This window comes from Trematomus bernacchii, unplaced genomic scaffold (genome assembly GCF_902827165.1).
Source record: "Trematomus bernacchii unplaced genomic scaffold, fTreBer1.1, whole genome shotgun sequence".
Lineage (NCBI taxonomy): Eukaryota > Metazoa > Chordata > Actinopteri > Perciformes > Nototheniidae > Trematomus > Trematomus bernacchii.
Genome location: NW_022987581.1, coordinates 1,406,605 through 1,547,983, shown reverse-complemented (window position 1 = coordinate 1,547,983; position 141,379 = coordinate 1,406,605). Strand labels below are relative to the sequence as shown.

The window sequence follows — 141,379 nt, the reverse complement described above, 5'->3', positions numbered from 1 at the left end:
ACAACGAGTTGAGAAATAATTACATTACAACCTGTCTTATGTGCAATTTGTATGATACTGAAATAGTAAAAGAAAACCATGCTGAGTTCATTCAATTCAATAGTCTTCTTAGTGGTATTACATATGAGCAAGCAAGACACTGAATGAAATGAATCAATATTAAAGTGAGTAACTAATAGAATACATGCTCGTCAGATATATATATATCTTTATATTGTTGATATTTATACATTCACTGTTTATGTTTTATGTTTTTTTAACTCATGGGAAATTCGTTTTGGATCATCTGATCTAGTCCTAGAACTATATTAGCTAATATAATAAAACAATATAGCCTATGTTTAGGTAATATGTCATAATATATAATCAGAATGGGTTTTATTATAAGTAGGCTTACACATACGAGGTTTATGTGGTGCATACAGAGACACAGAAAGAAGAATACGTAGCAAACATGTAAAATAAAAATAGGACTGTTATGAAAGCTATTTAAAAAGACTATCTTAAGACTATTATAACAAATTAACAATATTTAGGTATGACTAATACTATATACTGTGTTTAAAGCAGAGAGCTGTGCTGATTTAAAAGAGGTATAGGTAGTTCAGCTTATATTTTTGGTGCAATTCATAGTACTAATTTTAGTGTGAGACTGAGCAGACGACAGGCAGGTGGGTCGGTCAATTTTGTGTTGATTCAAACGTTTGCTTTGGGTCAAAGTCAAGGACACGAGAGGCGATGGATCCGACAAATAAGGCTAAAAAAGAAGGAGTGGAGTGTGTGTCACACGGTCAGAAAACAGGTTATTGGAGTTGAATTCTGGGAAAAGATGTGGGTTTTCGAAACATATAGAATCATTTGGTAACTCCCAAGACAGATAGCTGATTTAGTTTAGTGACTGTTCATCATTATGTCAAATATATGCACTTATCAGGGTTCATACACTTTTTCACTAATGATTTTCCATGACTTCTCCATGACCTTTACCTAATTTTCCATGACCAAAAACATTACTCTTTCTCAGCGTACCACTGAAAATGGTTTATTTTAACATGGAACAGGAAAATAAGGTCTACATATGAAACATGTTGTGCCTATCTAAAACAAATCAAATAGGCTTACTAGCTTCTACACGCTAAAGCAACTCAAATCTCTCACCAGCAAAATACCTCGTCAGTTAAATGCCATTTTACGTTTCATTACTATACAGTATTTATTATCATTATATTATTACTATTTCGGCGATTAGATAAAATATAAATTATATACTTTAGTTACATTTCCATGACTTTTCCAAAACTTTGGGGAAAATATTGTTTTCCATAACTTTCCCAGGGCCTGGAATTAGCCATTTGAATTTCCATGACTTTTCCAGGTTTTTAATGACCGTAAGAACCCTGATTTATAATACACTCATGTACAACTATACAGAGCAGAAGAGGGAGATGTTCTGCAGATAGTTTGCCCTTAATAACCTAATGTCTTACTTTACTTTCTGTTATCATGTCACCGCCCCGCCTCTGTCTCTCAGCCGGTCTGTGATCAGTGTTCGGTCTTCACTCTAATCTATATGACTTTCTAATCTCTCACGGGTGAATTTTACACCACAGCTGAACGTGTTACACAGACCAGTCACACATTGTTATATCATAAATGAGAAAAATCATACTTGAGTTTTTCTGAAATGTTTAACCCTCCTGTTGTCTTCGGGTCAAATCTGACCGATTTACTACTTTCATCAATCATAACTTTTTTGTTTTACATTCGATTGCATTAAGGCTTTATGATATCCTTCACAGTAGACATTTGAACATATCAAATTGCTGATCACCACTTTCATTGCATTTTGGATGATTTAGTCAACTTTGTAACACCCATGGTGTTCCCGGTCAAAAATTACCGCCATAAAGAAAAGGAATTAGTAACCATCCGGATCAGATAAAACACACACACACACACACACACACACACACACACACACACACACACACACACACACACACACACACACACACACACACACACACACACACACACACACTGTAGATGTGTGTCCCCCCCCCCTATGTGCCCATCCCCCCATGTGAATCACACCTGGCACACAAACACACACATAAACACACACACACAGAACAATTTGACACATTTCCCGCTCTTATGTGCCCATCCCCCCACATGGATCACACCTGGCACACGCAATCCATGTTCAGTGTCTGTTCTTTGTATATTTACTGCAGTTGTTCATGTATACCAGTAGTCTGATACAATATTTACAGTTTGAAAGGGTGTTAAATGACATTTGGTGATGATGAATGGTTTTTGTGATAATGTAATAGCAGTTCAAACAGGACCGGTCAAATTTGACCGCGAACACCAAAGTAAGGGGGAAACGAAGACAATAGGAGGTGATTATGCACTTTGGCATTGGTTCTTTTAATTCAGTAACCAACATATTATAATAACCTACAAAATAAAGAACAGTTACATTATACAGTATTTTACTGTAAATTATTTTAGCTTCTGTTGTAACTATATTACATGTATATATTTGTCTAGCTTGCACCCACAGGCTGTATATATAAAGCTTGCACCATTATGTCTATTTACTCTTTACATTGTTCTGTATTTAACTTTAATTTCTGTTTTCATTTTGTCTCTATTTGACAAGTATATAGTTGACTTATTGCTGCATTGTACCTGGACCATTGACTTGCAATCTACTTTATTGAATTCTTCATGCAGTAGTTTTATTTCTTTTTGAGTATATTCTATATTGTATTGTTACAGGAGACTGGGACTTACACTGCCAACAACTACGCTATAACTTATGTGTATATATGACAAATAAAGCCTTTAAATCTTGAAGTATGTATGTGTAGCTAATCCCTGGTATTGCACACAGTAATACACAGACTAAACGCCGATTTAAAATAAGCTGGAGTTTAGTCTGCCGTGTCGCAGTGACCCGGTGTTCAGTGTCATGAGTCTCAGCTCCATATCTGCAGAAACTCAGGGGTCAGCTTGTTACACTGATAACAAGGAACATCAGGATGCATGCTCCTAATGAATGTTCTGTGCTTTACTTCCATAAAGAGAGCACATGTGAAGGATGCATGAAAGTAAACGTCAGACAATAATCAGGGTGTTTGAAAGCAGTTTAAGTCAGAATATAAATAACACTGTTGTTAGAAAAGCGTGACATAACAGCAGGGGTTAAAGTGCATTATGCGACTTAATCATGATCACTGCAGTCTGATAGAGATCAGAACTGGGAAGAAGCACGAGCATTTTGAACTGAATTGAAAGTAGCAACACTACATGTTAAAACAGTTACAAGGGAAAGTTATACATAGTCATACATGACTGAACAGTGGGAATAAAAAGTGATTCAAAAAAAGACATACTAATTAAATTAAATCAAAAATAAAGAGACCACATTTGCATCTTGTATTGCAGGGAAATAAAATACACTTTTCTTTTTTTAAAGGAACAAAAGAAATAATAATTGTACACCGACTTCTTGTTGTGGTGAAATATTAAAAATAAAAACAATGACTTCAAATAAAACAATATTTAGAAGACCTGTACAACATGTTCATCTCTTGTTGCAGTGACATTTTAAGTCTTAAAATACATTAAATAAAAAATACATGTACACGGTCTTCATCTGTTGTTGGGTTAAAACAAATAATGCCCCTTTCACACCGGCGCTTTTCCAGCTCCTGCTGGGAGCTAGAGCTGGAAAAGCGCCGGTTTTTCCTGTTCACACCGCAGCGGCGGCGCGTCATAGCTCCGGAATGCGGTTCACTTCCAGCTCCAAAAAATTGTCGGTCCAGAGGCAAGAGTTTCGGAGCTATGACGCGGCGTCTCTTACGTCGAGGCGTGCAGGAAACCTTACTTTGACCATCCGTTCGCTGTTATTGATCATTGTGGAGAGCAGGCAGACGTTTTGTTTGTTATTATAGCAGCTATCGGATGGAATTAATACATGGGCTGCACAGGTTGTCATGTCCGACTATCACAAGTAGAATCATAATGAAAAATACGCCGGTAAAATGTGCCTGTAGAAAACGGCTTAGCAAGTAGTCAGCTTAGCTTCGGTTGCTATGCTAACATCACCCATGTTATACCAGAGAAACTTTCATAACAGCGTTGTGATGCCAAACAGCGTCAATTCAGACTGACACACATTCACTTAAGGGGAACTGGGGATATGTATCAGCTGCTTGTGTGACAGTCAGACAGTGAATACTTTAGAGCCGTGTGAGCTAACGGGAGAATAAACTCCCGTGGAAGAGCAGCAGCACTGCAGCGGTCGGTAAATGCCGCTGAAACACATTAATAAACAATGAACCACGGCACTCTGGAGAAAAGTATAAGGTTGGAGAAGTCGTTATTTAATTTAATCTGGCTTCGTATGATTAAAAGCAACACGATCATCGACCCGACGCAGTCCCCGGCCCGTTGTTGTTGTGGGAGAAAATCAGCGACGTAAACGGTGACGTCATGACGCAGCAGCGGCAGCTCTGGGCGGTGTGAACAGAGCGGGACCTGAAAAGGGAAACCGGAGCTGAACCAGAAAAGCTCTCGCTAGGAGCTAGAAAGGGAAAAGCGCTGGTGTGAAAGTCGCATAAGAGACATTAAAGAAGTCGTAGAAGCAAAACACTTTCAGGCGCTGGAGGAAATGTCATACCTGGAACTGGAAAAAATATCTTAAGCATGTTTTCGGACACTCGTCTCATCTTGTACTATATTTCCGTCTTGGTAAAAACAACAACCAAAATCCTGCACTCCGATTGGCTGATTCACTCGAAGTGCATTTTGGAACGAAATCCATTTCACAGTCTTCTTAAAAAAAAAGTTTTACAGTGACTTCTGACTGTCTGTACTCAGTGATTTGACTTCAGGCACTTATTTCTTCTTATTTTCAGGATTTCAGTCCAAATCTGGCCATCATCTGCTCGTACACGGTCCAGGCCATGGCGGCCATCATGGTCCTCCTCAGGGCTCGAGGTACGGCTCCTCTGAAGAAACCCTGCAGTTTTTGCTCCTGAGAGAGAAGAGAGCCATGATGGTAAATAACATGGTAATGGGTAACATGGTTGTTTAAAAAGGACATATTCTGCTCATTTTCAGGTGTATATCAGTATGTAGTGTCTCTACTTTAAAGAGTCCTCTCCTGCTGATGTTCAGGTGTATATCAGTATGTAGTGTCTCTACTTTAAAGAGTCCTCTCCTGCTGATGTTCAGGTGTATATCAGTATGTAGTGTCTCTACTTTAAAGAGTGCTCTCCTGCTGATGTTCAGGTGTATATCAGTATGTAGTGTCTCTACTTTAAAGAGTCCTCTCCTGCTGATGTTCAGGTGTATATCAGTATGTAGTGTCTCTACTTTAAAGAGTCCTCTCCTGCTGATGTTCAGGTGTATATCAGTATGTAGTGTCTCTACTTTAAAGAGTCCTCTCCTGCTGATGTTCAGGTGTATATCAGTATGTAGTGTCTCTACTTTAAAGAGTCCTCTCCTGCTGATGTTCAGGTGTATATCAGTATGTAGTGTCTCTACTTTAAAGAGTCCTCTCCTGCTGATGTTCAGGTGTATATCAGTATGTAGTGTCTCTACTTTAAAGAGTCCTCTCCTGCTGATGTTCAGGTGTATATCAGTATGTAGTGTCTCTACTTTAAAGAGTCCTCTCCTGCTGATGTTCAGGTGTATATCAGTATGTAGTGTCTCTACTTTAAAGAGTCCTCTCCTGCTGATGTTCAGGTGTATATCAGTATGTAGTGTCTCTACTTTAAAGAGTCCTCTCCTGCTGATGTTCAGGTGTATATCAGTATGTAGTGTCTCTACTTTAAAGAGTCCTCTCCTGCTGATGTTCAGGTGTATATCAGTATGTAGTGTCTCTACTTTAAAGAGTCCTCTCCTGCTGATGTTCAGGTGTATATCAGTATGTAGTGTCTCTACTTTAAAGAGTCCTCTCCTGCTGATGTTCAGGTGTATATCAGTATGTAGTGTCTCTACTGGGACATGTCTTCATGCTTTAATGTTCAAAAAGCTCTTTATTTTTCTCATACTGCCTGTGCTGCAGCACCTCTTTTCACCCTCTGTCTGAAACCAGAGCCCAGTCTGCTCTGATTGGTTAGCTGGCCGGCTCTGTTGTGTTTGGTCAACTGCTTAGCGATGTCCCGCCCCTTAGCCTATCACGTACAATGTGTTGCAGCGCTAGCCAATAGGAGCGTGATTGTTACATAGTGATGTCATTATGTTCAGGAAGTAAACAAAGGAGTCCAATGGAGGCGTTTCAGATTTAGGTTTTGTGTTCATTTAAATAATAAAATAAAGCAGATGAAATGACAGTTACCTTGTAGATGTGTCTGATGGCCTCGACGGTCCTCAGGTGTGTGTTCACCTGAACCTGAGTCTTCACCACGTCAGCCGGCTGCGTGATCAGAGAGGCTAACACCCCCGAGAGCAGCCCACAGGAGAAGTTATAGAGGGGGGCGGAGGGGGAGGAGCTGATCTCTGAGGGGAGGAGAGAGAGGGGTTTAATACAAAGGAATTAATAATTACAGTAAAAAATAAAGCCTAAACAGAAATACATTTAATTATAAGTTAATACATTTTATTTAACCCAAAGGGAAATACAATTTTGTAACAGTGTCTTCATTTTAGAATAAAACGCTTTTTAAATATTTAAATAAACAAAAAAAAGTCAATGTATAATAATATAAAATATAATAATGTATTTATTAACATAAAAAATAAGTAAAGTAAAAATGTGCAAAAAATATCAAATAAATAGATTTATCCCAATGTGGGAAATTATTTAGTTACAGAAGCAGTGTGTTCAACATTAAAATACAAATACTTAAATAGAGGAAAAGAGAATTACGAATTAAATGAAAATGAAAAATATCGTATTTTTATAGTAAAAAATCTATAAAAATAAATAAATACTTTATACAAACATAATAAATCAAATAATAAAAATGTAAAAAACAATATATATTACGATATATTTGGAGAGTTTGCTGACCTGTGGGCAGCGCCGCCTTGGCCTGGCTGTAGAACATGACGTAGATCCCGGAGAAGGGAACGTCTCGGAGCAGCGTCGCCATGAAGCCGGAGAACAGAGCGGCCGGACCCTCAGTCACACACACACTGCGCAGAGCCCCACACACACTGCTGTACCTGAACTTGCCACACTGACACACACACACACACACACACGGTTAATGGGTAAATAGTGGTAGCTGTGATAAACAGGAATAAATAAAACGCTACCTTGATTAAAGGTCTCCTATCATGCAAAATGCACTTGTTGATGTCTTTTATACATAAATATGTGTCCCCGGTGTGTCGGGGAACTGACGCAGCGTCAGAAAATAAAACCCTCTCTCTTTTCCTCCGTACCCAAATCTCTAAAAACGGGGGAACAACGGAGCTGATCCAGATTTGCGTCCGATATGACGTAATATCTGAAATGTGGACCCACGGCCCTATCAGAAACGTTGCTATCAGAAAGTTGCTATCAGAAACAATGCCCGACTGTTTTGGACGTAATATGGTCGGTGTTTACATTAGCATCGCTAACACTCAGAGCTAACCTGTACTGGAGAGCATGTGTGTGAAGAAGCAGGAAATAAAAAGGAACTCACCTTGTGGTATAACCGGCAAGAGAGAAAGCCTTTGAGCTCCATACTGTTTCAGAAATAATCCTTGATGTGGTTTGGAACAGGATGGCGTTTAATCACATTTAATTTTTAAAGCTTTATACCCAGAATCAGCACTTTTGAAACAGGAAGTGAAATAGAGGGATATGAGGGATGTCTAAAATGCATGATCTGTTTGGTATTTTGAGCAAAACACTTCATAGACATGTTTTTTTATATATTTGTATATATCTGAGACCTGTAATATATGCCTAAAAAAAGCATGATAGGAGACCTTTAAAATCCCAGTTTCCTCTATGTTTACCCAACACTCACCTCAAAGCGTGTCTTGATAACGGTGACGGGCAGCATGATGACCCCGGCCACAGCTCGGGCCCCCCCCCCCCAGCAGCACCGCCTGCAGGGGCCCCGGCGCTCCGTCCTGGAAGAAGTGCTGCTTCAGAGAGTAGAAGGTGCTGAAGTAGATCCCAACTCCTGGGATGGTGCGGGCGAAAGACTGGAGAGAGAGAGAGAGAGAGAGAATCAGGTTTATTACCAGGTAGGTTGACACAGACGAGAAATGGTGTCTGTTGTGAAAATACTGAATGTTCTCTTCCAATATCAGAGTACACATGATAACAAAGGTATCCCAACTGTAGCTGTGTACATGACAGGATGTATGATTACCTAGAAGAGCATCAGGACTGTTTTAGGCATATGATAGCTATGTGATTAACATGATGATTCAGCCTCTATGGAGATAGACATATGACAAGCATGATCATTTCTGACCTGGAGCTAATCTGAAGTAAACATTGAATACTGCTTTCTATTCCTCCATCTTGTGACTGTGTAACTCCCTCTCTTGGATATCAGCATGTGAAGGACACTGTTCAGGAACTAGTTGATGCTCTGTATGTGATGACTACTTCCATTCTGGATGTATGAAAAAGTGAGAATTCTGAGATTTTGAGAACAAGTGAAAATTTAGAAATCTTGAGAAAAAGTGAGAGTTTTTAGAAAAAGTGAGAATTTTGAGATTTTTTGAAAAGGTGAATTTTGAGAAAAAGTGAGAATTTTGAGAAAAAGTGAGAATTTTGAGAAAAAGACAACATTTTGAGAAAAGGTGAGAATATTGAGATTTTTAGATTTTTTCTGACAGTGTCGTGATGCGTACATAAAAGTAAAACAAAAATTAAAAACACAGATGGAAAACTATTTTAAGAAGATTATAATAACATTAAAAAAATAATGAAATATATAGTAAAATATTTTTTTTTTGTGCATTAATGTAATGCATAGGGTCAATGATGTGGCTGAGGTACTGTGTCAGTAGGGGTCCCGGGTCAGAACAGGGAAAATCTGAATATGTGGACATTTATTCTAAGACTTTTAATAATACAGAGGGGGGGGGGTGGAAAAATAAAGATTAGAGATTTACTAACCGGTGAAACTCCTTTCCAAAGTCCCAGCAGCCTCTCTGTTCGCACCACGCTCAGAAACACCGTCATCATCCCCACCCGGCCAGATCTGAGAGAGGAGAGGCAGACGGGATAAATAATGGGACATAACGAATACCCTCCACATGCTGCATTTGTGATAATAGTCACTATATTTCTCAATTCTGAAAGGAGGTAGAGATCGAAATACCGTTTCCCACAATTCCTATATATATATTTGTTTTTATATTCGGGATTGTGGGAAACGGTATTTTGATCTCTCTGTCTGTATAGAAACTGAAAGATTGACAATAAAGTTGACTTTGACACCGCACACAGGCCCAAAATATTAGGCCTGACCCTAGATGATTCTGTAAAAGCCCAAACCACGAATACATGTGACTGCGGTTGGAAATCATTAATTGATTAGGAGTTGGGACTGTGAGCCATGACCCACTATTTCCAACATTTTGTCTGTTTGAATCTTCTTATGAATCTCAACACTTTCACTTGCAAGTCAGCCCTCACATTTCCCATAATGGAGGATTTTGAAAACCCTCTTTTGAAAAAGTCCCTATATTTTAGGTTTTACTTTCAATCTAGCAGTGTGGGGGTCCGGTGCCTTGCTTTAGGGCACATTGTTAATGCCCAGGAGGCAAACTAATAGCTTTAAAAAAGTCACACTTCCTTTTTGTCCGATTGGGGACTTGAACCAGCGACCCTCTGGTTCCCAGGCCCACTGCTGCGTGAGTGTGTCTCTGTGTGTGTGAGTGCATGTGTGTGTGAGTGTGTATGTGTGTGAGTGTGCGTGTGTGTGTGTGTGTGTGTGTGTGTGTCTGTGTGAGTGAGTGAGAGTGCCTGTGTGCATGTGTGTGTCTGTGTGAGTGAGTGTGTGTGAGAGTGAGTATGTATGTGTGTCTGTGCCTCTCTGCAGGGTCTGTCTGTCTGTGTGTCTCTCTGTCTGTCTGACTGTCTATCTGTCTGTCTGTCTGTCTGTGTCTGTCTGTCTGTGTCTGTCTGTGTCTGTCTGTGTCTGTCCGTCTGTCTGTGTGTCTGTGTGTCTGTGTGTCTGTCTGTCTGTATGTCTGTATGTCTGTCTGTGTGTCTGTGTGTCTGTGTGTCTGTCTGTGTGTCTGTCTGTGTGTCTGTGTGTCTGTCTGACTGTCTGACTGTCTGACTGACTCACCCTGGCAGCCCCCCCCTCTGAAGCGTCTGCAGTCTGGTCTTCACCAGGTCTAGCGGCTGGAAGAGGATCGTGGAGCAGGTCCCGCTGACGGAGCCACACATGAAGGCTTTGAGGGCCGGGTGAACCTGAGGGGGGAGGAGACAAGGGAGGAGGAGACAAGGGGGGAGGAGACAAGGGAGGAGGAGACAAGGGAGGAGGAGACAAGGGGGGAGGAGACAACAGAGACCATTGAGCAACATGTTAGGATAGATCTGCTGCAGGTGACTGATTTGTATTTCACGTGCATCTGAACACATGATGAACTAATGAAAAAGTCAAAGTCAACTTTAGTGACAATTCCTCTATTCGATTCTGTTTCTCTCCATCCCAGAGGATCAAAAATATATGAAAAATAAATATATACATGTGTTAATATATATACATACATACAGAGGTGGGAGAAGTACTCGTATATTGTACTTGAGTAAAAGTAGAAGTACCAGAGTGTAAGAATACTCTGTTACAGTAAAAGTCCTGCATTCAACATTTTACTCAAGTAAAAGTAGAAAAGTATTATCATCAAAATATAGGAGGAGACAAGTGGGGAGGAAGTGAAAGAAAGGGGAGAGAGGAAAGGATATAAGATAAGAAAAGATAGGACTTCATTTATCCCGAAGGAAATTGTTGTGCCAGAGTTACAAAAATCCAATAAACACAGCAGCATAATAAAACTGTCCACTAACAGTGCAGTAAAAAGAGCAATTCAATAACTACAGGAAACACAGACGGTCACATCATTAATGTAAATATTAACAGTATTTAGTAGAGCAAAAAACCGTAGTGGCAGATACGTAATTGCCCGTTATCATAGCACATTATTAATAGAATAGAATAGAAGATAAGATAAGATGGACCTTTATTAACACTGTGGGGAAAGTCAGTAGTTCAAACAGCAACAGGGTGAGAATGAAAAACAGCACAGATTCACACGGATTAGAGATTAATACAATTAAAAGATACAAATACAATTATATAGTTAAAGGTGGGGTAGGTAATTTTGGAGAAACCAGCTCGAGTGCGCTAGAATTTGAAAGTACGCAACCGGAAAAAATCTGCCTCTTCCTTACAGAGCCCCTCCTCCAACACACACGAACGCGCACATGACCAATGAGGGCACGAGATAAGTTTGTGCACGAGATGGAAGGCTGACAGGCAGGTAGGCCATCCAGTTATTTTAGCCGGGCCGGCTCAGATGATTGGTCGTGCTTTTTACAGCGCCACGGCTTCCACAGATGAAATTTTTTAATGGATTTATTGTCAAAGCACTTAATATATTCATTGCTATCGGGATGTTAAGAGCATTCCATGGAATATAGCAAAAAGTGTTTCTGAAGTGAATTACCTACCCCACCTTTAAGTAACTTAAAATAAGAAATGAATTAAAATGAACATATATACATAGTTGGAGACATTGAAGCCTATTGACATTTCATTACACAAAGTTTTTCGAGTATTGTTTATGATTATTTTCAAAGTAGTTGTGCTAGAGAACACTGAGAAATTAAATCATGTTGTCTACTTCTGTAACCACACAGTTTTTCTCCCTAAACTAAATTACCCAGCAGCCTTTCACACTTTATTGTATTGCCGCTCTTTAAAACCACCTCTACACTTTCTGTTTGCTCCTGAAAAAGGGTAAAAAAAAGTCATCAGATTGACGGTAACCCTTCAGAGAGGATGAGGTACAAATGGGCATCTCAACAAAAAAAGATCCTTCTGCTTTTATTTCTAAATACTGCGGCTGGTTTCTAAAGCATTGAATGGTCTCGTGCTAAACTACGGACCCCCCAGGACTCTTAGGTCTTAGAGTCAGAACTGAACATGGAGACGTTCAGTTCTGATGCTCCAAATATCTGGAACAAACTCCCAGAAACCTGCAGGTCCTTTTAAATCCAGGCTGAAGACTTTTCCTTTTGCCGCTGTTTTTAAATTGAATATCTCACACAGCACTGTAACTTTCTCTCATGTGTTTCATACCTGTGTTATTCAAGCTTGTTTCATGGATATGTTATTGTCTTTTGCTTTTTAATGACTGTTTTAATGTCTTTCATTTTTGTAAAGCACTTTGAATTGCCTTCTGTTGAAAGGTGCTATATATAAATAAACATGCCTTGCCTTTAAACTACAAAAGTGTAAACAAATACCTCCTTCATTACAACTAATATCAGATAGACAAAAGGTGTAAATAACTCACCAGAGAAAGTTCCATAGCTCTTCAGGACGATAATAAAAAAACTAAATCTTCTGGTTTTTCTTCTTCTGTCCAGTTGCTGCTCAAACGTTCCCACACCTTAATAACAAAGGTAAAATAAAAAGAGGTGTTTCAGTGAGAAGGTCACACAGTGAGCAGCTGATCTGTGAGAGAGTCTCTGTTACAGGGGATGAAGGAGCATGAGCTTCTTATTACACAGACAGACGCACTGACACGCACACGGGCACACAGTTGAGCAACATGTTATAGGGTAGATCTGCTGCAGGTGACTCTGATTTGTATTTCACGTGCATCTGAACACATGATGAACTAATGAAATACTGCCACACACACACACACACACACACACACACACACACACACACACACACACACACACACACACTTGTATTTCACGTGCATCTGAACACATGATGAGCTAATGAATGACTGCTAATCTACTCAGTAAACAACGTATTTGCAAAATTGGCTCCCCATTGACAATTTATAATATTTAAATAACTCATATTTGTTTGAGATAAGATCAGAATACAAAAATATTCTATGATGATATGAGACTTTTAAAAAGAGTAATTCTACACAATGAGTACTTTTCCTGAGTACTCTAAGTACGTTTTGCTGATTATACTTCTTTGTTTTACAGATGTGTAAAATCAAACGACCTGCAAATAAACAAACAATTTCCAAACCAAAAACTAGAGATGAAAATTGATATACAAGTAAATGAAAGTATTTATGAAGATAGCATAGAATTACCATCCCCAAATTAAAACTTGATTTCCAAATGCGTGTATGAAAGTTGCTATTGTTAGAAAGTTATTAACAATAATGTTCATTTATTTACTAAAAAATGTTTTGATGTAAATTGTTGTTATATTAAAAATGTAAACACGGATGTTGTCGATGTGTTGACATAAACAATATTTTGAAAAACGAATCTATTCTACTTTAAATTAAGTAACATTTTGAACTTTGGACTTTTTTTTTACTTCGATTTTCACTCGAGTAAAAGGACATGTTTTCCATCTCAGGTTTTTCTGCATCTTACCTGTTCAAATACTCTGCAGATTCAGGAGTCTGTTGCAGAGACTGGTGTCACAAGTATGACGCACATTTGGTTAATTAACAGCATAATCCTTCAAAATGTACTAAAAAAGTACAAAATAACACGCTGAATAAAACACAAAAAGCTTGTTTTGAATGCCTCTTGTGTGATAAAAAGATCTCAAAGGGTAAAACTAGAGCACAGACAAAATTGAGCTCCACTTTGTCACATGAAAATGAAAAGTGAACTCTGTTTTTGGAAACTTAAAAACCAGCCGGTTCCGGATTGTTGACGCTGTGTGACGTAAGCACCACCCACCCAGGAGCTGCTGGTTTCTGATTGGCTAAACAGCTTGGCGTAATGTCAGTATTAAAAGCGCAGCACTTTATAAGGTAGCTTAAATATTAGATATAAAGGGCTGGTCCGTGTCTCTTCATTTAAACTGTCTTTCTTTCTTAAACCAGTCAAACGGGAAAGCGACTGCCTTGTTTTTTTACGTTGAGTTTTCTACGTTAAATACTAAAATAGCGAGAGGATGTTTGGCGCGAGGGACGGGACGGTATTCCCTGAAGTAGTTTCAAAAATAAAAGCCCTCTTCTTGTAAACAGATGGATGTAGAGAACAAACCACACTTGATGTTGGAATAACAAGAGAGAGGTCTTAGAGACATGCTTTAATGCCCTCTCAGAGTCTATACTGATAAGACTAGCGTTACAGAGGGCTCTCATAGTTGGGTTTATTCAGAAAGATATTGAAGGATCCATGTTTTGTTAACCAGGCCCATTATTGTAGAGTTAAAACGGGGAGAATTCCAGCAAAGTAGAAGTGAAACCAATGTGAGTTTGGAAAATTGCACAGTATAAATCTATTTTAGTATACCTCAACAATGGAATTATGATCAATAGAAATGGCCATGACATGGGACCTTTAAGTACAGTGCTTCAGTATATGTACATAGGTACCTCCTGCCACCACTGACTACATGAGAGAATACTTAATTCTGTCTTCTTTGACACATGTAATAGTTATAGGAACAGAAACACTACATTTTGTAAGTCATTGTGTTTCATAATGTCATGAAGAAAGGTGTTTAACAGAAGGCTGTCCTTAAAAGATAAAAGTGCAGGTTTAATATGATTAAATAAAACAGTTCTCACCTACATGTCTTCATCCTTGTTTCTATGTTTTACTCACTTTGAGGAGAAACCAGTTCTGACTTGATTGTGTTTTTTATTAAACTCTGACTGCCCTCTGCTGGAGAAAATACATCATGTCATAAACAACCACTTCAGCCTCAAAGGAGACACGTTTTAGACTTAAAACATCATTTTATTTAACAATGAATCACTGGGAATTCAAGTATTGACATAAAAACCAGTGGTGGAAACTAGTGCCGGGCGGTAAACAGTTTCATACCGAATACCGTGAACTTTGCACCGTATGGTATTACATTTTCATATACCTCAACACCTTTAAAGATGGAGACTAAAGAAAATTAGATTTATTTGTTTAAATACTTGAATATTGTCTGTATAGTGTACCTTGGCTTGTAGCAAGGTGTATTAAGTTGCACTAGTTTGAAGGTCAATCATAAAAGTATTTAAATCTGCACTCTCTGTTTCAGGGACAGTGGGATTTGTTTACATTTTCAAACGGTGCTTTTGCTGTGATGTGGTATTCAAAGTTTGCACAATAATATGGTTTACATGTTGCTTTCTGATCCCTTCCCCACATTAGACTCATGAGGGCCACCAAAACTATCCAGGTGTATTTACTACAGTGAAGAGTATAAGTACGCTACAACATTGAGGTACTTGTACTTTGAGTATTTCCATTTTATGCTACTTCCTACTTCGACTCCACTACCTTTGACAGCTTTTTACAGATTCAGATTATTAACTAATACAAAATATAAATAACCGGTACATATAATTATAGGTCAAGATATCCAGCAGCATGTCAAATAATTAACATTAGCTCCACCTTTACCAGCTGTGATGAACACATTAATAATTATAATCCAGTCATTTCATACATGGTTATGAAATGAGTCAGTTCTCTTACTGTACCAATAATAATGTTATTTGGTAGCCTACTTTGAATAAGCCTTGATGCCAAAATGTTTGTACTTTTACTTAGCTATGATTATAAATACAGGACTTTTCTTACATCAGTATGAAATAATAACAAAGACACAGCAGAGGCCTGTACTACGAAGCTGGTTCAACCTAACCTGGATATGTTTGGGTTAGCCGGTTGGCCCAATCCAAAACATACGCGCTCTCGCTAAACTGTACGGCCCAATCCCAAACCACTCCCTCGACCCTACCCCTCCGTGACGGAGTGAACTCCGTCTGTAGCCACACTCGCAGCTCAATGAGGCTCCCTCCTGTCAGATGGAGGGAGTAAATACAGCGGCAAGCTTTGGGACAAACTCCCCTCTCTCCGGCAGAAACAGGAAATGCCGTAACTGTATGTAACAACGGTTTCAAATCAGCATCTCTTAGACAAAAAATGTAAATTAATAACTCAAATAAAACTCCAAACATCTTTCATTGTGTTACTTTTTTTGTAAAGCTCTTTTAGTTTGAAACCTGATGTTTATAAGCTTCTTAGTTTTTGCAACAGTCTGTAAATATACACAACTTTATAATAAAATGCACACATTTACCTTTTTCTAGACTAAACACAGGTATGATCCTAAGTTAAAAAAATATGAGGTTATCATGAGGTTGTTAACATCGCAATTTATCAGTAGATGTTTGCTGGAACTGTTTGTAAACAGCGTGTTTCCTGACGGACACACACAGCGTTGAGACCGGTCAGGTAGGGCAGCAGGGTTGCGGTCGAATACTAAAAAAAAACAGCTCCTAAGTTCTAACCCTATCGTCTATTCCTTGACCTCAGAGTGAAACGTCATGGGGTTAAGGGATAGTGGACAGTTTTCTATACAGCGGACTACAACAGGGATGTTTAATAAGAACGAGGGACTACTGTAAACTCTGCACCGTGCTCTGATGCTGTTGTTTTATGCTTTATGAACGGGGACAACAGAGAAACATATTCTTCATGACCAAAGTTGGAATTGAAATAAAAAAGGAAAGTGAAACTTATGCTCGTCACCCTCTCCCTCCGGTCCACATTAATACAAATGATCCCAATACGTATGATTGTATGAACTATGAAAATATCTTAAAAGCAATACAAATGTATTTATTATAAACGTTAGTCCTTAACATCTATCACTGTGTATATCACTATTCAAACATCTTTTTAAAAGTTGAACAAACCCCACACAGCTCAGTAAAGACTGTGAAATGTTGACTTTATTTGATCATTTCAGTAAAAACTAACGTTCATATTTCTCTTTTTGATTATAATACTGATGAACGTTCAAAACAAAGCACTTTGGCAACTTACCACATACGTTTTAAAATGCTTAATAAGCACCGTAACTTTCATGATATAATTTCTCGTTCATAATCGATTGTTTCCGTGAACGGCCGACTGTTGTGTGACGGCAAATGCCGCGGCCGCAAGGCATTGTGGGGCAGCATTTTCTCCTCTCCTTTCGGTTAGGGAGGTCAAGTGGTTCCTAAGCTAAAGGAGGTTATAAAGGAAGTTTGAAACCTCCTTTCCTTTTAATTTAGAGAATTCGAACGGCACTTATCATGGCTGCCACTGAGGGACTTCCGGGTCATTTCACTCCGTTAGGAAGGTTCCTAAGCTAAATGGACTATTTGACCGCAACCCAGGTGAAGTCAGCACCGATGCAGACTCGCTGTTTGAGGGCTTGATAGCCCACTCCCCCTCCACCCCGCTCCACACTCGTTGGTTTGGAACAGCACTAATGTGGCGGACCCTCCGCGCGAACGCGCAAACGGAGGGGTAGTGTGTAGGGGTAGGGTGTAGGGGGCGGTTTGGGATTGGGCCTACTACGACGCCGGTTATCAAGTGGATCGCTAAAGCCAGCCGTGTCCTATCTAGTTAGGTGCGCGTTCACATGAAAGGGGTGGTATTTGGAGCATTCGACCAATCACAAACATGGACAAGCGTACTGACAGCGCAGCGTCATACTTCCTGAATGAAAAGTGAACTTTAATATTAGTTAAATATGAAGAAGTTAAACTTTAAACATGACTTCAACACTTTATCCAGGATAAAAGCCACATAGCTGCACCTGCAAGGTGAATACAGCTGGTAAAAGAAAAAGTGTTTGAATGCGTACATTAACAGGTTTATGATATCACTGCCCCGTCCAAGACACGAGTGGATCTGACTTTAATTACATTTGACTCGAGTGTTTCGTCAACTTAATGTGTTGCTTAAAATAATACTTCTGCATACAGTATGTGACACTGCGAGTGTTGCACGGCCAGATACGGCTCAAGAAGCTGACTCAAATAAGGAAATATATGATACATTATGATGTGATATGATATGAATGATAATGGGACACATCGAAGTCTGCACTCACAGTGCCGCGGACTGTACTTAATGTTACTCTGATCCGGTTACTTATGTTGTGGCAGATATTTAAAGTGGACCTATCATGCTATATTTAAATGATATATTGTAGGGCCATACCTATATAAGGTATATTTATACGTTTCTGTTTTCAAAATACCAAACAGATCATGCATTTTAGCCATGCCTCATTTCGCTCTATGTGCTGTTTGCTGTCTACGGTCTGATTCTGCTGACCACGCCCCCCTGCAGGAGAGGGGAGACGTGCTCTGATCAGCTGCTGGGCTGTCAGAAGAGGGGGAGAAAAAAAGATCTCCGTCCTCCGTGTTTTATTATATAGAGTCGTTATTCATTTGTTTTAAAGCTCAATAAATAACAAAGAAGACCTTTGACCGGCACTTTTCTAATTTTGTCCGGAAGATTTCAACTTTAACGGACATCTTGACCGGCGAAACAAACTGAAACTGAAACTCTGCCGCACGGTCCCCTCGTTCCTTGGAAGAGGCGGAGAGGTGGGTGTTTGTCATCTGCTGGTGGACTAACCGGAGAGAATTACAGTGCTTGCCTCGACGGGGAGGGATTGCATTGAATTAAAGCAGCGGGAGCAAACGCTTGCCTCGGGGAGGGAGAAAAAAAGCCACAGCGGAGAATAAACAGAAGTGTAACCATGGTAACTATGGGCGGGAAGTCTTCTTCGCTGCTTTTGTGGCAGACTACAGCGCCACTTACAGGCCTGGCATATGTACTACATCGTCTCCAGCGCTTTCGAGCGGCAATGGCCGGCCGTGGCCCAACCCCACATTCCCCTGATAGGTGGAGAGTTGGCCCAATAGCCGTAGCGCCACCGTCCTGACGTCAGTAACGTGTTCAAATCTGGATCAGTTTTTATCAGATCCGTTGCAGCCCCTTTTTTAGAGATTTGGGTATGGAGGAAAATAGAGAGGGTTGTGTTTTCTGACACTTGGTGAGTTCCCTGGAACACCGGGGACACATATTCATGTATAAAAGACGTACAAAAGTGCATTTTGCATGATAGGTCCCCTTTAAGTAAGCTTTCTTAACGCTAATGTTATAATAGTCAGATTGCTCTGAAGATGGGAGGGGATATTCTATTAATTTTCACGTTCACACAGTCAGTTGATTTTTGCCGGCCGTCTTTCCTGCAACGGCAGTTTTTCTGTATTTCCTCTATCCTGTAATATGACTTGATAGCTTTAAACTCCGCACACGGAGCTCTGATTGGTCAGCAGGCGGTGCTTTCACTGAGTTGATCTCTTAGCCTGCAACCTAACCTCCTCCCGAGGAGGTTAGCCGCTCAGCATAAGTTACCATGGAGATCTAGCCCGCTAAAAAGAGAACCAGCGTCGTAGGACCGGAAAGTCCGAGTTTTCCCTGAAGTTAGCCGGCTAAGCGAAAATCCGGCTTCGTAGTACAGGCCTCTGGTAGCAGTTTAGAAAGCCTCTTTAATTGCAATAATACCAACATTTCACAACAATGGTTCCAGAGGTGCAGAAAGACAGACATTACAAAATAATTGAGCATTTTCTTTTTGGATTTCCTTTGCTGTTGTTTTAAAAAAAAAAGTATTATAAGTGCGATCATTATTTGTATTCTTCTTAATCCGTGATTCCCAACAACAACAACAACAACACATTCCTGTCACTTCCCAGCAGTGTGAGCCGAAAGCACAGCCTGAGGGGGGGGGTAAACGTCCCCTAACTTCCGAAATCTACCCGGCAACCGAGCTCGATGATACAGTGCGAGTAATAAGACAGTGGGTTTTTTGAGACTCCCCTGACGGTCACCCGATTCGTACTTGTAATTTTTTCTATCTATAGCCAATCAGATGTCTCCTCCATTCTAAGCCAATCACATGAGCGCGCCCCCACGAGGGTATGATTTGCTCCATGGACCTGTCAGCTCCGGACAGCGCAAAAATGCGTACATGAAGCACTACATCATGAACGCATTTTTGCGCTGTCTGGAGCTGACAGCGCAAAAATGAGCTTGAATCTGAGCTTGTGTGCATACATTTACACTTGTATAAAATATCCACGTGTCTGTGAACCAAATTTGAAGCCACACAGGGGCGGATCTACCGGGGTGGCATGGGGTGGCAGCTGCCACCCTAAAAAATAGCCTTGCCACCCCAGTTGGCATCTTTGTTTTGAAAGAAAAGTTGTGGCTCATCGGACATTTATGAGAGAAAATCTCTAATGTCCGAGTGCAAGTGAATGCAGCACAAGACGTGAGTCTTGTAACCCCTCCCCCGGTGCGAGCTTGGAAATAATATGATTGGCGGCGATTTCATTTGAACGGGACGGCGCATAACGAGAAGCATTTCGGACCCAAGTAGACGGAAGGAATGAGGTATTTGCGGTCTACAATGACAGAGAAGAGACTGGGTGTTTCTCAATCGCGAGTACGCTTGCTTGGTAGCACATGTCTGCCGAGTCACTTGCTTCAGAAGCGAGTCAAGAATACTTCCTGACATTCGGAAAACAAAGAGAGGAACACGCTAGCAAGTGTGCAGGTGTGCGTCATATGAGAGGCCCCGCCTTACATCTTCCGCCACAGATTTGGGGAAATTGGTCCGTGCGCAAAGCATTGTGGGGATTTTAAGACCGCGGAGTCTACTCATGTGCACACTCGATATTTCTCCAAACGGAGTACGCCGGGCTCGGTAGATTTCCAAGTATGCTGGAGATTGGAACAGTACTTCGGCGGCACTCGATGACGTAGTATGCTTGAAATAGTGGCTCAGAAGCAGCTTTACTCGCGATTGAGAAACACCCTCTCTACTCAGCATTGAATCAAAACGCACTAAAGCTTTAGATCTTAATAAGTTTGTGAGGTGTTTTGCTGAACAAAATGGTAATCGCCTCACAGATGACTCGATGAGCATAAACAACTGTTAAGATGATGACCTTGTATGTGTGTATATATTTTTTTTCTTTGTGGGGGTCTGCCCCCAAAAACAGTTTTAAGTCCTGAGAAAGTCAAATAAGACGGTGTGTAAAACTTCACTGCCCAGCCAAAAAAAGTAACCACTTTGATTTAACTTGGCCAGTAGGTAAGTACTTTCCACTGGATAATAACTGCAGCGATGTATATGTTTTTGCTGATTACACGTTTTTTAACCCTAACTGATGCAGTTACTTCTTTCTGATGTAAAGTCCAGGTTGTAATTTGAAGGAGGGTGAGCAAGCATCTTGAGGAACATTCATCATTAACTCCTCCAAAAAATATAGTTTATTCAATAATAAATGAATATGTGAATCGTAACAGTGATTGACAGCTGATAGGAATAATATGATTATTAATAGTATCATATTCATACAGACAAACATCGATGAGACAGTTAATTAATGTACTTATTGCAGCAGTCTTCATAGATGTGGTTCCCCTGCTGGTCTAAGAGTGAAACAAACTCATTCAGTTATTGTTCAGTTAAAATTCATTAAATGATGTCTGCCACCTTATATATTTATATTTAAGGCTTGATGTGCCACAATAATGTCACCTAATGTTATTGAGTTAAAATATTAACATTGTGGCTTTCCAAGTTAACATTGATTGATATGACTGCGATTAAATCAGCATATACTTCTGCCAGGGGATTCCACCCCTCAAAATCTCCTGCCACCCTCTTGCCACTCCATGAATATTTGTCTAGACTCTAGAAGCTCTGAAACGGGTGATTCTCTGAATCGGGTGCCCTTTGAGTCCCCCAAGCTTACTTCAAAGATTTTAAATGAAAGGAAACTACAAAAATATATTTTAAAGCACTGAGTTAAAGGAACAGGGTGTTTTGCATTACAATGTAAAACTAAATATATATATATATATATTTTTTTATAATAATTAGTTGTCTTTGTAGTAGACAACACACATTTTTGCATGTCCTCACTGAGCATCATCACATATTCATTGCATATTAAACAAATAGCAATTGCCAATTATACCAACATTTTGATGCTAATATAATCATATGCGTGTGTACTTTAACTGAGAAAAAAAAGAATCTGAAAAATTACATGAATTATCTATGAAATTGCACTATTGACACACGTCCCCGAGTTTGGTTCAACCCCGTCACGCTATACATTTTACCCCCCTATTAAAATAATGGATCAGTCCATGTGACATTCCATCTGCATTGAGGGAGTGACATCACAGAAGTCTATTGAGGAAAAGGCGGCAAAGAAAGGCATGTGTCAGTGTCTTTTCTTACCTATATTTCATTTTTTAATGTCAGATTGAGATTGTCAAGCTCAACATTTCAACTCTGTTGTATGAATTAATTATAGTAAACAGTTCTTTAGGAAAAATTAAACAATAGTTGTGCAAAATACTGCCATTTTATGATGTCCTTAAATTCCATGTGGTGCTATGTCTTAGCTAAACAAAGTGTCATGGCTACTTTTTGTCAAGAACGTCAACCCCGTCACATTCAACCCTGTCACATTTCTTATTATAACAGGGTTGAACTGTTGTGACAGGGTTGAATGTTTAACATTTCTTAGATTACTAAATGGTAATGTCTGTATCATTCTTAATTTTTTTTAATGTTTAATATTTTCAGACATCACAATGGGAAAAACAGCAGCAGAGCGGCAAAGAGAGTACAGGGCAAGAAGGAATGCAGACCCAGATAGGAGGGAGAATTATCTCAGGAGTGAGCGCAAGAGGTGGAAAAGGAATACTGAGGAGGGGAGAAAGAAAACTATCAGTGATCTGAGTGACAGAGCTAAACGACAGAAGCGTAAGATGTGGAGGAAAGCTAAAAGAAGACAGAAAGAAAGGGAAGCTTTCAGCAATATTAACACTCCTCCACAAAGTCCTAATATTCAGCATGCAGTGCAGCCCAGATCTGAGTCCACAAGGTCAGGGAAATATGTTGTTAGGGGGGTGTGTTTGTGTGTGTGTGTGTGTGTGTGTGTGTGTGTGTGTGTGTGTGTGTGTGTGTGTGTGTGTGTGTGTGTGTGTGCGCGCACACACACACACACACACTCATTGCATGTTTCTGCATAGGCTCTGGCTTAGTCCTCCTTAGGCTCTGGCTTAGTCCTCCTTAGGCTCTGGCTTAGTCCTCCTTAGGCTCTGGCTTAGTCCTCCTTAGGCTCTGGCTTAGTCCTCCTTAATAACATTTTTTATTTTTACAAATTCCTTTTCCAGAGCTATGTTCCAAGGACAGGAGTGTGGCACAGCACAACTCAAACTGTAAGAAACTTATTTATTACACATAACTAAGAGAAAGGGAGCTTCAAGGCACACAAAGGTAAATAATATGTAGCCCTACAAAGGCCTTGATGCCTGCTCTATGATGGAACGCCTTAAAATGATGCAGGTAAGGACAACTCATTGCTTACAGTGCCCCTCTATATGGTTTGAGGAAGGCACAGGTGTTTCCATGCAGGGTTAGCCACCATCACCAGAATAAAGTAACCTGCAGAGAGTAGAACTATCATCAATCATAATGAATGGATATTGTATATAAAACCTTTACTTTAGCTGGACCTGAGGGATGATAGAGAGCCTCTTTGTAGAAACTGTATCCCTAAAATGTGTTGATGAAGATGTCCTAGTCCAGCGGTTTTCAAAGTGTGAGGCGCGCCTCCCCTGGGGGGCGCCAGAGAGCTTCAGGGGAGGCGCAGCTTGAGAAAAAGAACAACGAGAAAAAGACGAGTAAAGTGACACTTGCACACTTTTGGCTGTCTGTGGAGACTGTGGGTTCCCCCACCTCGCCAAAAAGGCTGTAAAAGTGCTCATTCCCTTCACCTCCACCTACCTGTGTGAGTGCAGGTTTTCCGCATTGACTTTGATCAAAAGCAAGTGCCGGTGAAGGCTGCAGCCAGAGGATGATCTGCGTTTATTCCTGTGTGCATCAAAGACGCAGACTCATTGTTCCCACTAAAGTAGGAGTGAGTGTAATAAGGAGGCAAAGTTGACGTTCAGTGTGTTGCCGGGAGCATATAAGGATTTATCCACGATGTTGAAAATTTAAATTTAAAAAAATATATATGTGTTGAGAACACCGTGCGAAAATATACGGGTCGTGCTGCAGCTAGATTTGCCTGTCCTCTGTAAGAAGGTGTCGGCGACTGACATGCAAGGAAGAACGGCTGTCCACAGGCTGTTCCAACTTTAACAACTTTATTAACTTCCATGGTAGTGAATTGAACATGCTATTGTAATTGGGTGTGTGGTATATTTTCATGCACGCACACGCATGTTCCACAACACACTGAACAACACTCAATTGTCCGATCGCTACCAGTGTCCTTGCGATCTTGTTATAAGTTGAGACCATTCGGGCTTATTCTAGAGGGGTGCAAGGAATAGTCCAAGTAGTGGGGGAGTTTTATACAACATGTTTAAAACATAAAGATAAAAATGTTTTAAAAAGTTATTGTTTAATGTTTTAAGGAGGTGACGCTACTCAGCCAATCATATCGGTGCACTCAGTGAGTCAGCACGATAGATTCAAACACACACACAGAGACGAGACAAGAGGAGAGAAACAGTCTTCATTTTCTCTTACTGGACCTCTTTGAAATGCAATTGAATACCCCTGCATTATAGCAACAACAACAATAATAATAATAATAGCAATAATAATTGGGAGGGGGGGCGCCGCTGTTCTTATGTTCTCTGAGGGGAGGCTCACCTTCCCACACTTTGAAAACCCCTGTCCTAGTCAATACAATAATTTCAAATTGTATTGGGAGTTAAGTCGTTAGTTTGTTTAGTATGTGGCCGTGTAATAAGAGGGCTGATCAAGATCCCTCCGCCTCGAGTCAGGTTCCGTGATCATCCTGTCGGGGGGGTCGGGGGTTTCAATAAGGACCACCCCACTGCACATTATCCCTTACTTGATCCGCAGTGTATATCAAACTATGGTTATCGAACAAACAAAGACCAGTTTGTTTATGGTTACTTTAGTTTTAAATGTGCCAAAACAGAGTCTACAGGCGGTGGGTCATTGTTTCTGTGTGAATACAAAAGTAATGACAGATGCTGGCACACCCTGTGTCTACATATTCGGGAATGCTGCATGTGAGGCTTTAAATAAAGGAAGTCTCTGTCAAGTCTCATTTGTCTAATAGCACATTTGTTGTTTCCTCTCATGGCATGGTTTCAGTGATGATGTCACTTTTCGCATCTGGAATTTTACTTCTTTTACTGCAGAGAACTGAAACAGAGCGGCCGGCCATACACAGGAAACATATGGTGCAGGACACATGAAGAAAACTGCAGATTATTATAAATACTGTAAACACTCACACACTCAACTTTGTGAAATTAATTAATTTCTTATGGGAAGGCAAGGCCATTGCACAACTGCAGCTGTTTTGCTTACTGTATGTCCCAGCAGAGTGTGTGTGTGTGTGTGTGTGTGTGTGTGTGTGTGTGTGTGTGTATAATTTTGCTTAAAATATTATAGTTTGTCCATGTTAGATGTTTATATGGGCTGGAGTTTTGCTAATTATGTATTGCCTGGTTTTGTTTTAGGCAACGTTTGGAGGGCAAAAAGCAATCCCGTAGATCAAGAAATAAACTGCGCGAAGAAATAGAACAACTCAAACATTCACTGAGAAAGGAGAAACTACTTAAAGAAAAGTACAAAAAGAGGTTCCAGCGATCAGCAACACATAATGAATCTCCAAGATCCAAAGTCCGTGAACTGGTCAAGAATTGTACTGTGAACAGCAGGGTCAGAAAAACGTTACTTCTCCATGAAGCCCTTGTTGCTGACATCAAAAGAAAATACCAAAGGGCCAGAAATGAAAGAGATAAGCAAATCATAGCTAAGGTTACTGTGGGAAAGATTGTCAAAAAGTATAGGCTGCAGAGATGGTCAGAACATGCACTGGGGGTTTCAAAAAAAACGCAGAAACCTTTTGAACACTAAAAGCCTAAGCAAATTTACCAGAAAGCCTGTCAACAGGTATGCAGATGCATCTATGGAGAATAATGTAAAGACCTTCTTGACAAGAGATGACGTCAGCAGGATAACTACAGGAAGAAAACAAACCATTACAAGAAACAAGGTAAAGATGCAAAAAAGGTTCCTTGTAGACACAATAAGAAACCTCCACAGAAGATTTCTGGCAGAGAACAATGTGAGGATCTCATACCCTGCATTTTGCCGCCAACGTCCCTTTTGGGTTGTGCACCCGTCCCTGTCTGACCGTGACACGTGCATGTGCAAACTGCACGAGAATCTTAGCTTTCTGGCAGAAAAGCTTAGTCAGTTGAAGTTGATTGAGACCTCAAATCTTGAGGCGCTCACTAAAATTGTGTGCTGTGATACTGCTAGAAAGGACTGTATGTATGGGGAGTGTGAACACTGCAGAGACAAAACAGTTCCACTCTCAAGTACATATGACAGTGCAGAAAGGGTGTCCTATACTCAGTGGGGGACAGAAGATAAGGCAACAATGAATGACCAGGAGGTGCCAACAGTGAAGATAACTGTTAAACAGATTGTTGAGGGCACCCAGGAGCAACTTGCTGAGCAGTTCCAAACACTCCTGAGCAAGTTCAAGAAGCATTCTTTTAATATTAGGCAGCAGTATGCCTACTACCGTGAGCTAAGGAAGAGCATGGCCACTGATGAATGCCTAATTCACGTAGATTTTTCGGAGAACTTTACCTGCAAGTACAGTTCGGAAATCCAAGCAGTGCACTTCGGATCATCCCACCAGCAGGCAACACTGCATACAGGGGTTCTTTATGTAGGTGGCATCCAAGAACCAACCTGTTTCACCACAATATCCCCATCAAAACACAAAAGCCCAGCAGCTATATGGGAGCATCTAAACCCTGTACTGGATCATGTGCAGGCAACATACTCAGATGTTTCTGTGGTACACTTTTTTAGTGATGGTCCTTGTACCCAGTACAAGCAGAAGGGCAATTTTTTTCTTTTTAGCACTGAGCTGAGGAAAAGAGGCCTTGATGCAGGGACTTGGAATTTCTTTGAGGCCAGCCATGGTAAGGGAGCACCAGATGGTGTTGGCACAGCCTTGAAGAGGACTGCTGACATGCTAATAAGCCATGGTCAGGACATCAAAGATGCACGTGAGCTCTTCAATGCCCTTTTGGAGACCAATACATCGATTAAGTTGTTCTTTGTCAACAGTGAAACAGTTGAGCAGGCACTTGAGAGGATGCCATCAAACCTAACAGCAGTCCCAGGAACCATGCGAATCCATCAGCTGGTAACTCTCGTATGGGCATAGATATGTCTCATAATTATTTGTGTGAACATAAAAATTATTTGTGTGTAAATATGTGATTTGGAAATGTAAAACACAATCCACAAATGCATTTAAAAGATTTGCAAACTCATAAATAAATTTGCAAATGTAAAACGGACCTGCAAATACGCTAAATATGTTCACAAATAAAAAAAGATCTGTGAATATCTCTTTAACATTTACAACTTTCGATCAGGCATTTGTGAATCCATTTTGTATTTGTCGACCAAAAATGCGCTTGTGGATCTCAACTCTCTGCTCGTGGATCTCAAATTTCTGCTTGTGGATCGTCTTTTTACACACACGGAATTTTGAGACAAACTTTCCTCTGGTCTCAGCTAAAATCTACTCGTGTAACTCGGTTATTTTCGGAAACCACGTGATGGCCTGCTGATGACGACATTTCCGCATGATTTCAAAGTAAGAGCATGATGGCTTGTTTAATGCTCTGTTTTTTTATTATAATGAACAGCGAAACGTTAGATGCATTCTTTATCACCATCATCATCATCATGTTATGGTGATACAGTTAGTTTGTGTTAGTTTATTGGTTCAATACAGCATATATCGAGCACTTTCGTAGGCATTGATGTTGAAGTACAGACTACGCCACTTCGGGTCCCGGGGGAGCAGCTGGCAGCGAAGCAGCCCAGAGGAAACTCTTTCTTCATTGTTTTTTGTGTATTCAGTCAAAGTTACAAAGCACTTCACATTTTATTAATCGGCCTAATTTTACCTTACCAGTGCAGTAATAAAGTAATCTGTAGAAAAGCACCGTATTTAGGTCAGCCTTCATAGTAAGGCTACATTAAATGTTATAATATTCATCGTGTCCTTTCTACTGTATATGCATATATTCCTGTCTATTGCTTTCATTTGTGTTTCATGTTATTATGTTTATACTTGTTTCCACACATTTCACAATTTGGGATGAATGAAGTATCTATCTATATATGATATCTATCTATCTATCTATCTATCTGTCTGTCTGTCTGTCTGTCTGTCTGTCTGTCTGTCTATATCTATCTATCTATCTATCCATCTATCTATCTATCCATCTATCTGTCTATCCATCTATGATATCCATCTATCTGTCTATCCATCTATGATATCCATCTATGATATCCATCTGTCTGTCTGTCTGTCTTGTCTGTCTGTATCTATCTATATATATATATATATATATATATATATATATATATATATATATATATATATATATATATATATATCTATCTATCTGCACCTGCAGAGTACAGGACTTTATACATTGTACATATTATATCAATCCTATAATATTTGTTTCTAACATATAATTTGAAAGTGCTTAAAACAAATGTGGGATATTCATTTGATAAAAGTAATTGACAAAGAAATTCACGATTGTCATATTTTATTATGTAGGATACAGAACTGGACTGTAGTCAAGTAAACTTAGTTACACATTCTAAATACGTGTTCTTTGCGTCAGTGTTTCGATGTTATATTTTATAACCATATAAATTATTCAAACAATTAAAATACATGCCCTACCGTTGATTGTGCACACTTTTGCCTGAAATGAATCTGCCACTGCCAGGCCCACGCACAGTCAATATAAATATAAGTAATTATATTCTTTCATCTGATTTAACCAAATGCTGATAGGTTATAGCTACTGAGTGTTCTAGTTTTACTCATGCAATAATGCATAACACAAAAACACTGCAGCCAGTAGATGGCGGTAGTACCCTCGGGGCTTAGAACAGCCCTGTTTCCAGCATTGTGACTATGTATTTGCAAAGGATGATACAAGCAAAACAATCTAATCATAAAATTAAATAAAGTTGTTGCATAAATGAAGTGAGAATAATTCCCTCTTAATCCATAAAATGGAAATACTAATAAGTAAAGTAAGTTTACTTGACTACAGTCCAGCCCTGTATCCTACATAATAAAATATGACAATCATGAATGTCTTTCTTTTTATGAAATCAGTATCCCACATTTGTTTTAAACACTTGCAAATGATATATGCTAGAAACCAATATTATAGGATTGATATAATATTTACAATGTAAAGTCCTGTACTCTGCAGGTGCTGGTAAAGAGCAATACAATGACAACCTTTCCAAACAAAACAGACAGATAAATAGATGGATATCATAGATGGATATCATAGATAGATAGACAGATAGATAGATGGATATCATAGATGGATAGATAGATAGATAGATAGATAGATAGATAGATAGATAGATAGATAGATAGATAGGCAGATAGATAGATATAGACAGACAGACAGACAGACAGACAGGAAGATAAATAGATGGATATCATAGATGGATATCACAGATAGATAGATAGATAGATAAACAGACAGACAGACAGACAGACAGACAGACAGACAGACAGACAGATAGATAGATAGATAGATAGATATCATATATAGATAGATACTTCATTCATCCCAAATTGTGAAATGTGTGGAAACAAGTATAAACATAATAACATGAAATACAAATGAAAGCAATAGACAGGAATATATGCATATACAGTAGAAAGGACACGATGAATATTATAACATTTAATGTAGCCTTACTATGAAGGCTGACCTAAATACGGTGCTTTTCTACAGATTACTTTATTACTGCACTGGTAAGGTAAAATTAGGCCGATTAATAAAATGTGAAGTGCTTTGTAACTTTGACTGAATACACAAAAAACAATGAAGAAAGAGTTTCCTCTGGGCTGCTTCGCTGCCAGCTGCTCCCCCGGGACCCGAAGTGGCGTAGTCTGTACTTCAACATCAATGCCTACGAAAGTGCTCGATATATGCTGTATTGAACCAATAAACTAACACAAACTAACTGTATCACCATAACATGATGATGATGATGGTGATAAAGAATGCATCTAACGTTTCGCTGTTCATTATAATAAAAAAACAGAGCATTAAACAAGCCATCATGCTCTTACTTTGAAATCATGCGGAAATGTCGTCATCAGCAGGCCATCACGTGGTTTCCGAAAATAACCGAGTTACACGAGTAGATTTTAGCTGAGACCAGAGGAAAGTTTGTCTCAAAATTCCGTGTGTGTAAAAAGACGATCCACAAGCAGAAATTTGAGATCCACGAGCAGAGAGTTGAGATCCACAAGCGCATTTTTGGTCGACAAATACAAAATGGATTCACAAATGCCTGATCGAAAGTTGTAAATGTTAAAGAGATATTCACAGATCTTTTTTTTATTTGTGAACATATTTAGCGTATTTGCAGGTCCGTTTTACATTTGCAAATTTATTTGTGAGTTTGCAAATCTTTTAAATGCATTTGTGGATTGTGTTTTACATTTCCAAATCACATATTTACACACAAATAATTTTTATGTTCACACAAATAATTATGAGACATATCTATGCCCATACTCTCGCTCCAGGAGAGATAGTATCTCGTGATGTCAGCTGTATGTGCTCTACCCAAAAGCAGTTACACTGTGAATGTTGGAATACACAGCATTTCAGCTTTCTCAAGAAGGTGCCAGTGGCAGTGTCACAGAGGCCAACGCAAATCCAATGGGAAGACACAGAGGTACTGGGGCAATGGTGTGTGCTCACATACGATAAGGATTTGTATCCAGGAATAATCCTAGCCGTGGATGAAACACAAGTTCAAGTCAAATGCATGCATCGTGTCGGACCAAACAGGTTCTTTTGGCCTGTTCGTGAGGATGTGCTGTGGTATATGTTTGATGGTGCTTGAGCTCATCCCGCCCCCTGTGACATCAAGACACATGGAAATTGCGAAAGAAGTGTGGGCCAGGCTTTCTGAATAAAGGATGAAGCAACACTTCACAAACAAATATTCAGAGTTCAACGTTATGTACTGAATATTAGTAGCCAAATTAGTAATCAAAATGAGTTACATTTTACATTATACATTTTATTAGGAATTGTTGTTACTGCTGACCATATGGAGTGATTCATTCCATTCATGTTTTTGATGAATTTGTGCTTGACGTTTTTTAAATATGATTTTAAATACTTCATGTTGTATCAAATGTTTTGATAGTTCAGCTGTAATTCAATTGAATTTCCATTTAATTGAATGCATAATCATTAATTACTCAGCTAAATAAATCCATACCATATAGAAAAATGTGTTGTCCTTTCAACCCTGTTATCATATTCAACCCCGTCATGCTGAGTTCAACCCTGTTATTTAATAGGTTTGTATTAATATTTTAGTGATATGAACTTAATATGAACTTTGAAGTGTTGTATTGTGTTTACAATGTACAAGATAATCAGACAAAAATATGAAACCTAAACAAAATTCTAAGTTGAATGCATATTTTTGATAACATTTGAAGGCCGATGTTGGATAAAGTTCTAATGATCTCCTTTTGCAGTCAAATGGTGAGTATTTAAAAAGAAAAAATCTACTTAACATAGGTAAACAAGGGACTTCTGAAAAAAAAGGCAAAGGCACCCGATTCAGAGAACCACTTCTTCTTTTCCACACGGTTCAAGATATGGTGATGATATCTCTCTACTCTGTGGTTTTTCTCAAAGCTGCCAACAGTGAACGTTTGAACATGGTCCTGCTCAAACTGCTCATATTCACTTTAACTTTTTATGAACTCGTTTTTTATTTGGATGCCAAGAAGATTTGCCCTAAAGGTAAAGTGTGACTTTCTTACTAAACTGTGCATAATGCCATAGAATATACTAATGTTTTTTTCTTACTACTTACTCCTCGTGTGCTTTTGAAATATGGCATCTATCAGCCGAAAGATAATCCTTCCCAATACTGCAAAGCTTGTATACAGGGTGATCACAGTAAGTGTAGAGGATTGGGTGTGATGTATTTTACAAAAAACTAAACAATAATGTGAAACTTCATATTATTTTACATACTTTGGCTTCATCATTTCAAATTAGGTTGGAATAGCAACTTTGCAATAAATTGATGAATTGATAATTCCAGTTGCAAATGTAACAAGGGATTTGGACTAAAGGTAAAGTGTGACTGTTTTACTAAACTGTGACTGCATAATGCCATAGAATATACTAATGGTTTTTTGCTTACAACTTTCTCATATTCCTCGTGTGCTTTTGAAATACTCAAAGGTCAGGAAGTAACTGTTGGCAGACCTCCTGCCCGTGAGCAGTGGTGTGAAAGCTGCCCGGATGGCATCTATCAGCCGACAGAGAATCCTTCCCAATACTGCAAAGCTTGTATACAGGGTGATCACAGTAAGTGTAGAGGATTGGGTGTCATGTATTTTACAAAAAACTAAACAATAATGTGAAAATTAGGTTGGAATAGCAACTTTGCAATAAATTGATGAATTGATAATTCCAGTTGCAAATGTAACAAGGGATTTGGACTAAAACCTGGAGGTACATTTCATCCAACACTGCATTCCAAATCTAAAGAAACCCAATATATTTGATATGTTTTTATGTATTATTTCTCCAGAGCAACCAGAATGTGAAGAGGGATTTTTCAGCTCAAGTATCAACTCACAGTGTCACAAATGGAAAGAGTACGTGTATTAAAATGTTTCAAATCTGTACACGCATTTTATTTAAAAATAAGTAATGTTAACTACATTGATGTTGACAGCTGCATAATTTATCCTTCATTCTAGATGTAAATCAGGAGTGAAGTTTGCTGGAGACAAGACCTCAGATGTCATATGTAATTTGGACAGTACACCCACCACATCACACAAAACAGTTGTTCTACTCACAAGATTAACATCCCACCATTCAAATGGGGGGGACAAAGCTTCAAAGTCGCATCCTGCCACTACCACCAAGACCACCACTTCCCGAATCAGCACCACCTGCACCACAGCTGCTCCAGGACACACAAGGGACAAAGGGCCCCCTCTCCATCCCTCAGATTCAGGCACCTACACTGGTGCAGGTAAACTATTTGTTGCTATCTTTTTATCGAACACAACCTCAGAAAAGCTAAAAATGAAGTAACCTTTCACTTGCTTTTTTAGGTGTGGTCCTCATCATGATTGGATTGCTCGTACTACTGACCGCTGTGATCTGCAAGCTGCACGTTAATCCTCAACCTGCAGTAACAAGTAGGTCACTGGATTCAAAGTAATGCGATACTGAACTTAAAGAATAGTTTGGGGAGAGTCATATGAGAACATTGACTGTGGTCATTGTACATGCTCACGTAAAAGTGAAGTAAAAGTAGTTGAAACTGTTGTGTCTCGTAAAATCTGTTAAATTCATGTATTTTAGTTCAGTCTTGTATCCCGTTTTATTTTGTAGTAACCTTTCCTTCTTGTTGCAGATCACCTCACTTGTGACGTGTTTTCCCTCCACTGTGATTGTCGACCCCACCCTGATTGTCTGCACCTGTGTCCCCTCAGCCTGCCTATATATAGATCCTAGGCTCGTTTGAGATGAGCGAGACCGACGCAGCAGACCTGCGCAATTGCGACATCCGCCTACTCAGAGTGATTCTCTGTTGTGCATTTCGCGCCATTTTTTCAGTAAAGATTTTCTTTTGTACTGTTTGTCGAGTCGTGCTTTTGGGTTCATACTGGTTTGCCTAGAACTTTGTACCGTATGGTATTACATTTTCATATACCGCAACACCTTTAAAGATGGAGACTGAAGAAATTTTGATTTATTTGTTTAAATACTTGAATATTGTCTGTATACTGTACCTTGGCTTGTAGCAAGGTGTATTAAGTTGCACTAGTTTCAAGGTCAATCATAAAAGTATTTCAATCTGCACTCTCTGTTTCAGGGACAGTGGGATTTGTTTACATTTTCAAACGGTGCTTTTGTTGTGATGTGGAATTAAAAGTTTGCACAATAATATGGTTTACATGTTGCTTTCTGATCCCTTCACCACATTAGACTCACGAGGGCCACCAAAACTATCCAGGTGTATTTACTACAGTGAAGAGTATAAGTACGCTAATTTGAGGTACTTGTACTTTGAGTATTTCCATTTTATGCTACTTCCTACTTCGACTCCACTACCTTTGACAGCTTTTTACAGATTCAGATTATTAACTAATACAAAATATAAATAACGGGTACATATAATTATAGGTCAAGATATCCAGCAGCATGTCAAATAATTAACATTAGCTCCACCTTTACCAGCTGTGATGAACACATTAATAATTATAATCCAGTCATTTCATACATATGGTTATGAAATGAGCCATTGCTCTTACTAATAATAATAATGTTATTTTGTACTTTAAATATACTTTTATGGTAATAATGTTGTACTTTTACTTAAGTATGATTATAAATACAGCACCGGTCGTACATCAGTATGAAATAATAACAAAGACACAGCAGGTAGCAGTTTAGAAAGCCTCTTTAATTGCAATAATACCAACATTTCACAACAATGATTCCAGAGGTGCAGAAAGACAGACATTACAAAATAATTGAGAATTTTTTTTTGGATTTCCTTTGCTGTTGTTTTTTTTATTTATTTTTTATTATAAGTGCGATCATTATTTGTATTCTTCTTAATCCGTGATTCCCAACAACAACAACAACACATTCCTCTCACTTCCCAGCAGTGTGAGCCGAAAGCACAGCCTGCGGAGGGGCGGGGGTAAACGTCCCCTAACTTCAGTAATAAGACTTCCCCACCACCCCCCCTTTACCTTCAACACAAACAACACTGATAGAGAGAAATGTAAAAATCAATGCATGTCCAGAAAAATGAGAAATCCCTACCCAGAATTCAGCTGCTGCATTTAAGGCCTTAGTGTGCGTGTGTGCACTCACTACCATGAGTCTTTTTAAAACTTAACGCAGTGGGTTTTTTTTTTTTATGGTCAAGGCTTTTTTTTTTTTTCTCAGTGCAAAAATTAAGAAAATTCAGCACAATCAAAACGCCTTCCGTAATTTTTTTTTTTTTTTTAAACTTGAAATCTGCCTCTGATTTTTAAGTTTCCGCAAGAAATGTGTGTTACATTTTTAAGCCCATAAGCGTAGTCACGAGTACTAACTGCAGCTAAATCAAGGAGGTAGATGTATCGTACTTTACTTCGTGTGAACAGATGAGTAAATGGGGAATTTGTAAAAGTGAAAAACCTTCCAAAAAATATTTGTAAAGTCGAAAGAAATTGCAAATTTAAATTCAAATATTCCACATTTCAGAATCCATTTTATGTATTTTTTATTTGTGGATTTTGTTTCTATAGAAGCCGATTAATTTAATATTTCTATACATTTCTTTTAATTTCATTTATTGGGTTTTTACTCATACATTTAGTATCCGTTCACAGAAATAACGTTGATCAAATCTACCGCCACGCTAAGTCGATAGGATACATTTTTCCGCGTATAACCCTTCATTATAATCTGAAGCGAGGGCGTAATAAGCACTTCCATTCTTAACCATTATAAAAACTTCTGCATAAAATACATTTTCTATAGATCGAGATATTACTTTGGTCCCCTTCCAGTAGATCGCTCTTCATTAACGTGTACTTCCTTCCTTCTTCAATTAGAAAAATAGATCCTGGATCAGGACTACCATCATTGGAATGTTTCCTTACAAAAATATCCTTTTTTTTTTTTTTTGTTTTCCCAGAGAACGAAACATGAAGCGAACGAAAACATTTGGCCCAAAGATAACGTGTGTGTGTCAGCATGGTGATTGTCCCGAGTTTACTGTGTGTGTTAAGGATGCATAGATTGTCACAGGACTAGGAGGAAATCGGTTTCTCTAGTTTTGTGTCCCTCTCCGTTCAGAAGTGTGTTAGTGTGTGTGTTTGTATTTTATGATGAGGGTGTTTTTAATGATGACTCGGGGTTTTTTTTTTTTAAGGCTTGGGGGACTCGGGGGCCTCGCTCTTGGTCTCGCTCTCCTCGTCGCTCTCGATGCCGGTGCGAGGCACGGTGCGGCGCACGGTGAACGGGAGTTCGCCACGTCTGGAACGGAGAGAAGGAAAAAAAAAAATAGAATTAAAACTCAAATGCCATTCTGCTTTTTATAGCACACGGTTGAAGCCGCAGTCCTCCAGCACGATGCAGTGGAGAGGTCAGACACATGAGATGCAACGGAGACAATAACAACAAGATTACAGCTGCTAACAAATGCTGGAAGACCATTAATACAGGCGCTACCAGCATCACAATCTAATCACACGTCTTCATCTACCCTATTATTTACTTACCCGTTGTTTTATTTAATCTCAGAATGTGTGCTTTTATGTCTGGATGTTGGGTTGCATACAAGTGGGCATATTTGCTTTATATGTGTTGCAATCAGGGGCGCGGGAAATCAGTCAGAGTTGGGGGTGCGGTGCTAGTGGAGCCTTGCAGCGGCGAAACTCAGGCGCGCTTACAGTCATATTAAATGCAGTCATTTAGCCACAGCTTGTGAGAGCAGCGCATTCATCGGTGTTCGTTGTAATGCTGCCAGTTTGTTGACGGCCTGTGTGTTGATGGGACTTCTCCTGCTCCCTAAATGTTTCCTCTGCCTTTCTCCAGTTGTTAAACCCTGCTTTCACAAAACTCCCATCCCTGATCTTGTCTGCACTGACGAGCTTCTTTTCTATAGCAGAGCAACAGAAGCAGCACACTGCATTATCACTTTCTCTTATATAGTGAAGCTTTTTATAAACTGCTTACTCTAAAACGCTAACTCAAAAATAGTAACTCAAAATAAAACTTTTGTATTGATTTGTTTAGTGAACATTTTGGCGTTGCAGTTGCAACTCTCCGCCAACAGATGGGGGTGCTGCAGCCTCCTCAGCCACCCCCCCCCCCCCCCGTTCCCGCGTCCATGGTTGCAATCGTCAATTATGCTTATGTTTAAATCCTGCTCATGTGCTCTTGTACGTTTTCTTTTAATGCCATCAACCTGCAGATTAAAATGAGCCTCCATCTCTAAACATAGCCCATGTACCTGCTGGACTCAAGGGCTCGTGTTGATTAATGTGTGCCTTTAAAATAAATAAATACAAATGTTCGTGTTGTTTCTCACCTGAGTTTGTTCTTCAGGGTGGAGACCTCTCGGGTCATGGAGTCCGTTGACTCCGTGGCGTCCTCCAGCTCTCGCTGCAGTTTCCTCCGGTTGGCGTTGGCCCTCTGAGCCTCCTCCTCCGCCTCCTCCAGCTGGCGCTTCAGCTGCTTCATGCGGGAGTTCAGCTTGTCCACCTGCAGAGACAGAGAGAGACACAGTATAATAATAATAATAATAATAATAATACTTAATTTTTAAGACTTTAACACATTAAAACAAAAACATATAGTTCACCAGAGGCAATAAATGACCTGAATGTGTTCACAGCAATTAGTCCAGTACCAAAACGGGCTCACAACAAATACGTGTCGATTCCAGTCTAGCACAAGAGGCTAGTAGATACATGTATACAACACATGTAGGGTCTATGTACATTCTATATATATGATTTAAAGCAGGGGTGTCAAACTCAAATACACAGTGGGCCAAAATTAAAAAATGGGTACTAGTCGAGGGCCGGACTGGTTCAATGTTTATTGCAGAACTTATTGAAATGAACTTATTGCACATATTAAACCTGGAACTAACAAAGCTTAAATCATTGCCTATAAAAACAACATTAAACATTAAATAATCAGTTGCATTCATTTCTTATGGCTCTATCTGCAGCTTTTCCAGAGTCATTTCTTATGATTACATTTCTCCACAGGCCAACAACAGCTTCAACAAAACTATTCCCCTCAAAGAGAAAACCAAACATGCCCTGTTGTCGTGAGAAAGAAAGTGCAGAAGGAAACATCCATGTCAACTCAGTGTGCTGCTCTGTGATGCTAGTTCAAGCCAGATACTTGGCATCTCATCTTGGGTGCAAGTTCATCAATGTTTGGGCTCAGGCTCTGAGCTGAGGAGACCCTCAGGATTGAGTGAAGGTGTGCGTGCAATATACCGGAGGGCCAGATCTAATAGTAATTAGAAATTATCCAGCGGGCCGGATTTGGCCCCCGGGCCTTGAGTTTGACACATGTGATCTAAATGATTATATGATGGAGCTCTGACCTGGTCCTTGTACTGCTCCGTGTTGCGTCTCTCGTCGTCCACCGTCAGGATCACCTCCTTCAGTTTCTTCTCGGTGCGTCTCACCAGCTTAGTGGCTCCCTGTCGCTCTCTGAGGGCGGAAACACAACGTCACACACTGGAGAGAAACACTGCAATATCAAAATGCCTCTACAGACACTGCTGTTTGTGTGAGACTTTGAGATGAGGCTTTCCATTAGTATTCAGGAAACATCTCGTTGGGAAAATCCTGAATGTCCTCTTCCAATCTGAGAGTAACATGATAACAAAGGTATCCCAACTGTAGCTGTGTTCATGACAGGATGTATGATTACCTAGAAGAGCATCAGGACTGTTTGAGGCATATGATAGCTATGTGATCAACATGATGATTCAGCCTCTATGGAGATAGACATATGACAAGCATGATCATTTCTGACGTGGAGCTAATCTGAAGTAAACATTGAATACTGCTTTCTATTCCTCCATCTTGTGACTGTGTAACTCCCTCTCTTGGATATCAGCATGTGAAGGACACTGTTCAGGAACTAGTTGATGCTCTGTATGTGATGACTACTTCCATTCTGGAGAGGATCACAGATACATGGATCCTGAGATTGAAGATCAAGCCGGGGACCAGTGAGATATTTCAAACACATCTACTCTATTATTAGTGTGTAAATAAAGCAGATTAAATGGTGTGACTGTTACCTGGTCTCCATGTCCAGCTGCTCCTCCAGCTGCACCACCTTGGCCTCCAGGGCGGCCATGTTGGCTTTGTACTTGGACTTGACGGTCCCCTCCAGCTCCTGCAGCTTCAGCTTCAGCTCCTTGTTCTGACGCTCCAGCTGACAGCGAGCGCCCTCCACCCGCTGACAGGTGCTGCGCTCAGACGCCAGCTCCACGTTCATCTGGTCGGACTGGAAACACAGAAAAAACACGAGTCAGACACTGAATAATACACAGAAGGAGCTGAAACTGTTATCACTTTGGGGGAATTCAATTCAATTTGTGTGAGTGTGAGAGAGTGCGTGAGATATAAATTAGCATTTAAAATAAAAAATAAATCTTGTGTTTGTCCACAGACCTGCAGCACGGCCTTCTTCAGCCGGTCGTTGGTCAGCTCAATGTTGCACTGCTCCTCCTCCAGCTCCTCCTCCAGCTGAGCGATACGAGCCTCAAGACGCCGCCTCTCCTCCACCACCTGAGCACTGAGGGGGAGAGAAGCTCGTCAGTAAAAGGTGTTGCACAAGAAAGGTGGACACATTAAAAAAAAAGACAAGTGACTTCGTTGCACCTCTCGTTTTACCGAGGTCTCACTTTGTTTAATATATTTCTTCCTACATTTCCCGAGACTAAAGTGGATTACACTTTCTACTTCTTCCATTTTCCAAACAGGCTGGTTCCTTTAGTTTGAATGTGTGTTTGGTGGCGTGATCATTATTATTTAGAGTCATTGCGTGCCTATTGATTTGAACACGATCCGTGTATCCATCATTTCCTGGTCTTCTCTAAAGAAGAGGGACCAATGAAAACGTTGTCATGTTGCCGTTGTTCAGCATGGAAACATTCATTAGCTAACAATGACATTATTGTTCTATTAAAGTGGACCTATCATGCTATATTTAAATGATATATTGTAGGGCCATACCTATATAAGGTATATTTATACGTTTCTGTTTTCAAAATACCAAACAGATCATGCATTTTAGCCATGCCTCATTTCGCTCTATGTGCCGTTTGCTGTCTACGGGTCTGATTCTGCTGACCACGCCCCCCTGCAGGAGAGGGGAGACGTGCTCTGATCAGCTGCTGGGCTGTCAGAAGAGGGGGAGAAAAAGAGATCTCCGTCCTCCGTGTTTTATTATATAGAGTCGTTATTCATTTGTTTTAAAGCTCAATAAATAACAAAGAAGACCTTTGACCGGCACTTTTCTAATTTTGTCCGGAAGATTTAAACTTTAACGGACATCTTGACCGGCGAAAGAAAACCTAACTGAAACTCTGCCGCACGGTCCCCTCGTTCCTTGGAAGAGGCGGAGAGGTGGGTGTTTGTCACCTGCTGGTGGACTAACCGGAGAGAATTACAGTGCTTGCCTCGACGGGGAGGGATTGCATTGAATTAAAGCAGCGGGAGCAAACGCTTGCCTCGGGGAGGGAGAAAAAGCCACAGCGGAGAATAAACAGAAGGGTAACCATGGTAACTATGGGCGGGAAGTCTTCTTCGCTGCTTTTGTGGCAGACTACAGCGCCACTTACAGGCCTGGCATATGTACTACAGCGTCTCCAGCGCTTTCGAACGGCAATGGCCGTGGCTGTCTCCTCCTGATAGGTGGAGAATTGGCCCAATAGCCGTAGCGCCACCGTCCTGACGTCAGGACAGTGTTCAAATCTGGATCAGTTTTTATCAGATCCGTTGCAGCCCCTTTTTTAGAGATTTGGGTATGGAGGAAAATAGAGAGGGTTGTGTTTTCTGACACTTGGTGAGTTCCCTGGAACACCGGGGACACATATTCATGTATAAAAGACGTACAAAAGTGCATTTTGCATGATAGGTCCCCTTTAATATAAAGGGAGGTCAGGTACTCTTTAAAACAGCTGCTAGTTATGGGTACTTTTTACTGAAGTACATTTCAAAGCTCATACTTCTTTACTTTTACTTGAGTAAAGAAGTTTAGTTAGTACTTCTACTTTCACCAGAGTATTTTTAAACACGAGTATCTGTACTTCTACTTGAGTAAAGGATGTGTGTACTTTTACCATCTCTGCTGTGTGTGTGTGTGTGTGTGTGTGTGTGTGTGTGTGTGTGTGTGTGTGTGTGTGTGTGTGTGTGTTAGAGGTCTTACTTCTTGCTGGCCTGGCTGTTGATCTCGTCCTGCAGCTCATCTCTCTCCTGCTGCGCCTGCCTCTTCACTCTCTCTGCAGCCGCCAGCTCCTGAAGGGGAGGAAGGAGAAGGGGGAGGAAGGAGAAGAGAAACAACGTTCAGTTTGTGCATCAAAGAAGACGGGGAGGTTAACGAGGAGGAGGAGGATGGGTGAGGCGTAGGCACACTGACCTCCTGCATCTGCAGCATCTCGGCCTCCATGCCCTTCAGCTTCTTCTCCGTCTCTTTGCTCAGAGCCAGGATCTCCTCTCGGGACATGCGAGTGTCCTCCAGCTCCCGGATCAGATCCTTCATCTGGGCCTGAGGACACAAGAGGAGTTCAACCGAGTGTAGCCTTTACTTCATAGTCATTTATAACTCTCTAAGACTAAGTGAAGTACTATTTTACTGTTGTAGCTATTTCAGGCTATTTTTAAATTGTATTTTATTATATACACGTTGCATCGTTGGAGGAGTTCGGGTCAGAAGATTGCCTTTTCTACACTGTAGCTTTTGTGCACATGACATTGAAACCGTTGAATCTAAATACTATGAATATTTTTCTAAGACTAACTGAAGTACCATTTTACTGTCGTCTAAATACCGTATGTACCGTTCAAAATGATTACAGTAACATATTGGTTATACGTTTTGAGTGTCATTGTAACCATCACACTGCTGTAATTCATAGTTCCTATTTAACTAAGACGAGCGGCTCACCTGCAGTTTCTTCAGCTGCTTCAGGGCTTCGTCTCGGTTCTTGTTGGCCATGTCGATGCCGGCCTCCAGCTCCTTCAGGTCCAGCTCCAGCTTCTTCCTGGAGGCCACGGCTGCAGAGCGCTGCTTCCTCTCGTCCTCCAGCTCCATCTCCATCTCACGCACCTGGAGGAGGGACGGAGGTCAGCCATTCGCAACGAACAAGAAACGGTGACGTGCACTTTAAAGATTTAGATTAAATGTAGTCAAAAGTCAACTTAATTGTCAATCTTTCAGTTTGTGTGTACAGACGGAGAGATCGAAATACCGTTTCCCACAATCCTGGATATAAAAATATGTTTAAAAATATGTATATACCTAGTTTTAATTATAAGTATATTCGTTCCTCTCTGCTTGTCGTTATGGGCAAGTGTTACTTACGTTTGTTGTAAAGAAATATAATAATAATTTCAATAAGTAAGTCCTATAAAAAAAAGGACTTACTAGAAAAAAATACTAAACTTTATAAATAACAAAAATATAAAAACATATATAAAATAAAAAATAAATAAGAAACTCAATAAAAAAAATAAAAGTTATTAAATACTAAATAAATTATACATATTTTTTTTTTTTAATTCTACAGTAAATATATACATGTATACAAAAATAATATATATTTACATGTATTAAAAAATAAGTCTATAAAACTAAAATTCAATAAAAACAAATGTAAACAAAAAAATAAAGTCTATAAAATACTAAATAAATTATATATATTTTTAATTCTAGAGTAAATATATACATGTATTAAAAAATATATATATATATATATATATATATATATTTACATGTATTAAAAAAATAAGTCTATAAAATTAAAATTCAATACAAAAAAATACACAATAAATATTATATCTTTTACATTTTTTTTTAATTCTATAACCGACCTGTTTGACGAGCGCTCTCTTCTTCTCCTCGCCCATCTCGTCCTTCCCGGACAGGTCTCTCTCGTACTGAGCCTTCATGGCCTGCATGTTGACTTCCAGACGCAGCTTGGCGTCCTCCGTGCCCTGCAGCTCGTCCTCCAGCTCCTCCAGCTGCGTCCTCATCTCCTCCAGCTGCTGGTCCATCGCACGCTTCGCCTTCTCCAGCTCGTGCACCTGAGGAAGAGGAGGAGGAAGAGGAAGAGGAGGAGGAAGAGGAAGAGGAAGAAACGGGTTGATCACCAGGTAGGTTAACACATACGAGGAATTGACTTGGTGTCGGTCATACAAGTAAAACACAGATTAAAAACTATTTGAAGAAAATGATCAAAGTCAACTTTCAATGTGTGTACAGACGGAGAGATCGAAATACCCTTTCCCACTATCGCAAATATAGAAACAAATATATATAAAAATAACGGCTATAATAACATTAAAATATATATAGTAAAAAATAGCAGTTTGTGATGAACGGACCACACATCAGGAATAAAGATTTTCCTTTTTCCATAAATCCGTTTTGAAGACTTGTTTCAGTCCATCATGGATCCATTACATTTGGTGAAGCAGATCATCCGTTGTACTTTCCCTCAGTCTCTGGACATTAGTAAGTGATCTCCAGTCAACACTTCGCTGATAACATCCACATCATATTCCAATTACTTGTCTATAGATTCTTCTTACACTATTGTATCCGTGTTATTGTGTTGCTCTGTTGAGGAGCCTTGAATCTGAATCTGGACACTCACGCTCTTGCCGACGTCGTCCTTTGAGGAGACGAGGTCCTCCATCTCGGCGCGCAGCAGCTTGTTGTTGCGGTCCGTTTCCTCCTTGACGTCCATCAGAGTGTCCAGCTCTCGGGTCAGAGCCAGAGCTCGGGTCTCCTTCTCTCGGGCCTCGGCTTCAGCTTTGTCTCGCTCCTCTGCGAAACGAGCAGAGATGTTCTTCTCCTCGGCCAGCATCTACAGGAAGTCAAGAGGACAGAGTCAGAGCTCATTCTAAAATGTCTAACATGCCTTTTTGGACTTCGTAAAACCTCATAAGCAGTTTTTTTTGTTTCTTTACATTAAATTATCAAAATCTAACCGGAAAGGCGAATCGTCAATTCTTTATCAAAAATATGAGCTTCATTTTTCAAATTTTCATTTACAAGATACTTTTTTTTTTTTACCCAGACACGCATTCAAACTAAAGGAACCAGCCTGTTTGGAAAATGTAAGAAGTAGAAAGTACAGGTATTTGTGTTCAAAATGTAAGAAGTAGAAAGTACAGGTATTTGTGTTCAAAATGTAAGAAGTAGAAAGTACAGGTATTTGTGTTCAAAATGTAAGAAGTAGAAAGTACAGGTATTTGTGTTCAAAATGTAAGAAGTAGAAAGTACAGGTATTTGTGTTCAAAATGTAAGAAGTAGAAAGTACAGGTATTTGTGTTCAAAATGTAAGAAGTAGAAAGTACAGGTATTTGAGTTCAACATGTAAGAAGTAGAAAGTACAGGTATTTGTGTTCAACATGTAAGAAGTAGAAAGTACAGGTATTTGTGTTCAACATGTAAGAAGTAGAAAGTACAGGTATTTGTGTTCAACATGTAAGAAGTCAAAGTGGTCAGAAAAATAAGTAGTGGAGTAAAGTACTGATACCAGAAAAATGTACTTAAGTACAGTAACAAAGTATTTGTACTCCACTACTTCCCTCCTCTGGAGACTAATAAAGGTCTTCTGGTTCTGATTTGTTTACTATAAGTGTATCAAATGTTCCGTCTTCATACCTGGTCAAACTTCTTCTGCTTCTTCTCCAGGTTGGAGACGATCTGCCGCAGGTGGTCCTGGTCCACCAGCAGGTCGTCGAGCTCCTGCTGAACGCGAGTCTTTGTTTTGTCGAGCTTCTCGAAGGCGGCGCACTTCTCCTCCATGCGCTGGTTGGAAGCCTCCAGGTCTCTCTGGTATCTCTTCTTCGCCTCCTCCGCCGTCTCCAGAGACCCTGCGTCCGTCTCCACCCTCTTCTTCATCTCCAGGAGCTGCAAGGAGAGAGAAGGAGGAGTCAAGGAGAGTTATTAGATTCAAGCTGAATGCAATAAGTCACTAGCAGAAAGTGTGAGTGTCTTCATGTGTTGTCTCTTCTCACCTGAGCCTGGACGGTCATCAGCTGCTTCTCCACGTTCCTCTTGGCCTCCTCCTCCTCCTCCAGCTGGTCCTTCAGGTTGTTCTGCTCGTCCTCCAGCTGACGCAGCCGGGTGCTGTGAGACAGTTTCTGACGCGTCTCCTCCGTGAGAAGCTCCTGTTGGAAACAAGGGCATGGGAAGATGAATTATATGAAGCAGCATCAGAGATTTTCATATCTAAAAATACATGAATCCCAGGACAAGAAGTGAAGGATTTAACTCCCAAACACTCAAACGTCTTGTTATGTTTCTTATGCTGCGTTCACACTGGACGCGATGTGAATATTCGCTTCGCTCTAAATGCTCGAGTTTCACCGCGGCTTGCAGTTTGTTTTATCGCGTCATTCAAAACAGACATACCGTTGACGGACAGTTGAGGTTGTTTACACTTCCATGCAAGATCGTTGGTTATTTCTGTCCTTGACTATGGAGGACATAACAACTATTGCTGCTTTGTACCTTCTGTGGAAGTCCTACAAACGTAGAAACAAACGCCGTCGTGTCTGGGTTCACAATGTAATCAAGCGTCGCACACAGTTAGGTGAATATCATTGTTTGATTAAGGAACTGCGCCTGGATGACTGCCGTTTCCAACGGTATTTTAGGATGACCTGTGTCCAGTTTGAGGATCTTTTAGCTTGGGTTGGTGTCAGGATTTCCCGGATGGACACAAACTACAGGCGTTCCCTCTCAGCTGCGGAGCGCCTGTCCATATGTCTCCGGTAAGTTGCTTTTTTATTAGCGTGTTAATATAAATATTTAATGAATCTTGCACGTCATGGTGAATCAATGCAACAGCACTATGCGGTCCCGGTAGATATACGACATTGTATCGTATATCTCCGGGAACCCACTCACAGCCACAACGATCATCTCTTCCATCTTAACTACAACTGATCAACAGCAGGAGGGACGTCAGAGGGAATCCCAACGCTGATTAGCTTTCGCGAGAACGCGTCACGTGAATTTGACGCTCGAGTTGAAAAAATTGAACTCTCGCGTTTGACGCGGCCCCCTTCAATCGCGAGATTCGCGCCGCGTCCACCGCTTCATGCTCGCCGTCGGAGCGAAATCGCGTCTGTCCGCGTCTCTGCATTGACTTTACATGTAATCGCGCCGCCCCCAAACATCGCATCGCGTCCGGTGTGAACGCAGCATTAGATGATTGAGCTTCAGTGTGCATAATAACGAGTTTGAAACAAAGTCTGTTTAATTTATCTGCTGAAAGGAGGAAAGTGTCTGTGTTGAAAAGGGATTAACTTACTTACTGTAAAGTTATAACTTTATAAAAAGGTGTTTAAAAAGGCCAAAAACGGGACACTACAGGTGAATAGGGTAATTTTTTTAACTTAAAGATATCAGCTAGAAATGTCTCCAGTTAATTACTTGCATTAAGACAATTGTTTTTTGTATTACAAGTTTTATGAAATAGCATGTTTAAAAATGCAAAGGAGCCATCATCTCATTAAGTATGCGCATATTTTAATACATTTCAGGAACACAAATCTGAACATTGGATAAAGCCAGGTTCAAAATTCTTGTTTCATTTTGTAGTCATATTAGAATCTAAAGTATCTACAGAAGGGATTTTGGATATCTCTTTTTATCACTCCATAAATCAGAAAATACTGTCAACAGCCCTAAAATATCAATTTTCGCCATGTTTTTAGGTATAAAATGTTATATAATTCAGGCTATGAATGATATACGACCAAACCCTTCTGTAAAAACCTTCAGAATATTGATAGGAATATAACTGGAAGGTTTGGTGTATGTAAGTGCTACTGAAGTGGACATTTCTCACTCGGAAGAGAAACAACTTTTTTTGAGAAAACGACCTTTCAAGATTGCTGTGAAGCGCTACCTAAACCCTCCTGTTATCTGGATGACAGCTTGCGCCTCGACGCACTCCGTGAAGGTATTTCATGGTCGGGATAATTCGTTTTTTGTATAACCTTGCTTTGTGCAAGTGACAATTGTTGTCGTCTTTTCTGCGAACGTTTTTTTCGCTGTTCTTTTGCCATTTTGAGATTTAAATTTCCAGCGGAAAGCTAAACCAGGAAGTGTTTTAGCACACCACGTGACGCATCTGAACGAATCACGTTGTCAGAAATTGACACCAGCCAATGAGATTTAGTTTCTTGGTTTAAGACCCCTTTGCACTTTCACGATTGGTTGCTGATACAAAGGAAATGACCATATTTGGATCTGATGAGATTGTGCAGGAGAGACAGAGCTTTCCAACGATACCTCTGATCACATGGTGCAAACAGCGGTCGCGGTACTTTATGTTACGTTAGAATGCTAACTTTTGGTGAATTTAGGAGAAATCTACAGACGCAAATAGGCAAACTATTGTAAAAATAAACACTTAAATGTGTATTTTGTACATTTTCCTTCCAAAAGCCTGAAAGAAAACATGGTATGGAATCAAAATGGCACAATCTCAAAATTGACCAGTGCATGAAAAACAATGTTTTTGCCTGCCGTGTCTCGCCTTAAGAGACTACGATAGAAGTTTGTACTCGGAATGAAACCGGCTGATGTATAAATACACAAAGAATGAATTGTGTTTGTATCTACGGTCATTTTGTTAAAAGCATCTGAAGGAAAGGAACGTTTGATTTATCTTAAGACCACGGTAGCCTCGTCGCTTAACGGCTAGAGGAGTATAAGCATTGTGTGTGTGTATGTGTGTGTGTGTGCGCATGTGTGTGTACCTGAATGTCCTGCAGCTGGGACTCCACGACAGAGCAGTCTTTAGTGGCCTTGATGGACTTCCCCTCCACATCGCCCAGCAGCATGCTCACACTCTCCAGTTCAACCTGGAGACACAGGACAGAAAATAATTAACCCTGACCCCAGAAGTGCTGAGATTCACTTCCTGTTTAAGACTCATATCATCGTATCGAAGGTGTTAACATTCATCGGTTTGCAACTTACAAATTATTTATCTAATATATCATATTCCATTTACTTGTATATAGACTCTTCTTGCACTATTTCTATTTTATTTGTATTTACTTTCACTATTTGATCCGTTTTATTTGTTCTATGTCCTATATATATATATATGTTGCACTGTTGGAAGAGCATGTGACTTCAGTTTTTCATTGCCATTTCTACACTGTAGCTGTTTGGAAAATCCTGAATGTCCTCTTCCAATATGAGAGTAACATGATAACAAAGGTATCCCAACTGTAGCTGTGAACATGACAGGATGTATGATTACCTAGAAGAGCATCAGGACTGTTTGAGGCATATGATAGCTATGTGATGAACATGATGATTCAGCCTCTATGGAGATAGACATATGACAAGCATGATCATTTCTGACGTGGAGCTAATCTGAAGTAAACATTGAATACTGCTTTCTATTCCTCCATCTTGTGACTGTGTAACTCCCTCTCTTGGATATCAGCATGTGAAGGACACTGTTCAGGAACTAGTTGATGCTCTGTATGTGATGACTACTTCCATTCTGGAGAGGATCAGAGATACATGGATCCTGAGATTGAAGCTCAAGCCGGTGACGAGAGATATCTTTCTAACAGTAGCAGTAGTTGTATTAGTAGTTGTGGTGTTAGTAGTATAAGTTGGAGTAGTAGTAGTTTTACTAGTAGTAGTTGTATTAGTAGTAGTAGTTGTATTAGTAGTAGTAGGAGTAGTATTAGTAGTAGTAGTAGTAGTATTAGTAGTAGTAGTTGTATTAGGAGTAGTAGTAGTAGTAGTAGTATTAGGAGTAGTAGTATTAGGAGTAGTAGTTGTATTAGTTGTAGTAGGAGTAGTAGTAGTGGTAGTAGTATTAGGAGTAGTAGTAGTATTAGGAGTAGTAGTAGTAGTTGTATTAGGAGTAGTAGTGGTAGTAGTATTAGGAGTAGTAGTGGTAGTAGTAGTATTAGGAGTAGTAGTTGTAGTATTAGGAGTAGTAGTAGTATTAGGAGTAGTAGTAGTAGTAGTATTAGGAGAAGTAGTAGTAGTAGTATTAGGAGTAGTAGTAGTAGTAGGAGTAGTATTAGGAGTAGTAGTAGTAGTAGGAGTAGTATTAGGAGTAGTAGTAGTAGTAGGAGTAGTATTAGGAGTAGTAGTAGTAGTATTAGGAGTAGTAGTATTAGTAGTTGTATTAGGAGGAGTAGTAGTAGTAGTAGGAGTAGTAGTAGTAGGAGTAGTAGTAGTAGTAGTAGTAGTAGTAGTAGTAGTAGTAGTAGTAGTAGTAGTAGTAGTAGTAGTAGTATTAGGAGTAGTAGTAGTAGTGGTAGTAGTAGTAGTTGTATTAGGAGGAGTAGTAGTAGTAGTAGTAGTAGTAGTATCAGGAGTAGTAGTAGTAGTATCAGGAGTAGTAGTAGTAGTAGTAGTAGTATTAGGAGTAGTAGTAGTAGTAGTAGTAGTAGTAGTGGTAGTAGTAGTGGTAGTAGTAGTAGTTGTATTAGGAGGAGTAGTAGTAGTAGTAGTAGTAGTAGTAGTAGTAGTAGTAGTATCAGGAGTAGTAGTAGTAGTAGTATCAGGAGTAGGAGTAGGAGTAGTAGTAGTAGTATGAGTAGGAGTAGAGTAGTAGTAGTAGTAGTAGTAGTATTAGGAGTAGTAGTAGTAGTATTAGGAGTAGTAGTAGTAGTAGTAGTAGTAGTATTAGGAGTAGTAGTAGTAGTTGTATTAGGAGTAGTAGTAGTTGTATTAGGAGTAGTAGTAGTAGTAGTAGTTGTATTAGGAGTAGTAGTAGTAGTAGTAGTAGTAGGAGTAGGAGTAGTAGTAGTAGTATTAGGAGTAGTAGTAGTAGTGGTAGTAGTAGTAGTTGTATTAGGAGAGTAGTAGTAGTAGTAGTAGTAGTAGTAGTAGTAGTAGTAGTAGTAGTAGTATTAGGAGTATTAGTAGTAGTGGTAGTAGTAGTAGTAGTTGTATTAGGAGTAGTAGTAGTAGTAGTAGTGGTAGTTGTATTAGTTGTATTGGGAGTAGTAGTAGTGGTAGTTGTATTAGTTGTATTGGGAGTAGTAGTAGTAGTAGTAGTAGTGGTAGTTGTATTAGTTGTATTGGGAGTAGTAGTAGTAGTATTAGGAGTAGTTGTATTAGTAGTAGTAGTATTAGTAGTAGTAGTAGTAGTAGTAGTAGTAGTAGTAGTATTAGTAGTAGTAATGCTCTGTGTGTGATGGCTACTTCCATTCTTGAGAGGATCAGAAATACATGGATCCTGAGATTGAAGCTCAAGCCGGGGACCAGTGAGATCTTTCTAACACTAATGCACAAATGACAATAAAGCGTTGAATCTTGAATGTTTGTACCTGAGCTTTGGCCAGCTTCTCGGCCTGCTCCAGCCTCTGCCTCTCGCTCTCAGAGAACTTGAGCTGCAGCTCCTGGACCGATCCCTCGGCCTTCTTCCTGCGGTGCTCAGAGTCGCCCTTCCCCTGCATCAGAGTCTGGATCTCGATGGCCAGCTCGTTCCTCTCCGACTCCAGAGCCTGCTTCGCCTTCTCCATCGACACTTTGTTCTGCGGGGGACAGGGAGGAGTGTTTTATTATTTTGTATTTCTTAATCGTTTAACCTTTACTAGAATAATGGCATTTTTATTACTATTATCTTTTTATTTGTATTTCTGTTGTACCTATATGTATAATGCCAACGTGTCTTACCCTCTTAGCTTGCTCCAGCTGCTCGTTGAGCTCGTCGAAGGCCTGGCCATGTTTCTGCCTCACCTCCCCCAGCTGCTGCTCGTGGACTTTGGCCTCGTCGTCCAGAGTCCTTTTCAGATGAGTGACCTCGGTCTCACGCTTCGACCTGAGAGGGGAAACGGGGGTTCATCTCAAGAAGTACAACAGGCTCATAAGTGCCCATTGAGTTAGAGCAGGTAGAGACAGCGGGGCACTTTCTCTACTCGGGGTCTGGATTTCTATTTTTTCTTTCTTCAAAGTGCTGCTAATAAATTCATAAAATGTAATACGAATTAATAACTCAAACTTTGTATGAAATGACCATATCATTTGCAGTGGCCTAGTTCGTTAAAGGTCCCATGTCATGCTTTTCTGGTTATTACCCGTCCCCTTGTGTGTTATGAAGGTTTTTCTGCATGTAAACGGTCTGCTGAGTCACAAACCCTCAAAGTACACCCTGTAGCGAGTAAAACTCTAACACAGAAAAGACCTGTCTATGCTGCCCCAGAACGCCTCGTTGGACATTTCTCATTTTCCATTGTTTGCTTCCTGGGTTCTGTGACGTAACCATACCCAAATGGACCAATCCGGAGCCGTTACGTTAAGTCCGCGGATTGGTCCATTCACACACACACAATCTTTTCTCAGCCTGAGACAGCGGGACGCGGCGAGGCTGCGAGTGAGCACACAGACAGACTCACAGCCAGGCTGCGGGTGTGTGTGTGCTCGGGCTGGTTTCGGGCTGGGTTTCGCTGTCTCTTGAAACTACTTAAAAAACGAAAGGTATCTTACAATTAAAATCTTCCCTTCTTTTTGTTTTCTTATAATAACCCATACGTTTTATGAAATTGTTAAACATGTCAGCTGTTGTTCTGTAGATGTGAAAACCAAATGCTGTTGGGCACTTTTCTCGCTTTGCACAGCCTTTCATTATGGTATAGTGCATCATCAGTGTGCTGTACCTGAGCTCCTGCTGGGTGGCGGTGGAGTCTATCGTGTCCTCCAGCTCCGTCTTCAGCGCCTCCAGCTCCTCCCCCAGGTCTCGGCGGTGTTTCTCTGCCTTGGTGCGAGCCTGCCTCTCCAGATCCAGATCCTCCTGCAGCTCCGACAGCTGAGCCTCCATCTCTCGGATCTTCTTCTGGGCCAGGTTCTTCTGAGCCGCCTCCTCCTCGATCCTGAGGGAGGAAGAGGAGGGAGGAGAACAATGAGTGAAAGGAGCAGAGGGGGGGGTTCATACAATATCTGTTTTTTTATTCCATTTCTATGTAAATACTGTTATCTTTTTTATATTTTTCTAGTTCTGTGTTCTTAATTTTAGTTTTTACTTATGCACCATGACACAAAGTCACATTCCTCGTGCCAACCTACCTGGTAATAAACCCGTTTCTGATTCTGATTCATTTCATTACAATAACATGCAATACTGATGTGAACAATGTTTACTAGTGATGGGAATTATGGCTCTTTGAAGGGACCCGGATCTTATGGCTCCGTTCCTTTCAAAGAGCCGTTTTTTTAAAGGGGGCCGGGTTAATAGGTTTATCTGTGAAATAATCACCAGGATAATGATTGACTGTATTGCAAGACCTAATGTCAATAATCGGCATTGTAAACATGACACAAGGTGGCGCCATATCCATGTCATTCATGTCAGTGAATGCACTTTGAATTTACCCTCTGTACATGTTAAGTAAATAAAGTTGTCTTGCCTTGAATGAAATTCACGCAACTCTTAATACGAGATACTGTGTTTTAAAGTGGCGATGGAGATTATTTGTTGACCCTGCTTTAAAGGATATTTTGCCTTTACAAATGGTGCGCTTTATCACTGCCTGGGTTTAAAGGAATTCTGATTTCTGGTTATACTGCTAATAAAACACAACTATGAATCTAAAGTCAAAATACAATCAAAGTTTAAAATGAATGAATTTTGAATATCGAGTCCCCCACAGACCTGGCCAGAGCCGCCTGGAGCTCCTCCTCCTTCTTGGCCAGCTGAGCGCGCAGCTCGGCGATCTGAGCCTGCAGCTCGGAGATCTGGTCGTGGACCTCGTTGAAGTCGCCGTCCAGCTTGCGTCGGTTCTTCTCCAGCTCCTGGCGCGATTTCTCCTCCCTGCGCAGGCGGTCTGACGGATACAAAAAAAAGAACGAAAATGCAAGATTATAAAAGGAGGGGGAAAAAGATGATGCAGGAAGTCTGAAACTGTATTGACACTTTTGGAGTGAAGTGGTGCAGGAATTAGAACTCATCCCATAAACATTTGATTTTATGTAAAGCGTCTTTCAGCGTTAGGAAAAGCGCTATAAAAATCCCATGTATTATTATTAACAAGTTGGCATTTCTTCTTCATCCCTGCACCACCTTACAGGATTTATTTGATTTGATTTATTTCGAATGTGTAAAACAATACAAATTAATTAATAATGAAATGAAACCTGATAATTATTATACTATACAAACTTAATCAGTGTCAAATTGATAACCAAAAATACTACTGACTCTAAATCAGTGGTCAGGCCCCCCTTGGGTAATTGGAAATATTTTCGAGCCCCCCCTAACCCGGTAGAATTAATTGTATATAGTTGTACAAACATCACATTTCCTCTGCTAATAATAATAATTTGCGCGCCCCCCAGGTTGGGAACCACTGCTCTAAATTATATATAAACAAATTATCTACTTATTACACATCCGAGAAGGGGTGGGATGAAGTTTACACTTATTTAATCCCACCCCTTCTCCCAAAAACTAAATTAACATATATATATTTGTTATTGAAAAACAAACAAACACATAAAATGTAGAATGTCTATCAAGTAAGTGTTAGTTTCTCCGCTCACCCTCCAGGTCTGTGATCATGGCCTCGTGTTTGGTCTTGAGTTTCTGCAGACTCTTGGATTTCTCCTCCTCCTCCGTCAGGTTGGTGGTGTACTCTGAGATCCTCTCCTCCAGCGACTTCTTCTCCTGTGTTCACAAAATAAAACAGTATTAATATCCTCAGAAAGGATGCCAAATTTAGCAGAGAGCGGTCAAATCAAGCGCAGTAGTGGTTACTAGATTCATATCCGTTCATATTCATTGTCCGGCAGTGGCTCAGTCATTAGGGGCTTGGACTGTAGGGTCGCCTGTTCAAGTCCCCGACCAGACCTAAAATATGGAGTGTGGACTGCTACTTGGAGAGGTCCCAGTTCACCTCCTGCCCTGACGTTGGTGCCCTTGAGCAAGGCACCGGACACCCCCCTTCCCCCCTCACTCCCCGGGCCCTGTACAATAGCTGCCCACTTCTAGTACTACTCCTGGTACTAGACTCCTAGTACTAGACTCCTGACACTAGACTCCTGACACTAGACTCCTGACACTAGACTCCTGGTACTAGACTCCTAGTACTAGACTCCTGACACTAGACTCCTGACTCCTGGTACTAGACTCCTAGTACTAGACTCCTGACACTAGACTCCTGACTCCTAGTGCTAGACTCCTGACACTAGACTCCTGACACTAGACTCCTGACACTAGACTCCTGACACTAGACTCCTGACTCCTGGTACTAGACTCCTAGTGCTAGACTCCTGACTCCTGGTACTAGACTCCTAGTGCTAGACTCCTGACTCCTAGTACTAGACTCCTAGTGCTAGACTCCTGACTCCTAGTACTAGACTCCTGGTGCTAGACTCCTGACTCCTAGTACTAGACTCCTAGTACTAGACTCCTGACTCCTAGTACTAGACTCCTGGTGCTAGACTCCTGACTCCTAGTACTAGACTCCTGGTGCTAGACTCCTGACTCCTAGTACTAGACTCCTAGTACTAGACTCCTAGTACTAGACTCCTAGTACTAGACTCCTGGTACTAGGATGGGTTAAAAGCAGAGAACACATTTCACTGTGTATGTGTGACCATTAAAGAGGGTTTCATCCCTCCCAATTCTATATGAGGTTTGTTTAAGCTCTTCTATGACTTAAGATGTTTAGCGGTAACATGTGAAGACTCTGACCTTGTTCAACTTGCTGTTCTGGTCGTCCAGCAACATGACGTCCTCCTCCACCTTCTTCATCTTGGACTCCAGAGTGACCTTCTCCAGCTGAAGCTTCTGCCTGGCTCCTTCCTCCTCGTCCAGCTGCTGCTCCAAGTCCTGTGAGGAGAAACATGAGGGGAAGGAAGGAAGGAAGGTTAGCAATCCAACAGTAAGCATTGGTGTGTCTCTGACCATAACTTTAGCAACTCAACTTACAATAACAAAGTCGCTTCTCTTCTGACATGGTCACAAAAAAGTCTGTGCTGAAGTTGTTGTTTAACGATATTACTTTATGTCTAAAGGCAAAGATTAATCTTGATTGGGCCAAATTTGACCCGAGTGACCCACAACATGCTGCTCGGTCTCCCCAGACCCGAACACCAAATTATACACTTTTTTTTTTTTTTTTAGAGAACTTCAGACTTGGCTAAAATTGTCAAAATCTGTTTTGTAGTGTTTATATAGCTGTGGTGGAGGATATCATGAAGCCTTGTTCCGGTAAAAAAAACTAGAGCGTACTTATTATATAATTTTAACGGGTCACGGGAGACCTGAACACAACATGAGGGTTAATAGAGATAATTAAAAAGGACTTTTACTTTAGCATAGCATCCGAGTCCCTCTTACACCTCTGCAATAAAGCGTCATTGATCATATTCTATACTACGTTTTAAATTAGCATTACTTGTAAGTATATTTTAAAGAAGGGAAAATGAAGCTGTGTTCACTAAAACGTCTTGAAAATGGTGTTGGAATAAGAACATTTGTAAGTTGTCTTGTGAAACATTTCTGAGAATAACTGTTTATTCTGTGCCATCAAAATGGATGGAATATGTACAGAATTAAACGACGGAAAAAGAAGTTTGCGATATTTCGTCTTGTATGTAGAAAGAACTTACCCCGATGTTTTGCTGCATCTTCTTCCTCTCCCCAGACAGCTGGGCGGCGCGCTCCTCCTCTTCCTCCACGCGGGCCTCCAGGTCATGAAGGATCTCCTCCAGCTCCTGCTTCCTTGCAGCCAGACGCGCTCTCATCTCCTCGGCCTCGGCGCAGAGCTCCGTCTCTGCCTGGAGCTGCTCCTGCAGAGCCATCTTCTCCGCACCCAGCTGCAAGCACACAAATACATTACATTTCATAAGTGACTTCAAGAAAGTCAAAAAGGGGGGGGGGGGGGGGGGGGGGGGGGGGGAGACACTATGGACCTCTGTGTCGCCTGTCAGCGCAACTTACATGATGCCGTTTAAAAAACATAATAATAAAGGGCGGTGCCGGCCGTCAGCGAACTGATCCGGCCTTTCTGCGCAACTGTCACTCAAATGCGGGACATCGTCTCAATTTGTGGGACACGGGACAAATAATAAAAATGCTGTGTGTGCAGTCCAGCACAAAGCCGGACACCTGGTCACCCTACACACACACACGGTGCTGCCCCACACACACACTTCAAATCAAGTTGCATAAATGCTTGAGCTACGTTTTTATTATAATTACTGTGAAATGTAGGCCTATTATGTTTTCGTCATTATTACAACAAATACACACTGGCAACTGGGTTCATACACTTTTTCAAAAATGACTTCTCCATGACCTTTACCTAATTTTCCATGACCAAAAAAATTACTCTCTCAGCGTACCACTGAAAATGGTTTATTTGAACATGGAACAGGAAAATAAGGTCTGCATATGAAACATCTCGTGCCCATCTAAAACAAATCAAATAGTAGGCTTACTAGCTTCTACACGCTAAAGCAACTCAAATCTCTCACCAGCAAAATACCTCGTCAGTTAAATGCCATTTTACGTTTCATTACTATACGATACAGTATTTATTATCATTATAGTATTACTATTTCGGCGATTAGATAAAATATAAATTACATTTGATGCAACATGACTAGTCACTAGTTACATGACTTTGGGAAAAATATTGTTTTCCATAACTTTTCCAGGGCCTGGAATTAGCTTTTTGAATTTCCATGACTTTTCCAGGTTTGTAATGACCGTAAGAACCCTGTGGCAATGATTTTATATTTATTAGACTATTAAAAAATATATATATATATATCATGCTTCAAAATATGGGTGGGGGCTCCAAATAAGTGGGGGGACGGCGATCCCCCGCGTCCAACGCCCACTACACCACTGGTCACTTAAATATCTTTGACTTACAATGAGTGCAATAAACCATAAGGTAACAAACTCAAATACTAAGTGACGCTGCATTTGTTTTAAATAAGTCAAAGGTAGTGTACCTGGTGCTGTTTCTCCTCCATCTCGCGGATCTGCGTCTCAGCGTACAGATGCTTCTCCTGCGCCTTCAGCAGCTCGTCGTCCTTCGCCGACATCTCCTCCTCCTGCCGGCTCACCTGCAGCAGAGGCTTCACCTGGGGGGCAGGATGGAGGAAATCAACAGGAGTTAGAAACAAAAACACAAGAGGAAAAGGGATAGGTTGTGAAGATACAATGTGATGTTGGCTAAGATCAGTCAAACCATGGCTGAATAATTGTGTTATACAAAAGTATAAAACACTGTCTGAGGTGTTGTAGGAGGCGGAGGATCACCTTGGTGAAGAGTCTCCACCACTGCCAGTTCCTGAGCTTCAGATACGCGGCGCAGTTCCTCTGGATCACCTTCATGGCCGTCAGCTGCTGCTGTCTCTTGGTGAAAGCCCTGCGAAGCAATATTACACATTTAGACACTTCATAATAACATGCACTGGACCACAAACAAAGCAGAGCTGCAGCACAAGTCTTCAGACGATCAAATATTGGACATTTTAATGTAACTTTCATTTTTTTTTACCACACATTTGACTTTAACTTCTTACGTTTTTATAAATATATTTATTCTATTTTCATGTATTTTTTATCACCCATTTTTACATTACTTTCTTATGTATACATCCATTTTGTTTTTCCACTACTTATGTTTATTTACATTTTATTTTATCTTTTTACCGCAAATGCTACATTTAAATTCTTATGTTTATATAAAAAAAAATTAATTGTATTTTATCTTGTATTTTTTGCACATTCCCATGAACTTCTTAGGTGTTCTTATTCAATTTTTTCCCCTTCATTCTCAAACAGATCCACTACCATGAAACCCAATGCATGAGAGTAACACCTACTTCACTTCCGGGCAAAAATTACGGCCCCGCCCACTTTTGGGGGAAAACAACGCTGTCATTTGAAATTGCGGTCGATACAAATTCTGAAGTTTTTGCCAATCCGATCAGAAATTTTTGAAAACCGTGGATTTTCTGATCTTCAAAGAGCCCGATTACGATGGCCAGTCAGGCAAACAAATACATTAAATCATTTGAAATTGACGAGTGGGGCTCGATATATGGTTAAATTAAAATCAGTAGGCGAGGCAGTAATCTCGCCAGCTGTTACTCTCATGAGCGAGGCAGAAAATAATAGTTGTATCATGCCAACAAGCTGCTGTGTCGTTTATTGCACCTCAAACATTTAAACAAATCCAGAGTTCAGTGTTTCTGTACTTGCTCTAAGAAGAAAGGAGCTCTGTGGCTTCAGGCTCGATCGCCATTCAAATGACAGCGTTGGTTTCCCCCAAAAGTGGGCGGGGCCGTAAAGTGACGTAGATGTTACTCTCATCTATGGACATCGATCGCCTACTGCTATATTTAACCACATATCGAGTTCGATCGTCAATTTCTAATGGCTTAATGTAATTGTTTGCCTGTCTGGCCATCGTAATCGGGCTCTTTGAAGATCAGAAAATCCACGGTTTTCTTACATTTCTGATCGGATTGGCAAAAACTTCAGAATGTGTATTGACCGCCGTTCAAATGACAGCTTTGATTTCCCCCAAAAGTGGGCGGAGCCGTACTTTTTGCCCGGAAGTGATGCATTTGTTACTCATGTATGTCCCTCCTGGATAAATGACTATAAATATCATCCTGTTTCTAGAGAGGCGGTTCTTCTTACTTGCGGGCCACGTATCCTCGGCACCAGGCCTGGAAGCTGATGATGATGTCGGTGATCTTCATGTCTCGCTCCTCCTCCAGGTGAGCCAGGACTCCGGCTCTGAAGAACACTTTGCTCTGACCGATCCGGTACAGGTTGGGGTCCAGCTCCAGGCTCTTGATCTGCAGGGACAGAGGAGGAGGCATTTAGTCAAATGGAACGAGTGGTCTTAAAGTTAAGTAAAGTGTCTCTCTCTCTCTCTCTAGACAGCAACCTAGGGACTGCAGATGGAAATTAGCCATTAGCTCAAATCTGGCATAATTCATCTCTTCTCTTTGATTCATGGATTTGTATGCATGGTCCCTGTTGAAATAAATACATAAACAGATTTTAGGCTGCGACAAAAATGCTAAGTTTAATTTGTAGCTTCCTTACCATGAGCACACAGGCCTGCTTTCCATCCATGAAGCCCTTGGGGATGGAGTTGGGAGTGAGGATTTCATACCTGGGAAAAAAAAAAAGAGAGTTGGATTTGTGAGTTGAGTTTTTTTCTTACATGTAGATATACATTTATTTATTCCACACATGGCAGTTACTTTTAAACAAAACATGTACACTTATACTGTTTTTTTTTATAGCACATGGTGGAAAGGAGCAGGGAGAAGAACATCTTATTTGATCTGCCCCTTCTTAAAGGTCACCTATCATGCTGTTTTTAGGCAATAGCATAGGTCTCAGATATATACAAATATATAAAAAACATGTCTATGAAGTGTTTTGCTCAAAATACCAAACAGATCACCCATTCTAGCCATGCCTCATATCCCTCTATTTCACTTCCTGCTTCAAAAGTGATGATTTTGGGAATAAAGCTTTAAAAGAATAAAAAAGGAGGGGGCTGAGCTCATGCGGGACCCGGCAGCTACTGTCTAAACTAAATACTGCCGTGATGAAACTCCATATCATGGATTATCAAGGATTATTTCTGAAACAGTATGGAGCTCAAAGACTTTCTCTCTTGCCGGTTATACCACAAGGTGAGTTCCTTTTTATTTCCTGCTTCTTCACACACATGCTCTCCACTCTACACTTCCTCCTATGATGCTCATCAATTAAAAAATGTGTTTTGTATATTTTCTGGCAGTATTCTGTTTTTTGTTTTAAGTGACCTTGGGTCCCCTTAAAGGCGCTATATACATCTAAGTTATTATTATTTATGCATAACTAAAGCCATACTAGGATCAGTGTGTATTTCTTCTCCTGTTACCTCTGTCTGAACTCCTGGAAGACGATGCGGTTGGGGAAGCCCTGTCTGCAGATACGGATCCCCTCCAGAACTCCATTGCACCTCAGCTGGTCCAGAACCAGAAAAGGTTCCAGTTTACCGGCCTGAGAGAGGGGACAACAGCTGATTAGGATCTCTATTCAACACAGTGCCTTAGAGACATCTACAACAACAAGAATGGAACCAGAGGAACTAGACACAAGAACTTAACTAGGAATTACAAAGGTCCCTTATGCACATTTCTGGCATCAGAGCCGCGCAAGTTTTCCTTTTGTAGCAAGCAGCAAAAGAATTGTAACATGACGTGTTTGAGTTAATTTGCCTACTTAAAGGTGGGGTAGGTAATTCACTTCAGAAACACTTTTTGTTATATTCCATGGAATGCTCTTAACATCCCGATAGCATTGAATATCTTAAATGCTTTGACAATAAATACATAAACAAATTTCATCTGTGGAAGCCGTGGCGCTGTAAAAAGCACGACCAATCATTTTAGCCGGCCCGGCTAAAATAACTGGATGGCCTACCTGCCTGTCAGCCTTCCATCTGTGCACAAACTTATCTCGTGCCCTCATTGGTCATGTGCGCGTTCGTGTGTGTTGGAGGAGGGGCTCTGTAAGGAAGTCTGAAGGGGCAGATTTTTTTCGGCTGCGTACTTTCAAATTCTAGCGCACTCGAGCTGGTTTCTCCATTCTTACCTACCCTACCTTTAATATATTTTATTTCTTTTTTCGCACGTCCTGCGATGTGAATATCGCGCATACGCATATCGCGATTATCGTCACGACACCATATATCGTGCAGCCCTAATTCAAGATGTAGATGCCATGGGGGTTTGTGTTGAACAATTAACACAAAATCAGCAAACTCCACCATTACACTTTCTGGGTGTGTTCAAGGACTTTAGAAAAATAAAAAGTCTGGGGGACATTCAAGAGCTTTTTTTTACTTTCTGGGCGCTTTGAATGACTTGTTTTTATTTATTTTAGGGATGGAACTAAAGCGCAAGAACTACATTTAATTGCTAGTTCCAACTTGCTCAAAACACAGGTTTAGTTTCATAGTTCCATGAATGGTTAATGTTCCTCTGGAAAATAAATGTCAGTATTTCTCGGGTACCTTCTTCTCGTGGTTAGGGATGATGCAGCGGACAAAGTTGGGGTTGGTGTTCCTCAGAGTGGCCATGAGTTTGGACAGCTGCTCTTTGTACAGCTGGCCGACTGTGCGGAACATGCCTTTACGGGTCTTGAAGGCACCGGGCATATCGGCCATAGAGACTTTATCCAGACCCACGATGCGGTCCACTGAAAGAAGACAGAAGTACAGAGAAGTGTAAGAAACCAGAGGATTTTTAAATTCAATAATTTGACGGTTTAACCAGGCAAGACAAAATGCATGTCACGAGGAAGAATGAATATTCCTCTCGGTACACAAACACCAGGAGAGAGTAGAGGTTGATAAACCAGTGAAACACCACACACACACACAAACACACACCGAGTGAATGCAGAGGGAACCAGGAGAGGAGTCACACAATGCCGGTGAAGGGTGGAGAGGTTTCGCACCATAACAAAAACAAATAAAAAATGTGCACTGACTGGAGTGGCTGGTGTGTAGCTCTCTAAGTGAAAGCTATGTGTGATGGTTCAATGAAAGTCGTTGTGAGGTTGGACGATGTGTGTTTTTAAATCAGGATATGTGATGATATTAGTTGATCTTGGTGGATTTCCAATAGTGAGATAATTTCGTATATCCTCACAGGAGAGGCAGTAAAAAGAACTGCATATCAATATATCCTTTATTATCATCAGGGCCATCAGGGCGTAGATATGCTCGACCTGCTCTAAAGACTAATCGCTTTGCAAAATCATTCATCCCTTCTGCACTCAAACTTTTAAATTCTTGAAAGGCTTTTAACTTGATTATTTATTTATTTATTATTGTGATGCTATGAACTATTGATCGTGTAAATTGGAATGATCCACATCTGTGCTCCCGGGTGTATCTGTGTGTTTTCTTCCTGTATGTTCCTGCCTGTGTACATGACATAAGCTGCTGCTCATAACCAATTGCCCCTTGGTGCAATTCAGCATTATCTTATTAACACAAGTAAGTTATATATTGTAGTAAAATGTGTATATTATTGCTTTAACATAAAATATTTGTATTACATATTCTCTTTTAGGATATTCATAAATGGTGAACTTTAACTAAACCTAGTTTTCTGATCCTTTTTAATATCTGGATGATATTGTGATTCTTTTGGACATGAAGACTACCCAACTATATTTTCTTATCGTCCCATGCCATGTCAGGAAGGTGTAAAACTTTGGTGGTTGCAGTGGAAATGTGTTTTTTGTGGTGATAAAAAAACCAAACCACACCAAACCCATGCAGTATATACCCATTGCTGCGGTACCCATGACCACCACCAGGAGTCCCCAAACAACGCTATTACACAGAGGGAGAGAAGAAGAGTTCACCGATGGAGCAACAAGTGGTTAGGATGACATGGGTTGCGGTCGAATAGTCAAAAAATCAGCTCCTATCGTCTATCCTTAGTCTATCCCCATCGTCTATCCCTTGACCTCTGAGTGAAACGTCATGGGGTTAAGGGATAGTGGATAGGAGAATTCAAAAGGACTTAGGAGAAGAGACTGCGGTACTTTAGAGAATCCGACTGCACTTTCACTATCCGACGTGTTTATGATGCGCCAGCGGAGGTCATAAATGTGCGCCTGCTGCTGTGGGGAAACTATGGAAACTACAGTTTTCTATACAGCGGACTACAACATGGATGTTTAATAAGAACGAGGGACTACTGTAAACTCATCTAGAGACTCTGCACCGTGCTCTGATGCTGTTGTTTTATGCTTTATGAACGGGGACAACAGAGAAACATATTCTTCATGACCAAAGTTGGAATTGAAATAAAAAAGGAAAGTGAAACTTATGCTCGTCACCCTCTCCCTCCGGTCCACATTAATACAAATGATCCCAATACGTATGATTGTATGAAAAGATCTTAAAATAAATACAAATTATTATAAACGGTTAGTCCTTAACATCTATCACTGTGTATATCACCATTCAAACATCTTTTAAAAGTTGAACAAACCCCACACAGCTCAGTAAAGACTGTGAAATGTTGACTTAATTTGATCATTTCAGTAAAAACTAACGTTCATATTTCTCTCTTTGATTATAATACTGATGAACGTTCAAAACAAAGCACTTTGGCAACTTACCACATACGTTTTGAAATGCTTAATAAGCACCGTAACTTTCATGATATCATTTCTCTGTCATAATCGGTTGTTTCCGTGAACGGCCGACTGTTGTGTGACGGCCGCAAGGCATTGTGGGGCAGCATTTTCTCCTTTTCTTTCGTAAAGGGAGGTCCAGTGGTTCCTAAGCTAAAGGAGGTTATAAAGGAAGTTTGAAACCTCCTTTCCTATCATCTAGAGAATTATCATGGCTGCCACTGAGTTACTTCCAGGTCATTTCCCTCCGTTAGGAAGGTTCCTAAGCTAAATGGACTATTCGACCGCAACCTTGGAGATTTCTGACGGCACAGTAACAGTAGGTTAAAGACATTTAAACGACAAACACAATCTTTTGGATCGTCAGAGGGGGAAATGAGCATGTTTTAAACAGACAGCAGGAGAAAAAGGGGAAAGAATAAATGAATGAAAAAGAAACCTCGTCACCTGAGTCTGAGTCTGAGTGAAGAATAGGAAAACGCTCATAAAAATAAGCTCTCTGACAATTCTTTACCTCTGAGACCCCGTGAAAGACAGACAGAAAGGGGCCGTACAGAGGATGAATGGGGTCAGAGAAGGTGAAAACAAAGGTCCAAACACCAGACAATACAAGAGAAAGAAAGCATGATGAAACGCGAAACCAAAAAGCCCATAATGAAATATATTCCCACATTGAAAACTGACCCCCAGAGACAGAGGGATTTCTGGGTGAGCTTTGCTTTAACTCACCGTCCTTCCAGAGCTCAGAGACAAACTTGTCGGTGGACTGGTTGAGCAGAGAAGCCACGTTGTCGTTCAGAGGGTCCATGTTCTTCATCAGCCACTCGTCAGCCTTGTAGTCCACCTGAAGAGACATGAGGCAGCGGTTAGGTCAAGTTATTATCTTAAGGCTCTCTGTTATGAGGTGTTTGCACTGAACTAGAAGCTCATTTTCATTAAAAAGTGTGTTGAGTCTTCTTAAATTGACTTTCTATTAGCTATATTAATCCATCTTGCACTTATTTCTGTGTCTTAGTTTCTCTTATGTACATTGCCTTGTGTTTTTTATGCTGCTGCAACGCAAACATTTCCCAAATTGGGATCAATAAAGTATCTACCCATCTATCTACCTATCTATCTACCTATCCATCTATCTATCTATCCATCTATCCATCCATCCACCCATCTATCTATCTACCCATCTATCTATCCATCCATCCATCTATCTATCAACCTATCTACCTATCTACCTACCTACCTATCTATCTATCCATCCATCCATCAACCTATCTATCTATCTATCTATCTATCAACCTATCTATCAACCTATCTATCTATCTATCTATCAACCTATCTATCTATCTATCAACCTATCTATCTATCTACCCATCTATCTATCTACCCATCTATCTATCTATCTATCTATCCCTTTCAAAACTGACATTTCCAACTTTCAAGTGATTTGCTTTACTCAGGCTGGATTCATGTCATGCATCTCATGTGGTTAAACTGAAACGAAAAACACACATTGAACAAAGAAAATAAATGCCTTTCCAGGAGTAAAAACTAATCAAAAAAAGAGTCAAAACTCTTCAAATGATAAGCATTATATGAATGAATTCAGATCTGAACGGTTGAGGAATGCGTCTCCTTGATGTCTTCCACTCAGATTGTCCATAGCTGAGCTGAGCTCTTAATAGGCTGGTGCTGCAGGGAATTGTAGTCTTTTACCTTCCATTGACTACATAGTTTGCCACTAGGCAGGTTCAAATCTACTCTGCCGTCCCTTTAACACATGTCGTCGCCTCTTTTAGAGAAATAGATTTGAAGTGGGAGATAAAGACTAAACTGGCCCAAAAAAGATCTTTAAAAAAATGACTTTGTTTATGCCAAAACCTCAATGAAGCATTTACCTTGCCGGCGTAATGGATGACGCAGAAGTCGGCTTCATCCTTCAGTTTCTTTGGTTTGAAGAACTTGGGGTGTGTGCCCTGCTCCTGGAGAACCTTCTCCACAAAGCTCTTGTCGGTGGCTTTGGGGAACCAGCACTCCTCGTCCAGAAGAGCGAGGATACCGGGGGGGCTGGCCTGCACACGGGAGGGGAAGAAGTAGATATTAAAGCGTCTCCCATCATCCAAAATGCACTTTTTTACGTCTTTTCTACATAAATATGTGTCCCCGGTGTGTCGGGGAACTCACGCAGCGTCAGAAAATAAAACCCTCTCTCTTTTCCTCCGTACCCAAATCTCTAAAAACGGGGGAACAACGGAGCTGATCCAGATTTGCGTCCGATATGACGTAATATCTGAAATGTAGACCCACGGCACTATCAGAAACGTTGCTATCAGAAAGTTGCTATCAGAAACAATGCCCGACTGTTTTGGACGTAATATGGTCGGTGTTTACATTAGCATCGCTAACACTCAGAGCTAACCTGTACTGGAGAGCATGCGTGTATTATGTACATAATATGCCTATAAATAGCATGATAGGAGATCTTTAAGTAGAAATGATGTGACACTAAAAGCAGTAGACATCCCACAGGCCATAAGACTGTTAAACACCTGAACTTTTGAAAGAACATCCATAACATCTGTTTGCAATATATATATATATATATATATATATATATATATATCAATATTTCAACTACTGTATATAGACTATTCTGCACAATTTCTATCATATTCTATTTTATTTTATTTACTTGCACTATTATCAGTTTTATTGTGTTACTCTGTTGGAGGAGCCTGTGACCTGAGATTTTCATTGTCATATCTACACTGTAGCTATGTACACATGACAATAAAAGCCTTGAACCTTGAACCTAGAAGAGCTGTATTTGATAAGATATAAACAGGTCTTTAAGGGGGGGGGGGGGGGGGGGGGGGGGGGACAGGTGTGTGTGATGTCTGCAGAACATACGGGTTTCTCGATGAGGTCGATGCAGGGCTGCAGGTCCAGGCCGAAGTCGATGAAGCTCCACTCGATGCCCTCCCTCTGGTACTCCTCCTGCTCCAGGATGAACATGGTGTGGTTGAACAGCTGCTGCAGCTTCTCGTTGGTGTAGTTGATGCACAGCTGCTCGAAGGAGTTCAGCTTGGGGACAAAGGAGACGCACGTTAGAGAAAAGCGGTGATCGACAAATGAAAACATTACATTTTTAGTATTCTGATTCCGACTACAGATCCTTGTCTTTTTATCTGCAAACTAGATCGACCTACGGGTACAAATAAAGAACCTGAACAATCAAAGCATTTACAGTTTGCTTCTAATTCCTGTACCTCAAAGATCTCGAACCCGGCGATGTCCAGGATGCCGATGAAGGACGCCCCCTGCCTCTTGGTTTTGTCCAGAGCTTTGTTGATCCTCATGACGAGCCAGCGGAACATCCTCTCGTACGTAGCTTTAGCTAAAGCCTCCACGGCGAACTCCGCCTGCTCCTGAGTCTGAGCTTTCTGCACGTAGTCTCGGCCCACCTTGATCCTCGGGGACAGGATGGCCCGGGTGAAGTCTGTCACGTTCATGCCCATCAGGTGGCTCACCTTCTGGGCAGCTGGGGCACAGGAAGGGGGGGGGGGGGGGGGGGGGGGGAAGGCAATGTTTATTTAAAGGGTGCATTTTAACAATTAAGCAATTCAAAGTGCTTTATAAATAAGATTAAAAGCATCAGACAAAGTGTAGAAAAAGACACCGGGACTCACCCAACCATCAGCAACCCTAACCCTCATTTTTACTTTTATCTAAATACTTAAGAATACATACATTATTTTAAAAGTTGTAAATAATCAACACCTTTATTTCACATTTCTTACGTTTAAATAATATTTTTTCTTTCATTTTGAATTATTTTATATGTATTGCATATTTTTTACTTATGTTTGTCGAGATATTTTATTCTTAAATTGGGCAAGAATAGTACAAGAATACAATGTACAGTCGAGTATAAGATAGGAATAGTTATTTGATTTATTAAAATAGAAAAGTCTGATTTAAAAGTGTGTTCTGGGTTTATTGTTGAAATACTGAGGATAATAATTAAACTCTGTTTCTCCGAGTTCAGACCAAACGATAAGATAACAACTTGGTGGTATTGTCTTTAAGAAAACAACTGTTTCAAGTGTGACGACCCCTCCACACCACTAGGCGTCCCGTGGTCTCTCTCTCACATCCGGTGCTGTGGGGCCGGCATTTACCTGATGAGCTGCACCTGGGTCGAAAAGCCTACAAGAAGAGAGCCCAGCCAGATACGCGTCGCTCTCTCTCTCTCATTCCTCTCGCACACTCACTGTTTACTTTTGTGTCCACTAATAAAGGATCGTTATATTTCCATACCCCTCGTCTCGCCTCCCAGCTTTTTGTTACAGCCCAAGAGCCGGGTTGTAACACAAGTTTAACGTACCGGTGTTGTCTGGCATGGAGGCCTGGTCTGTGTGGCGCTCCTTCTTGAAGCTCATGTTCCCGAGCTGCAGCACAGAGGAGACCACCTTCAACAAGCCTGCACAAAAACAACAAACGGGAGCATTAACAAGCTTTTAAGTTGCTGACATCAGCAGGTAAACATAGGCAGAGTCCCACTCGGGGAATAAAAGTGAATTTGTGTTGGGAAAATACTGAATGTCCTCTTCCAATATCAGAGTCCACATGATAACAAAGGTATCCCAAGTGTAGCTGTGTACATGACAGGATGTATGATTACCTAGAAGAGCATCAGGACTGTTTGAGGCATATGATAGCTATGTGATTAACATGATGATTCAGCCTCTATGGAGATAGACATATGACAAGCATGATCATTTCTGACGTGGAGCTAATCTGAAGTAAACATTGAATACTGCTTTCTATTCCTCCATCTTGTGACTGTGTAACTCCCTCTCTTGGATATCAGCATGTGAAGGACACTGTTCAGGAACTAGTTGATGCTCTGGATGTGATGACTACTTCCATTCTGGAGAGGATCAGAGATACATGGATCCTGAGATTGAAGCTCAAGCCGGTGACGAGGGATTATTAAACATTTTAAGTATTCAGAAAAAGTCAGATTTTTGATGAAAAAAAGTCAGAATTCTGAGATTGAGAAAAGACAGAATTTTGAGAAAGTGAGAATTCTGAGATTTTGAGAAAAACAACTCAGAATTTTGAGGAAAAAAAATACAGGATTTTTAGAAAAAAAGTCAGAATTTTGAGATTTTGAGAGAAAAAGGCAGAATTTTAAGATTTTGAGAAAAAAAGGCAGAATTTTGAGGAAAAGTCAGAATTAGAAAAGTCTGGATTTTGAGATTTTGAGAAAAAAAGTCAGAATTTTGAGGAAAAAAGTCAGAATTTTGAGATTTGTATGTGATGACTACTTCCATTCTTGATAAATAAAAAAAATACATGGATCCTGAGATTGAAGCTCAAGCCGGGGACCAGTGATATCTTCCTAACAATTTGAGAGTAATCTTCCATACCGATCAGCTCATCCTCGGGGATGCTCATGATCTTGAAGGCCTCCAGAGTCTCCGTGAACAGGTCCTTGTCCTGCTGCCCGGGAATAGTGACGTTCCCGTTGGAGAGGAAGCGGTAGTTGTTGTAGCTCTCAAGGAGGAGTTCCTCTGAGAGAAAAAGGATGGTTGCAGTGAGTTAAATGACAAAAGAGAGATGGTAAAAACCCTTAGTAGAAGGCCCACTTTTCAGGATTAACACTCTGCAAATACTCTCAGAAAGTCGTGTGTCCCTTACCTCGCAGTTTATCCCCGGCCCCCGTGAGGAGGTAGTAGAAGAGATGGAAGGTCCTCTCGTCTTTGGCCTGGCGAATGGCACGGGATTTCTCCAACAGGTCTAGTGGTCAATAGGTCAAGGACAAGTTCTCGAATACCATCATGACTACATTTCAAAATCGTGCTGTGATTCACCCAAAAAAGGCTTTAAACACAAGCCAACAAGTGCTACGATATCTTCTTATCATAAGAGACGCAACTAGTTTCATGGACAGTATTTGGGATATACAGTGGCGGCGACAGGGTATGGCTGGGGTAGGCTACAGCCATACCAAGAAATGGCTTAGCCCCACCTTGAAAAATGATGTTAAAGTAAGCATGTTGAGAACACGGCTTGCGAAAATATACGGGTCGTGTCCACAGCACACAAACTGATCCTGCTGTTACAACAAGTGCACGTTACTGATGCAATATGGTTGAGACCATTCGGGGGTATGCTAGAAGAGGGGTGCAAGGAATAGTCTAAGTAGTGGGGGAGTTTTATACACTAAAGGTGTGGAAATTCTCTGGTGTTATAATATCAGCGCGGCCGCCGTCAGATCAAAATGCCTCAGAATGTAATTTGAATAGACCTACAGCCAATCAGAGCAACGCAACGTTGGGTCTGCGTCATGCCTTACTGATTGAGATCAATCGGAACCACCATCCAGTATCCCCATTGGATCTTCAACGTGTACTATCATACGTCACGTTCACAGTGATCCCTTTTTATTTACTACAAGACAAATGTGCCGTTTTTATTTCATACAGTTCCATTTTGATTGAGAGAGGGAAATAATCTAAACCTCACGCGTGGCGTTTCACTGTCAAGGGGGGCGATATAGCGTGTATGTAATTACATTGCAAATACTGACTTGAGCCCCACCACTGCATGGGTTAGCCCTACCATAGATTACCCAACAGAAATACTCTGGAGCCGCCACTGGGGATATATATATATTCCTCTAAATATCTATATAATTTTATTCTAGGATTCATTATGAACACAGGCACATTCTTAGAAGCACTTTGAATGCTGAATTTTACAAAGCCAAACAAAGTCACAGCACAGTATGTAATAAAAACGTTTCTAAAAAGGCTACGAAATCTCAAAGATGTTTGGATGTATTGAACATGACCGGGACGCAATGACCGTATGAAGGATACAAGTTTCAATATTGGCTCCAACGATGTAGCCATTGACATCAAAGTTGATCCTGATGAATTTTCCCTACAGGAGGCAGGGAGAACACACAGATTTAAGAGTGGTGTGTGTGTGTGTGGAAAAGTTATTGAAAAGTCTGAATCGGAACATGTAGTACTTACGAATCGGGAAGAGTTGTCGTTTTTGACGGTCTTGGCGTTTCCGAAGGCTTCGAGGATGGGGTTGGCCTGCAGCAGCTGCTTCTCCAGCTCCCCCTGGTGGAAAGGAACAGAACAGCAAGGCACAAATATAAAGTACACGTTCCATTTGTTTACCACAAGTAAATCATAGGGAAGAGTATTAGGGCCAAGCATAAGGGAGTACAGAATGAGGAGGAAGGTTTTTAAGATGGTATTATTGAATAGTATTTGGCATTTTGAGAAAAAAGTCGTAATGTTAAAGAGTATAGACGAACTATATTTTCAAAATGGGTTCACATTGCGTCTCAAGATTTCAACTTAATATTTTGAGTTGGGTCAAAAAAAATGTTAGACGTTATGACTTTTCCAACTTTACACAACATATTTTTAAATAACTTTCAACTTTAAGAAAATAAAAACTCTTATCTTAACAATTTGCCTTTATTCTCTAAATTTAAAATTTGAATATTTCTGGACTTTTTATTCCACCTTTCAAATTATTATTATTTTTCATTTCAACTTTTTATTGAATTTTCCATTTTATTCTTGACTTTTCAACTTTTGAAAAATGTAATTTACTTTCAACATTTGGACTTATTCTGGCCATTTCAAATTAACTCGATTTTTTATTACAATCTCAAAATCCTAAATCTATCTACTCCATTTTCCCTTTATGCCCGGCCCTAATGCTCTTCTGTTAAAATCATGATAATTCTCAGCAACGGATATATCATCAGATCTTCAAGACTCTTATTCTCATCTAGTATTCATTTATAATAACTTTAATTAATTGTAAGGAACTGATTACTTTGCTTCTTTTTATTAAATAACATGCTGAAATAGAAATTCCCCACGATGTACTTACGTCCGAGGAGAACATGGAGTGAACAAAACATTTCAACATAAAGTGATAAAAGGAGGGAACCATAAACACACCCGAGCAACACACAAACACACCCAAGCATTTCCCCCACACAAAACGTCATGTTAGTGCCCAAACCTGCAAACACCCAGAGACCCTCATCAGTAACCCATCACCCAGACAAGTGAACACCACACAAAACAAACCAACAAACAAATGCTCCTTCCTGCTGCAATATCACTTTCAACCGCTTCTTTCTGGCTTTACTGGTTTGGTTTTTGCTCAAGGTTTGCTAAGAATGTAAGCTTTGCAGATCACTCGAACATATCCAGCAAAAACATGGAATGACTTCAGCAAGAAATCATAAAAGGTAGTGCCTTCTGATTCATCGGTGAAGCACATGTTAAGTAGAAATGTCTGTCGGATATCTGTGAACTACCCGAGTGTCATTAATTAGGCTTTCCAGTGTTTTGTTGACCTACTGAAGGTCCTGGATTGTATTTTTTTATAAGAGTGTACAGAGGAGTTTAGAGCTTCATTCATAAGGTAATTAAAATGTAAAATCAACATCTCAATGCCAATAAAATTAGTATTGTATTTGTAGATTTAGAAATCCAAATTGACATCATCTACAAAAAAAGAAATAGTTATGATATCTAATCTAATATCGTAAAAAAACACATGTAATTTATTGATTATTTCATCTGATCCTGGACTGCTCACTAAACATATTTATGAATGTTTTAAATAAATAAGAAGCTGATAACAGGTGTATGTTGAACACACACACACAACGCCCAAGCTGTTTTAAAAATATGCAAAAAGAGAAAAAAGCACGATGAAACGTTGGACGCACAGAGTAGCGATACAAAATGATGAAAAATTCAACCAGACAAATAAATCTTTGAGACCAAAAAAATTGCTGTGTTTTTTCCCAGCAAAGCCCCCCCCCCCCCACCCTTTCCTCTTATCCTCCCATTGTCTGGCTGAATTTTTCACAGGAACACGTTTGGCTGCCACTGATCTGCAAACAAACTTCCTCCCTGCTTCCTATTGGCTGCCGAGACATGTCACCTCTGCCCTTCATACAAAGTGACTCCCAGCGAGGGGGAGGAGAGGGAGGAGGATGAGGGTGAGGGTGAGGGCGGGGGAGGAAGGTGGTGACAGAAGCAGGGGGGGAGGGGAGGGGGGGGGGGGAGCGAATGGAGGGAGAGAGTTAACTCACATGTGACAGGAACGAGCTGTTCTGTTGATGGGAAGAGAGAAATACAACAACCTCAAAAAAAAGGGATGATAGACGTGGTTTTCATCAAACCCCACTGTGTTGATTTCGAGATAACAGCAGAGCAGCTTTTCCACACTCTGATGTAATGTGAGGGTCTTAGACTGAGTTATGATTCTGATGAGAAGACGCAGGTAAATACATCACACATGAGGTAAGGCCTCTGGTAAATGTTACACATGAGAGTGCCAGGAGATTTTAAAAGCTGTACTTAGATTATAACCTGATGAACTCTGAATTTTGTAACTGAAGTAATATTAAAAAAAATTATACTAATAATAAAAAAGTTTGATGAACTATGGGAACAAATAAATACAAATAATAATATTTTAAAATTATAATAATAAAGTGAATGTATTTGTTGAAAAATTGGGGAAAAAAACTCAAATATAATAAAATAATAATTTAAATACACAGGATTTAATAGCTATTGCTGTGAGATGGAAATATATGCAATGTAAAAATAATAATAAAAGAGTTCAAGAATTTGATGAAAGATGGAGAAAAAATAAATACAATTATACATAAATAATAATAATAATGTTGTATGCCTGCCCTGTAAAGATATGACTTCCTAAAATGGAAATATATGTAAAAAAGCTGCACTACTGTTTATCTGGCTGTTATATAAATGTTCCTTTGATGGCAGCTCGACCACACAGGAGTTTGTCTACTGGATTAAAATCATGCACACACACACACTCTAGTGCGCACACACACACTCTAGTGCACACACACACACTCTAATATCACACACATCACAGTCACAATGAAAGATGTCTAAAAACAGGGGAAGGGAAATGTCGTTCCTCACCTGAAAATGAAAATCAGTGAGAGATGGAGGAAGGGAGTAAATAAATGATAAAGGGGGAGTGACTGGAGGATGTAAGAAGAGTTAAAGGGATGCTCTGTGTGATGAGAGGCAGGACTGACCTGGTCTTTCTTGGTCTTGTGAGAGGAGGCAACGTGAGCCAGATACTGGATCACCTTCTTGGTGTTCTCAGTCTTACCGGCACCGGACTCTCCTCTGTGGGACAAACGGAGGGAGATGCAGAGTCAGAATAACAAGAGGAGGGCTCTAAAAACACAAGATGTATGTTTTAAAAATACATTTTGAACACAATCTATTTTATTTCAGTTATTTTTGTACTTCTCGTCTTAGTTTATACATAGAAAGAACATATAAACAATGTGGATTCAGCTGAGGAAAAACGGGTAAAAAAGAAAATATAGGTTATAGTGTGAATAGGGTTGCAAAGGGGCGGAACATTTCTGGTAGGTTTCTGGTAAGTTCCCATGGGAAGTTAAGCTGGGGAATTTTGGAAATATTGCATATTGGAAACTTTCCATGGGAATTAATGGGAACTAACTGAATTGAGGGTAATGTAATCTAATCATATCCAAGCATACATATAAACATTTTGTTTTGTCATAAGAAAACCCATGCAAAATGATACAATTAAAAAAACATGACATTTCAACAGATTTATTTGTAAGTAGAACAGAACAAGTTTTAACTTTATTGAACAATCATTTTTTTTCATTGAAGAACAAAAACATGAATGTTGAGTTAAATATTACTTCTAGAAATCATGTGTGCATGTGATGGAGGAATGCACAGTCCTGTAGGGGGTGTGGTCTCAATAGCCATGCAGTAAGCAGTGTGCTATGTGCTATGTGCATGTGATTGAGGAATGGCATGGATATTCAAGTGTACTTGAATGGCATCTGTTTGTTTTAGTCAGATTATGCTAAAATATACTTTCCCCAACTATTTAATTTAAGTTCCCTATAGATGAGTAACACCTACGTCACTTCCGGGCGACAATTACGGCCCCGCCCACTTTTGGGGGAAACCAACGCTGTCATTTGAATGGCGGTCAATTCAAATTCTGAAGTTTTGGCCAATCCGATCAGACATTTTTGAAAACCGTGGATTTTCGGATCTTCAAAGAGCCCGATTACGATGGGCAGTCAGGCAAACAATTACATTAAATCATTTGAAATCGACGATCGGTCTCGATATATAAAATGAAATTTAAAAAAGCTTTAAAAAGTTAAAAAAGAACTATAATTTTAAAAACACAAGATTTAAGGAATTTAGCTCAATTATTTTTGTTGCTAAATTGAAGATGAATACAAAAAAAAGTATATAAAAACCAACAACTGAAGTTAATCTCTGAAACAATCCCAGTTGTATTGAATTCATTCTCCAAAATTGATAATGTTAAACCAAAAGGTGTAGCTATTCTAAAGTTGTTGCAAACTTCCATTATATCTCTTTTTCTCAGAAGTAACTTTGCACAAATGTAACAACTAAAAGAGTCATTTTAATACCACACTAACTTCTTGAATATATTATGTGATGTGGACATTTGTAACTCACGTGCAAAGAATGGACTGGTCTTCACGATCTGCAGAAAAAATATGCAAATGTTAAAACATGTCACCTTCTGCAGAACAACTATGCTAAGTGCTAAGCATACTGTATGTTATCACCACAATGCATACAGTTCTTTAGCCGGTACAACAGGAAGTCTATTAGCCACAGACAGGAAATCCATATCCGGCTTCCTGTGACTGTAAAGGGGCGCTACCGGGTTTCAAACTCACCAGCCAATTACCCTCAACTCCCAAAAATGTGGTCTGAAATCTCCAAACATGGAGAAAAAGAGCACCAACGGAACGGAGAGGGAGTTGTTTTTTTTATGTGTGGTGCATGACAGCATATCATCAGAAACAAAAAAATAGGACAGCATACAGGGCTTAAGAAACACATTACCATAAAAAAAAGCTGTGCAGGAAATGCCAATTAGGTGCTCTTAATGTGCGGGGTTGGTTGTAAATGTGGATTAAAGTCACAATTACTTCCTATATAGGTAATGTGGAAACGGATAAAAGCTACAAAAAAACCAGATACCATAAGGCAGACACAGGACATCTGCCACAGCAAACGAAACACATACCAAAATACAATTCCAACTAAATGACTTCAAAGTTAGTTTTAAATTGAAACTGTGCTGCATCAGTTTTAAAAATACACTTTGCGAAGAGTCTTAGATGTAAGATGTTCTTGGTTTCCTCCTGTTTACATTAAATATTAAACAAGAAACACTCCTTCCTTGAACGAGAGCGTTGGAGAACTCCGCTACCAATAAAGTCCAATATTCTGGAGCCATTGTTTTCCATTTAAAAGGCTGAAACTCAATATACAAGCTACTCCCATGTACCTAATTAATTTTTTAGAGCAGGTAGTGATGCAGATCTACTGCCTATATCACAGTATGTATAGGAACGTAATCGTCTCACAGGAGTCGTATAGTTTATAGCTCCAAGCAGTACCACTCTGAACAGTAGCTTCATTGACAATGAGGTCTTAAAGGGACCAGTATTACAAGCAAGGGGCTGTTTGAATACATGGGAAAAGTCTTCATGGTGTAGTGGACTTTAAATTCCCCTTCACTATGTCCCTCTAATGTTCTCGTGGTGCCTTACCCTGCATCATGCTTCTGTAAGCCGTGTCAGTGATGGCGTAGATGTGAGGCGGCATTTCGTGCCTCTTCTTGCCCTTGTACATGTCAACGATCTCCTCCGAGTAGATGGGCAGGTTCTTGTACGGGTTTATCACCACGCAGAAGAGCCCGGAGTATGTCTGCAGGGCGGAGAGAGGAGGCGTTTAGGAAGAGATGGCAAAACATACATTTCAGCAGGATAAACTCTATAAATGAACACCAATTTTGTAATGTTTTAAGGTTAAATGCAACCGCCAGAAGTTAAAAGCTAACGCTAGGCTATAAAGGAAGGACATCACGGTCACATGACTTCACCACCGCTAAGCTAAAGGCGGCTAATGTTGGGCTATAAAGGAACTACAGCACGGTCACATGACTTCACGTCACCACCGCTAAGCTAAAGGCGGCTAATGTTGGGCTATAAAGGAACTACAGCACGGTCACATGACTTCACGTCACCACCGCTAAGCTAAAGGAGGCTAATGTTGGGCTATAAAGGAACTACAGCACGGTCACATGACTTCACCACCGCTAAGCTAAAGGAGGCTAATGTTGGGCTATAAAGGAACTACAGCACGGTCACATGACTTCACCACCGCTAAGCTAAAGGCGGCTAATGTTGGGCGTGATGATGTTTATTCATCTGATTTAGACACTTGTTAGCAACCGCCTTTTATAAACTCACCAGTGGGGTATTTATTGATGTATATTGATTTATGTCGTAGAACCAAAATGTAAATGATCTTCAGCTTGTGTTAGCCACAGACCTTATTTCAGGCTAACAACCAAAAACACATTCAGATAAACCATTGACTTTGAGATGGGAAGCATGAATGGCTAAATTGCTTGCTCATTCACGGGTTTTAGAACTCATTCCTGCACCACTCTTTTGAACATCTAATAAAAAGCAAAGTCACTAGTGGAAGAAGATTTGTCCTCATTGACTCGAGAATCAGAATCATGCTCTCAGACGCAGTGCATGGACTTCTCTATAAAATGAGGAAGCTCTCATGTACTCAGCACTGATTCAATAACAAGCTTCCCTTCCCCCCACCAAGACTCACTGAGAGTTTCTCATGATTTGTTAGCCTCCTATATTATTATGTAATCTCAACCCCACCCTGCTGCAACTTTGAACTGAAGATTGACCGAGCGAGCTGCAGCTACTCCACATCCAAGTATCTCAGGTAGAAATTATCTTTTCTGCTTTGAACATTAAAACACACTTTTATTCCTTTCCCTAAACTCCACTACATGTTTCCTTTTGTGTATCTGTTCCCCTCCTACCATCATTTTTTTTTTTTCCAGCTGCATTCCTGTGCTGCCCTCCCAACATTTCTGTACCAGGCGTCTCTCCCTCTGTTGTACACCCGCTCTCCCTTGAGAGAAAAAGCTCAGTCGAAAAGACTCCAGAGCCCAGAGGCCCTCTAACCGAGCGTAGCCTGGGTCTCGGGGGGGGGGGGGGGGAAGACAACAGGCCTGTGTTGATATGACCGGGTCACACTACACACAATCAAAGAGACCAAATCACTCCCAGCCCCACCACATGAGGATGAAAAACATTCACTATGGGGGAAGTAATAGCAGTTGCAACACGATTTACATTCCATGTCCATCACTACAAAATAAATGGACGCCCATCCTTCTTCTTCTCCAACTATCTCTCTTGGTGCATTGTTCCCGGCAGCTTCCTGTTTACAAGAGAACTCCAAACACAGGGAGTGCAAACAAGACGGGGTGCAGGGGGAGAAACGCTCGCATATTTAACAGATGTCAGAGTTTCTTTGCAGTGACAATTTGCGTATAATGGTTTGTCTTGAACAATGGAGCCTAATGAGATAATTAGGACATTAAATGGTTTGGAGACGGGCCATGACAGATTGTTTTCTTTAAGCCAGAGGGGATTTCGCAACAATTCAAAAGAAAATTCTTCAAACTAGGGCTGGGCTATTCGGGGAATATCAAATAACACAATATTTCTTTGGAAATGCTTTGATATTTTCACCATTGTGTTGGGCTGACTATTGATACCTTCACAAAATATTCCCACATTGAGATCTTTGATAAATTATCATTATCAATCCGGATATAATGACTTGGTGGTTAAAGATAAGAATTGGGAAAAGACATCCCTTTACTGAGATGCAGCCTTGAAACTAGGAAAACACACCACTTGTAGAATAGGATATGCCCTAACATTCAAATACTGGCCAAATTGAACCGTCCCATATATTCATCCCAATTACAGCCACTTCCAAAATCTAAGATCTGATGAGTTAACATTTTACCACATCTGGTTTCCTCGTCTCAAAGCCAATGGTTTCTAGAATGTGTTTTTGGTTAGATGCATGAAATACGGTCTGTAGAGATGTTTTGTTCTATGACAGTAAATATGTCAGTAAATACCCCACTGGTGAATCTAAAACAGCGGTTGCTAACAAGTTTCTAACTGAGACAACTAAACGTAATCATGCGCAACATAAGCCACCTTTAGCTTAGCGGTGGGGACATCATAAACACGTGTTGCCACAGATGCTACAGAGCAGAATCCAGATCAAATGCACGCATGTTTTCTCTCACTGATCGTGCTGTTAAATGTTTGTTTTTCATGTATTGTGTCTGTTGATGTTACACATGGAGCTGCTGTGATGCAAGGAGCATTTCAGACTTGATCTGACCATTAAAGTATTATCCTATCGTACAACTCTATTACGATTGTGCCCCCTTGAAGGCTGCGTACTCACGTATATGAGCCCCGAGTAGTATCTCTCCTTCAGGTTGTGCAGCACCGACGCTTCGTTCAGGCAGGTGAGCTCGGCCATGTCCTCCACCTTGCTGAACTTGGGCGGGTTCATCTTCTGGATGTCGTCCTTGTTGACGCGGACCTTCTTCGCAGAGTCGGCCAGCTCCACCACGCACTCGTCGCCGCGCTCCTCCTTCACGGAGCCGCACTCGAAGCCCAGGCGCTCCGAGGGAACCCATACCAGCTTCTTGGTGGCCCAGTCGGCCTGAGCCAGAGGGTTGTTGACCGGGTTGCGGTCCACGTACAGGAACTTGTCTGCGGCCGACATGGTAGCTGTTTACAGAGAGAGGAAGGCAAGGAAAGTTTATTTATATAGCACCTTTCAACACAAGGCAATTCAAAGTGCTTTACAAAAATTAAACACATTAAGAAAATGGCATTTAAAAACAGTCATTAAAAAGCAAAGATAATAAAATAACATAACAAAAAAATAACTACATGGATAAAAGCAGCGGCAAAAAGAAAAGTCTTCAGCCTGGATTTAAAACTAGTAAGAGATACAGCGGACCTGCAGGTTTCTGGGAGTTTGTTCCAGATGTTTGGAGCATAATAACTGAAGAGAGAGTGTTTCTTGTTAAGGCAAGTTTGTGTTGTCATGAACAGTGGTTAGAAATGTAGATATCAATTAGGGGTCAACAACTAATCGAAATGTTATTGAAATGGCAATATGGACTAGTGGAATATCCAAATCACAATGCAATTTTTGGTAAAGGACAAATATGAGAAAATAGGATATGAAATCCTTGTTCTGAATATGGTTTCAAAAAGTTATCATTCTCCTCAATATTGTGAAATCATAATGCAAGATCAGGCAAAAATTGCAATTAGTTATTTTTTCTGATTCAGCTCTAAAAATCTCTCAAACCACATTAAATCAAAAGTTAGATGATTCGTGATGTGTGTACATTTTACAACCACTAGCCTCACTTCAAACAGTGCGAATATGACCATCGAGTAACGTGCCATATGTATCGGGCCACACCCACATTCCTATTATGAATATGTATGGGTCAGATGAGTGCGTACTGCCATAGAAAAGAGAGTGCACTTTATAGATAACAAAATAATTGATGAGAAAAACACATTAAGAACTGCATTCGCATCACAGACAGGAGATACTTGGGGAAACTCTGGTGCCAGCAGTTTGGAAACTCAACTGAAAGCAATGCATTTTCAATATACTCCACACAGGCGTTTATGGGCTTAGTGAATGAAGAAATTATCTTGAGTTATACAGCAGAACCATCTAAGACGCATTGCAAACACACTTATACAGGCAATGATGTCAAAGTAACAGTGCCTCTTCTTCACATTATATTTGAGACGTTTAAAATGTCCTATAATGCGTGCAATAGTGGCTTGGAACATGCCACCAAATTTGGGTTTTAATATACAAAATGTGTGGTTTCTTTTTCCCAACTGGCTTGCTGCTCCAGCACCCTGTGGAAAGCCTTGGCATTGCGACACGTCTTCAATAAAATCTGGCAGCAAAGCAGGCAAGAGGGATGCGTTTCGTGTTCAGGGCCAGACCTTTGCTACCCTTTTATCTTCACATGCAATCTCTGAGGAATGCTCAAGTCTCCTCTGATGGGATGTACGGCAGGAAGAGTCTGCTGGAGTGAGGACGGGTCGACATAAAAACACAACCATGTCGAGCGAGGCTCTGCAATACTTATTTTGCAAACGGCTGTGAGCAATAAATACAAATTCCAGTGGCTGGACACGGGGAGGAGCAGAGATTTAAGATTATCTCGCAGTTTTTCAGAGTGATCAAATAACTGTCTGTCTGCTGGTGGGAAGGCAGCATGTCTGTGTTGTCATTACCATGGTTGGTTGGGTATCTGCTCAGAAGCGGTTAGGGGAGGGGAGTTGGCTGTGGGTGATTTTGGAGAGATAACGAAAACCTCTGCCTGGCCCTTATCAACTAAACAGTTCCAGGGACTAAACCCAGTAGGTTCATCAGGAAACACAAGTCCCCTTTGTTCATTACCGTTTGTTTCTTCCTCGGAAAAACCATAAAGATAAGGGATCAAAGCAGTTAAGAGAACAAGTGGTGGGGTATACAACACCACTCATCATGCTCTTTGTAATATTTTCTCTCACTCTCTCTCTCAGATTTAGAATACATTCCTATCCCCTTACATGGATACTAGCCACAATCAATAGGTAGCAGTGGAGGCTTGTGTATTCACTAGGCAGCAAACTTTCCAACACGCTACGATAACCGTTAAGAAAGTCAATGGTTAATGTAGGCAATGAAGTGGTGTGATTTGTACCGAACAAATATTTTTTCTTATGTCTGTAAAATACTGTAGTAGTCGAATCCCGGAAAAACTCTGCACCGCCAAAGTAGTGACAAAAATCCCCTCCTGCAATTTGCATATTGAAATAGTTCATTTCACAAATATATGTTTCCTTGTTGTGATTTGGGAGGCAACTTGTCAAACTACATAAAGTTTCTCATAAGAATTGCAGTAAACTTAAACAAATGGTTGATGTCAAATGCATAATCAACTACACTGCTAATTTCTTATACAACTACATCATGTAAAGGCATATAGACAACAAGCTCTGCACAAGCTGCTCCTCCTATAATACACTTCTGAAGGCTCCCACACAAAGCATGTTGTTGACAGGGAGTGCTGCGGGTTAACCCATATAGAAAGTGACTAGACCAGCGCGACCAGTTTGGAGCAAGAGGAAGAAAGAGATCTGAGCCGACACACTACAGCGAGAGAAGAGACACTCGGGCAATTAACTGAACATGGTTTGCTTTCACTGACACCGAGGAGACCTTACCGTCACAATTATAATTCCTACACAGCGGGAGAATGACACCGTTTTCCCTGCAGCACTATGGTGGTTGGCCTCTTTTGGAGTTGTCTCACCTCCAACATTTTTGCATAACAGCAGAGGTCAGGTTCAAACCAGCATAACATTTAGCATCATGTATGACAAATATCAGCTGGCAGTGTTTCATATCTCCATGAGAGTTTTTTGCGTCGCATTGTTGGCAGTGGGGCGAGGTTGTGGTGCCAAATCTCTTGCTCAACATCAGTAAACACTGCCTTTACACAACTTTGCAGAAGTTAGTTTAAATGCAGGAGAATTGGTTTAAAGAGCAGATGTGTATTTTAACGAATAGGGGGAAAACATTGGATTAACTTCGAGAAGGTCAACCTACAGGTCATTTCACAATTCAAACGTAATCTCCAAAAGATTCTTGATATTAGTTTACTATATTTTTCAAGGATAATGTGAGCGCTTCAATTATTATGATTCTCACTAATATAGCAAAACATATCACAATAGCAATAGTCAAAAAAGTTTAATTTAGTTTCCAATTTTTCCAAATCGTGCTGCCCTAACATTCAAATATGCTAATACTGGCCACATTGAACTGACCCATATATTCATCCATCTCCAACTATAGCAACTTTGATCCTCAATATCATCAACTATGCTCCTGACAAAATGCAGTCCAACTAACACAGCATTCCTCATCTGAACTGAAAAAAAAAGTGTCCGACCCTTGAGAGCAAAGGGAAGAGGTTGCTGCGTTTAACAGGGTTATGTCGGCCCCGTCTGTTCCGGCACATTAACCCCGAACTGTGAGAAAGAAAGCAGAGAGAGAGCCATTCTTCTCATGACCCCTGCCTCCCTCATGCCTCCCTCCAATCCTCCATCAGACTGCGCTACAGCTGACGTCCATCACCGCTACACCCGCCTCCAAACTCATCTCTAATATGGACCCCATCCTGAACAGAACGTGGGGCAAATTAGTCCTGCTTTACCTCTCAGCTGGCACCCTCCTAACACCCCCCCCATCCTCTCCTCTGTTGATGCAGTCTTTTCAGGGTCGCATTCCTCCCGTACTCAGCCTTTATCAGGGAGCAGCAGCATTCCTCACATTTCTCAATGCCTGCCCCCCCCCCCCCCATCACACCGGCAGTCATGTGTGCCTTTAGGAGTTTCATCACTCATGGGAGATCAGCATCATCTGGCAGTAGAGCTGCATACATCGAACAGACCTAAGTGCTCTCATTTCCTTTGTGTACGTTCCCATGATCCTTTCAAATTCGCTGCATTACTCGCTCCACTACATTGGGATAAGTTGGCCCCATGCAGGGTTGAATCCGAACCATGGCTGATTATAATCCCGGTAGCTTTGTTGCAAAAGCAAGAACAAAGAGAAGAACAGGATAAACACGCCTAAAGATGAGTGTTGCTCAGGCTCGTTTACTTTTATCATTGTACTCAAGGTGCAGGTACACATCATAGACGCCATAAAAGAAGCAAATAAAACAACTTCTAACAAACACAGACACCATCTGCTGCTGCAGTCTAATGGATTAAGCGTGTATTGCAACTAAAAGGTTGTTTTCATTACCAATTAATCAGCCAATTATTTTTCACATTAATTGCTTTAAACGTAATTTTCTTTCATTAAAAGTCAGCCTCAAGATCATGTTTTATTAGGGCTGGACAATATGGAGATAATACAATATTTTTGTCCAAATAGCTCAATCGATAGAGGACGATATTGTAGGCTTGACTATTGATGCTTTTAAAAATATTTACACAATGAGAATTTTGATAAATGGTCGTCAGTAATGAGGATTTATTGACTTTGCAAGTAAAGGCAACGAATAGAAAAGCTACAAGTCTGATAAATACAGAAAATGTCATTTACTTTAGTGTAACGCATTTAAAATGAAGCACAAACTTACAAAACTGGGATATCCTAAATCTATACAGATAGGACATATAGTCACATATCACAAAATCAGTATAACTCAACCCTACTTCAAATGATCTTATCGTCTGATCAATAGGGCAAAACCAGAAAGATATGGAATATACTCAATTTGAAAATTGGTAACAGTTGGTACTTTTACATGATCAATATACGATATTTACCCATTACTTTTCTACCAATCAATTAAAGTTTAAGGTACAATTTGCGTAGTAAAGTCTGTTGATATCTGCCTCAGTCCGACGCTTGCCACAGATAACTCAGTGACACACTTCCAACCACCTCTCCGGAGAGTAGCTTGAGGACTAAAATTACACCAGAAGCTATTCTAGGTAGCGCTGTTCTATATTGAAAGTAAAAAAAATAAAAAGGAGGGATAAAGAAATCCTATCAGGCAATTTCAGACGAAGGCCTTTCCCTTGTGTAGGCGGAGGGTTATAGTAAGACATGGATGTTGACTTTGAGATAGAACCGTGTGCAGTGACGCACCCCCCCCCCCTGCTTCCCTGGCTCAGATTCCAGCCAACTTCTCCATAATCCTGTAAGAATCAAGGTTTCTTGTCACTTTGCAAGACGCTCGGCTGTGAAAGCATCCACTATCTATTCTGGCGAGACCCATTTACGATGAGATTAGCTGGGAGATAATCATAACAAGGATTACTCATTAATTGAACCCAAAAAAAAGCCCACCAAGCCCTGGGCCAAAATCCTTGAACGTTATCAAACCTGACAAGAGGCACCGGTAAAGGATTAGGCTGTATTCTAAAAAAGGCCCAAATGAGAAACATACCTCACTCAAAGGGGGTTACATTTTCTTCCATTTGATATATTGTAATCTAGGAAAACAATGATTGCTACCCTCTTGGTATTTTCTAATGATGTACTTATTCATTGCTGCAGAACTATTCTATTTTCTGTAATCAAAATGCCCATATGAATACAGAGTTAGCCGTGTTCGGGAAAAGCAGAACCATAAAATAAATATCACAAGGAAGAGAGGACTCGGGCCCGTTTTAGAAACCAGAGGCCAGAATGTGGTTGAACAGAGGAAGTGATCCAGTGGCCTGGACTTTGAGAAAGAAGCGTAGGAGAAACCAGGATAGGAAGGGGGGGGAAAAAAGGAAAGGGCGAGAATTGAATGTCCTTTTCAGTCCCGGTTGTCCCGTTTGGAAGGCGCCTCGACCTAGGTCTTTATAACATTCAGGCCATACATCCATCAGTCGGACTCTCCTTCTCATTCCTTTCCACCTCAGTGACTCTTCCTGTAAAAACCAGGAGTCGAGACAACCTCTACCACTGCATGACCATGTAAAGTCAAACCCTCCGAAGGGAACCTATAAACCAGCTGTGCTGTGTTGACGGCCCCATTGACAGGAATATTAATAGAATGCCTGAAAAGTCAATAACGCTGTACCACCAACTGCATCCCATCACAACATCGCAGCTGGCTTTGGCCGAGCCGGTCGTCGTCCTTTTTTGCACCCTTGTTGGCTTCCAATGTTTATCTTACTCTTTCCAACAAATACTCCCAATCTCTAGCTCAAGTGTCAGGACTCTTGGGTCTTGGCTTGGAAACTGTAACCCCCTCTCAACAAGCGAATGATTTACTGACTTCGAGCGCATTTTCTCATGAGAGTGAGAGTAGCTTTGTTGTTTGGCAAAAACAAGAAGTGAAAATGAACAGGCAAAAAAAAAAAGCCTAAAGCTCGGGTGTTGTTTTAGCTTGCTTTGTTTTACCATTATACTCAAAGTGCAGGTAGACGTGTTGGTCGCCATTAACACGGCAACTGAAAACCATGTGTTGCTGCATTCTAATGGCTTAAGCATGTATTGAAAACAGAGAACAATGCTTAAAAAGTCATCCTCGAAATGACGTCTTCATATTGGCTTTTTGTCAAACGATACTCAAAATTTGAAACTAGGGAATGTTTGGTACTTTTACAGGATTATCGATATACAAATGCAGACACCATTTTAGCTGCAGTCACGTAGTGCAACCAATTTTAATTCTCAACTAATCTGCCAATTAGTTTCTAGATGAATCATTTAAAAAAAAAAAAACAGAAAAATGATAGAAATGTCAAACTCAAGGTGACGTCTTCAAATTGTCTTTCTGTCCGACCAACACGCCGAACTGAAAGATATTCAGTAAACTATTTTTGAAACTAGGGAATGTTTGGTACTTTTACAGGATTATTAATTGACAGTATTTGCTCATACAATTACTGACAATCAACTAAACCTTTCAGCTACATTTCTGGCAAAACCCAAAGCTATTCAGTAAACTCAATTGAAACTTTGTACTTTTAAAAAAGGATAATCAACATACAATATTTGCCCATTCATTTTCTGACAATCAATTAAGAGTTTCAGCTCCAATTTGGACATTTAGCAGTCCGACTGACGAGCCTGCAACAGACACCTCACACCTCAAACTCCCAATCTCCAGTTTAAGTGTCAGGACTGTTGTTTCTTGGCTTGACCACTGTTATCCCCCTCACAGTCTACGGATTTACTGACTGAGTCTCATGAAAGCGAGAGTGGGTGCCAGCCGCGGACTGGCAAGGTACCGAGTCAGTCAAAACTCATTATGGTCTCACACGTCAGTACTTTCCCTCTCTCCCTCCTTCTCTAGTAGTGGGAAGGGTGGGGCAAGAGGGGAGGGAAGAGGAAATGACAAAGTAAGAAAACTATTTTGCCATTTGTGGAACTTGTCGAGTCTTTCGAGGAGGAGGGAAGGTGGCGTTTCTCTGCGAGCACGCGCTGGGAGAAGCAAATTAAGCCCTTGCTGAAAAATAACTGCACGGCATGACAGATATACATCACTTTAAACAGTACTTTTCAAATTCCTGCCCCGACCGGGATCCAATTTCACTTTCATCTATGCCATCTACCATTTACAACAGGAGGCGCCTTCGAGATGTTTGGACTTTGTCTGCATTACTTTAGCTCTTTTGAACTGTATGTCCATTTCTTTTTAGCTTCATATTTCAAAAGTGTTATCAATGGGAGTTAGTGAACTACTTCCTGGTTTACCCAATGCAAGGTAAATGTCATTGAGGCTAATTTGAACTTTGGTGTTGGTCAGATAAGCACATTATGGTCCGAGTCATAGAACACATTCCACAGCTATCATTCAAACAGCTACCCAATTGCACCATCGACCGCACGATTGACTGGTTATTTGTCAAAACAGAGCAGATACCGCACTGCACCAGAATGCCCTTTTACTGGAACACTCCACAGTATTGACTTAGATAGATAGGTGGTTACGTAAGCGCCAGACGGTGAAAGAATGCAGAGGGGAGTTAAGATACACATTTCAATTTGTCAGCATTTCTTATTTTCTGAGGAATGCTAAACTGGCCCGGCTATGTCTTTTATTTCTGACAGAAGCAGTGAAATAAATCTTAAGATGATGTCCTCCCGTCTGCTCCTATGAACTTAAACTTTGTATCCCATCACCAGACAATGATACTTCGCCCTTTTGGATGACAGTATGACTCTTCTTGAACTTGATATCACTTGTTATCTCTACTAAGGGTGCTCATTTCTCATCAGACACTCAGTGATGTCCCAGTAGCCACATGTTAGTCCCACATCCTGGACATCTGGTGTGCAACACAATTCTGGACTGACATGGGAATAAACCGTCCAATGGTAGACAGAAGACTCATTACAGCATGTTTCAAAGTTCAAAGTGCAAAAATGAGTGTGGAGAATATGTGTTGTGAAACTACTTTTCTATGGTATTACATGGCAGGTGTGCAGCTCACACACTCGCACACAAACTCTCTCACACACACCCAACCACAGACAAAGTCTACTTCCTTACTTGTACAGTAATACAACCCAGTTTTACCACAAACGCCTCCGTCATAAGGGGTTATCATGGGGTCTCTGCTTCTGAATAAATGCATGATTTTACTTGAAATGTCATTTAGATAACCTGTACAAATGCATTGCTGAGTTAAATCAACTAAAACTGCATTATAATATATGCTCATAATTATAATACGATATAAAATAAGGTTTTTATATCATAATCGTGTCCTCAGGTAGGGCGATTCAATTACGAACGCTCTTTAAAATTGGCTTTGAAATATAATTTATTAGTGCCTCTTGTGTTCAGTCCAGTGTGTTCAAATTGTTCAATATCAGAAAGAGGATATTTTTTGGATTCAACAAGCAAAGTGATATACTTTAGCACTTTAATATCTGTTCATTGCATTATTCAACCCTATAAAACATCAATAAAAAGACTTCCACCTTCAACTATTTTCTACAAGGAAGTAACGTGGGGAAATTCACCGCCAAGTGCTGACTATGACTTCTTCTTAAACAAACAGGAAGTTGGTTAATTTAACCTCCACCACAGCGGTCGGAAATCACTGATCATCGAGCATTACCTCATCATTGGTGCCACAAAACAGAAAGCTGAATTATCTGGAGAGCCGCTAGTATCTGTCACAAGAGGCGAGGTCAAAGTCTGTGATCAGAAATCTGAACTGCAAGGCGTTGCTTTAATCCGAGTCAGAGTGCAACTATTTCCTGCTATTGTTCGGCCCTCATTGTAACCTTACAGGTGCTGTGAGGGGGAGGATGGAGGAAAGCAAGACCAACACAAACGGAGGAAAAGAGGCAGGAGGGGGGGGTCGAGGAAATGAAGGAACACAGACGGGAGTAAAGGGCACAGAGAAGAGGAGGCCAAGACACGACGAGGAAATGTAAGAAATAAAACGACAGCGAAAGGAAATGGGGAAACCCAAAACACACTGCGCAGATATATCCTCAGGCAAAGTCAACTCAACCGGTCTGACTGAGGACACTTCAACATGCTGTTCAACCAGAAGAATATAGAATGGACGAGGCATTTAGGAGATGAATATGTATTAGATATCATTAGTGATATATGGCAAATGCAGTGTGACATAAAACTGATTTGTTGCGTTTCCTTTCTTGTTTTGGACTTTTTACTTGTGGTGGAATTTAACTAAGTTGAACTACTTTAGCTCACATTCAGGGTACTTGTACTTCATTTGAGTATTCTCACTTTGTGCTACTTTATGATTTAACTCTACAACATTTAAGAAGTTATTATTGTACTTTTTAGTTTACTACATTTATTAGACAGCTTTAGTTAGTAGCTACTTTGCAGATTCAGATTATTAATACAAAATATAATACAATAATTTAATATATATGATTCTGAAATAGACATACCTCATGAGTACTTTTGTAATCAAGTAAATCTTGCTACTATTTTTTTTACTTGAGTATTTTTACACTGTAGTATTCTTACTTTTACTCAAATAAAAATATCCAACTCTTTTCGCATCACAAACTTAACAACAAAAAACAGACATTATTATTTACTCTGTGAATTTGAGCCAGTCCGAGGACTATGATCCAGACTTTAACCACACACTGAGAAAAAGGTCCCGATCAGCTCTGCCATGGTTAATGGAGGATCTTAACAGTCTCCGCTCTGACTGGAATGTGTTGCCTGCATGAATGAATCTCAGCTGACTGTGTAGGAAACCAGGAGAAGCATGATGCTTCACCGCCCAGCAATCATCCACGACATTTATTACTAGAGTTAAGTATGGCTAGAAAATGCCTGAGCGATATACTCCGAAAAGAAACTGGGAAAGTCCAACTGAAAGCCTCCTTTGAAGTGTTAACATTATGTATTTTGTTGAAGAAGTTGGTGGATATTAGGGATGCAACCAACATTGTTTGTTGTTAATGTTTCATCTCAATACTTTCTTCATTGATATCTTAAGTCAATACATTTTTAAGTGGATCTTTTTGTCCAAACACTATTGGAAAAACACAAAAAGATTCCATTTAAAACCATTAAAAGATTATAGGAACCAAAACAGATCCATATTTGGAAATTATCTTTAAGTAGCACTAGAAGAGGCCCGAGTGATGTACTCGGAAAATAAAATTGGCATGGTCCAACTGACATATTGTATTTTATTGCATAAGTAGTTGGGGGTTGCAACAACGGTCCTTTTTGTTTCTGATTAGTCTTTCAAATATTTTTTCCACTGAAATCTTAAGTCCATTAAATGTCAAAAAGGAGAAGCACATGCGCACAAAGAAGACTCGCTGAAGTGTTAAAACATGTATTTTCCAAATAATAGCACAAAAGCCAATAACATTCTGTTAACAACCAACTAAGAAAACAAGAAAAGCTTCACATTTGAAAAGCTGGAGCGAGTGAATTGTTTGCATATTTGCTTTACAAAATCACCAACAATTAACCAATTATCTTTCCACAAATAGTTTCAGTTGTAGCTCAAGTTCAGCAGGTTTTTTTAAAGCCTTTCCAGCCTGTCACCCTAAGGACTCCTCTCCTCTTATCCTGACTATCTGTACTCAACGCTTGATTTAACCTATAAATGCAGTTAGAAGGGCACAAACCTTACAGATAAAAGATTAGAAATTCTTGACATCCTTGAGAGTTCATCCCAATAAACATCCTTGTGTGTGTCACACTGCCCTCCTTTTCTAAAAACACATAATCTTACTCCCTACCTTCAATAAAACCTAGATCATCCACAGGCATGTTCCCTTGAGACGTTGTCATATTGGGAAGCTTGAACAGCCTGGGCCCCTTGTTCACATTTTAAGATGTCTGTGTTTCATTTGGTCTACCCAACAGTACACATCTCTCCCGGGGGCCCAGAGTTTGGACATTGCTGACACACGGATGAAGGAATGTAACGATCTCTGCAGGGGGCTTCATAACACTGCTGCAACTGGCACTACACGAGAAGAACTGGCCTCCAGAGAAAGCCATTGCACAATTCATTACTAGAACTTGATTTATGACTCGAGGTACAACAACAGGATATGACATATGTCCCCCAATGTAGCCCTTTTAAGGCTACATCTGATATGTCTTTCTAAAACACACAACAAGGAACATATGACTGCCAACAAAGTGCGGTTTGTTCTCAGATATTGCAATCACTTTTTCAGCATGAATAGACGTTTGCACAATCGCTTGGGAAACAAAACGTTATTAATTGTGGTGAGCGCATACTGTGTTTTTAATAGCTTCTTGGCATCAGCTGATTGTAAGAGTATGGTTATGGTTACTACAAAAAAAGTGCCGCTCACACACACACACTCCTACTAACACTTCACACAATGAGAAGCAGGTTTGGGTGCCCAGTTTGACTGCAGGTGGAGTTAATGCATGTTTTTTTTGTGCTAAACCTCAGTCAGAGCGTTTGCTAGCCTCAATGTCAGTAGGGCGTGCTAGCATACCAGAGACTGTTTGCTTCCCAGAGTGCAAACACAATGATGTGCAATCAAACAGAGCAAACAGCAATTGCGCAGACAAAACAAACCGGTGTGCACAATGAGGCGACGTTGTGAGGCACGATGAGAATGTGACACTTTTTACAGATCTGGAGAAAGTCTGGCATATGTCATAAAAACATTAAGTGGGTTAGCTGAGACATGCATTGGTATTAGGCTCAATTAAAGGTTAGTTTCCTGTTAATGTATTGGCTGCTAACTCGGTAATACTGCAATAATCCGATGTTATTTTACCTGTTTTCTTAAGTTACAATACGTGTGTACTTTGTCCTACTCGTACTGTGATTTTGTTTGAACTATATAGTTATTTCACATTTGCTTATGTAATTATATCAGTAAGATATGATCCCTCCTCCATTGTATCCCTCTTTGAAGTTTTTTGTGTGATATTTTCTAAATCTGGGGTCTAAAAGTCAATGGTGTCTTCAAAGTCTTTACAGCCATAAAAGGCCACTACTACATTTTAAAATGTCTTGGCTTGATATTGATATATTCCATAAAAATTGCAATGGGAAAAACGTGCATGCTGCCTGTTCATCAGAGTTGGCCACACTGTAATTACAAGACAAACTTGGTGATTTCCAGCCTGGCATTCTGAAATCTGGCTGATATCAGAACCAGTGCCAATGCATGATGCACCCTAGGCTTGGAGCAATATGCATGCCAAATGTTGTTTGTCTAAACACTTCGTAATGTCAGGCATTCAAAGGCCACATCCAAAACGTGTTTTAAGAAGGGTATTTTTAAAACCCACACTCTTTCCTTTTATATTTCTTGGGTCCAATATTGAGCTGTATGCAAATGTTTTACATTGTTATGCAACTCTGTAATATGTATTAGTCATTTTGGCTGGTCACTCCTCACTCATGTTTGAAGGGCTCCATGGGTGACTAAAAAAAAATATATTACAAGTAAGGACAAACAAATATTTATATTACATTTTCAAAATATTCTCCAACCCTTGTGATTTTGTTCAATTAAGAGTGCACAAAAGGTCAACAACTCTGATCATAGGAAGTAGTAATTAGATGTAGCCTAAGTAAAAGTACTAGAATCGAAATACTAGGTACTTAAAAGTACAAATATGTATTAAACATCATTTTAGTTTTGCAGCAGGTAGAGGTGGAGCTTAATGTAATGACTTTGTATATCACCAGGTAAATTAATCCATATACATTTTTTTTTTTTTTTAAATAAATCATAATTCTATTTGCTCTACTTTTTGTATTAATAATATGAACCTGCAGAGTAACTAATTTAGTAAAAAAGTAATGCAAAGGAGCCAAAAGTGCAATATTCGCAAAGTAATGTAAAGTAGCCTCGAAGTGTAAAGTACAGTGCTCGAGTAAATGAACCAAGTTGCTTCCCATACTTTCAACCAACTGGTCAAAGCAGTATCAAACTAAATCTGTGACACAGTCAAATGTATTTGCTTGGGGGCCCATTGAAACCCCTTCAAAGGCCCCGGTATAAGCATCGGTTGAACAGAAAGAAAAGACAGACATGCAGATGACCCGAGAAGAAGCACAGCGCCTTTTCCTTTTTTTGAAGTCCACCGGTAAACCAGTGACGTCATGCCCGCGAGCCAGACATATTACTGGCCACACACAGCGTCCGTTTCCCACCAACCGAAAAAGTTTAACCACAAATTATGAATACACATCAACTCATCCGGTTTCCAATAAGGGTGCAATGACTTAAATCTAATTTTCATCCAACTTCAACTCTAAAACAGACCCTTTTTTTTTTTGCAACTCATTCACGCAAATCACTTCCTGCCACCACCAACCGTTATGGCTTTTTTAGCTTAACGGCTATAATTCGAATTTAAAACGACCGTTACAAACATGTAACTCAAATGTCACGTATGTTAGAGTCGAATAAACTATATAATGCAAGTTAAGTGCTGTAAAAGTGAACTAAACCTCGGTTTAAAAAAAAAAATCTGTTCAGGAGGTGTCCACCCATCTGAAGCAAGGCACGTTTATTTGTATAGCACCTTTCAACACCATTCAAAGTGCTTTACAAAAGTGCAGAAATACATGATAGAATAGCATTTAAAAACAGTCATGAAGAAGCAGTTAACTAGCCACCCCGTGCTTCCTGGTTCACGGGATTTCCATTGAATGAGTTAAGGAAAGAGTGCCAACATGGCGGTGAAAAAGTGGGCAAAGAATTACCTGCTTTCAGAGGGTTTCTAACAACAGGCTCAGTCAGCGTCGCCGTGAGTCAAAACTTGTGTTCCTGTCGACGGGTTCAGGCTAAACTACGCTGCTTCGTCTTCCTCTCTTTCTCTACTCCACTCCACTCGTTTTTTTCCTGTTCCTCTGCCCTCCCTCCTCTACTGGGTGGCTGCTTACTGGCTCGTTTCTCTCGGTACGTAGGCAGGCAGCAGCATGGAAGTCTGGAGAGAGAAAAGGATCCAGCTTTTAAAGGCGGGACTCCGTTCATTTCTATGAGAGATGCTAAGTGACGCATGAAGCTCAAAATGATAATAATAATGTACAGGAACAGGATAATATACGTTACAAGTAGCCTATTTGTAATTTATTTATTCTATGAATGTATGAGAGATTATTCCAGGATGGAGACATTATTTTTTATCTACCCTTGATTGAAGTCTTTTTTTTTAGTGTACAGTTAATTTAATTTTGGGAAATGTCATATTCATACAAAGAAATGGGCTGACTCCAAACCACATTTTTGATCATTTTTACCAATTATTAAAACAATATAATAGCACTAATTAACACATTATGAATAGAAAGGCTAATTTTGCATTTAACAAATATTTTAATCTGAAATATGAAACTGTATTTTTCTCTTTTTTATTTTGTATGTAGCTACTTTTTTAATTTCTGACTTTATTTAAGTCAGAACTAATTTATTTTTTACTTCTGGTCACATCCCAAAATAAATTCTCATGTGACCCTAATCTTTTTCCGTAATTACTTTATATGTCTACCCCTGATACACATATATATATATATATATATATATATATATATATATATATATATATAGGTCTTTAATTAACTTTTAGCCCTGCTGGCCTGGAAACTAATTGGATAAAAGCGTCTAACAAGTAACATGTAATGTAATGTAAAAGCACACGTTTACCCCACCCAATTATTACATTTGGAACAACAGGAAGGTTCAATATAAAAGATAATCTCTATCTAATGAAAGATGGGTTGAAAATTGTATTTTATTAGCTACATTTTGAATTGTTTTACCAAGAATTGTAGAATATAAATATAAAAAGTACCCGTATGTGGGCCCATAGAGCATGCGCAGTTGAGTTTTCCCTTAAGCCCCGTCTCCTCTGTAAGTCAAATGAATGGAGTGAGAAAATAACTCTGGATTTGGCTTTTAGAGCATTTGACAACTTTAAGACCCTAATGATTTAAATAAGGGCTATCAAAGTGTTCGTACTGGGTGTTTTATTTAGCTAAAAAAAAAAATATCCGCTGATTTACAGACGTCTCTTTCCCAATGTAAGTCAATGGAGAAAAGTATTTGTGTATCCAACGACGTCATGGACTGACACCCAAGTTGTAGTACCGCCGTTTGGCCACTACGAACATTTGCTTCAACTTGTGCCCTGTCTTTGGGCTTTGGTAGTCAGTACTCAGTAGGATCCCAAATAGCCATGGGTGCGGTCCAGGAGGAGGCGGGACCTAAAGCGCATGTCCCGCCCCCTTTTAACCAATGGCTGGCTGCGCTGTGTTAATCCAACACACTTTGGACCAATCAGAAACGCGGAAGAGTGACAGCAGCTGGGCGGGGCTTAAAGCTGAACTTGAAAGAGTGTAGGGGAGAGGAGGGAGGGCAGAGAGGGGCACAGATAAAGCTGTGTTTAATGAGAGAGGTATGTGCATACTAAGGATTTCTATGACCATATAAGTAGCAGTGACTCTCTGGATGGACTGCATCACTCAGGGCCTCCCTAGTGTGTCAACAAGGTCTAGTCTGACCACAAGTCTGCTTTAAAAACAAGTCAGGATTTGAAGGTATTCTTGTCATATGCACATAAAGCTACAGTAGTTGTTGGCGAAAAAAGTCAAGAGCTCCGCCAACAGTGAAACATACAATATACAATATAATATACAATAGAATGAAATACTGCTTATTGTAATATTACATCAATATGAGGACTGTAAACAGATGTATTTGTTACGGCTGGAGGGCAAGGTACACAGGACCCAAATGCAGAATATTGTTTGAAATCCAAAACACTTTTATTGCAGAACTAGGCCAGGCAACAAAGTAAAATAAGGCAAGGCAAAACGTAAAAATCCCTCAGAGGGGGGGGCGGGTTTAACAGGAAAACATGGACAGATCGTGACCGTATTTGCTATGAACAAAATTTGTGAGGGAAGACTGTTCGATACTATATTTCTGCTGTAAGGCCTCAGAATATCAAACAAATCCCACACATACTGACATGTCTGGGCTCATATCAGTAATGTGTTGTTATTGCATCAAATACTCTCATTCCACCAACTAAGGAGTTTCAACTGTAACAAATTCCTGGCAGTACTTTTAATCAACTGTAACTGTACACATGCCTTTATGTGATATTGGAAACTTGATATAATCATAGGTATTTATCCGTGTTGGATTTGGTTTTCCGAACAGGGAGGTTTGTTAGGATGTGATACAGCCACTTAACAGCCCAAAGCAGTTTAGAGTTTTGTGTGTTTTGGCAGAAGGAGAATTGGGCAGGATGGATATCGGCCTACAGGGCCTTGAACCTCACGCTGTTGAAGAGCTCATGTCACTGTTAAATATAAATAAAGTCACCCTACTGGCTCGCTGTTTCCACCGAGGGAATTCAAATATTTTTGTCTGACTGCTTCATGTAAACAATTTATGCTTGCTTGAGTTCAACATTCTGGAAACATATTTGGATGAAATCTTGTGGAAGAACCTCCAGTTTCTGTTTACCGAAACACACAATCAGTTGTAATTATAATTCAGCAAACATGTGGAATTGATAATGAAATACTCTTGTACTCAGAAAGATTAGATTAGATTAAACTTTATTGTCATTGCACAGAGTACAAGTACTAAGACAAGGAAATGCAGTAGGCATCTAACCAGAAGTGCAAAACAAGCAGAAAGTGCAGAGTTATTCATGTTGTAATACAAATATATACATCTGGGAGATATAAATATGAGTATACGAATGGGAAATGTAGCAGCAAACAAACACTTTTTTACAATTTCACTATAAAAACTTGTGTTTAAGAATTGCACCTGTGCTTAAACTATTGCGCTAGTCTTTGGCATGTTGCTACAACCCACCTGTGCACCTGTCAGGTACATGATTACATCAGTGCAGTGTTTTTCTCTCACAGGTTCCTATCACTCAAACAGGTAAGCCTAGATTCAGGACCAGACATGTTGGCACTACATGGGAACCGCTTAAGGTGAGGGAGGGAAACACTTATTCAGCCTCACTTCACTCCTGACATTTGTTTTTATTGGCTTTTGGAGAAGGCTCGTCTTGTTCTTGAGAACTGTATACAACAAGCTGAAGCGATGTAGAGATACAAAGAGGACTTGTTTATTTGCCACATGATGAAGCAACAGATATCTGGGAACAAATGTGTTTTTAATTGGAAAAAGAAAGTACAGAAGAGAAGGGAAAAGCAAAAAAAAAAAGGGATGAGTTGAAATGATGGACGTCGAGGTGACAGTTGTGCGGTGCTGCTGCCAACGTTTACTTAGAAAAATGGAAAAGTACAATGTGAACCCGTTTGCTTCAAATAAATCTGCTGGGATTCAGACTGGATGATCTGAGCCGAGTGGAGCTGAAGCACAGGGCCAAAACCAGAAGAGAGGCATAATGGAAAATAATTATTTTTGCACTTTCTGAGTGTGATACATGGTTTAAAAAAAATGTGATCTGTGCCACACACTGAGATGGAAATATGATTAAGTGCAACCATGGGTATATGCACTTGAAGAGGTTTCTCAAAGCAGTCGGCGGGCGGTACCTGGGAAGATGCTTGAGTAGACTAAACAAATCTGAAAATATATAATTATGATTTGATTAAAAAAACACATTTTGAGTCAAACTTGAACACCATGATTAGCGTTTTAGAGTGTATAGAAATGAGAAAAGAGAAAAGTATAAAAAGTTAGCTGAAGGTAATTCATAAATAGTTGGCATTGTTATTTTTAAATGGTTGAAACGGTTAGCTAAAGTAATGGAAATTGTTGTTATCTTAAAGGTAGGGTAGGTAATTTTGGAGAAACCAGCTCGAGTGCGCTAGAATTAGAAAATACACAGCCGGAAAAAATCTGCCCCTTCCTTACAGAGCCCCTCCTCCAACACACACGAACGCGCACATGACCAATGAGGGCACGATATAAGTTTGTGCACAGATGGAAGGCTGACAGGCAGGTAGGCCATCCAGTTATTTTACAGTACTACGGCTTCCACAGATGACATTATGTTATGTATTTATTATCAAAGCATTTAATATATTCATTGCTATCGGGATATTAAGAGCATTCCATGGAATATAACAAAAAGTGTTTCTGAAGTGAATTACCAACCCCACCTTTAAGTGATTGATAAAGGTTAGCAGTGAGCCTTAAGTAATACGTAAATTGTTGAAATTGCAGGCTAAATATATGAATAAATGGTTAGCTAAAGTGATTGGATAGATAGACAAGATATGTTAAGATTAATAGTTTAAATAGCTAGCATGAAAAGTAATGGACACATGGTTGAAATTGTTAGCTAACATTGCTCATAGCTGGTTAAAATCGTTCGCTTAAGTACGAAAGAGTTGATATCGCTAGCTAAAGGAATGGATGTGAGCAGTTAGCTTAAAGTAATAAAGAAATGGTTGAAATTGTTAGCTAAAGTAAACATGACCGTGGGTAATTCTGAGTTCATCTTACAGGAAAAAGAAAGGAGAGAAGCACTCGTTTAGAGGAATAGTAAAAGATATTCCACCCTTGACCTCTTTATGTTATGTCTTCCCTTCTGTACTTAAGTGATGATGCAGGAATAAGAAACAGATGATGCTGCTCTGAGCTCCTTTTGACGAGACCTCACGCTGGCCTGGGTGACAATAACACAAAGATACCTCTTATAACCAGACACCTCAAACTATAACAGGGCTCAGGAATGCCTGGAATCCACCGACAAACAGGAAAATCCCATTTTCTGTCCAACGTGTGATTTACGTCCACGATGTGTCACTATGAGAGGAATGTGTCTGCGTGTTGTCCTATGTCCTCAGCAGCTGGTATCACATGTATGTAGAGCAAAAACATTGAACATTCAGCAAGCGTGCAGGGAAAGATCAATACATTTCCCACTCTTTCCCACTCTGGGATGGATGGGAAATATCCGAAATTTCAGCTGAGAGGTCAAGGGTCACCACTAGTCACTTGAGCTGGACCAGATGCCGAGAGAGGAGGGGGAGTGAAAGAGAGAGGGACATAAAGAAAACAAACTCATTCACATTTCATAACAACTAAAAGTTCAAATATAATAACAAAAACAGTGGTGGAATGTCATGAAATACATTTACTCAAGTACTGTACTTAAATACAATTTAAAGGGGCCCTCTCCTGCTGATGTTCAGGTGTATATCAGTATGTAGTGTCTCTACTTTAAAGAGTCCTCTCCTGCTGATGTGCAGGTGTATATCAGTATGTAGTGTCTCTACTTTAAAGAGTCCTCTCCTGCTGATGTTCAGGTGTATATCAGTATGTTGTGTCTCTACTTTAAAGAGTCCTCTCCTGCTGATGTTCAGGTGTATATCAGTATGTAGTGTCTCTACTTTAAAGAGTCCTCTCCTGCTGATGTTCAGGTGTATATCAGTATGTAGTGTCTCTACTTTAAAGAGTCCTCTCCTGCTGATGTTCAGGTGTATATCAGTATTTAGTGTCTCTACTTTAAAGAGTCCTCTCCTGCTGATGTTCAGGTGTATATCAGTATTAGTGTCTCTACTTTAAAGAGTCCTCTCCTGCTGATGTTCAGGTGTATATCAGTATTAGTGTCTCTACTTTAAAGAATCTTCTCCTGCTGATGTTCAGGTGTATATCAGTATGTAGTGTCTCTACTTTAAAGAGTCCTCTCCTGCTGATGTTCAGGTGTATATCAGTATGTAGTGTCTCTACTTTAAAGAGTCCTCTCCTGCTGATGTTCAGGTGTATATCAGTATGTAGTGTCTCTACTTTAAAGAGTCCTCTCCTGCTGATGTTCAGGTGTATATCAGTCTGTAGTGTCTCTACTTTAAAGAGTCCTCTCCTGCTGATGTTCAGGTGTATATCAGTATGTAGTGTCTCTACTTTAAAGAGTCCTCTCCTGCTGATGTTCAGGTGTATATCAGTATGTAGTGTCTCTACTTTAAAGAGTCCTCTCCTGCTGATGTGCAGGTGTATATCAGTATGTAGTGTCTCTACTTTAAAGAGTCCTCTCCTGCTGATGTTCAGGTGTATATCAGTATGTAGTGTCTCTACTTTAAAGAGTCCTCTCCTGCTGATGTGCAGGTGTATATCAGTATGTAGTGTCTCTACTTTAAAGAGTCCTCTCCTGCTGATGTTCAGGTGTATATCAGTATGTAGTGTCTCTACTTTAAAGAGTCCTCTCCTGCTGATGTGCAGGTGTATATCAGTATGTAGTGTCTCTACTTTAAAGAGTCCTCTCCTGCTGATCTTCAGGTGTATATCAGTATGTAGTGTCTCTACTTTAAAGAGTCCTCTCCTGCTGATGTTCAGGTGTATATCAGTATGTAGTGTCTCTACTTTAAAGAGTCCTCTCCTGCTGATGTGCCGGTGTATATCAGTATGTAGTATCTCTACTTTAAAGAGTCCTCTCCTGCTGATGTTCAGGTGTATATCAGTATGTAGTGTCTCTACTTTAAAGAGTCCTCTCCTGCTGATGTTCAGGTGTATATCAGTATGTAGTGTCTCTACTTTAAAGAGTCCTCTCCTGCTGATGTTCAGGTGTATATCAGTATGTAGTGTCTCTACTTTAAAGAGTCCTCTCCTGCTGATGTGCAGGTGTATATCAATATGTAGTATCTCTACTTTAAAGAGTCCTCTCCTGCTGATGTTCAGGTGTATATCAGTATGTAGTGTCTCTACTTTAAAGAGTCCTCTCCTGCTGATGTTCAGGTGTATATCAGTATGTAGTGTCTCTACTTTAAAGAGTCCTCTCCTGCTGATGTTCAGGTGTATATCAGTATGTCGTGTCTCTACTTTAAAGAGTCCTCTCCTGCTGATGTGCAGGTGCATATCAGTATGTAGTGTCTCTACTTTAAAGAGTCCTCTCCTGCTGATGTTCAGGTGTATATCAGTATGTAGTGTCTCTACTTTAAAGAGTCCTCTCCTGCTGATGTTCAGGTGTATATCAGTATGTAGTGTCTCTACTTTAAAGAGTCCTCTCCTGCTGATGTTCAGGTGTATCTCAGTATGTAGTGTCTCTACTTTAAACAGTCCTCTACTGCTGATGTTCAGGTGTATATCAGTATGTAGTGTCTCTACTTTAAAGAGTCCTCTCCTGCTGATGTTCAGGTGTATATCAGTATGTAGTGTCTCTACTGTGACATGTCTCCATGCTTTAATGTTCAAAAAGCTCTTTATTTCTCTCATACTGCCTGTGCTGCAGCACCTCTTTTCACCCTCTGTCTGAAACCAGAGCCCAGTCTGCTCTGATTGGTTAGCTGGCCGGCTCTGTTGTGATTGATCAACCACTTAGAGATGTCCCGCCCCTTAGCCTATCACGTACAATGTGTTGGAGCGCTAGCCAATTGAAGCACAAGTCAAGTGTTACGTTTATGTTCAGGAGAAGCTCCCTCTGGAGAGAACATAGGGGTGTTAGCCCATATAGAACCCATTTAAATGCAAACATATAACACACTACAGTCAAGGGTATATCTTTGTATGCTTCTTTATACCTGTACTCCACTACATTTTAGAAGCCAATATAATACATTTTAATCCACTACCTTTACAGCTTTATGATTCAGATTATCTGCCAACACAAAACATATCATCAGCTAAATAAACATTTGTTAAGATAACCAGCAGCACTAAGTTATTACATCAGCTTCACCTTTACCAGCTGTTGTGAATACATGAATGCATCAATGTTCATATTCCAGTCATTTAACATTTGGCTCGGAAATGGGCTTTTACAAAACACAAATTCTTATACTTTTTGTATTTGAATGGCAATACTTTAACACTTTTACTGAAGTTAGATTGTGAGTGCAGGATTTGACTGGTAACAGAGTCTTTTTACAGTTTAGCATTGCTACTTTTACTTGTGTAATCTGAGTAATTCTCCCGCCTCTGATAAAAACCTCATGTTGAAAAAAAGTTCATGAGTAACACAACAATGGCACGTAGAAAAATGCAGGATTACACGGAGCCACGAATTACCAAATATGGACACTTCTGACCTCACTATCTCCCTCCCTCTTTCTGCCTCCCGCTCTCCTTTCCACTGTGACCTACTCTCTCTCTCTCTCTCTCTCTCTCTCTCTCTCTCTCTCTCTCTCTCTCTCTCTCTCTTTTCCCCCTTCGCTCGGTTGTAATAGCAGCAGGGTGTGTCTGTAATTCAGGGTGTGTGAAGCCATTATTACATTCAGTGAGAATGAAAAAGGACCCATTCAGTGACAGCATGTTAGAAGGGCTGGCATGTTAACTCACTGGTAATTACATGAGTTCATGTGTGGCTTCAGTGTGTTGTTGAGAAAAGTGTGTGTGTCTGCAACCCTCATGCATGACACACATATACATGTGTAGCTCAGATCTGTGTCAAATCAGAGAGTAGAGAGGTTGTTTAAAGTTCCTCTCTGACCCAGATCCTGTAGCAGTGACTTCAGAGGTCTGAATGTGAGCTCAGTGGAGACACATTGTTTCATGTCCAAACCCCAGCCAAGACTCATTACCAGAGGTGGAACCAGGTCATTGTTCTGCAAGTCCCGAGTAAGTCTTTGCACTTAAATACCAAGTCCAAACTAAAGACAGGGAAGTACAATCCCAGATCTTAAATCAAGTCTTGAGTCAAGTCCTAAGTAAAGACAGGCAAGTTTCGAGCCTACTCCTGAGTCAAATCCCAAATCAAATCCCAACGTAAAATAGGTATATCCAGAGTCAACTCCAGAGTCAAGTCCAAAATCAAATCCTGAGTTTAGTCCCAAGTCAAGTTCTGAGTCAAGACTTGCGAGTCCAGAGTGAAGTCCTACATAAAGACAGGCAAGTTCAGATTCAAGTCGAAAGTCAAGTCCCTAGTGAAGTCCGAATCAAGACAAGAAAGTCAAGGGTCGAGATGATGCAAGTCCCAAGTCAAGTCCTAATTCAAGTAACCAAGTCAATACCGGCAAGTCCAGAGTACATTTCAGTCGTGCACAAAGTCAAGCCCATGTAGAAACAGCCAAGGACTATAATCCCCCAAAAAGACTGGCAAGTCCTGAGTAAAGTCCCAAGTCAAGTCCTGAGTAAAGTCCCAAGTCAAGTCCTGAGTAAAGTCCCAAGTCAAGTCCTGAGTAAAGTCCCAAGTCAAGTCCTGAGTAAAGTCCCAAGTCAAGTCCTGAGTAAAGTCCCAAGTCAAGTCCTGAGTAAAGTCCCTAGAAAAGTCCCAAGTCAAATTCCAAGTCAAGTCAAGCAATTGTTATAAAGCGCTCACAATCTTACCTTTTTTTTTACCGTATAATATTTTCAAACCAGTGCGTAATGTTAGTTCTTCAACTTTCTCTACTTCAACGTCATCAGATGCTGTCCGATTGGTTCAAACCAAGTCATGTGACTCGAATCCACACCTCAGTTAACAAAGCTTCTTCTTGACTTCATAAATGTGTGTGTGCACCAAAGAGGCCCGGAACCAACCAAGAGTAATTTAGCAGCTTTTAAGCTAATGCGACATTGGGAGTATGTCGGGTCTCTTCCTGCTCCCAGCACCTCCATCCCACTCCTCCTTTCCTCAGCAATCAGTCCACAGGAAGCCGTGATAAGACACACGTTGACTCACAAAACTCAGGAATGTGGAGTAAAGGGAAAAACAAGCCGAGCGTTCCCTCTTTTGTTAAGAGAGTCTCGGCTTATTTATAGCAAGGATTGTCTTGAAACAATCTCTAGTGCAGCCAATATTAGATTAGATTCAGCTTTATTGTTATTGCACAAGTACGAAGACAACGAAATGCAGACCGACCAGAAGTGCAAAACAAGAAGTAAAGTTATTCCTAGTATAATATAAATATATACATCTGACAGTATGAACAGTGTAAGGCAGTATACACATTACAAACAGCAGTAGAGAAAATGAAAACACTATAAATCAGGTTTAAATAAGAGAGTACCATACAGACACAATACAAAATAAATAGGAATATGTTATAGACCAATATTGGCTACTAATAGTATGAGTAAATATGAGTATGCCATGGAAAATTAAGCTGTTTGGACAGTTTTATAAATACAGATAATATGTAAGATATGTTATAATATGGTATTGTAAGTGTAGGTCATGTGTGTGTTGCATGAGAGAAAGGATGGCAGAGATATAGACAGAAACAGAAGCGGCTTTGTGCGTCCCTGCGGCGGTATTTGTCTGGAACAGAGAGCGGAGCTAACAAGGTGGAGGACAGCTTGTGTTTAAAATATAAATACTGCCATTTATTTACTATAAACACAGATTGCTCTCAGGCCGTGCCAGATCTGACTGGGTATTGTCGGTGCAGTCACACACACACACACACACACACACACACACACACACACACACACACACACACACACACACACACACACACACACACACACACACACACACACACACACACACACACACACACCAGCAGTGGAATTTCACTAAGTATGAATCACGTACAGTACTCAAAATATCAGTATTTGTACTTTTCTTGAACTGTATATTAATCTGAAACAGAATACTTTATTTATCCTGGGGAACATTTGTTTTTTTTGACAATTTATCCAATGTAAAAATATAATTGTAGTTATTAAATAAATGTTGTATGTGACGGGACTACGGATGGAAACTAGCTCAAAGCTAAAATCCGGCTCATTTACATTTAAAAGCATTATTTTGTTTAAAATGTTCATTAATGTGCACTGTCCCGGTTCAAATAAACGATTAAATGAAATGAAATTATTTTCAATATTTTTGAAATATAAACAAAATGTTGATTTGTTTTTTTTTGTTAATGTTTTTTTTGTTTGTGTTACTTTTTGTGTATGAAAAGTGCTACATCAATAAAGTTTGATTTGAACATACTTTCAGGTTTGCTTGCAGCCTGCAGTGTGTGTTCATCATGGTACACACACTTTTACTTTTCTAAAGAATATGAACACCGACTCACTCACACACACACACACACACACACACACACACACACACACACACACACACACACACACACACACACACACACACACACACACACACACACACACACACACACACACACACACACACACACACAGCTAAAACACTTGGCTCAGTGTCAGGTCATTTCTAACACACACAGCAAACATCCACAGTTTCAGGGTCTGAGTCAGTAGAGGAGTGTGTGTGTGTGTGTGTGTGTGTGTGTGTGTGTGTGTGTGTGTGTGTGTGTGTGTGTGTGTGTGTGTTCAGCAGCAGCAGCAGCAGCCTTCCACATGCTCTTTTTTTTGCCTTATATGGTCACAAGCTGGTTGAGTAAGAGAGAGAGATGGAGGTGTGGTCTATTGTTTTTGGCGGAGGAGGTGTAGAGTTACCAGAGAGAGAGAGAGAGAGAGAGAGAGAGAGAGAGAGAGAGAGAGAGAGAGAGAGAGAGAGAGAGAGAGTCACTCTTTATACATTAATGGAGATACCCTGCAACCTTTGAGCCTGTCGTCATGTATTCAGTCACCTCGCTGCTCTGTGAACACACACAAAGAGGATGAGACATGGGGAGGGGTGTGTGTGAGTGTGTGTGTGTGTGTGGGTGTGTGTGTGTGTCTGGGTGTGTGTGTCTGGGTGTGTGTCACTGATTATAAGTTTGGGGAAATAGCTAAGTGCATTTACTCGAGTGCTGTACTTAAGGACAACTTTTAGAGTACATGTAATTAACATTGAGAATTGTCCATATACAGTATATATAAATGGACACAAGTTTAAAAATGTGTTGGTATTTTCATTAAATGTCACTTTAAACTTCTTCTCCACTATATTTGGAAAGGAGAATCTTGTATTTTAATTGTTTTAATAACTTGAATTGCTAGTTACCTATCACATTTACTTGTTATGTTTTGATTTGAATTTTAAATGGACTTTTTTATGGACTACTAGGAAAATATATAGAGCCAATGTAGATTAAACAATAACACATTATATTTACCTGTGGGTTGACAATAGTTTGTTGCTGTATCTTCTACAGATCATTAATAACAAAAGGTGCCGTCATGCAGTCCCAGACATCAGAACGCTGTGCAGGAATGTCTTTCATCCCGAACACAATGCTACATCTGGATCACCTGATTATGCAACGCCACTGGAATTCCCCCCCTCTTCCTCTGGTTGCTACTGGGATGATCTAATCCCAGCCCGACCGCTGAGAGGTGCAGATGGAAACATGTCAGACGCTGAGTGTGTTTAATAAGCAGTGTGCGGGATGCAGTCAGCTGTGGGGCTGTGATAACATGCAGGGGGGGTGGGGGGGGGGGAGGTGTAGGATAGGTGGGAATGTGTTTTAGTTAGAGAGACGTTGAGAGAAGAGGCGGATGAAGAGATGAGAAGAGGCTGCAGGTGTTTTCTGCCTCTGGTGACCTCATTTCCTGCAGAGCTTCTACAGGGCAGTGACACAGAAACCTCCTGATCCTATACACACACACACACACACACACACACACACACACACACACACACACACACACACACACACACACACACACACACACACACACACACACACACACACACACACACACACGCACACAGCTGAGGCTCCGCTCCAATAATAATCAGTACGGCTCCCACTTATGATTATATGATTGAGAATGAATGAGTTATTGTTTTAATAGTCTATAAAATATCAGAAAAAAAAGAAAATAAATCAGAGCCTAAGATGATGACTTTAAAGCACATATTGTAAAAATGTTTACAGTAAGCACATTTTTAATGTAACTTCTTATGTCTTTACTCATATTTTTGTATTTTATAACAATTATCTTGCCTTAATATAAATATTCTATTTTTTCAACCTTACTTAAAGGTCACCTATCATGCTATTTTTAGGCAATAGCATAGGTCTCAGATATATACAAATATATAAAAAACATGTCTATGAAGTGTTTTGCTCAAAATACCAAACAGATCACCCATTCTAGCCATGCATCATATCCCTCTATTTCACTTCCTGTTTCAAAAGTGCTGATTTTGGGTGTAAAGCTTTAAAAAAATAAAAAAGGAGGGGTCTGAGCTCATGCGGGACCCGGCAGCTACTGTCTAAACTAAATACTGCCGTGATGAAACGCCATATCATGGATTATCAAGGATTATTTCTGAAACAGTATGGAGCTCAAAGGCTTTCTCTCTTGCCGGTTATACCACAAGGTGAGTTCCTTTTTATTTCCTGCTTCTTCACACACATGCTCTCCAGTACAGGTTAGCTCTGAGTGTTAGCGATGCTAATGTAAACACCGACCATATTACGTCCAAAACAGTCGGGCATTGTTTCTGATAGCAACTTTCTGATAGTGCCATGGGTCCACATTTCAGATATTACGTCATATCGGACGCAAATCTGGATCAGCTCCGTTGTAGCCCCGACTTTAGAGATTTGGGTACGGAGGAAAAGAGAGAGGGTTTTATTTTCTGACGCTGCGTGAGTTCCCTGACACACCGGGGACACATGTTTATGTTAAAAGTAGGGCTGTCAGTCGATTAAAATAGTTAATCGCGATTAATCGCAAATTAATCGCACATTTTTTATCTGTTCTAAATGTACCTTAGAGGGATATTTTTCAAGTTTTTAATACTCTTATCAACATATGAGTGGACAACTATGCTTTATATGTTTGTTTATTATCATTTGAACAATGACAAATATTCTCATGAATATTAAACACAACAACCTCTGAACATTACAAATATTCTATTCAACCTGGAACCTCTCTCATACAATAATACAATACTGTGTGTGTGTGTGTGTGTGTGTGTGTGTGTGTGTGTGTGTGTGTGTGTGTGTGTGTGTGTGTGTGAGAGAGAATGTGGAGACACTGTGATGGATCGTTGGAGCTATGTGCAGCTCAAGGCATATATGCCTGTGTGTATGAGCTGTGTTGCGCGCACTATCCGTGCTGAGTGTGCTGTCTGGCTACCTGCATAAAGTCAAGTGCTCGGCGCAGTTGTCGGCGAAATGTCGCTCCTCTGTTTTCATTGAAACAGCTCCTTATATCCGTTAGCTCAGCTAGCTAGCACCAGATGCTAACAACAACACGTAAGGTGTGCTTCGCTCGCGCCACACATACACACACCCTCCCGGTCCTCCCGATGGCCAGTCCGGGCCTGCCGGTGAGCGTGGAAGTGTGGTCTGCCACAAGCGGGCAGCAGGAGCGGGGCTGTCAGCATCAGCTTGTAGATGGTATTTTAAACTCGATGCGCTCTGAAACTACGGCGGCCGAGGACAAAAAATACACATGCGTTAATCGCGTTAAAATAATTAGTGGCGTTAATTTTTTTTTGCGTTAACGCGTTATTAACGCGTTAACTTGACAGCCCTAGTTAAAAGACATCAAGTGCATTTTGCACGATAGGTCCCCTTTAAATGATTTCATCTTTTCTGTGGGTATTTACTTTTGGTAAATATTAATGTATTTGAATTGCTTTTTTAACTTACTGTTTACATTAATATTATTGTATTTTCTTGTATTTTACATTTTTACTTAACTTATGTTTGTATGAATAATTTTGTTCTATTTTGATCTTTTATTGAACATTTAACTTCACATATTTTACATTTTTACCATACCCAGGGAGAGTTAAAGTGATTCTGATGATTGTTAGCTTGAAGTTTTTGAAATTATTCAAAACAGAAAAGCAGAAGTTTCCCTGCTTAACAGGCTGAAAACATTTAATTTCATGACATTCTTTCCATATAATTGTTTGCATTTAAATGGTCAATAAAGTTTTAAAAAGCAGGTTGAAATGTTGCAATTATACAACTTATTTTATCTTGTATAAAACCTTGTTGGTGCATCACTGTTAATTATTCTCAAAGTCCAGAGATAACACCTTTTACTTTTGTTATGCTTTTATAACCGGGAACCATCGCAACTATCAAACCATCTGCAGAGTCAGAGATCCACTGAGTCAGAGATCCACTGGGCCCGACAGTGTAAACGTGACTGTTCACAGACTACAGTTACATCATCTGGAGCGCTGAGAGACGGGCAGGTGGGCTGACAGTATTACATCACACCTGCAACTGAAGATTCACGAGGCTTCAGACACCTGTGAAGAAATGGAGCTGTGTACATTAAACATATTGAAACAGTGTTGGTAGGAAAGGGAACATTTGTAAGTTGTCTTGAGACCATTTTTTGAGAATAACTGTGTATTTTGTGCCATAACAGCTGATGTGTTGCTGTTTTAAAGAAGCCCTATTGTGCTTTTTTGGGGTGTTCCTGTTATATAAGTTTGAGTGCATGTCAATGGTCGACAAAGGCTTAAATCCCTGTGTTCCCTCCAAAGGGAGTTTCTCATCTAAAGTCAAATCTAATTTATTTGCAGCATTCTTGTTTTTTGAGATTGTTACTTCATGATTCATTGCTGTGTTTTGGATAAAATCCTGGCACTTTCCTAAGAGATATTTTTAGCATGAGTAATCTCCAGACTTTGTGAAATAAGAACAAGATTAAAACAACGAAAAATAAGTTACTATTTTAAAAAGAAAGGTGGTTTAGTTGAGGATGTTTGATCAGGTGCAAGACTCAAAGCATTATTATGTTTTTGAGAGAGACAGTTGATTCATGGGGATGACAGAAGAGAGGTAATTTAGAAGTGTGTGATGAGAGGGTAGAGACAGCATGAGTAACTCCTACATGTTCAGACAGCAGGTGGAGAGAAGGGGAAATATACAACAGGGAATAACATCAGCAGGAGAGGACTCTTTAAAGTAGAGACACTACATACTGATATACACCTGAACATCAGCAGGAGAGGACTCTTTAAAGTAGAGACACTACATACTGATATACACCTGAACATCAGCAGGAGAGGACTCTTTAAAGTAGAGACACTACATACTGATATACACCTGAACATCAGCAGGAGAGGACTCTTTAAAGTAGAGACACTACATACTGATATACACCTGAACATCAGCAGGAGAGGACTCTTTAAAGTAGAGACACTACATACTGATATACACCTGAACATCAGCAGGAGAGGACTCTTTAAAGTAGAGACACTACATACTGATATACACCTGAACATCAGCAGGAGAGGACTCTTTAAAGTAGAGACACTACATGCTGATATACACCTGAACATCAGCAAGAGAGGACTCTTTAAAGTAGAGACACTACATACTGATATACACCTGAACATCAGCAGGAGAGGACTCTTTAAAGTAGAGACACTACATACTGATACTCCTAAACCAGTGCTTCTCAAAGTGTGGTCTGCGGACCACTGGTGGTCCGTGAGCGCCCCCTAGTGGTCCGTGAGTATATTGGTAACATTTCACATTTGAAATAAATAAATACATGGTCCTTGGTATGAAAAAGTTTGAGAAACACTGTCCTAAACAGTGCCAAAAAAGCAATACAGGGAAAGTACATAACTATTATATTGCATCAGTGTCATTAGGGACTAATAAAGCTAAAACCTTGTGTATTTTTTGAACCACAGACAAAAACAAAATTCAAATCCAGAACGTTTTCTGACTCCTTTATTACTTCCGGTACGAGTTAATTCGAGTAATAAACGAAATAAAACTCAATATCTGCAATTCCCATTTGACTTAAAGTTCCACAGTCAGGACCCAGAAACACACACACACACACACACACACATACAGACACACACACACACACACACATACACATACTTGTTTTCCCTCTCTCACATTATTAGGCATAATGGTGTAAAATGACCATGTGTGGCTTTGCGATGTTAGAGAACCGTCACCCCCGTGTGGACAAAAGCAGGAACTACAGGTAACACTGCCACAGCCTCATTCAGTATCGTCAGCTTTTTTAAAGTTAAATCCTCTCCACCCCTAAAACTAGAAACTGTTCATCCCTAATGTTGTAAATATACAGTTTACATTTCCCACTCTATAGACAGTTACAGCAACAACCGGCTCTTGTAATGAGGAGCCGTCACATTATTGAGAATAAAATGGAGCATGGCATGAACTAAAAGCTTAAAAAGGAAGCACGCACCCATCTCTAGACAAAAAAATAAGAGACAAAGACTGAAGCGATAAAGCACAGCTGAAGCGGAGTGTCGAGGGATGGGCGTGAGCAGATGGTTCTGACATTGTGACGAGAAGTTTGTTTATTGGCTTCTGCTAATCTGGCTCAAAATGGCAGCCAAAATAATTCACCAGGTGAATGGGAGATCTGAGGGGGGGGGGGGGCGCTGGTTCATTTCCCGATGAGCTTGCTGACGAATGACTCGAGTTCATCCTCGTCTTTGATCCCAACGAAGCGATCGATGACGTCACCGCCCCGGATGGCGATTACTGTCGGGACGGCAGACACCTGGACACCAAAGACACAAGGAGGGTGTTAGGAGAACAAAATGGATACATGATGAAACAACAACATGTGGGATGAATTCCCTTGTATCTTGGGGAGATAAAAACAAATACACGTGTGGTGTCGTGATAAAGAAATGCATGACACACACTGTTTGTCTCCACTTGTAAATGCTCCTTATCGTCTTCTGTGTATCTGGGACACTGGACTTGTATGCACTTGTCTTGAAACTCCTATATCATTTTATTTTAACATGATTTCTGAGTTATTGGCATGAAGTCTGACCGTTTTCAGACATTTAACTGAAGCATCGACAAAGCTATGGCGATAGTATTCATGCTGTGATTGCCCTCTGTATAATATGTGCTAAATATACACCTGTATGGTAGTATTCATGCTGTGATTGCCCTCTGTATAATGTGTGCTACATATACTTATGTAATAGTATTCATACAGTGATTGCCCTCTGTATAATGTGTGCTACATATACTTATGTAATAGTATTCATACAGTGATTGCCCTCTGTATAATATGTGCTACATATACTCGTATGGTAGTATTCATACTGTGATTGCCCTCCGTATAATGTGTGCTACATATACTCGTATGGTTGTATTCATGCTGTGATTGCCCTCCGTATAATGTGTGCTACATATACTCGTATGGTTGTATTCATACTGTGATTGCCCTCCGTATAATGTGTGCTAAATATACTCGAATTGTTGTATTCATACAGTGATTGCCCTCTGTATAATATGTGCTACATATACTTATGTAATAGTATTCATGCTGTGATTGCCCTCCACATAATGTGTGATACATATACTTATGTAATAGTATTCATACAGTGATTGCCCTCTGTATAATGCGTGCGAGTCTCACCCCGTATTCGATAGCCAGGTCTGTGTGATCGTCGATGTCGACTTTAGCCATGGTGACTTTGCCGCTCTGTTTCGCCACGGCTTTCTCCAGCCTCGGGCCGAGGATCTTACAGGGACCACACCACCTGAAGACACACGGGAACAAGAGGTCAAGAGGTCGTCTTAAAAGAGACAGAGTGGGTTATTATTGAACATGGGATCATGTGATTGGTCTTGTGTGTGTCCACGGTTAATCTTCCAAACTAGTGGACCCATCAGCCTAATATTTTGCATTGATTCACAACTTCCTAACACCGATTTGATTGACTACTTTAAACCATCATTGAGATCTTAATCGTCTTAACCGACCAGTAGGAGCTGCTTGGGTTTCAAATATTGTTTGTTATAAGGATTGGTTGGACACCTACGTCAACATCATAGTAAAACTAAATTTAAAGCATATTTTTTTATTATGGGACCTTGTTCTTGGACTGTATGGATTCTGATTGCAGTTTATATATAGATTATATATTGTTTAATCCTTATCTACATGTCAAAAGCAATTAGAAAAGTGGCTAACAAAGAAATCAATACAACTAATTCTCTGTCAGGATCAGTGTAATATTATGAATGACTTAAGTGATTGCCCACACATCACAAATACATTCAAAAAGCATCAAATCATTAAAAAATCTAAACTGAGATACAGATCTTTCTATACTGCAGAGTAATAGGGTCTTTCGTTGAGTAGCTGTTGTGCAACCTCACATGCCTCCAGAGTGGAATCCCCACCTCGCTTAGTTGTGTACAAGTGTGTGTTTATTTTTAACTGCAACACACACACACACACTGTATGTGACACTTCTAGTCATTTAAAGAGGCAGAGCAGCTGTAAAACCAGGTCAAAGGTCAGCGCTTGAATCCCTAAAATGTCACAGATCAGTGCGAGTGCAGATCTCCTAAACTGCTCTAACACAGCCAGCTTCAATCCTGGTCTCTGAGAATCTGAGTACTGCTGCTTCTCTATCTGATCAGGCAGTTAACTGCAGATCATCTAATTAATGGAAAAACAACAGCGTGGCTAGATGATAAGAAATAAAACGTGTGTGGTGTCACGTGACTTGAATTTTGAATTGAGCCGTCCCTTATAGATACTTTCTCTTTACGTATTAGTGATGGGTGTTCCGGCTCTTTTTAGTGAGACGGATCATTTGGCTCGGCTCACTAAGAAGAGCCGGCTCTTCATGTTACCACAGTTTACCACGGAGCCTCAGTTTCGCCGCTGCGAGGCTCCGGCGCTCGCAGTTCACTCGCGTGCTCCACTAGCACCCCCCGTCAAGGCTCGCCGGCGGTACACTTTCCGTCACAGGAACACGTTTTGCTGGCGGCCAAAAGAATCCCACCAGACTCCTTTGCCCCTCCAACAGAGGGATGTCCTTGTCCTTTTTCCTTTTCGTCAGAAAAACGATAAAAACTCGATCTTCTCTCTAATTATTTATTTTTTTGGATGCCCTCGGCTCGAGTTCAGGGCGTTCCGAGCTGAATAAGGGCGTCAAATGACGGCAAGACGCCCCCTGGCGGAAACGCTGCTTCAAATAGCTGAAATTATGATTTTAAACTAAGCATTCTTACAGTCAATCATTATAATCTAAAAATACTGAAGGCCGTCTCTACATATGCTTTAATGTTTTTGTTAAATACCAAAAACATTTTGTTTGTTCAATTAATACCTTATTTTGATCAGGGTGCATATTGGCAATTTGTTACAGTCTTCTTAAGCCATGAATAAAATCAAATCATTGCTTCTTCTGTAGCCTTCCTATCAATTTCAGCTCAATGGAGAGGTGCAGGAAGAAGTCCGAAAACCAAGATACTAGTTAGCTTTTTAGCCCTTTTGGGTTCCGCTCGTCTGGAAGCCAATGTTTTCTGTGAATGTGTTTTTGGTTGCAAGCCTGAAATTAGGTTTGTGGTTAACACAAGCTGAAGAGATGTTGTTTTTTTACCTAAAAAACGGCGGTTGCTAACAGGTGTCTAAATGAGACGACTAAACAACACCATGCCCAACATTAGCCACCTTTAGCTTAGCGGTGGTGACGTGAAGTCATGTGACCGTGCTGTAGTTCCTTTATAGCCCAACATTAGCCACCTTTAGCTTAGCTGTGGTGACGTGAAGTCATGTGACCGTGCTGTAGTTCCTTTATAGCCCAACATTAGCCACCTTTAGCTTAGCGGTGGTGACGTGAAGTCATGTGACCATGCTGTAGTTCCTTTATAGCCCAACATTAGCCACCTTTAGCTTAGCTGTGGTGACGTGAAGTCATGTGACCGTGCTGTAGTTCCTTTATAGCCCAACATTAGCCACCTTTAGCTTAGCGGTGGTGACGTGAAGTCATGTGACCATGCTGTAGTTCCTTTATAGCCCAACATTAGCCACCTTTAGCTTAGCTGTGGTGACGTGAAGTCATGTGACCGTGCTGTAGTTCCTTTATAGCCCAACATTAGCCACCTTTAGCTTAGCGGTGGTGACGTGAAGTCATGTGACCATGCTGTAGTTCCTTTATAGCCCAACATTAGCCGCCTTTAGCTTAGCGGTGGTGACGTGAAGTCATGTGACCGTGCTGTAGTTCCTTTATAGCCCAACATTAGCCTCCTTTAGCTTAGCGGTGGTGACGTGAAGTCATGTGACCGTGCTGTAGTTCCTTTATAACCCAACATTAGCCACCTTTAGCTTAGCGGTGGTGACGTGAAGTCATGTGACCGTGCTGTAGTTCCTTTATAGCCGTCTGTCGCTGTCAACCTGGTTTGTGTTTATACCGTTTCTGTCACTTGTCACTGATACTGTCAACTCTCTGGGGTTTTCTATTTTGTTGTGTTTTAAAATGTTTTTAACATCGTGTATGAGAGTTTTTCAGTCTGTGGCTACACGTATGGTTTTATTGTCTCGTGCTTTTACATTTGTTTTATCTAAATGTATTCATGCTGCTTTTTATATATGTATTGATGTACAGCACTTTGGTCAACTCTGTTGTTTTTAAATGTGCTATATAAATAAAGTTGGATTGGATTGACCGGTGTTCCTCCCATTTGTCCCGGACATTGAAATCTTCCCTGACAGAAACGTTGTAGTACCACCACGTAGTCACCACCCCCGCCCCCCTCAGTACTCACTGTGCGTGGAAGTCCACCAGCACCGGCAGCTCGCTCTTGATGACCCGGACGTCGAAGTCGTCGTGGTCCTGGACGTTGAAGGAGGCGGCCCGGCGGAGGGAGGCGAGGGCGAGGGAGCGAGAGAGGACGGGGACTCTGGAAGACTGCAGGGAGGTAGAGAAGGAAGAGGAGACTGGGAGGCAGCGGAGATTTTTGGAGGAGAGCGTCCAAAACCTACGCACCAGCAGCCTGTGAGCCATCTGAGGGGAAGAGGGACAACAAGAGAAGAAGAAAAATGGAGATTAATGAAAAAAGAACTGAAAATAACTAAGTGTGCACACGTTACAAATCATAAAAAACACAATAGGTAAAAAACAAATAGCAGATTGACACTTGTTGAGGGAAAAGCAGCTCTGGTTGCATAAGATGGTGTGTGTGTGTGTGTGTGTGTGTGTGTGTGTGTGTGTGTGTGTGTGTGAGCATGTTTACAGCTTCCTACATGCAGGGCGTAGTGTGTGTGTGTCTGTGTGTGTGTCCGTCTGTGTCAGTGTGTCCGTCTGTGTGTGTGCCTGTGTGTGTGTGTGTGTCTGTATGTGTGTCTGTCTGTGTCTGTATGTGTGTCTGTGTGTGAGTGAGCGAGCATGTTTACAGCTTCCTACATGCAGGGCGTAGTGTGTGTGTGTCTGTCCGTCTGTGTCAGTGTGTCTGTCTGTCTGTGTGTGTGTCAGTGTGTCCGTCTGTGTGTCTGTGTGTGTGCCTGTGTGTGTGTGTGTGTGCCTGTGTGTGTGTGTGTGTGTGTGTGTCTGTGTCTGTATGTCTGTCTGTGTCTGTATGTGTGTGTGTCAGTGTGTGTGTGTGTGTGTGTGTCAGCATGTTTACAGCTTCCTACATGCAGGGCGTAGTGTGTGTGGGTTTCTCAGGTGTGATTGATGTGTGTCTACCTGAAGCACAGACAGGCTTTGACTAGATTCTCTTGTATGAATATAATGTCATGGTAAGCACTGCAGCATCATATCTAACAGAAACAGCTAGATGTAGTGTCTGTGCCTAAAAGGGCCCCTTTAAGTCAAAGAACAGTAGTATAATCAGGAAAATGTATTCAAAGCATCAAAAGTACTCATTCTGCAGAACAATTGCCTCCGTATAAGATATTATTATTATTATATGTGACATTGTTTTCATATTGTTGCATTGAGTAGCATTTGACTGTTGTAAATAATCACAATCACAATCCTTTATTAGTCCCACAGCGGGGAAATGTACGGTGTTACAGCAAAAGTGGCATAGCAGGTAAAAAAGGCACTTTACTTTACTTGAGTATTTCAATGTTATGCTACTTCGTACTTTTACTCCACTACATGTATTTAGTTACTTCACAGATGTGGATGAATGATGTGAAATATAATCAAGTGTTAAATCAGACTTTAGTTCCACCTGGAGTAAATTCTCAAGCTACCCTGCAGTATACAAAGTCATTCAAACTAGCTGCACCTTTACCAGCTTTGAGAACACTTTCATGATCAATCATTATAAAACATATCATATATATTATTCTGAAATGGACCAATCTGCACAATGACTACTTTTACTGTCGCTACTTTCACTATATTTTGATGAGAATACTTTTCTACTTTTACTTGAGGAACATTTTGAATGCAGGACTTTTACTGTAACAGAGTATTCCTACACTCTGGTACTTCTACTTTTACTCAAGTACAAGATCTGAGTACTTCTACTTTTACTCAAGTACAAGATCTGAGTACTTCCACTTTTACTCAAGATCTGAGTACTTCTACTTTTACTCCAGTACTAGATCTGAGTACTTCTCTCTCTTCTGGTTAAATACCTCCACTGCTTTGTGGTTTTTACACACTCCCACAAACAGAGGAGGAGAACTTTAAATATCGGGTATATCTCTGTGAACATGTCCGTGAATAATAACTTTTTAATCCCCTTTAACGCAGATTCTCCTCCGGTTTGCTGCGTATCTCCCGGTTATTTAAGTTAACCTCCGTTATGACTTTGCCCACTTTGCCCTCTTCGTCCTCCTCTTCCTCCCCGCCTCCCGTTACGACACACACACACACACACACACTCACACACACACGTTCACAGGTTAAATCCTCACTACATACTCAGGTGTCACACACACCAACACATTAAGGTGTTTTAAAGCGATAAGACATTTCTCCGTGTTTACCTTTCTGCTGCTGCTTCGGTGATCTTGGCCTTGGGTGACCAGTTAAGCACTTCCGGTTTGGTAGAAAAAGGGACCGAGCAGCTTTTTATCCACGAGACGAAACTGCGGTTAGCGCCCCTTGGTGGTCGTGTTGGGAACTACATGGTACTGTAAAAATGATCATATTAATTGATTTATGAATGTCATTTTGGGAAATAAAGTGTATTCTGTTGCAAAAACAGCAAAAATAAATGGTTAAAAATAACATACTCATTGTTAGCTAGCCTAAAAGCAATTAATAAATAGCTAGTTTAACAGTTAGTTATCTTAAAAGTAATTGATAAATTGTCAAATGGTAAGGAGCCACTGTTATAGGAGTATTTATAGCTTTAAATCCATCCCATATCAACTGAGATGCAATAAATGTATTGTTCTTTAAACATAAAAAAAACAATAAACAAAAATATTGAATAGTTTTAATCATTATAATTAAATTACTAATATTCTAGTATTTTTAAGATAGGTAGGTGTAGGTCTTGGTATTGAATCCTTTTTACGACTATTGAGAATTTTAAAAAAAGAAACAGAAAATTAACAATAATTAAGAAATTGTCCAAAAAGAAATGAAGACAAATCTCGTTAATTGATTTTTTGTTGTTGAGAATGAATAAATAAATGTTCTTTAAACCTCCAAATCTGAGGCCATGGTTCTCAGCAGGAAACCGATGGACTGTCCACTCCAAGCAGGGAATGAGTCCTTACCCCAAGTGAAGGAGCTCAAGTATCTCGGGGTCTGGTTCTCGAGTGAGGGAACAATGGAGAGTGAGATGGGCCGGAGAATCGGAGCAGCGGGAGCGGTACTGCAGTCGCTGACATAAGGTGAGAAGTTCAGTCATCCGGGAGGGACTCGGAGTTGAACCGCTCCTCCTTCGCGTCGAAAGGAGCCAGTTGAGGTGGTTCGGGCACCTAGTAAGGATGCCACCTGGGCGCCTCCCTAGGGAAGAGACCGAGGGGTAGACCTAGGACCAGGTGGAGGGATTATATCTCTTCGCTGGCCTGGGAGTGCCTTGGGATCCCCCAGTCAGAGCTGGTTGATGTGGCCAGGGAAAGGAACGTTTGGGGCTCTCTGCTGGAACTGATACCTCCGCGACCCGACCACGGATAAGCGGGAGAAGATGGAAGGATGGATGGAGATCTAAATGTAATCTTAAAAAAAGCACATTGTATTTTGCTTGAAAATACAGTTTAATATGTTTTTAGTTGAATTATTTTGTCTAGATTACACTACTTAACTACTCCTTTAGCTGCCCACACAGCGCACACATGCGTTATTGTTCTTCTCTTCCACCTCTCAGCATGAAAGCAGACATCAGATGAAACAAATAAAAGAACACCATCCTTGCTCGCTGCTCACCTGTAATCCATGATTTATGGAGATGGAAAAGTCGATGGCCTGCGCCTTTCATGTCCAAGAGGGCAGCCGGATGAAAGAGAGGGGAGATGTGTGTGTTGTTGGTCAGATACAGAAACACTGGAGAACACACACACTCAGTAAGACAGGGGAAATATTCAGCAAGAGAGGATGACTCACGCATAAAGCCATTGTGGTAATGCCATGTAAAGAAGAAGACAGGAATACAGAGGAGAGACGTGGTTCTTTAAGTCCTTAATGTCCTCTCAGGAAGAAGATGCAGACTCTCTCTGTGTTGTTTGGATACTCCATTATTACAACAGCTTGATTTTATTTTTATTACTGCTGTTCGGAAAGTGAAGCTGCAAAGAAGATTGCTCTTCAGTGCAAGTGATCACCTTAACTTTGGACTTCTGTGGATGTGTACAGGAAGTATTTCAAGAGGCATTTAAGCATTTGGGTGAAAGTTGGCATTTTGGATAAACTACAGAGGAACGGAGAAAGAACACAAAGGAATGGAAAAGCCTTGAGTCCTTTCCACTGATGTGCTGATGACCCGTACATTTCTACAACGGTTTGATTTTTCTTTCTGTCACATTTTTGTCACTGCAGAAACCTTCATTTAAGAAGTTAAAGGTAGGGTATGTAATTTATTTCAGAAACACAAAATATCTCATCTGTGGAAGCCGTGGCGCTGTAAAAAGCACGACCAATCATCTGAGCCGGCCCGGCTAAAATAACTGGATGGCCTACCTGCCTGTCAGCCTTCCATCTCGTGCACAAACTTATCTCGTGCCCTCATTGGTCATGTGTGCGTCCGTGTGTGTTGGAGGAGGGGCTCTGTAAGGAAGTGGCAGATTTTTTCAGGTTGTGTATTTTCAAATTCTAGCGCACTCGAGCTGGTTTCTCCAAAATTACCTACCCTACCTTTAAGATGTAAAGAAGATGACTTTTCAATGCAACTGATCACCCTCACCTTGGACTCTTGTGGAAGTATTTGAACTCTTTTGAACAGGATGCAGAAAAGCTTTGAGGGGAAAGTTGAAATGTTAAAGGAAGGAACACGACGGAATAAGGAGGCCTTTGTTCCTTTGATTCATTTTCACTAATGAAGTAACCATTTCTAAGAAGTAAGCCAGACCATTTCGAAATGCTGTTTTTCTTTTCTTTCTTTCACATGTTGTCACTGCAAAAACTTTCATTTGGAGAGTGAAGAAGATTACTTTTCAGTGCAAAGTAATGACCCTCACTTTGGACCTTTAGGGAAAGATACAGTAAGAGTTTGAACACAGGATGCACAAAATAATGAATGCGGAAAGTACATAGAAGCCTTGGTTCTCTGAGTCCTTACTAATGCAGTAGTCCGTTTTATTTGTACTTTATGTCTCCCCAAAAACCTTGATTTGGGCAGTGAAGATGTAAAGAAGATTGAATGTTTAAAGGGGACCTATCATGCAAAATGCACTTTTGTACGTCTTTTATACATGAATATGTGTCCCCGGTGTTCCAGGGAACTCACCAAGTGTCAGAAAACACAACCCTCTCTATTTTCCTCCATACCCAAATCTCTAAAAAAGGGGCTGCAACGGATCTGATCAAAACTGATCCAGATTTGAACACTGTCCTGACGTCAGGACGGTGGCGCTACGGCTATTGGGCCAACTCCACCAATCAGGAGGAGACAGCCACGGCCATTGCCGTTCGAAAGCGCTGGAGACGCTGTAGTACATATGCCAGGCCTGTAGGTGGTGCTGTTCTCACTGAATCTGCCCTTGCTAAAACAGAGCTATAAATTGTCAAATTGAGCGAAATGAGGCATGGCTAAAATGCATGATCTGTTTGGTAATTTGAAAAAAAAAAAGTATAAATATGCCTTAATATAGGTATGGTCCTACACTATATTATTCAAATATAGCATGATAGGTCCACTTTAAGTGCAATGAATGACCCTCACTTTGGACTCTTGTGAATGTGTACAGGAAGTATTTGGACTCTTTTAAACAGGATGCACAAAAGAAAGGAGGAAAAAGTTGTAATATCTGGACCCTCTCCCATCCTTCGACCTCCTCTGTTTCGCAGCGTCGGACCTCCTGAGCTCTCTGCCGGTCTGCCCCCCCACAGACGACTCCGCTCTTTGTTCTGCAGATCCAGAGCTGTGCTGCCTGCAAACACACACCCTCCTGAAGCCTCAGACACACACACATTCACGGACATACACACACGCAACCACGATCGTACTGTTGTGTGTCCACTGTTGTCCAATGATGCACTTTCAAAGGATGTTCAGTGCAGAACAGATGCATTTCAGCCTAAAAGAAACTCAGTTGTACACAGAGGAGCTGAGTTTAGGTCAGAGGCTTTTGCCGACACGCGGTCTTTGGTGTCAGAAAGCTCTCAGGTGCACGTGTTTTCAGACAGAAGCAGAAACAGAGGCAGATGGGTGAGTCCTCTTCAGACATCAGAGGATCCAGCGATCAAAGACAAGCAACGGAGGAGGAAGAGGAGCTTTAAGGTGGACTGTGCAGGGAAATATGTTCTACCGCCATCACGCACACAGAAAGAGGAAGATGCACGGCTCTGTGAGTGGTTACAGAGTCTGGGAATTGCAGGTGATAACCAGCAGAAATCCAGATTCAGAGGGGGGGTTAGAGAGCCAGGAACAAGCTTCAGGAGAGACAGACGCCCACATTTCCTACCTCCCCTCATGCAGTCCGACTCCCTTCTACATGTGCCTTTCTTTCTCCCTGAAAACTCCCCCCCGCCCTCACCCTTCACCCACCCTGACCCTCCCAAGCATCCCCGCTCTATGAGGAGGCAAAAGGGGGGAGACCTCTGACTCCCTCAGGTGTAGAGGCTCTGGTCCTGCACTCATCTGCTTTTTACTGTCAAAGGATTCAAAGGTTTTATTTGTTGTGTGCACAAAAAGCTGCAGTGTCGTTTTGGGATTGTCGGCTGATCCTAAAATACAATATGGCTACTCATCATCAAGAGACATGACAATGGTGCAATAGTAAGAAAGTTGCATACGAAAAATATTACATTACATGTTACTTGTTAAGACGCTTTTATCCAAAGCGACTAACATACTCAAGACTGTGGAGGGAGGCGTGTGGTGCAATGGTTTGTGTGTTGGTGTTCGGATCAAGGGGTCACAGGTTCAAACCCCACTGCAGTCAGCATGTCGTTGTGTCCCTGAGACACTTCACCCCAAATTGCTCCTGTGGGGATTGCCCACAGTATTGAGTATGTAAGTCGCTTTGGATAAAAGCATCTAACAAGTGACATGTAATGTAATGTAATGGACAATGTGAAGTGTCTCAGGGACACAACAACATGCTGACTGCAGTGGGGTTTGAACCTGTGACCCCCTGATCCGAACACCACTGCACCACAGCCTCCCAAAATATGTTCATGTAAAACAAACATAATGTCAAATGTAATACTTTACAGTAGAATAAATAGTGTCTGTATAGCCTGTGTATTTTGTGTGTCTTTATGTAAGGACAAATAGAAAGATAAGTCAAAAGTTGTGTACATTCTGAGAATAATTTCTAGCTTCGTTGTAATGGATATATTGTCAGAATGCTAAAATTCATAAATGGCTAAGATAGCTTAAAGTAATCAATACACAGTTAAAGATGTTAGCTTAAAGCAGGGGTGTCAAACTCAAATACACAGTGGGCCAACATTTAAAAATGGGTACTAGTCGAGGGCCGGACTGGTTCAATGTTTATTGCAAAATTTATTGAAATGAACTTATTGCACATATTAAACCTGGAACTAACAAAGCTTAAATTATTGCCTATAAAAACAACATTAAACATTAAATAATCAGTTGCATTCATTTCTTATGGCTCTATCTGCAGCTTCTCCGGAGTCATTTCTTATGAGTACATTTCTTCACAGGCCAACAAAAGCTTAAAAAAAACTATTTCCCTCAAAGAGAAAACCAAACATGCCCTGTTGTCTCAAGAAAGAAAGTGCAGAAGGAAACATCCATGTAAACTCAGTGTGCTGCTCTGTGATGCTAGTTCAAGCCAAACACTTGGCATCTCATCTTGGGTGCAAGTTCATCAATGTTTGGGCTCAGGCTCTGAGCTGAGGAAATCCTCAGGATGGAGTGAAGGTGTGCGTGCAATATACCGGCGGGCCAGATCTAACAGTAATTAAAAATTATCCTGCGGGCCGAAATTAAACCAACCAAGGGCCTGATTTGGCCCCCGGGCCTTGAGTTTGACACATGTGGTTTAAAGTAATCAATACACAGTTAAAGATGTTAGCTTAAAGTAATCAATACACAGTTAAAGATGTTAGCTTAAAGTAATCAAGACACATTTGAAATGTAATCTATAAACAGCATTGGATAAATAGTAGCTAGGAATAGTTCACTAGCTTAAAAGCTAATGGATGCATTGGCAAAATGCTAAAATACATCAAGTTGAGATTAAATAATCAGTGATGAAAGTTAGCCAAAATGAATTGAGACCCATTTTTTGCTAGCTAAAAATGTTGAATACACATAATGGACAAAGTAAAAGTAGCAATACATAAACATTTGAGACGTTAGCTTAAAGTAATCAAGACACAGTTTGATGGATAAAGAGTTAAGTTAGCTAGTTTAAAACTTGTGGGCAAAAAGGACAAAATATCAGAGGTGTGGACTCGAGTCACTAATTTGATGACTTTGGACTCGACTTGACAAAATCACAAAACACTTGCGACTCGACTTGGACTTGAACACCAATGACTCGGGACTTGACTTGGACTTGAGCCTTCTGACTTGAGGTGACTTGATAATTTAAATCAGGGGTCTCAAACACGCCGATCGCGAGATGCCGCTAGAAGAGCAGACTCCCGTCGGGGAGAGCAGAATCTTCAGCCGCTGCAACTCTTGCTGAGAATCCAATCCATGCAGGCAGGGGCGGGACTTTATTTTGCTGAGCCACCATGCGGCCAATCATATGCGAGGACACACTAGGATCATACCATTATGTGAAAGAAGGGTGGGGGGCAGACGCTCCAAAGACAGCAGGTGTAGTGGTACAGGCCAGCTACAGAGCCACGGGGAGACGGGGAGCCGGATTTAAATGCAAACGCGCAGGAAAAAGTCAAGAAATTTGCGCAAACCGAAAAAAGAAGCAGCATCTGGCTGCATTTCAATGATATTGGAGAAAGCAAAGCTGAGTGCAGGATTTGCAAAATGAAAATAACCTTCAGAGCAGGGTTTTTATTTTGGTAACCACTCAGGATTTATTGTCAGAGGTGGGAGAAGTTCAGATCTTGTTCTTGAGTAAAAGTACCAGAGTGTAGGAATACTCGGTTACAATAAAAAGTCCTGCATTCAAAATGTTACAAGTAAAAGTACAAAAGTATTATCATCAAAATATACTTAAAGTACTACCTGCAGAGGGATCTAGATTCAGGTGTGCAGAGAGAAAATGTATTATTAAATTATTAATGTGACTAATAAAGAGCAGTTTGATTATTAAGTATTATTCTGTTGATCGATGTCATTACATTTGTTGAAAAGTACCTAAGGACTTGTTTAAGACTCGTTTTGTCAAAGTTTAGGACTTGGACTTGACTTGAACTTGCCCATCCTGACTTGAGACTTGACTCGGACTTGAGCGCAAAGACTTGAGACTTGACTCGGACTTGCAAAACAATGACTTGGTCCCACCTCTGCTTTATACTACTCCACTACATTTTGGATGTACATGTTGTACTCTTAACTCTGCTACAAGCGTCTTTGAGTTCTAGAGAAGCACTATATATAAATATTATTTATTATTATTATTATTTATCTGAGAGCTTTAGCAACTAGTTGTTCTACATATTCAGATTATTAGCTAATACAAAATGCCAACTGCTATAGACTCATGAATGCATCAATAATCATAGTGCAGTAATATTATATAAATATTATTCAGAAATAGGCTACTTTTAATTTTTGGACTCTGAGTATATTTTGAAGGCTATCTTTAATTAAGTTATGTCTTGTACTTTTACACCACTGTGCTAATCTATAAAAGGCAAAGAGAAAGCAATGAAAGTCAGCAGGCTTGTTTTACACTGTCTATTTAGTGCCTCCTTCAGATCAGACACCTCCATTCATCTGCAGTTCCAATTTTAGCCAACAGAGGTCAGCAGTGTTCTACTTTTGATAAGACTTACCTTCTTATTGTATCTGAAGGTAACTATTGGCGCGTTTCCACTACACGGCCTCGCTCGGCCTCGCTCGGTATGGCTAGGCCTCGTTAGGACTGGCTCACTTTATGGCGCATTTCCATTACAGTTTAGGAACTGGGGTAGTATCTATAGTAACGCAGTGTAGGCGGAGCCGTGACGTCATCTTCAATGAGAACCCCAGAAAAACAACACAGCCGTTAGCTGTTAGCACTCAGAGCTCACAGCTCCTCATATATGTTCAGAAACTAGACAAAAGTTAAACAAGTACAAACCACAGACTGCCTGTGTCATGGCGAATACAGTCGCTGCTTTATTTATGTCTGTATAGGCCGTTGTTGTGAGTGTGGCCGGTCGGAGCATATACTGCGTTAGCTTAGCCAATCTCCATTTAGAAAACACGCATTTTAAAAGGTTTTTCGCCTGCCGTCTGTCTGCAGACTTGACAAAGCATTAATTCATGGTTTTTACTAACCGGTATCAGTATGTTGTTACTTCGGCATCATTTTGAAACGTGTATTACAATTAAATCACGGTCAAATATGTCCATCTTGTTGTAGTTGTAGCCCCCTTGCCAGCGATGCTCTCTCTAGTTTAGCATACTCAGCCCGACTCAGCCTCGTTGTCTCTGGCCCTAGACCCACGATTTTATGAGGCCAGAAAAACTGTTAGGATTAGGACCCGCCGGCCGGTACTAGGCCAAGTGGAAACGCAACCAAAGACGGGCCGCTGACGTCACAGCCCTCTTAAAACCGTGCTCCGCGCTGTAGTGGAAACGCGCCATTTGGAGGTCCTCTACCTGAACCCCTGCAGCCATGAGTGGCTTTTAACTTGGAATAAGCCTGGTGACCCTCAATAAAACAAAATATTAAACCTAATTAAAAATTAAACACTATACCCTGCCTTCTTCATTGTAAAACCACGTTGTACATTTTACACATATATAATCTGTTCAATATTTTATATTTAATATTTAATATTCCATATGTCATATATTTTTGAATATATATATTTGTATACATAATATCTACATGTATGTTTTCTATTTCAACATGTATATTTTCTATTTTCTTTTCTTTTCTTTCTATTCTTGTTTATTTGTAGTTTGTTTTATTGTAAAATGCCTTGTCTTTTATGCTGCTGCAACAAAAACAATTTCCCAAATTGGGATCAATAAAGTACCATCTTATCTTATCTTATCTTATCTTAATTACCAACATCCTATTGGAAAATCATTGGGCCCTTAGATATCCTATCGACACCCTTAAAGGTGGGGTAGGTAAGTTTGAGAAACCGGCTCGAGATACACTTTTTGTTATATTCCATGGAATGCTCTTAACATCCCGATAGCAATGAATATCTGAAGTGCTTTGACAAAAAATCCATAAAAAAATGTCATCTGTGTAGTCCCTCTACTTTAAAGAGTCCTCTCCTGCTGATGTTCAGGGTGTACTGTATATCAGTATGTAGTGTCTCTACTTTAAAGAGTCCTCTCCTGCTGATGTTCAGGTGTATATCAGTATGTAGTGTTTCTACTTTAAAGAGTCCTCTCCTGCTGATGTTCAGGTGTATATCAGTATGTAGTGTCTCTACTTTAAAGAGTCCTCTCCTGCTGATGTTCAGGTGTATATCAGTATGTAGTGTCTCTACTTTAAAGAGTCCTCTCCTGCTGATGTTCAGGTGTATATCAGTATGTAGTGTCTCTACTTTAAAGAGTCCTCTCCTGCTGATGTTCAGGTGTATATCAGTATGTAGTGTCTCTACTTTAAAGAGTCCTCTCCTGCTGATGTTCAGGTGTACGTAGTCCCTCTACTTTAAAGAGCTATCTCCTGCTGATGTTCAGGGTGTACTGTATATCAGTATGTAGTGTCTCTACTTTAAAGAGTCCTCTCCTGCTGATGTTCAGGTGTATATCAGTATGTAGTGTCTCTACTTTAAAGAGTCCTCTCCTGCTGATGTTCAGGTGTATATCAGTATGTAGTGTCTCTACTTTAAAGAGTCCTCTCCTGCTGATGTTCAGGTGTATATCAGTATGTAGTGTCTCTACTTTAAAGAGTCCTCTCCTGCTGATGTTCAGGTGTATATCAGTATGTAGTGTCTCTACTTTAAAGAGTCCTCTCCTGATGATGTTCAGGTGTATATCGGTATGTCGTGTCTTTACTTTAAAGAGTCCTCTCCTGCTGATGTTCAGGTGTATATCGGTATGTCGTGTCTTTACTTTAAAGAGTCCTCTCCTGCTGATGTTCAGGTGTATATCAGTATGTAGTGTCTCTACTTTAAAGAGTCCTCTCCTGCTGATGTTCAGGTGTATATCAGTATGTAGTGTCTCTACTTTAAAGAGTCCTCTCCTGCTGATGTTCAGGTGTATATCAGTATGTAGTGTCTCTACTTTAAAGAGTCCTCTCCTGCTGATGTTCAGGTGTATATCAGTATGTAGTGTCTCTACTTTAAAGAGTCCTCTCCTGCTGATGTTCAGGTGTATATCAGTATGTAGTGTCTCTACTTTAAAGAGTCCTCTCCTGCTGATGTTCAGGTGTATATCAGTATGTAGTGTCTCTACTTTAAAGAGTCCTCTCCTGCTGATGTTCAGGTGTATATCGGTATGTCGTGTCTTTACTTTAAAGAGTCCTCTCCTGCTGATGTTCAGGTGTATATCGGTATGTAGTGTCTTTACTTTAAAGAGTCCTACAATTAGATGGAAAACAGCTGCAAAGAGACAGAAAATTACAACAAAGAGACAATTAATCACCATAAAAAAATATTTTAGTAGAGAAATGTTTTCATTGAAGTTAATGTGTTGAAGGGAATCCTGTAAAAAAAGTTGTATTCAAAATGGCACTTTATCAAAATACAATTGAGTGCAACTTCAACGTAACTGTATTTTTGGTTCCTATTAGATAAGATGTACTTTATTGATCCCAAATTGGGAAATGTTTGCGTTGCAGCAGCATAAAAAACAAGGCATTGCACATCATTAGAAATTAAAAGAGTAGAAATAAAGATTTCAAAAATTTGAAAGATATCAAAATAGAAATTAAAAAGTAGAAAATATGCATTTGACGTGAAGATGAAACATAATAGAACATGTTGCTTACTTCCCATTGGAATTAATAAAGCATTTCGATTGTTTACATTTCTTTATATTATCTAAACACAATTGCGTTGCTAGGCAACAGCATGGTTCCATTCTTACTTCCTGTCAGCTGATGTCCTTCACTCGTTATTTGGAATGGAACCTTCAGAATTATGACATCATTTTTTGCTTTCATGTAGAATTCTGAATTCTGCATTGATCTTCTTCAGAGCATCAGAGCACCAGAGCACCAGAGCAGCAGAGCAGCAGGAATTTGTCCAGCTAGTGTCAGATCATTGCAGAAATAGGTTTTGTTGCAAGCAAACATTAGGGATACTTGCAGTGTTTTTTAGCGAGATAATCTTCACAAGTGAACTCAACTTTTGTGGGATTTTTGTGACGTTAATTCAGTCGAACAATTACATTTAGTTTGCTAAACAACAGGTCATTTCGTCACAGCAGTAGAGATGGAGATGAACAATAGAGATGAGCTGGCAGTCTGGCTCGAGATTCTGGAAAAAGAAAATCAGGAAATGGAGTTGTTGCTGGAGCAGGAGAGGACTCCCTTAAGGGATAAGCTTGAGATTGAAGGCGCTAAAAAGAAGGAAGCGATGCACAAAGCATATACAGCAGCTTTGCAGTTTCAGCACAATGTGAAAGTGAAAGCCCAGGAAGAGGTCGAAGCCGAGATGGCTGCCTTGAGAAAGGCAAACCAGGAACTCAAACAACTGAAAGAACCCTGTGTTGAGGAGCAAGATGTAGAGATGGAGATGAACAATAGAGATGTGCTGGCAGTCTGGCTCGAGATTCTGGAAAAAGAAAATCAGGAAATGGAGTTGTTGCTGGAGCAGGAGAGGACTCCCTTAAGGGATAAGCTTGAGATTGAAGGCGCTAAAAAGAAGGAAGCGATGCTCAAAGCATATACAGCAGCTTTGCAGTTTCAGCACAATGTGAAAGTGAAAGCCCAGGAAGAGGTCGAAGCCGAGATGGCTGCCTTGAGAAAGGCAAACCAGGAACTCAAACAACTGAAAGAACCCTGTGTTGAGGAGCAAGATGTAGAGATGGAGATGAACAATAGAGATGAGCTGGCAGTCTGGCTCGAGATTCTGCAAAAAGAAAATCAGGAAATGGAGTTGTTGCTGGAGCAGGAGAGGACTCCCTTAAGGGATAAGCTTGAGATTGAAGGCGCTAAAAAGACGGAAGCGATGCTCAAAGCATATACAGCAGCTTTGCAGTTTCAGCACAATGTGAAAGTGAAAGCCCAGGAAGAGGTCGAAGCCGAGATGGCTGCCTTGAGAAAGGCAAACCAGGAACTCAAACAACTGAAAGAACCCTGTGTTGAGGAGCAAGATGTAGAGATGGAGATGAACAATAGAGATGTGCTGGCAGTCTGGCTCGAGATTCTGCAAAAAGAAAATCAGGAAATGGAGTTGTTGCTGGAGCAGGAGAGGACTCCCTTAAGGGATAAGCTTGAGATTGAAGGCGCTAAAAAGAAGGAAGCGATGCTCAAAGCATATACAGCAGCTTTGCAGTTTCAGCACAATGTGAAAGTGAAAGCCCAGGAAGAGGTCGAAGCCGAGATGGCTGCCTTGAGAAAGGCAAACCAGGAACTCAAACAACTGAAAGAACCCTGTGTTGAGGAGCAAGGTGTAGAGATGGCTGCTTTGCGTGAGACAAATCAGGAACTCCAACAACAGAAGCAGCGTTGTGTGGAGGAGAAGGATAAAGAGATAGCTGCCTTGCTGAAGACTAACCAAGAAGTCAAACAACAAAAGGAGCGTTGTCTTGAGGAGAAATCTGTAGAGATAGCTGCTCTGCGTGAGAGAAACCAGGAACTCACACAACTGAAGGAGCGTTGTGTTAAGGAGGAGGCAAAGATGGCCGCCTTGCAAACAACAAACCAGGAACTCAAACAACAAAAGTTGCGTTGCGTTGAGGAGAAAGATGCAGAGATAGCTGCTTTGCTGAAGGAAAACCAAACACTGAAGCAAGAGAAGGAACGTTGTGTGGTGGAGGAGGATGCAGAGATAGTCGCTTTGCATGAGAGAAACCAGGAACTGGAACAACAGAAGGAACGTTGTGTGGAGGAGAAGGATGCAGAGATAGTCGCTTTGCATGAGAGAAACCATGAACTGGAACAACAGAAGGAACGTTGTGTTGAGGAAAAGGATGCAGAGATAGTCGCTTTGCATGAGAGAAACCAGGAACTGGAACAACAGAAGGAACGTTGTGTGGAGGAGAAGGATGCAGAGATAGTCGCTTTGCATGATAGAAACCACAAACTGGAACAACAGAAGGAACGTTGTGTGGAGGAGAAGGATGCAGAGATAGTCGCTTTGCATGATAGAAACCAGGAACTGGAACAACAGAAGGAACGTTGTGTGGAGGAGAAGGATGCAGAGATAGTCGCTTTGCATGAGAGAAACCAGGAACTGGAACAACAGAAGGAACGTTGTGTGGAGGAGAAGGATGCAGAGATAGTTGCTTTGCTGAAGAAACAGCTGAACAAACCACCACAGGCACTCTCCGTGGTGAAGGAGGAGCTTGTGGAGGTAAAGGTGGAGTTGGAGGTGGAACAGGAAGTGAGGGTGGATCCACCTGAGCAAACCAATGAGCCGATCCCAACAACGCAGAGGAGGACAACACCATGGTGGAGAAGATTCATCAATTCCTTTTCTTGTATCCGCCCAAACATCAACGATGACTAAAAAGGAAAACATAAGACTCAAAGGCAGCCCTGACATCGGCTTTAAAAACTTTAAAAACAAACTCACAACATCAAAAATTAGTAAGACATTAAAACATTTCAAGTACAGTCTAAAGCTCAAAGTGAGTGAGCAACAACATATACTCACAGCCAGTCAGGATATATATTTAAACACTTAACAGTTATTAGATCTGGTTAGACATCAACAAAGGTTCCAGAAGAGACTCACAGTGATGTGCAGTTTTAGCCACTAGGGGCAAAAAAACAACCTTAATATTAAAATAAATAAACTATTCCTTTGCTTCTAGCACCCCTAAATAAGAGGAACATTTAGTCATTACAAGTTATCAGGTTTATGTTATATCGTCATGTTTGGTTTATCGTGTTCATTTTCATATTTAAGTTATATTTTTCACATTTACTTAATAGTTCATTTTATATTTATGTTATATTTATCATGTTTAGTTAATAGTCAATTTTTATATGTATCTTATATTTTTCATATTTACTTAATAGTACATTTCTATATTTATGTTTAGTCCATTGTTTTCTTGTTAAGTTAAAGTCTTGTCAATCAATAAAAAAATAATAATGATAATGATAACAATACTGACACGTTTGATTTATTTCACGTTTGTTTCTCCTGTCTAAGTTTAGCTTCTTGCTTTTAATTTCAAGTCACCAGAGATTTAGTCTGAGAATTCAACTAATAATAACAATCAATACAAAGACATTCAAATTCAAAATAACACTAGAATTCTTTCTCGTTTGTTCCTCCTGTTTTTGTCAAGTTACCTTTGTATTGAGTGACTTTAGCTCACCTGGCTCTGCCCTGATCAATACACTGACTTAAAGCTACTTCAGTACTTACTTTATTACCTTGTTTACAAAGTTTGCATTCAACAATTATCATAATAAATATAAACAAATGAAAAAACAACACTATGTATTTGATTTCTTTCAAGTTTGTTTTAGTCAACTATTTGATGTTAAATGCAACAGCACCAGCAAAAGTAGATTTTCTTTTACATTTCTGCTGATGTCCAGGTGTACAGTATATCAGTATGTAGTGTCTCTACTTTAAAGAGTCCTCTCCTGCTGAGGTTCAGGTGTATATCAGTATGTAGTGTCTCTACTTTAAAGAGTCCTCTCCTGCTGATGTTCAGGTGTATATCAGTATGTAGTGTCTCTACTTTAAAGAGTCCTCTCCTGCTGATGTTTAGGTGTATATCAGTATGTAGCAGAGGTGTGGACTCGAGTCACATGACTTGGACTCAAGTCAGACTCGAGTAAGACTTGTTTGGCGACAACGGGTTCCTTGTCGCCCAAAGTCAATTTGGTGTGTCCCGAACCCTCGGCCGTGACACGCCTTATTTGGCCTTTCACGGTCGACACCCGGCCTCGGACACAAGCTATCGGGCCAAGAAACCACTCTGATCAGCTGTTCAGCTAGCAAATGAGAAGCGAAACGGAAGTGAGGGACGTAAACAAACGATTAAAAAAGGCACAGGACAGCAGCTAAACACCAGCAGGTGATACTTAAAGACATCAAACATAGCCCTTAAATGTCCTCTCTTACCTCCCACACATAGCAGGGACATCTCTGATATCGGCGGGAGCGTCCCCGGCTGTCCTCTGCTGAGAGCTCCGTGATTTGTTTGGTCAAGTCCGGTTTTTCATCTCATCGTAAATTTAGCAAGAAGTGGCCATTATTACATTGCTGACTCAATAAACTACACACCCGCCAGAACACTGCGATCATCAGATGCAGGTCTATTAACTGTGATTTTATAGTATGTCTGCACTTTATGTGCTCATTTCATCATTCATGTATTTTTATATTCTAAAACATGTTTTCGATGGACGAGAGTGAAAATGGAACGCACACGCTATTTGTTTGTTTATATCAGTCTGTTCTTCTTCTCTGTCTTCCGGTTGTTGCCTATTTGAATGACGAATACACACTACCTACCGCCGCCTGCTGGTAAGGAGAGTTATTGCCACTCACGCATGCGCAGTTCGTACGTGCTCGGCTGAAGTCTTTGCGGTGATTTCCAGTGCGACACACGGCCAAGACGCAGGAGAACTCGTCGATGGAACTGTCGGTGTTGGGTGTCGGCAAGTTCTCTGGTGACTGCCTGGTGTGTCAGGGCCTTTAGAAGAGCAGACTCCCGTCGGGGAGAGCAGAACCTTCAGCCGCTGCAACTCTTGCTGTGAATCCATGCAGGCAGGGGCGGGACTTTATTTTGCTGAGCCACCATGCGGCCAATCATATGCGAGGACACACTAGGATCATACCATTATGTGAAAGAAGGGTGGGGGGCAGACGCTCCAAAGACAGCAGGTGTAGTGGTACAGGCCAGCTACAGAGCCACGGGGAGACGGGGAGCCGGATTTAAATGCAAGCGCGTCGGAAAAAGTCAAGAAATTTGCGAAAACCGAAAAAAGGAGCAGCTTCTGGCTGCATTTCAATGATATTGGAGAAAGCAAAGCTGAGTGCAGGATTTGTAAAATGAAAATAGCCTTCAGAGCAGGGTTTTTTTTTGGTAACCACTCAGGATTTATTGCCAGAGGTGGGAGAAGTTCAGATCTTGTACTTGAGTAAAAGTACCAGAGTGTAGGAATACTCGGTTGCAATAAAAAGTCCTGCATTCAAAATGTTACTCAAGTAAAAGTAGAAAAATATTATCATCAAAATATACTTAAAGTACCACCTGCAGAGGGATCTAGATTCAGGGTTTTTTCCGCATAAAGACCGCCTCGCTGCACATTATCCCTTGCATAAAGATAGGTTGTGGGTCCCTTATAACATGCTGGACACAGTGGAAATAAACATTCTGGATACCTCAACATCAGGGATCTTATACATTAAACTCCTTCTGAATCAAACCGTCACGGTAGCCTTACCTTACTGATCCCTCTTACAATAGAAGAAAACACATTACTTTACCAGCAGAGAGAAAATAGATTATTACAGTATTAATGTGACTAATAAAGAGCAGTTTGATTATTAAGTATTATTCTGATCGATGTCATTACATTTGTTGAAAAGCACATAATGACTTGTTTAAGACTCGTTTTGTCAAAGTTTAGGACTTGGACTTGACTTGAACTTGCCCATCCTGACTTGAGACTTGACTTGGACTTGAGCGCAAAGACTTGAGACTTGACTCGGACTTGCAAAACAATGACTTGAGACTTGACTCGGACTTGAGCGCAAAGACTTGAGACTTGACTCGGACTTGAGCGCAAAGACTTGAGACTTGACTCGGACTTGAGCGCAAAGACTTGAGACTTGACTCGGACTTGCAAAACAATGACTTGGTCCCACCTCTGCAAAATATTAAAAGTATGAAGGCAAATAAATAGCTAGCTTAATGTTAGCTAGCTACGAAGTAATGGGTAAATAAATAGCTAGCTCAAATGGTAGGGGGCCACTGTTGTAGAAGTATTTATAGCATTAAATCCACCCCATAGCCTTTTAATTGAGAAATGACTTAACAAGTGCGACTTGTTTAGTAATTAAAGCGTTGAGAGACATGTTTATTTCAGGCTCTGGTGTCTGTGTTTGTTTTTCTGTGTCATGTCGACATTTCTCCAGCAGAGGGCAGCGTTTATTGAACAGAAAGGAGGATGGGGGTTTGAGAAGTACTCAGATCTTGTACTTGAGTAAAAGTAGAAGTACTCAGATCTTGTACTTGAGTAAAAGTAGAAGAACTCTGATCTTGTACTTGAGTAAAAGTAGAAGTACTCAGATCTTGTACTTGAGTAAAAGTAGAAGTACTCAGATCTTGTACTTGAGTAAAAGTAGAAGTACTCAGATCTTGTACTTGAGTAAAAGTAGAAGTACTCAGATCTTGTACTTGAGTAAAAGTAGAAATACTCAGATGTTGTACTTGAGTAAATGTAGAAGTACTCAGATCTTGTACTTGAGTAAAAGTAGAAGTACTCAGATCTTGTACTTGAGTAAAAGTAGAAGTACTCAGATCTTGTACTTGAGTAAAAGTAGAAGTACTCAGATCTTGTACTTGAGTAAAAGTAGAAGTACTCAGATCTTGTACTTGAGTAAAAGTAGAAGTACTCAGATCTTGTACTTGAGTAAAAGTAGAAGTACTCAGATCTTGTACTTGAGTAAAAGTAGAAGTACTCAGATCTTGTACTTGAGTAAAAGTAGAAGTACTCAGATCTTGTACTTGAGTACAAGTAGAAGTACTCAGATGTTGTACTTGAGTAAAAGTAGAAGTACTCAGATCTTGTACTTGAGTAAAAGTAGAAGTACTCAGATGTTGTACTTGAGTAAAAGTAGAAGTACTCAGATCTTGTACTTGAGTAAAAGTAGAAGTACTCAGATCTTGTACTTGAGTAAAAGTAGAAGTACTCAGATGTTGTACTTGAGTAAAAGTAGAAGTACTCAGATCTTGTACTTGAGTAAAAGTAGAAGTACTCAGATCTTGTACTTGAGTAAAAGTAGAAGTACTCAGATGTTGTACTTGAGAAAAAGTAGAAATACTCAGATGTTGTACTTGAGTAAATGTAGAAGTACTCAGATCTTGTACTTGAGTAAAAGTAGAAGTACTCAGATCTTGTACTTGAGTAAAAGTAGAAGTACTCAGATCTTGTACTTGAGTAAAAGTAGAAGTACTCAGATCTTGTACTTGAGTAAAAGTAGAAGTACTCAGATGTTGTACTTGAGTAAAAGTAGAAGTACTCAGATCTTGTACTTGAGTACAAGTAGAAGTACTCAGATCTTGTACTTGAGTAAAAGTAGAAGTACTCAGATGTTGTACTTGAGAAAAAGTAGAAATACTCAGATGTTGTACTTGAGTAAATGTAGAAGTACTCAGATCTTGTACTTGAGTAAAAGTAGAAGTACTCAGATCTTGTACTTGAGTAAAAGTAGAAGTACTCAGATCTTGTACTTGAGTAAAAGTAGAAGTACTCAGATCTTGTACTTGAGTAAAAGTAGAAGTACTCAGATCTTGTACTTGAGTAAAAGTAGAAGTACTCAGATCTTGTACTTGAGTACAAGTAGAAGTACTCAGATGTTGTACTTGAGTAAAAGTAGAAGTACTCAGATCTTGTACTTGAGTAAAAGTAGAAGTACTCAGATGTTGTACTTGAGTAAAAGTAGAAGTACTCAGATCTTGTACTTGAGTAAAAGTAGAAGTACTCAGATGTTGTACTTGAGTAAAAGTAGAAGTACTCAGATGTTGTACTTGAGTAAATGTAGAAGTACTCAGATCTTGTACTTGAGTAAAAGTAGAAGTACCAGAGAGTAGGAATACTCTGTTGCAGTAAAAGTCCTGCATTCAAAAAGATCATCAAGTAAAAGTTTTAAAAGTATTAGCATCAAAATATAGTTAAGTACCAAAAGTAAAAGTAGCATAAGGCGCTTTCACACCAAGTACTTTTCCCAGGAATACTCCCAGCAGCTTCTACTGAAGCCTTCCGAGTAAATCGCCAGAAGCGCGGACACCTCCTCATCACTCCACCGCTCCTATGTTTTCTTTTGTGTTGCCATAAGTTAGTCTCTCTCCGTTGGTGCGCTGGGCTAATGCTAATGCTAATAATGCTAATGCGAGCAAAGAAAATGGCGGCTTCACAAAAACTTTACAGAGTTTTACAGGGCGTGGTTTGCAATTCGCCCAGCCAATCAGAAATTGGAAGCTTTTCCTCCCCAGGAAAGTACCACCTCTCTAGCAGGCACTAAAAAGGGGAGAAAAAGTTCCTGAAAAAAAGTTCTAGTTCCAGATCTTTTTGGTGTGAACGCAAAATCCCAGGAACTATCGGAACTATTCCTGGGAAAAGTACTCCGGTGTGAAAGCACCTTGTACAGATTGGTCCATTTAAGAATAATATATATGATATGTTTTATAATGATTGATCATGAAAGTGTTCTCAAAGCTGGTAAAGGTGCAGCTAGTTTGAATGACTTTGTATACTGCAGGGTAGCTTGTGAATTTACTCCAGGTGGAACTAAAGTCTGATTTAACACTTGATTAGATTTCACATCATTCATCCACATCTGTGAAGTAACTAAAGGTATTCAATACATGTAGTGGAGTAAAAGTACAGAGTAGCATCAAATGGAAATACTCAGGTAAAAAAACAAATACCTCAGAATTGTACTCAAGTAGAGTACTTGAGTACATGTACTTAGTTACTTCCCACCGCTGGGGGGATGTTTATTAGGCTGTGGCCGTTGGGTCTGAACAGAGTCTCTCTGTGTCGCTCTGAGGTGGATCTGAATGTCGGAGCAGAACACTCCGGCCTCAGTGCTTCTTACCGCTCCTCCTGCACATGTTTACCCTCCAGACGCAGCCCAAACTGTTTGTGAGTGAGCCTCTTTTTTCAGGCCGCCTCGCCCCCCAGCCCTCTTTCCGCCAAATAAACATTGCACCGGAAATTGCAGGGATATCTGGGATTTTTGAGGGGGTCCCGGTGGAAAGCAGGGTGAGGGTTAGAACAAGGGTGCTCTCTGTGACACCTTGAGGTGAGGGGTGGAGGGGGGGGGGGGGGGGGAGTCAAAGAGGGAGGGCGTGACCTTGGATTGGGTGGGGAGCGTGGGGAGTAACGGATTACATGTAACGAGATTACGTAATCAAGATACATATTATACATTGTTTATACAATACCTAAGAATTGTACAGGAGTATAAGTGCAAAGTAGCATCAAATGGAAATACGATACGATACGATACGATACGATAATACTTTAATGGTCAGATCAAGTCTGAAATGTGACTTGCATCACAGCAGCTCCATGTGTAACATCAACAGACAAATATCAAGACACAATACATGGAAAAAAACAAACATTTAACATAACAGCACAATCAGTGAGAGAAAACATGCTCAAAGAGCCTTTCGCGTGCATTTGATCTGAGATTTTCTTTTTTTCTACGATACTCAAGTAAAATATAAGTATCTCTAAATCAGGGGTGTCAAACTCAAATACACAGTGGGCCAATATACCGGCGGGCCAGATCTAATAGTAATTAGAAATTATCCTGCGGGCCGAAATTAAATCCACCAAGGGCCGGATTTGGGCCTTGAGTTTGACACATGTGCTCTAAATTGTACTTAAATACAGTACTTGAGTAAATGTACTTAGTTACTTCCCACCTCTGTTGTAACGGATGATATTTTATAAGTATTATCATCAAAATATAGTGAAAGTAGCGACAGTAAAAGTAGTCATTGTACAGATTGGTCCATTTCAGAATAATATATATGATATGTTTTATAATGATTGATCATGAAAGTGTTCTCAAAGCTGGTAAAGGTGCAGCTAGTTTGAATGACTTTGTATACTGCAGGGTAGCTTGAGAATTTACTCCAGGTGGAACTAAAGTCTAATTGGCGGCGTGTGGCACAGTGGATTGTGCGTAGGTGTTCGGATCAGGTTCAAACCCCACTGCAGTCAGCATGTCGTTGTGTCCCTGAGACACTTCACCCCAAATTGCTCCTGTGGGGATTGTCCACAGTATTAAGTATGTAAGTCGCTTTGGATAAAAGCGTCTAACAAGTGACATGTAATGTAATGTAATGATTTAAGAGTTGAACAGGTACAGGTGACCCAGTGTTTAACCCTCGGTGGTGCGTGTTCAGGCTGAACTGATGCATCACAGAGGATCAAAGGTCGAGAGGGAGCGATACTCTGTGACGCAGAGCAGACGGTACTCACAGATAACGACTTCCCGGGATCCTCGTAAACTTCTGCACCTGATCGCCTTGTTTACTCCCACCCTGGCTGCACAGGCACTCGTATCTAACAGGATAATCACAATACATAGACACGGATCCCATTTTTCCAACTGCATTCAGACTCAAGATGAATCATAGGGGAAATGTAAGCAGTGGTGGAAGTTCTGGAATAAAGTAAAGTACATGTAATCAATCAAATGATGTATTTGAGCTTTCATTTGATGCTACGTTATACTTCTACTCCACATTTTGAAGGCAAATATTGTACTCCTTACTCCGCTACATTTTTCTGATAGCTTTAGTTACTTTACATATTCAGATTATTAGCTAATAAAACATATGAATCAACAGGTAAATAAATATTGACATACAAAAATAGTTCAAGTGAAATTAGCTCCACCTATCTCAGACATTCATTCTTCGACAATCATAATGGAGTCATTTAATACACATGATTTTGAAAGGAGAAAAAGTACTTTTACCTGTGCTACTTTTTTAATGCCATTACTTGTGTACTCTTTAATTATTTTAATGCAAGATTTTTTCTTTTTTAAACTGCAGTATGGCCACTTTTAGTACTTCTTGAACTTCAAATATGAATTCAGAGCCGTCTGCTGTTTAGCTTAGCTTAGCATAAAGACAGGAAACTAAGGGAAACGGGCCTGTCTTACACTTAACCCTCCTATTGTCTTCGTTTTCCCCCCCCCCCCTTACTTTGGTGTTCGCGGTCAAATTTGACCGGTCCTGTTTTAACTGCTATTACATTAACACAAAAACCATTAATCATCACCAAATTTCATTTAACACCCTTTCAAACTGTACATATTGTATCAGACTACTGGTATACATGAAAAACTGCAGTAAATATACAAAGAACAGACACTGAACATGTATTGCGTGTGCCAGGTGTGATCCATGTGGGGGGATGGGCACATAAGAGCGGGAAATGTATCAAATTGTTCTGTGTGTGTGTGTTTGTGTGTGTGTGTGTGTGTGTGTGTGTGTGTGTGTGTGTGTGTGTGTTTGTGTGTGCCAGGTGTGATTCACATGGGGGGATGGGCACATAAGGGGGGGGGGGGAACACATCTATGTGTGTGTGGGTGTTTGAGTGTGTGTTTTATCTGATCCGGATGGTTACTAATTCCTTTTCTTTATGGCAGTCACCATGGGTGTTACAAAGTTGACTAAATCTTCCAAAATTCAATGAAAGTGGTGATCAGCATTTTTATATGTTCAAATGTCTACTGTGAAGGATATCGTGAAGCCTTAATGCAATCGAATGTAAAACAAAAAAGTTATGATTGATGAAAGTAGTAAATCGGTCAGATTTGACCCGAAGACAACAGGAGGGTTAAAGAGTATTTCTAAAACTTGGTATGATATGCTATGGGGAATGCAAAAATATGAAGTTTCATTCAAACCGGTGACACACTTGAATGTCAGGGTGTGTTTACATGTCGCTCCACCTCCTGCATTTGTGTGTGAATTTTGTCCCAGTTGCCCATAAACCAACATCTTTATTTGATAATAACAGCTTGCTGAAAAACACACATAAATCCTGAGCACATTGCGCAAAGAGGATGTTAATGACCTTGTGTTTATCCCAATTAGTGTGAAACTGAATCCACAATCATTCTTTTAAAATGTCCTTTAGATGCTCTTCTTATTTTAAATGTTGTGACTTTTTCTGTCTACGCTCACCACTGGCCTGTAATTGGGATACACTCCGATGTCTTGTACTTACGTACACCATGTCGTGATTATAGTCAATTAGGCCAAATGCAATATATAGACACAGTATATATGTGTATTTAAATATATATATACACATGGGAAAACAGGGATTGAACACATAGAAGTTCAAATGAAAGCATCTGTGTTTGAAAACATGGAGTTAAGAATATCTTTAATCTAAAATAAATACAGATGGACACACATACTGTTTGTGAGCATGAACAGTGGTGTAATGTCATAAAGGACATGTACTCTAGTGCCTTGACGACGCTTATTACTAAAAATGGCCACTGTATTCATAAACAAATATGTAAAAAGAAAATCTAAAATGACAAATGTAATATTATAATCTAAAAAGCGTTCTAGAAAATAAGCTTTATACAGATATAGATATATATTGAGTTGCAAATACTTATATCAAATCAATGTAACAGTCGCTTACTCCTTTAAAAACAAAGTGAAGTACATTTTTTATGTTGTCACTAATTCAATTTTCCCCTTTGAATCTGTTTATGTACATATGTGTGTGTGTGTGTGTGTGTATATATGTGTGTGTGTGTCTGTGTTTGTGCAGATATATGTTGACTGAGAGAAAAAAAAGGCGAGAGGGCACAGACTGTTCCAAAACAGAAGAAATTGGAAAGAAAAACAAGCAGTGAGAGTGCCAGTAAGAAAGGATGAGAGAGAGAGGGGGGGGGGGGGCGAGGAATTCACGTCCCAAAGTTATTTTTAAACCAGAACAGGAACTCTACTGTTGACTTCCCAAACACCGAAACACACATCGCTATAAGAGGAGGGCACACACGCACGCACGCACACGCACGCACGCACGCACGCACTCACACACACACACACACCCACACACACCACACACACACAAACACACACCACACACACACACACACACACACACACACACACACACACACACACACACACACACCACACACACACACACACACACACACACACACACACGCTGTCAGGTGTGTCATCCCATACAAAGGTCATCTACATCCAAGCATCAAAACACATTCCTGTCAAGATTTGTTCCTATAATTCATTCACAAGTAAAAGTCCCTGAAGTTGAAACATTGCTTATTGACATAATTATAAATATCTTAGCATTACAATGTACTTAATGGGGGCTATATGTGGTTACTAGTTACACAATTAAAATCAACTAATACATAATCTCCTTATTTATGTTAGATTAACCATATTCTGCTCATTTCTGCTCATGTAGTGTCTCTACTTTAAAGAATCCTCTCCTGCTGATGTTCAGGTGTATATCAGTATGTAGTGTCTCTACTTTAAAGAGTCCTCTCCTGCTGATGTTCAGGTGTATATCAGTATGTAGTGTCTCTACTTTAAAGAGTCCTCTCCTGCTGATGTTCAGGTGTATATCAGTATGTAGTGTCTCTACTTAAAGAATCCTCTCCTGCTGATGTTCAGGTGTATATCAGTATGTAGTGTCTCTACTTTAAAGAGTCCTCTCCTGCTGATGTTCAGGTGTATATCAGTATGTAGTGTCTCTACTTTAAAGAGTCCTCTCCTGCTGATGTTCAGGTGTATATCAGTATGTAGTGTCTCTACTTTAAAGAGTCCTCTCCTGCTTATGTTCAGGTGTATATCAGTATGTAGTGTCTCTACTTTAAAGAGTCCTCTCCTGCTTATGTTCAGGTGTATATCAGTATGTAGTGTCTCTACTTTAAAGAGTCCTCTCCTGCTTATGTTCAGGTGTATATCAGTATGTAGTGTCTCTACTTTAAAGAGTCCTCTCCTGCTGATGTTCAGGTGTATATCAGTATGTAGTGTCTCTACTTTAAAGAGTCCTCTCCTGCTTATGTTCAGGTGTATATCAGTATGTAGT

The 141,379-nt window shown here is 40.3% G+C and overlaps 4 protein-coding genes and 1 pseudogene across 6 annotated transcripts; 2 read left to right on the top strand and 3 right to left on the bottom strand.

The window, feature by feature from the left end:
* Nucleotides 1–4,550: 4,550 nt before the first annotated feature.
* Nucleotides 4,551–14,051, bottom strand: LOC117480005 (mitochondrial glycine transporter A-like). Its single transcript, XM_034127143.1, is given in 9 exon segments — nt 4,551–5,050; nt 6,359–6,519; nt 7,034–7,202; nt 7,986–8,054; nt 8,056–8,166; nt 9,095–9,179; nt 10,275–10,399; nt 12,508–12,603; nt 13,574–14,051. Coding segments are annotated over 8 exon segments (858 nt in total). The 5' UTR covers nt 12,523–12,603; nt 13,574–14,051; the 3' UTR covers nt 4,551–4,927.
* Nucleotides 14,052–31,881: 17,830 nt separating this feature from the next.
* Nucleotides 31,882–33,761, top strand: LOC117480001 (annotated as a pseudogene).
* Nucleotides 33,762–34,640: 879 nt separating this feature from the next.
* Nucleotides 34,641–93,180, bottom strand: LOC117480000 (myosin-9-like). 3 transcript variants are annotated; one of them, XM_034127139.1, is made up of 41 exons: nt 92,956–93,180; nt 78,623–78,954; nt 75,862–76,018; nt 74,753–74,780; nt 73,300–73,393; nt 72,310–72,330; nt 70,205–70,297; nt 70,046–70,109; nt 68,862–68,960; nt 68,591–68,734; nt 67,543–67,638; nt 66,425–66,696; nt 66,066–66,239; nt 65,054–65,227; nt 63,891–64,005; nt 61,018–61,202; nt 59,881–60,002; nt 59,049–59,118; nt 58,635–58,795; nt 57,243–57,351; nt 56,933–57,064; nt 55,580–55,786; nt 54,660–54,797; nt 53,507–53,630; nt 52,620–52,791; nt 51,628–51,840; nt 50,648–50,792; nt 50,299–50,505; nt 47,746–47,850; nt 44,989–45,141; nt 44,633–44,881; nt 43,617–43,829; nt 42,832–43,044; nt 41,906–42,067; nt 41,378–41,506; nt 41,168–41,256; nt 39,409–39,532; nt 39,033–39,241; nt 38,325–38,433; nt 37,290–37,462; nt 36,124–36,232 (listed from the first exon to the last, which is right to left on the bottom strand). In XM_034127139.1, exons 2-41 carry the CDS (start codon nt 78,947–78,949, stop codon nt 36,124–36,126), a joined length of 5,880 nt encoding a protein of 1,959 aa, XP_033983030.1. In that variant the 5' UTR covers nt 78,950–78,954; nt 92,956–93,180. The 3 variants fall into 3 exon arrangements, with proteins under 3 accessions (XP_033983031.1, XP_033983028.1, XP_033983030.1); XM_034127140.1 differs by lacking the exon at nt 72,310–72,330 and having other exon boundaries at nt 34,641–36,232; XM_034127137.1 differs by lacking the exon at nt 92,956–93,180 and having other exon boundaries at nt 34,641–36,232; nt 78,623–78,949.
* A 16,492-nt stretch (nt 93,181–109,672) lies between these two features.
* txn2 (thioredoxin 2) lies at nt 109,673–116,791 on the bottom strand. Its single transcript, XM_034127179.1, has 4 exons — nt 116,711–116,791; nt 114,532–114,770; nt 111,386–111,509; nt 109,673–110,506 (listed from the first exon to the last, which is right to left on the bottom strand). The coding sequence occupies exons 2-4, from the start codon at nt 114,768–114,770 to the stop codon at nt 110,390–110,392; spliced, it is 480 nt and encodes a 159-aa protein (XP_033983070.1). The 5' UTR covers nt 116,711–116,791; the 3' UTR covers nt 109,673–110,389.
* Nucleotides 116,792–128,009: 11,218 nt separating this feature from the next.
* On the top strand, nt 128,010–130,067 carry LOC117479951 (DNA ligase 1-like). The gene is made up of 2 exons (XM_034127055.1): nt 128,010–129,368; nt 129,828–130,067. Exons 1-2 carry the CDS (start codon nt 128,049–128,051, stop codon nt 130,065–130,067), a joined length of 1,560 nt encoding a protein of 519 aa, XP_033982946.1. The 5' UTR covers nt 128,010–128,048.
* The last annotated feature ends 11,312 nt before the right edge of the window (nt 130,068–141,379 follow it).

Excerpts from the sequence above, each read along its gene's own strand:
- LOC117480000 (XM_034127139.1), bottom strand. The coding sequence starts at position 78,949 with ATGTCGGCCGCAGACAAGTTCCTGTACGTGGACCGCAACCCGGTCAAC. Across the intron at positions 72,331-73,299 it reads ACAAGACCAAGAAAGACCAG|AACAGCTCGTTCCTGTCACA; the intron begins GTCAGTCCTGCC and ends TCCCATCAACAG. Across the intron at positions 50,793-51,627 it reads GCCACCCAGCAGGAGCTCAG|GTCGAAGCGTGAGACCGAGG; the intron begins GTACAGCACACT and ends TTCCCCTCTCAG.
- txn2 (XM_034127179.1), bottom strand. The coding sequence starts at position 114,770 with ATGGCTCACAGGCTGCTGGTGCGTAGGTTTTGGACGCTCTCCTCCAAA. Across the intron at positions 111,510-114,531 it reads CTGGTGGACTTCCACGCACA|GTGGTGTGGTCCCTGTAAGA; the intron begins GTGAGTACTGAG and ends GTGTGTCTTCAG. Across the intron at positions 110,507-111,385 it reads ACCTGGCTATCGAATACGGG|GTGTCTGCCGTCCCGACAGT; the intron begins GTGAGACTCGCA and ends TTTGGTGTCCAG.
- LOC117479951 (XM_034127055.1), top strand. The coding sequence starts at position 128,049 with ATGGCTGCCTTGAGAAAGGCAAACCAGGAACTCAAACAACTGAAAGAA. Across the intron at positions 129,369-129,827 it reads AAGAGAAGGAACGTTGTGTG|GATGCAGAGATAGTTGCTTT; the intron begins GTGGAGGAGGAT and ends GTGGAGGAGAAG.